Source organism: Leucoraja erinacea, chromosome 5 (genome assembly GCF_028641065.1).
Source record: "Leucoraja erinacea ecotype New England chromosome 5, Leri_hhj_1, whole genome shotgun sequence".
NCBI lineage: Eukaryota > Metazoa > Chordata > Chondrichthyes > Rajiformes > Rajidae > Leucoraja > Leucoraja erinaceus.
In genome coordinates this window covers 76,245,578-76,375,992 of record NC_073381.1, presented here as the reverse complement: position 1 = coordinate 76,375,992, position 130,415 = coordinate 76,245,578, and the positions used below count along the sequence as shown (strand labels likewise).

Below are 130,415 nucleotides of genomic sequence, written 5' to 3'. Positions count from 1 at the left end.
CAGGGACCGGTAGGGTGGGGTCTGACACCAGATGTTTATTTGGGACATTCCTTTTTCCAAGCTGATTGGATGGTGAAATCAGCTGGTGGTGGGTTCTTCCAAATTGGTCGTCTAGATGGAAGTCGAGCAGTGGGTGGGTTGAAGATGTCCATGTGAATTGGCAGGTGAGGGGAGTTTTTGGTCTTTTGGAGCATCCTTTGAGTGAGGACTACTCGCCGGATGTGTGGAGGGGTTATGTTGGATAGGACAGGGAGCCAGGGGAGTGGTGTTAAGCGGATTGTTCCTGTGATGATCTCTTAATGGCTCCTCAGTTCTGGGGCAAATGGAGATGGTAACCAAACACCAGTATAGCTGTGATATCTATGAATTATTTTTAAAGTTGAATTTGTAGCAGCGAACAGATCCGGAAGGTTCTGTCTATAATATTGCATAGTACACACGGTAGGCTGTGGTGGACAGCAAAATACTACAAAGCATAACTGGTTGTAATGGCAGCTGAATCCAATCATCAGCGTTTGGCTTTAACAGAGAATAATTCACCGGGCCATACATCAACGATAATCCCTGTGGCAGACATCAGGGTGGCACAGTGGCGCAGCGGTAGAGTTGCTGCCTTACAGACCTGATCGACCCAGACTATGGGTGCTGCGTGTACGGAATTTGGACGTTCTCCCTGTGACTGGGTGGGATTTCTCCGGGTACTCCAGGTTCCTCCCGCATTCCAAAGACATGCGGTTTTGTAGGTTAATTGGCTCCTGTAAATGTCCCCGTGTGTGTAGGATGCGAAGGTGAGATAATAAAGAACTAGTGAAGGGTGACCATTGGTCGGCGCAGACTCGGTCGGCCGAAGGGCCTGTTTCCACGTTGTAACAACTAAAAAATTAAAACTAATCTGTGAAAACCCTCTGTTGTTGACTCAATCAAATAATCTTCTTGAAGGTGGGCACAATTATAGAGTCTTTAGTGCCCTCACACTGCTGAATCTCGGATTGTTTAATAACCATTTGTGGGTATCTTTGTCTCATAGTTATATATTGATGTTTTACATACCCTAAAACAAAAACAGTCTAGGGGAGGCAAGAAGGGAGTCACATTGTGGTAAATTATGCCTTTGGAAAAGATTGAGCAGTGTATGAATGCATTATTAAGGTCTTTCACTCATTTTATTCTATACGGTGTCCACTAGATGGTGCTAATAGTACATTTCAGTTATTCACTGAACTGAGCATTTTCAATCTCCAAGCTGAACTTTAATGCAAAGTGCGAGAGTCAAGTGTGTTTGATTGTCATCTGTACTGACAACACAATAATAAAATTCTTACTTGGTGCAACTTAACAGGCATGCAAATGTTATAACGCACAGATAAATATCTAATAATCAAAAATGCAATAAATGAATAACCGCAATAGAGCAAAAACTGAAGTCCATAGTACATCCAAATACACAATCCATATAATATAATTGTTCCTGTAATTCAATGTTGTGTAGTGTTCAAGAGCCTAACAAATACTGGGAAGAATCTATTCTTGAACCTGGGATAGGGTTTTCAGGCTCCAGCACCTCCTTTCCGATGTAATAGTAAGATGAGAGTCATGCCAGAGTGGTGTGGGCCTAGGATGATAGTGACTGCCTTTTGAAGGCAGCACTTCCTGTAGACTTTTTTGATGGTGAGGAGATCAGTATATCCAATGGGACTGGGCAATGTCTACCTCTCTCTGTAGCCTACTTTGTTCCCAAGCGTTCAAGTTGCCGAACCAGGTTGTGATGCAACCACAGGAAGACACAAAATGCTGGAGTAACTTAGCGGGACAAGCAGCAACTCTGGGGAGAAGGAATGGGAGACGTTTTGGGTCGAGACCCTTCTTCAGACGCATGCACTCTCCCATACACCTGTAGAAGTTCAATAGAGTGTTCATTGATCGATCAAATCTCCTCAATCTTGGAAATAAATAGAGGAATGCTGTAGTTTATTTGTGATGGCATCAAAGTGTTGGGCCTAGGACAGATCCTCAGAGATATATACGCCAAGGACCTTGAAGCTGTCCTGCCAACCGCCATCCTGCTGTTGAAGACATGTTTGTAAATCATCAGCTTTCCCATTCTGAAGTCAAAAATCACCTCCATTGTCTTGTTGACATTGAGAGCAAGTTTCTAATTCTGGCACCATTCAATCAGATTTTCAATCACCCTCCTGACTTCTGACTCAGCATTACCATTATTCGTCCAACAACAGTGCTATCATCATTGGAGTCGGATCTGGCTACACAGCCATGGGTATAGAGTGAGCAGAGCAGGGGACTGAGCATATAGTCTTGAGGTGCTCCTGTGCCGTAGGTTATTGAGGAGGCAGTGGTGTTGCCATTTCATGCTGACTGAAATCATTGAAACATTTACTATTCATACTTAAAGACCTACACCTCGCATATTTTACTCTCACATTTTCGAAAATGTTACATGTAGTAGTTGTAAGGACGGACATTAATTAGAAGTCAGTATTTAATGGATGTGTATATCTACAGAAAGCAGCACTCGCTATCATGTATTTCTTTTTGGCATCAGGCTGGCTGTCAGCAATTTCTTGTTCATTTGTGCAAAAGCAATGGTTTAGTTTAGTTTAGAGATACAGCGTGGAAACAGGCCCTTTGGCCCACTGAGTCTGCCCCGACCAGCAATCCCCGCACACTAATGCTATCCCACACACACTAGGGGGGCATTTACAATTTTACCACAGCCAATTAACCTACAAACCTGTACTTCGTTGTAGTGTGGGAGGAAATCGGATCACCCGGAGAAAACCCATACGGTCACAGGGAGAATGTTTAAACTCGGTACAGACAGCACCCCCAGTGAAGATTGGACCCAGGTCTCTGGCGCTGCAAGGCAGCAACTCCACAGCTACGCCATTATGCATCAGCCCCTTGCTGATGTTGGTTATATGAAATTTCAACAAAAATATACCATTGGAAATGCACAGCAGGTTAGGCTGCAGCTATGGAGAGAGAAACATTTTTAATAGTTCAGGTCAGTTCTAACAGATATCAATGTGTAGGATTGGACAATCAGACAAATCCACCCTATTTAGATACAGGGAACTACAGAACTGCTGCCCGAATAATCCATATCACCCCAATCCCCCTGCATATTCATATGCCTATCCAAAAGTATTTTTAATGAGTACTTTTACCAAAAGCTGCAGTGCTGGATGGCTGCAACTAAGAATTTATAAGCAATATCTAAAAACAGAAATGGTCACTCCTGGGTTAACTTGCACTGTCCTACCTGCTACAAGTGACAGTCAAGAAGGCACACCAAGACTTCTACTTCCTCTGGATACTGTGGAAATTCAAAATATCTCCAATTGCATAAATTTCTACAGATACTCCATAAAAAACATATGGTCGAGTTGTATCATAGCTTAGTTTGGGAACAGTACCCAAGATCACAAGTAATTGCAGAGCAGTGGATGTAACCTAGTCCATCATACAGTCCACAATCCCCACCACTGACTCCATCTACACTTCACGTAAACTTGGAAAAGCAGCCCCATAAGCAAAGACGTCCCACACTGGTCATTCCTCCTTCTCCCTACTCCCACCGTGTGGAAAATACAGCTTGAACACCACCAGATTCAGGAACAGTTTCTTCTCCTCTTTTATCAGACTTCTGAATGGTCCTTTCATACGTTAGGCTACTGTCCGACTCACCTCTCCCCCACCGAAGACATTAGACTTTATCTCTGGAACAGTTGTGCTACAGCGCTGAGAACTATATTCTGTAAGCTGTATCTCTCCCTTTGCTCTACCTATTGTGCTGAGTTTGGCTTAATTACATTTATATATAGTATTGGATAGTATGTAAAACAAAACCTTTCATTATACCTCGGTACGTGTGACCATAATTAACCTAAACCTAGTAGACGTAGAGCACAGATCAAAGTTTAAATCAAGAATCTTTCAATCAGCACATGATGATACCAAACAGAAAACGGTTAAAAAAAATGATAGCTCAGATACCATTACTATTAAATCTACTGGAACCGGCCAAAACTGCTGGCTCTAGGGCTCACATCCACAATACATCTGATGGCTAAAGCTAAAGGAGAAAATGTAGAAAGAAACACTCAACAGGTCGGGCCACTTCTATGTGAAGACAATCAAAGTTAATGAATCCGTTTGAAGACCCCTCATCAGAATTGAAAAGGCTACAACAGACGCTCATAGAGTTGGATGGAGGGAGGTGTGCAATGTGAAAATTGTAAACCACAAGATGGCAGTATTAGCTCGGGGAAAAACTACCATTTGCTGCCAACTAATGTACATTGATGTTCTTTATTCTTTAAAAATTGATTAATTGTTATTGTACTTTTAATTTCATAAATTAAAATTTAAGTATTTCAAAGTCATTGGAAGAATATAATGATAATACAGTGAGGGTGAGGAACTCTACTAATTGAGGAATTCTACTAATAAGGTTATCAGTCAAGAAAATAATTTGCACTCCACTCTCAGATGCTGGTTTACACAAAAAGATACAAGGTGCTGGAGTAACTCAGTGGGTCAAGCACCATCCCTAGAGAACATGGACAGGTGACGTTTCAGGTTGGGTCTTCAGTCTGAAGAAGGATTTAGACCCGTAAGGTCACCTATTCATGTTCTCCAGGGATACAGCCTGACCTGCTGAGCTACTCCAGCACTTTGTGCAGTTTTATCTTCTTTGTCCCTGCTTCAGGAACATATGGTTAATAAAGATCAACTGTCAAACCACAGAATGCCCTTCACATTGTTCACTCTCTAGTGAATCATGGACATGACAACATCGTCTTTGGATGAGAAGTGAACCACTTGGGACTGTGATAAGGAATACATTCACTCAAGGGTTTAAAATCTTTGGAATTCATCAAGCCAGGAAGGTGTTGAGTTGCGGTAGAACCTCAAACATATCTTATGGATTTGCAGAAGAGATCCAAAATAATTTAGTCCATTATGGTGGATATATCGAACAAGCTGTTAGACGAAGTGGTAGAGGCAGGTACAATTATAACATTTCAAAGACATTTAGATTGATAGATGGGAAAGGTTTAGCGATATATGGGGCCAGTGCAGGCAAATGGGACTGACTCTTGGTAGACATCTGCATGGGTATGGGTGAGTTGGGCTGAAGGGTACTGATCCAAAGGTATGTCACACATGCCTCATAAGGTCATAAGGGATAGGAGAAGAATTGGGCCATTCGGCCCATCAAGTCTACTCTGCAATTCAATCAACCCCATTCTCCTGCCTTCTCCTCATAACCTTTGTACTAATCAAAAATGTCAAAGACACAGCAGTTTTCTCATTTGTTTATCGGATTTTTATTTGTGAAAAAGTAAAATTTTTCATAGCAGATGGTTGCAGTAAAACTAATGTGAGCAATTGCACACCAGAATACATATTGCAGAGGTTTTGAAATTTTAGATACAGAAATAGGCCATTCAGCCCAAAGGTTTGTACTGGTCCAAAGATATGTCACACATGCCTCATAAGGTCAGAAGGGTATATAGTCATAAGGGATAGGAGTAGAATTGGGCCATTCGGCGCATAAAGTCTACTCCGCCAATCAATCATGGCTGATCTGTCTCTCCCTCCTAATCCCATTCTCCGGCCGTCTCATAACCTCTGACATCTGTATTAATCAAAATTCTATCTATCGCTGCCTTAAAAATATCCTTGACTTGGCCTCCACAGCCTTCTGTGGCCTCGTTCCACTGCACTTTATGTCATCCTATCTTACTAGCTCTTTCTCCCCCCCCCCCCCCTCTTCCCCCTCCCCCTTTCACTTATGTTCTTGCCTTTAAATAATTCTTGGGCATTGCTCTCCATGTGATTATCCAAAACCATACATTTCAGAGTATTCTTATGTTTTGTGAGACTTTATCTGCACGGTAACATTTTCATATGCTTTAGCAATAGAATTCACTCTGGTGCCATCTGTGAGTCCAGAGCTCGGTGCACTTACATGAAGTAAAAGTCTAAGTCTGCCCAAGGGCAACTAAAACATAGAACAAGGAGTAGTACAGTGGAAGGACAGACCCTTCAGCCCATAATGTCCGTGCCAAACATGATGCCAAGTTAAACTAATCTCCTTTGCCTACATCCTTCCATTCCCTGCATATCCAAAAATCCTCTTAAATGGCACTATTGTATCTGCCTTCACCACTACCTTCTGCGGTGCCCTCTCGGCACCCACCATTCTCCGAGCGAATATCTATACCAATAGTTTTGTTTAGTTCAGTTTGGAGATGCAGCGTGTAAACAGGCCCTTTGGCCCATCGAGTCCGTGCCGACCAGCGATCCCTGTCTACTAACACTAGGGACAATTTCCTTTTTTTTTAACCAAAGCCAATTAACCTACAAACGTGCACGGCTTTGGAGTGTGGTAGAAAACCGGAGCACTTGGAGAAAACCCTAGCAGTCCCAGGGAGAATGTACAAACTCCGTACAGGCAGTACCAGTAGTCAGGATCGAACCTGGGTCTCTGGCGCGAAAACACAGCAATTCTACCACTGCCAATAGAATCTCATTATTTACGATTGGCCATATGTGTTATAAGTGATGCTTACACAACTATGATTCAAGGAGAAATAGATCCATAGAAAAGATGATCAGACAAATCATCTGATATTGGTTGTAAATCGACATTTAAACTGTGGAGACTATTAAGTAGCTGAAGGCTTTTACAGGTTTCTCCTCATTGTTTTGATTAAAGATGTTTGATATACCAGTGGATTATCCCATGATCAGACCATGTGTCATCTGACATGTTAACCCAATAGTATAGAAGCTCTTAAACCAAAGGTTAATAAAGGTACATTTATTAGTCTACAACCAGTTGGGCTGATCAAAGACGGCATTGTGGAATCTGGTTCATTGCAATGTTTATCACTAGTTCCAAATATGCTCAGTAAATAAATCTGAAGACTGGACTTTTATGTAAAGTGAGACCACAAAGGAATTTCAAAATTCCAGCCATCCTACGCACACTCCCAATTTCCTACTATTCTCTTCCCGAGTGACTTTGTTTACACTGATATTTCTATTTTGCTATTCCACTATTCTGAAGTACTACGAGATGCTGCTTTTAACACTTTGGCAGTCACTTGAAGGTTGTGATCACAACTTTATTTTTGTGTTTGCAATATTTTGGTTGATATTAGCAGGAAGCACCAACACTAGACAACATAACTCAATATCTCTGATGGTATTCATTATTGCTGAGATAAGCACATCTACTCCCACGTGGATCAACGTGGCTGTACAACTTCGTGCACCTGGAAAGTAAATATTCCAAAGGGCCAGCTCTCATTAACGTAACATAACAATATTCTTTCTTAAATTGGAAATTTCCTTGAGTCTGTTCTCTTAATTTCTCCAGTTTTAACATTTTGTTGAAGCAAACAGTCCCACTGAAACTGAAAACTATCCGTATCTGTCCCTGAGTCTCTTGCCTAGAGTAAGGGAATCGAGAACCAGAGGACATAGGTTGGGGGAGGGGGCAGGGGGGTGAAAGATTTAATAGGAACTTAGGGGTCACTTTTTTGCACAAAGGTTGGTGGGTGTATGGAACAAGCTTCCTGAGTAGGTAATTGAGGCAAGTACTATTGCACTGTTTAAGAAACATTTAGACAGGTACGTGGATAGGAAAGGTTTAGTGGGCCGAATGCAGGCAGGTGGGACTAGTGTAGTTGGTCAGTGTGGGCAAATTGAGCTGAAGGGCCTGGTTCCACGCTGCATGACTATTATTCCATAAAACCCATCAAGTTTCTTAAATCATTAAGGTCATTTATTTCATCTTGTACTTTCTTAGATTGCAGAATAAATTAAATCTTGGGGTAATTGTTGAATTATTCATTTTCTGGGAATGGACACTGCTAACAAGCTCTGCAATTTCACCCGTCCCTATCTGTCCTTGAACTGAGTTGCTTGCTGTTCTCATTGTGAATCAATCACATCATTGCATCTGGAGTCATGGGCCAGAGCGCATGACAGCACATTTCCTCCCCCAAAGAAACGGTGTGAACCACTGATTTTATTATTGCAAGCTTCAGTGGTGTCGTGTTCATCATTGGTAGTGGCTAAAGCTTTTAATGCACCTCCATAAAATGTATCAAATCATGAGAGGAATACAAGAATACAATTCTGGGACAAGATGGCGGCGCGACCGGAGCTCGCAGCGACCTCTCCCAGTGGAAGTTCAGTGTATTCGTGGATTTTTGGAGCGAGTGGTGTGTACGAAGAGTGTGTGTCGGAGGAGTGTGTGTACGTGCGTAAGTACGAGCGGCAGGTTCTTTTAAAAATCGGCAGCAAGGCTTCTTGTTGCGACCTTCAGCAGAGCCACTGTTGTGCCGCTGCCGGTCAGAACGGCTGTTGAATGTTTAGTAGAGTGTTAAATTTGTTCATGACATGTATTTTTTATTTTTATTTCTATTTATTTTTTCATGTACACTGAATGGACACTGGTTGAGCAACGTTTTTTTGTTTCCTCTGGGTATGCAAATACTCAGGAAATGACAATAAAGATATACAATACAATACAAGAGTCCTTTGCCTAGTGTAGGTGAATCAGGGACCAGAGGACATAGGTTTAAGGTGGAGAAAGAAGATTTCATAGGAATCTGAGGGGTAATTTTTTCCACACAAAGGGTGGCGGATGTATGGAACAAGCTGGTAGAGGAGGTAGGTGAGGCTGAGACTATTCCAACATTTAAGAAAGTTAAGACGGGTACATAGATCAGTCAGATTTGGAGAGATATGGACCAAATGCGGATAGGTAGGATAAGTGTAGCTGGGACATGTTGGTTGGTGTGGGCCGAAGAGCCTGTTTCCACGCTGTATCACTCTACTTCCTTCTTTGTACCTCCAAGGCCGTATTATCAACCATCTTAGCACTAGCATTCCTTCCTCAAACCACTCCACATCCCCTTAAATACCTTAGATACAAAATCTTTAGTTTCCCCTTGAAAGTTCATGTGATAGAAGCAGAATTAAGCCATTCGGCCCATCAAGTCTACTCCGCCATTCATTCATGGTTGGTCTATCCTTCCCTCTTAACCTCATTCTCTTGCCCTCTTACTGTAACCACTGCCACCCTTACTAATCAAGAATCTAGCAATCTCTGCCTTAAAAATGTCTATTGACAGCCTCCACAGCGTTCTGCGTCAATGAATTCAATAGACTCACTGCCCTCTGACCAAACAATATTTCTAATGATATGAGAATGTCTCTGTAAATCATCTAGACAATTGTATTTAATTACAGCAAGGGTTCAAACTGCTTTTGTGCAATGTCAAAATCTTTCCCACATATTCACATCCAAAACTCTTCTCCTAACAAATGATAGATTGGTGGAGAGCAAAAATAAAAGTGGCCTTCTAAAGCACGGAAAGTATTCAAGTGCATTAAACACGATGGTTGCCTTGAGAATACGTGAATTGGTTAGCCATGGGCATATCTAACCAACTTGCTTTGGACTATTGGTTGAATAAAGCATTATGAGTGCATTGAAAAAGTAATTACACTTCATGACAAAACTGGGGAATAACATTTTTTAAATAGTTTTACTTTATTGCAAACGCAACTTTAGTTCAGGAATGTGTACATTTCAAACCAAATTAAAATTATAGTCTATTATACAGTAAAACCATTTACATTATTGGTAATGTCTTAAATATACACATTAAAACTAGTGCAGCAACAGATCACATCATACAGATTTCTTTACATATGCGCAGCTGAAATGAGACAACCATTTAAATCTGGAATGCGATGAAGACAAAAAAATAATTTATGCACAAATGGGATTTCTAGCACACACAAGTCAGTTGGAAGTTATAAGACAAGACTCCACATTTATTTAGGGCATTTTGGTCCTAGAAACAAAATTCATAATTCTACCTTTAGCAGCAATGATTCAAGCATAACATAGTGAATCATTTCAGATTGTGCATGTGTGTACATGTTTCATTTGTATCTGCATATGTGCCCGTGTGCTCACACACACGTGTATGTGCACGTGTTCATGTGCGAGAGTATGTGTCTGTGCATGCATGCCTCCCGTTTGCTTGCACATGTGGTTTTCTTTAATGTACTTCGGAGAGCGATTAAGTTAGTGGAATAATATCTACAATTCAACTCATCTTCCTAGTCCCTGCTGCATCGAACAAAATCTCCCAAAGTCAAAGTTTAAACCAAAGAACGAATATTAAGTTCATCGGCTGTTACCAAAACCAAACGTCCAGCGGTGTTGACATTGCCGCATGTTGTGGGATAACACTTGAACGTGACCAATCCAATGCCTGCAACCTTGCTCATTGCAAAAGGCACATGTCGCGGGACCAACAGTCTTCGGACAACCATCATCCTTATTCAAGTCAGGTGGAAATGAAGAATCTTGAAATAATGGGATGATAGCAGGTTCTTATTGCGTCCCTTTTGATAGATGGACTTTCTTCCAGTGTGCAGCCACACAGCGCCACCGCAGTGCCCTCTCCCCGACACACTGGGCAACCAGTGTTCCTTGAAGACTTCCATCATTGCCTCAGAAATGGAATTGAAGGCCAGGCAGCTGCCAATGGTATGCGCAATTTTCCTTCCAGATAAGTCCCATTTCGCAGTAAATCCAAAAGAGATCTCAGCTGAGGTAAACCACCATCAGATAACTCATTTTGACGATTCACTACAGGAAGGAGTCAATGGGTGGAGCATAGGAAAATCCCAGAAAAGCTTCCGAAGCTTCCTTAACACTAGCAGTGATCAGAGCAGCATCAGGGGATCGGCCAATTGAGTTTGGAACAGGTTCCTCTGTGAACTCTGGGTCAAAGTGCTGCAGGTCAGAAGGTCCACTCTGGAATAATAATAATTTACAGAAAATAAAATTACAATGCCGGCATTTATTCTTTAAATAATTCCTCACATTTAAAAAAGAAATTACAAACTCAATCTGGTTTATTTGTGTAAATCATAGGTTATTGGGGCAGAATATTAAGCTATTTGGCCCATCAAGTCGACTCCACCATTCAATCATGGCTGATCTATCTTTCCCTCTCAACCCCATTCTCCTGCCTTCTCCCCACAACCCCCGACACCGTGCTAATCAAGAATCATACTGTACATATCTATTCAAGATGTATTCAAGAGAGAGTTAGATGTAGCTCTTAGGACTAACAGAATCTAGGGGAGTAAGCAGGAATGGGGTACTGATTTTGGATGATCAGCCATGATCATATTGAATGGTGGTGCTGGCTCAAAGGGCCGAATAGCCTACTCCTGCACCTATGTTTCTATTATTATGAAGCATTTCAGAGAGCAGCTAGTAACTTACCACATTGGGGTTAAATGGAGGCGTCAATTTCTTAGCATTGAGGTCAATCCAGTTTATTGGAGAAAAGAAGATGTGAGCCTTGATGTCCATCTGTAGAAAGAGTACAATACAGTCAAGCCCAAAGAGCTTCAACAGAAGAAACTTTTGATTGTCTAAAGCTACCTAGTTCCAATGTCAGGCATTTAAAATGTTGGAGCACAACTGGTACGGTTTAAAATTTGATTCCTGAAATTTTATTATTAGTATGTTTATTTTGATATAATTCAGGATGAGCATAATTAGATCATGTAAAGTAAAAGGAATATAGAGTAATCCGGGTGTAAATCCTTCCCTTAATCCCAAAACCCGAAAGAAACAACGGTTTACTTACAAAGTCTTCCTTTGCACCAATTCGCTTTGTCCGGTCTTTTTGCAGCAAGCCCTCCAGCAAATCTCTGGCCGCATTGGAGATGTTCGGTTTCAACAGAAGTGGTTTGTTCAGAATATTGTCGTACATTTCAGCCGTGTTCCTGCTGTAGAATGGAGGCTGCATCAAAGCAGAGAGCAAACGTTATTAATTTATAATAATCCAAAATGTCTAAATGAACAAAGCGTTTTGACTGTTGGTTAATAATGCACTCATGAGACTTACCAATCCATACAACATCTCATAGAGAACGGCACCCAGGCACCACCAGTCAACTGTTCGGTCATAGGGCTGCTTGTGCAAAACCTCAGGAGCCAAGTACTGGAAGATAAGAAAGGAAAAGGCAACGTTAAATGACTTGTTTTGTTTTACAAGGAGAAAGAATAAAGAAACTAATCACTATAAAGACAGACAAATCTTCTCGAACCATGTTTAGTTTAGAGATGCAGTGTGGAAACAGGCCCTTCGGCCCACTGAGTCCATGCTGAACATCGATCACCCGTACACCAGTTTTATGATATCCCACTTTCGCATCCTACACACTAGGGACAATTTGCAGGAGCCAATTTACCTTCAAACTTGCACGTCTTGGGAATGTGGGAAGAAACTGGAGCAAACCCACATGGCCACTGGGAGAACGTACAAACTCTGCACAGACAGCACCCACAGTCACGATTGTTCTGGGTCTCCACCACTGGACCACTTTGCTGCCCATTTGCTGGTTAATGCTTTCACATTTAGTTAAAAAGAGCCACTTTAAAGAGCTTTGATTCCATGTTGGTTCCTAGTTCTGCAGCCCCTGCTACATGATACCAACAGAAACTAATACAGCAAATGTGTGTAGGCTGGCGTGTGTACACAGCTGCTAATACTACTGTATCAGATCTTTCCTCAAAACCAGGGGAGACCCACATTTGACAGCAAAGGAAAACCGCAAACTAAATCAATACGGCTAGTTCAGCTCTGATCTTGACCACAACTGGGATTTTTTGTTTTTTTTTAAACTACAGCCGTAAGAGGGGCCAGGGGCTTAATGGCAACATATTCATCTTTCTTCTTATATTGTACACACTCTCCCGACCCCACCCACCACCCTCCTCCCCCTCCGTCACAAGCTCTGCAATGGTGGCAGTAAGTGGAAGCTAAACATGTTACTGACTCAAAATGTCACCCGAAACAAAATGAGAGTTGGGGTAGCAAAGAAAAGAACCCATAACAATGTCTGATGTTACACCTACCTCTGGTGTGCCACAGAAAGTGCATGTTGTGTCATTTGATTCAATATTCTCTTTGCATAGGCCAAAATCAGTTAGAACAATGTGGCCCTGGCGATCAAGTAAGATATTCTCAGGCTTCAAATCTCTGCAGAATAAAACACATGAAAAGAGATGCTTACAATCCATTCACATCAACATCCAGAGATAGGGTAGACATTCAAACCCTTTTTTTCCCAGGGGAAAATGTTAAAGACTCAAGGGCATTGTTTTAAAGTGATGGGGGCAAAGTTTAAAGATGTGCACAGCATGTTTTTTTTATGGGTAGTGGGTACTTGGAATACACTCAGGGTGGTGGTGTGTGGATACCACAGTGGCATTTAAGAGTCATAGAGGCACAAAAGGCCCTACAGCCCAACATGCATGTCGACCGAAATGCTTCATCTAAAAGAATCCCGTTCCAACATTTGGCCCATATCCCTCTCAACCTTTCCTGTCCAGGTTCCTAAGTCATAGGAGCAGAGGTAGGCCATTTGGCCCATCAAGTCTACTCCACCATCCAATCATGGGTGATTGATCTTTCCCTCTCATCCCCATTCAACAAGGGCTGAAGAGGGCCGGGCGTGGAGAGGGACATCGGATCGCGGAATGACCGAAATGGAGACGGCTGCAGCTGGGACTATAAAATAGCTCTGTCATTCCTATCCATGTACTATTCGCTTTTAGGCACATAGATGTGCATGGAATGGAGGGATTTGGATCACCTACAGGCAGAGATTACTTTAATGTGGCATCATGTTTGGCACGGACATTGTGGGCCAAAGGGCCTGTTCCTGTGCTGTACAATACTGTTCTACCTTAACATCCAACCGAACACAAAATCTTATAGCTCAGTGAGTTGAATAATATCAATGTTTAAAACATGAGGCCACCAAAACCCTGGTGTTTCACGGACGTGCTAGCACAAAGCAGTTAAAGGGCACGGGTCAAATTGTTCTGCATGCAGGGCTGCTATCCTAAGGCAGAGTCTTTACCAACCTGTAAACAATGTTGAGGGAGTGCAGGTATCCCAGAGCACTGGCAATCTCAGCAGCATAAAATCTGGCACGAGGTTCCAGGAAGCAACGCTCACGTTGCAGGTGATAAAACAACTAGAGAAAGAAGAGCAATAAATAAATATACATGGATGGAAAAACAATCCAGCTGCCCTCCCAGTGCAATATAGACAATAAGAGGAAATGTTACCCCACCCCTTGCCCACCTATAGATTTAACATTTCTTAGATAATTGGAGTTACTGATCCCAAATTGTTGTTATCAGGCAACTGAATCATCCTACACAATTAGAGAGCAGTGCTGAACTACTATCTACCTCATTGGTGACCCTCGGACTATCATTGATTGGACTTTGCTGGTTTTACCAGTCAACGGGAAAGAAACTACAAAAGCTTTTCACTGTACCTTGGTACACGTGACAATAAACTAAACCGAAATTAACAAATGGTGTCCTCCACATCCCTTTGTAAATCTCACACCTTCCCCTCACCCTGTCTTTGCGACAGGGATGGCTGGTACTTGGAATGGTACATCTCGCCTTGTAGCCAGTCCTGGGCAGCTTACCTCGCCTCCATTGATGTAGTCGAGGACAAAGTAGAGCTTGTCAGCTGTCTGGAAGGAGTAGTGGAGGCCGACCAAGAAAGGGTGTTTCACGTTCTTCAGCAGCACGTTGCGCTCTGACATGATGTGTTTTTCCTTAAATAGACACAAAGAAACAGAAGAATGAGCGGCCAAGCTCAAATCAATCAGTCTCCCGATCAGTCTGATGAAGGGTCTCGAGCTGAAACACCACCTATTCCTTTTCTCCAGAGATGCTGCCTGACCCACTGAGTTACTCCAACATTTCTGTCTACCTTTAGTGTAAATCAGCATCTGCAATTCTTTCCTACACAGATTCCCTTTGTGATCCAATTGTCATTTGCCTTGCTCAGTCCAGCCCCCCCCCCCCCCCCCCCCCCCCCCCCCCCCCCCAGTCTGAAGAGGGGTCCCAACCAAAAACATCACCTATCTATGTCCTGCACCTTTTCCCCAGCCAACAATGGGCCATTATGGCCTCCACCCTTCCTTGGGCATCTGCAGCAGGCTCTGATTTGTACTGGACTTTTCCTACCACCCAACCCCCACCCCATTACTTTCAGGCTAAAGAAGGGTTTCCATCCAAAGCATTACCCATCCTTTTTTCTCCAGAGATGCAGTCTGACCTCCGAGTTAATCCAGCACTTATGTCTATATCCTGCAGAGATGCAGCCTGACTCGCCCAGTTACTCCAGCACTTTGTGGGGTTTTTTTGCTCAAGATTTCAACATCTGCAATTCCTTATGTCAAGCATAAGCATTGTCCATGTAAGCTGCAGTTAGCCTGTGTGCCTGTCTCAATCCCTTCGAAGCCCCATTTCAGCAGTCAGCGTAAAATAATATCTCCTGAGCCGCAGCAATTATTACCTCCTTTTTCTTCAGTATGGCTTTTTTCTGCAAGACTTTTACTGCGTAAAACTGGTCGTCAGTCCTGTGTTTGGCCAGTAGGACCTATGGAAGGGAAAGCCGGAATATCAGGGAAATGCATTTGCAACAAAAAAAACGAGGCTAAACAAATAAACCATTTTACAGTGCAGTTGTTCAAATCGCTTTTTTTTATAACAACAAAAATGCTGATTACAAACCTTTCCAAAACTTCCTTTGCCGATGACTTTCAGAAAGTTGAAGTCACTTGGTTTGGCTCTGAAGAAAAGGAAAATAAGAGTCATTAGTAAAGGCAGGCGATTGAAAGGCAAGCAATTGAAATAAACTCAATTGATTACTCGATGAAATAGACTCCACTAATACTTACTGAGGGTTGGAAGACGGCCCCAGATTTATCTGCGCTGTTGTTGGGCTGGGCTGGAGGAGAAACCAGATCACAGGAAGAGTTAAACTCTGCTCCAGGGAAGAGCCACGGACAAAAACGGAATCAGATCCTCGACATGTGTTCAACTCACCGGGGGGGACGGCGGGCTGTTTCCATTTGTTTCGGTCTCCTTCGGACTAGCGTGTAACATAGCTGGCACTTCTGAGCTGTATCAAAGACACAATTTAGGGGGGAAAAAGTCAGTAAACTGGCTGAACCGACGGCCAGCCGGCTCCCGATCCGGCCGCAAACTCCGAGCTCCAAGCACGAATCAGCGAGTATGATTTCAGCAAGAACAAAGCCTTGCTTCAGCCCAGGGAGATTATAGCCGGGGATGTCTCGGTGCGGACAGGCGCGCTATTGTGTGCGGGCCCAGGTGCTCGCTTCTGACTGGGAAACGGACTCTTTTTCAGACCAAACCCCCAGCCACCCGCTCGAACCTCCCTCCTTTCCCCACTAACGCTGCCACCGCCTCAAGTCAGCTATCAGCTGCCGACAACTCCTGCACACAGTGCCCGCCGTTAGTGCATGCAACAAGTGGTCGGCGAGAGGAGGACAAAAACGTGACTTACTGTTTGCAAGCGTAGGAGTGAGAGGCTGCTAGTTTCTGGATGAGATCGTTCAGTCCCATTCGCTTTTGCTTCATAAAAGCTGCGCAAAAAAAATAAAAAAATACTTAGACCGACTTTTAGCAAGGCTGCTTGAAAAAAGTTACAAAACCCGATCAACTCAAACTTTCTGCATCTTACTTCCGAAAATAAATGGTCATTTACAATTTTACAAAGTCATTTGCCAATTTACGAAGTTAAGAGAACAGCGAATTTTAGGCAAGAATATACTGTGGTAACTTTGAACACCTCTGCAACTTTTTGCTTGACACGAAACATAAAAGAACCAGCAAACTTGATTAAAAGGCAATATTACCGGTGAGTATCGCGACCACACCTCGCATTTTGGAGTACGTCAAGATAGATGCCGAAGAGCTGGATTTAACAGTCATGTTAAAAAGCCGGTCGCTTTATTAGACTGAGAGATTGGATTTTTGAGTTTCCCCTGACTACTTGTGTATAATCCTTTCTCACAGAGAGATTGCCGACTGATGGATATTTGTGGTAGACCCACGTATATATGCTGGTAGGAGAGTTGACCGGGGGCGTTGGTATGTGAGCCATGATGTAGCGGTACTGGGCGGTCCGAGCCGCTGTGAGTCAGACTGCCAATAACACTCGCCCTCAACTCGAGCGTCACACTCTTGCAACAGCTGCCAGTAGCAACAAAACCATCGACCTGTGTGTGACAGACCCCTGGGAATATCACCCCGTCCCCTCACACCCCCACCTGCTCATCTCCCACTTCCCTGGCCTGCTGGATATCTAACTTCCAAATAACCCCTTGCATTCCCACTCTCCCTGTCCCTCCCCCGACTTCATGCTAATTTCACCCGTTGGTATCCCTTTATGATCACCTCGTCTCTAGCCAACAATGGACCTTTGTGCGCTCCGCTCCCCCCCCCCCCCCCCCCCCCCCCCCCCCCAAGTCATCGACGCAGGCTTTGCTTTGCTCTGTACCTTCCCATACCTCTCTCTAGTTTTCCCCTCCCCTGATACTCAGTATGATGAAGGGTCTCGACCCGAACCGTCACCTATTCCCTCTTCTCTCTAGAGATGTTGCCTGACCCGCTGAATTACACCAGCGTTGTGTGTCCATCGGCGGCGAAAACGGTTCGGGCAGATTTGTAAGACATCGGGGCATTTGCGAGCTGCAGAGGCAGGTGTTGGGATCCTTGCCACTTTAATTCTGGAAACTTCGTTCAGTCATGTCACTTTCACCAGATTTAAAACAGAACTCGCATCAATGTGCGGGATGCGTCATGGAGCAGGCAGTCATAGTGGGAGAATTCAGTGTCATAAAAGGAAACTATTTTTCATCAATAATATAGAAGTGGCTGGCCATTTGCCGTTTCCTAAACCGGGCAGTAAAGTATGACTGATTACTGCAACGGCCCCTTTTTTGGCGTGGGAGTTCGTTTGTCCAAAGCATCATTTGTCGCCTGGGTAGCACAGACCTGTCACAGGCGCCACGGCTCCAGCAAAGGCCGAGGTCCTTCACCCGCTCTTGTCAAACCTACTGCCCGTGGTCTTTAAGTTAATATATGCAACATTGCCCAGTCATTAGCGGCCTGGACTTCATAAATTAAAGGAGCAGAATCGGGCCATTCGGCCCATCAAGTGTACTCCACCATTCAACCATGGCTGATCTATCTCTTCCTCCTAAACCCCATTCTCATACCCTCTCCCCAGAACCCCTGATGCCAGTACTATCAATAATCTGTCATTCTCCGCCTTAAAAATATCCAATGACTTGGTTTCCACAGCCTTCTGTGGCAATGGATTCCACAGATTTACCACCCTCTGGCTAAAGAAATTCCTCCTTATCTCCTTTATCGTCCTTTAATCGGATTGTCCTTTAATCTGAGGGTATGGCCACTGGTCCTAGACTCTCTCACTAGTGGAAACATCTTCTCCACATCCATTCTATTCAGACCTTTCACTATTCGTAAGTTTCAATGAGGTCCCCCTCCCGCTTCCAAACTCCAGCGAGTACAGACCCAGTGCCGTCAAACACTCACTATTGCCAGTCAACTCATCAGCATCAGTTAAATGTACCGAATGGTTGACTGAACGACGATTGACATTAAAATTAATTCACCTCCGGATTAATCTACACATTAAGAACCCAGGTAAATCAGTGATAATGGTCACATTAACTTGGTGTTTGATAAATAGGGAGACAGAACGTCTCCATCCTGCATTGGTTCCAAATGTTGACAACTTAAGTCACAAAAATGTCAATTTTTTGGACGAAGCATTTTTTGTTCAACATATATGATGAATGCAAAGAAACCAGCAGCCCAGTGTCTGAGACACCAGGAACGCCTGAGGATTAAATCTTGAGCAAAACACGTAGTGCTGGAGAAATTCAGCGGGTTAGACGCTAGCATCTCTGGAGGGAATGGATGGGCGACGTTTCTGAAGAAGGGTCTCGACCAAATACGTCGTCTGTCCATTCCTTCCGGAGATGTCGCCTGACTCGCCGTGTTCCTCCAGCGCTCTTTGGTCTGAGCTATTTGCAAATGACACCTGGTCTAAATAAACATCCCCCCTCTCTTGTACAGCGTCTTAAGTGTTTTACAACATTGGCTATCGATGTGACCTTCCGGGCCCTTCGTTAGATGTCACTCGCTTCCTGCTGAATTACCATACAACGCCGGTGAAATGACCATCTGATGACCGCACTGGCCGGTCGCGGTGGAAACTGACCTGCGTTTCCTACCGAGCCCACCGCTAATGCATAACGCGGACTGTTCAAGGTCGTCTTTCACGCCGACGCAGTCTAACGCTACAGGAATCCAATCCACCCTCTCAGCAGCGAGAGATATCTAACCTGTGAATGAAGCCTTTTCTGCGAAATTTCTCATCGTCACCTCCACTTGCTGGCGGGCGGCCGCATACCAATCCACTGGGAGCTGACAGAGACTGACTCAGTGGAATGTCCTTCAATATATACCGCCCTGAATTACACGTTAATAGGTATAGATAACTTATCACTGTACGTCGGCCATAAATTCCACAACGCAAGGGGCTGTTTGCTTTATCACACGGTTAAAAGCGGAACTCGCGCAACATATGTACTTGACCTCCGCATAGCAACATGTCACACCCTATATACTATTTACTTTTCTTTAAAACAACATTTCCGAAGTGCCAGCGGGCTGTAATTATTCTAACTTAAAGGGAAATTGTATTAGCAGCAGCTGAGGTGCGTTGGCCACTCGAGTGTCACCAAGTCTGGCGGCGCCTGTGCTCACTCCTGTTCCGGTACTACAGGCACCGAGGTAATTTGCGCGGATGGGACTTGCTGAGACTGCTTGCAGGAGACCGGATAGCCCCGGGGCGGAGGAGGCGCCCCTTGCTAATTCCTGGCATCCAGCACAGGTTTCCTCCGAGCGAAGCTCACTAGTCATCGAGTCTTACAGTGGAAATAGGCCCTTCGGCCCAACGCCCACACCGGCCAACATGTTCCCGTCAATGCTAGTCCCACCTACCTGCGTTTGGCCCATATCCCTCTGTCTAAACAGTGCCTCACCACTGATTTTTGTTGTAAGCGAAAAGGAGGAATTTTCTGTAATTGTGCCGAGTTTACTCATAGATCATTCCTTGTGCCTGAGCAGTTAATCACAGGAAATACTGCACTTTCCTTAAACAGTCATGTATAGAATCTAGCTCTGGGGCACAACGCTTCCCTGCTGAGCTAATGTGGCTTCTTTAGCAAGTTCCATTTGATTGCATTTGGCCCTTATCTCTGTCCAAACCACAAACCTGGCCAAATGGTTTTAACTCAGTGGGCCAGGCAGCATCTCTGGAGAAAGTGAATATTTTCCTATTCCTTTTCTCCAGGTTTGCTGATAATCCAGCATTTTGTGTCTATCTATGGTGTGAACCAGCATCAGCAGTTCTTTCCTACACAAATGGTTTTGAACTTTAATTTGGAGATATGGTGCATCCTTCAGGCCATCGAGTTCATGCTGCCCAGCGATCACACCGTACACTAGCACTATTCTACACATCAAGGGCAATTTACAATTTTTACCAAACTCAAATAACCTACAAACTTGGCCGTCTTTGGAGTGTGGGAGGAAACTGGAGCACCCAGAGAAAACCCACATGGTCACAGGGAGAATGTACAAACTCTATACAGACAGCAATCGTATTCAGAATCGAACCCGGGTCTCTAGCATTGTGAGGCAGCAACTCTACCACTGCACCACACTAGATCCCCAGTGATCCTCTCAATCTATCCCCCACACTGATCTTCAGTGACCTACTCGGTCTATCACCCCACCCCACCATACTTATTTCTAGTGGCCCTTCCACCAATCCCCACAGAAGTCCCATACCCATTGCTCTATCCCCATCAATCTCTACCTTTAAAGCCAATAACTTAATTGCTCATAAGTATGTCGCAAAATATATTTGTTCGTGGTACAGCTTCCTGAGAGATGGTGTTATCACCTCTGTGCAATGTGTATGGGATTCACCCTAGATAGACGCAAAGTGCTGGAGTAACTTAGCGGGTCAGGCAGCATCTCTGGAGAAAAAGGATGGTCGACGTTTCGGGTCGGGCCACTTCTTCAGACATCTGAAACATCACCCATCCAACCCGAAACGTCACTCATCTTTTTCCTCTGGAGATGCTGCCTGACCCGCTGAGTTACTCCAGCACTTTGTGGTATATTTTTGGTATATATCCGCATGCGCAGTTCCTTTCTGTATGTTAACGCATCCTGTTGTGGGTAACATTGGGCAGAGTGACGTGCCAGCCCTCTCTCATTGCTGCGTCCTTTTTCACTTTAATGTTAAAAGAACCTGGGCATTCCAGTGTCTCCCAGCTGTATCCTTACTTCTTGCAGCTGCAGCAGACAATGCAAACATTTCAGACTCGGGACGTGCCAGAGAGAAAGCAGTAGAAAACTGAGTTAATCTATCTGTAGAACACTGATACACCATTTAACTGGTGACCTGTTTGAATCGCACAAGTAAAGTCATCTATACGCAGCTTGCCACTGAGCGGGCTAAATATAGTCTCTATAGTGTGATCATTCCTATACATTTCCAGATGAATTTCAGTCTGCACTGTTGCACAATAATATGGAAGGTGCAGGATGTGTTGAGTCCTGTGGGGCCCAGAGGACGCATTGTGCTTTTAGCGTAAGGGTGAGGGGGAGGGGAGAAGATGATGAAGTTGTTGGAAGCAAGTTTATTATTTTTGATCTTTTTTTTAATGCCCACATTGTGTGACTAATTTTATTTTACTGGAAACAATTTTAGATGATTGGGGAACAGTCACTGTGATTAACCATTTAAAAAAAAAAGTTTGCTTTGTAAGAATGTTATGGGAGATAATTGAAATGGAGAGAAAGTTTAGGTACAATGTAATAGGTATTATAAGATGAAACTATCCACAATAAATTAAAAAACAGAAATACTATTTTTGCAAATAAATCATAAAGAAACAGATTAGACGGCCACAGGCTTTGATATGGAAAATTAATGATTGGTTTTGATAAATTCAGTTTATTGTTCGGAAAATAATTTGTTTCTCATTATTTAACCCCTTGCTGAAAAAAATAATGAGCAAATGTTAAGTACTGTTCTTAAAGATCTCCCACCTTATACCTATTTAAGAAGGAACTGCAGATGCTGGAAAATCAAAGGTACACAAAAATGCTGGAAAAACTCAGTGGGTGCAGCAGCATCTATGGAGCAGAGGAGATAGGCAACGTTTCGGCCTGAAACGTTGCCCATCTCCTTCGCTCCATAGACTCCATAGATGCTGCTGCACCTGCTGAGTTTCTCCAGCATTTTTGTGTACCTCCCACCTTATACCTCCTGTGGGCATTTCACAATTTAGTAAAGAATAGGCAATGAGCGTTAGCAGTCAATCAATGTCACTGGATATCAATTCTTAGTGACTTCTTTGTGTAAATAGTATTTCTGTTTTTAAATTTATTATTATGGTTAGCTTTTATCATCTATTAAGTTGTGCCTAAACTTTCTCTCCAATTAAATTTTCTCCCACGACATTCTTACAAAACAAACTTTTTTTTGATACGCAATCACCATGACTGTTCCCCAACCATCTAAAAATGCTTCCAGTAATGACCAATGTCAGCGGATATCAATTGAAAACTGGTCTTTTTAGTGACACATTCTTGTGGTAAAAATTAATGACCAACAGCATAGATCATAGATTATGCTTTATACTGCAAATTATCTGACAGGTTAATACATTTTATTTTAAGCATTTAAATCCCCCCACCCCACACATATACGCACACACACTTTCCTCCTGAAAGCCCCAATTTGTGCAAGGGTAATGTTATGAGTGTAACGTAACAGATCTACAGCCAGCTGAGTAGACCCTCTCTACATGACACACTGTAAAATGAACAGCTTGGGTGGTCTTGTCGCCACTGCTGCTCACTGTACAGCCAACCAGCAAGAAGCTGCATGACAACAATCCAGTTAAATATTTCCAGAGTATTTTTCATTTGCTTTCCTAGACAACATCCAATTGTAGTTTCCAAACAAAATATTGTCTTATACTATTATCTCAAAACAATAAATGATATCACAATAGAACTGTGATAGATCACAAAGTGTGGCACGATGGCACAGCAGTAGAGTTGCTGCCTTACAGCGCTTGCAGCTCCAGAGACCTGGGTTCGATCCCGACTACGCTGTCTGTACTGCTTTGTACGCTCTCCCCGTGACCTGCATGGGTTTGCTCCGAGATCTTCGGTTTCCCCCTACACTCCAAAGATGTACAGGTTAATTGATTTGGTAAATCTAAAAATTGTCCCTAGTGGGTGTAGGATAGTGTTAATGTGCAGGGATCATTGGTCAGCACAGACCCGGTGGGCCGAAGGGCCTGTTTCCACACTGTATCTATAAACTAAACTAAACAAAAATCAGCAAAGACCAAAAGAATGAGTGGAATTTTAATCTACTACCCTGCACCAAACCTTTACCTCATGACTTTCAAAGGTTTAAACCTGACCTTAAAGTCTTTAAATAAACAACAAAACTTGTCAACAGCATTTGATACATCTTATAGCAACATTTATGATTGTTTACAAACTATCTTAAATAAAGCTATTACATATTGAAAATAATTCCATTGGTCTCTTGTGCTAATGTGATGGGAAAGTGCCAATGTGCCCCTGAGATGTGATAAAGTGTCTAACCTGTCCGCAAAGTGTGGGAAAGTGACGTCGTCAAGAGGTGTGAGAAAGCGTCCAAGTGTGGGAAAGTGTGTATCTGACGTGTATGTAAATTACAAAGCATGGTGGTAGGTTCAGATCTCACGTTCTCCAAAACATAACAAACATAATCAGAATCAACAACCAAATCAGAAGCCATCCCTCGATTAGCTAAAAATAATTACTCAACGATCCTATAGTCACACCAGCCAAACAGTGGTAGAGCTCCTGCCCCACAGCGCCAGAGACCCTGGTTTGATCCTGACCTCGGGTGCTGTCTGTGTGGAGTTTGCATGTTCTCCTTGTGACCGTATGGGTTTCATCCGGGTGCTCCGGTATCCTCCCACATACCAAAGACGTAGGAGTTTATTTGGCGTCTGTAAGTTGCCCCGACTGTGTAGGGAGTGGATGCGAAAGTGGGATCACATAGAACTAGTGTGTGAACTGGTGATCGATGGTTGGTGGGGATTCAGTAGGTCAAAGAGCCTATTTCCATGCTGTATCTCTAAACTAAAACGGGTTAAAAATAGTTCAATGCTGCATAATAATTTTCCCATCTATATTACATTTGCACTTAATTTTGAAACATAGTCAGCAGATTATATATATATATATAGGTTTAGGTATATTATTGTCACGAGTACGAAGGTACAGTGAAATATTTTGTTTTGCATGCTATCCAGTCAAATCAGATAATACTATACACAAGTACAATCAAGTACAATAGGTAGAGTGAAGGGAAAAATACAGAGTGCAGAATATAGTTCTCAGCATTATAGCACAACAGATTATATATTTAATCATTCAAAACAATTACAAATCTCTCCAGAGTCTACTTGTCTTATTTTCCCACACCGTTCTATTTGCTGTGCCTCGCTAACTCACTGAAATTTAATACATTGAGTCTCGTCTTAGTACCCTTTGCATCAGTGATTTCAGTGTTGTCCCATTTCCCACATTCAGTTCCTCACACGCATTCCCCTATTCATTCTAAACACCCACCCATCAGAAGACTGTGCCTGGGATATAATGGTTGAAACTGCTTTTGAACTGCAATGTACCTCAAGAATCCAGCAGCAGGCCCCGGTCACATCTGAAAACCTGCAAACAGCAACCACACCACCTATCCCACTCCTATCTCAACCTACCAGGGTTAGAATCCTGAGCAATTCTAAATCATGGCTCCGGGTGTGTTTTCATAACCAATGCACATGTCGCTAAAGCAAAAAAAAAAAATCTACATAGCATCATAGAATCAAATAGTGTGGAAACAGGCCCTTCGGCCGATATGTCGTATCAATACTAGACCCACCTGCCTGCGTTTGGCCCATATCCCGTTTAAACCTGTCCTATCTATGTACCTGCCTAAATGTTTCTTAAACGTTGCGATAGTACAGATGTTGGAAATACTCGGCATGTCAGAGAGAACCTGTACTATGCAAAACACTTATGTGCTTCAGCTCGATGGCCTTCCATTAGACCAGGCTGTAAATTACTTTAAGACCCCAGTTTGAGAGACGCATTATACAGGCACAGAAACAAACGAGACAATATCAGGGAAGATTGGAGAGGAAAGGACAAAGTCAAAAGGTCATAAGTGATAGGAATTAGAACTAGGCCATTCAGCCCATGAAGTCTACTCCACTATTCAATCATAGCTGATCTATCTCTCCCTCCTAATCCCATTCTCCTGCCTTCTCCCCATAACCTCTGACACCTGTACTAATCAAGAATCTATCTATCTCTGCCTTAAAAATACCCCCTGACTTGGCCTCCACAGCTTTCTGTGGCAAAGAATTCCAGATTCGCCACCCTCTGACTAAAGAAATTTCTCCTCATCTCCTTATTAAAAGAACGTCCTTTAATTCTGAGGCTACGACATCTAGTCCTAGACTCTCCCACTAGTGGAAACATCCTCTCTACATCCACTCTATCCAAGCCTTTCACTATTCTGTGTGGTTCAATGATGTCCCGCCTTATTCTTCTAAACTCACCCTCCCTCCTACCTTGGAGATGAACTTTATTTGTCTTTCCAAGTCATAAAGTCCAAATCCTCCAGTCCCCAGTAAGTCTACCACATCCCAGTTCCCCAGATTGTCCTCCAAGCCACAACCCTGCCCAACCTGTGCTTCATGAAGATGCAAGGAACTTCAAATGCTGGAAGGAATGTTGTGTAGAACACACAGTACTGGGACTAACTCAGTGGGTCAGGCCACATCTCTGGAGGACATGGATAGGTGACGCTTTGGGTCTGAACCCTTCCTCTAGATTGGGTTAGGTGGGTCACCTTCATAAATGGGTTGGGCTCTACCAAACCATGGAGGGCAGTGGGGCAAAAAGGGAGCCACAGAGAGGCCAGACCTGGAGGAGAAAGTGACATGCCTCTGCCAAACACTATCAAAGAAGTAGCTGGGCTCTTAATCTCTTCATCCTCGTTCTACAAAGAACTTCATCTTCCCTTTAATCGACATTGGTAACTCGTTGCAAACTGAATGCAAAGAGATGAGGTGGGATTTGGACTTGGTCCACACAGTTAGCAAAGCTGCAACAGAAATTGGATCCCTTAATGTGGAGACACATTTTCTGTGGGGAGGATGAGATGCCTGAATTATCAGATGGGCGATTCACTTAAATATTATTGTCCTACCATTATAGAAGGACGATAGTAGATTCCTTTATCCAGGACAAAGGAATCTACCATGCCGTTTCTTACCATGATAATATCCAGGAAATCCAAGATAAATTTTTCCATTTGAATATGCACTCAAGACTTCTGGGCCAAACATTGTTCAGGGGCAGTATGGCTGTAAAACAGTGGAAGCCTACTGCAGCCATTATGGACGTTTCTCCCGTCGGCTGGCTCTCTGTCCATCTCAAGCCTTTGTGCCAGACGTTTATCTTTGCCCACAGTCCCTTTACTCGCATCAGTGGGTTTTCCAGTGTTGGGAAGGATTGTGGAGGGATCTTATACAGGACAGACTGTGCGAGAAATACCCTGTGCCTGCTGGTACCGACATACCTTTCACCTGCAGACAGAAGCGAGCATGCTTTGCTTTATGTGTGTGTGTGTGTGTGTGTTTGTGTGTACACAATGGCAGGCCAGGGTGAGCACAGACCACTCCAACATTCTACAGCAGTCTTCTCTGCAAGTGTGTCACACCAACTTAGCAAAAGGCAGGAGCAGCATTTTTCCCTGCGGTCTGAGGCAGCAACGAGACATCACTGGCAAGCATCCCTGCAGCAACACGCAGCAAAGGGGTCATTTAATCCACTTAAACTAATTACCTGGTGCAGCTCAGATTTGGCTCCACCTCCACCAGGACATGCTCCAATGCTAACCTTTCTGGGTGATGCAGTGCAGTAGCACACTGAAATATTCTCACAAGCATTTTATTCAGCACCACCCGCATTTCAGTGGTAAACAGACCAAGATGTTACACTGAGATCTGCCAGCAGATCACTGCCTGTGCTTTGTGTTTCCTTTGCCTTGTATGTTGACCGTCTCGGCTACCTGCTCTTTCAGCCTCAACGCCAGCTCTGGAGATTGTGCAAACCCCGAATCACCTCTATTTCGTAAAATTTCCATCTTTTCAAAATGTATCCCCAAAACTTCTTGTCACTTTAATTTTCCATATCATTCCCATCCTGACCTCCTATCGTAATATTGGATACATTCCTGCAAGGGCACAAACCATAATGTCCTGTCACATCAATTTAAGCTTGGATAACACCTCCAATTTTGGAACATCCACATTGAAGCATTTGGACGAGATTCATTCAACAATTTTAAATATTGCCCCTACTATACCCATTTCCATCTCCTCTAGAGACATTTGATGTAGACACAAAATGCTGGAGTAACTCAGCAGGACAGGCAACATCTCTGGATAGAAAGAATGGGTGACATTTTAGGTCGAGACCGTTCTTCAGACCCGAAACGTCACCCATTCCTTCGCTCCAGAGATGCTGCCTGTCCCGCTGAGTTACTCCCGCATTTTGTGTCTATCTTCGGTGTAAACCAGCATCTGCAGTTCCTTCCTACACATAACCATTTTCAACTGTAGACCCTGAATTTGACCCAGTTGCCATCTATATTATCTTATACCAGCATTATTCTTGTCATTTAATCTCTACCTGGACCTCCAAATTATTTCCCAAGCTAATAGACGGTTATTGATTTGAAAACATGAACCAGGTATTTCCATCGTTTTTACTTTTAACTTTACATTTCCAGCATCTGCAATATGTCCCTTTTGTATTGTTGAAATTGAAGTTGTGGTCCTGTAAAGAATTACTCGCGTTGGAATCCTGAGACTACTCACTCCCTTGCAATGGCACTGCAGCCCACAGCAGTGCATCAGGAGAAATATGGAGTAAACATTTCCTTTCATCTTTTTGATCACTGCCGTCGAGTTAAAAAACAAAATGATGTCAACATGTGATAGACATGACTAACGGTCATAATTGCTAACTTAGAACTTTAATTACACCACACCCACTGAATTAAGGATAATAAAGAAAGTACCTCTTTTTAGCATGACAAATTTAAAATCCAGCAGCCAGCCCCAAAAAGATGCAAATCATCACGTCAGATCCTTCTTTGAAATCTCTAACCTGATATTGCTGGTTGCCAAATGTACAATGAAGGCTCAGATTAATTTATGTAATTGCTGGCAGGATAACTGTGTTGCCATAGCAACCATCAAATTTGTAAACAAGTATGCTCCCACAATCATATAAATATTATATAAAGCTCTTGGTTTATCAAGAAATGGATCCAGATTCCAGGATATCACATATGCTACATAAATCAGTGGTTTATTTCACTGTATCTATGGCGCTCTATTTGATGAAGTGCATCTTCACACAATGGAGTATATTTCAAATCCTTCTCTGGTCTTGTCAAAAGTGAAGAAAGTTTATAATTAAGGCAGTGATAACTCATCATTTCAAAACCACTGTTGATGAAACAAAAAACAATTCGGACTCACCAAACTCTATTCTTAGAAACATAGATAATAGGTGCAGGAGTAGGCCATTCGGCCCTTCGAGCCTGCACCGCTATTCAATATGATCATGGCTGATCATCCAACTCAGTATCCTGTACCTGCCTTCTCTCCATACCCCCTGATCCCTTTAGCCACAAGGGCCACGTCTAACTCCCTCTTAAATATAGCCAATGAACTGGCCTCAACTCTCTTCTGTGGCAGAGAATTCCTTTTCTTGACCTTTTTTTCTTGACCTCAACATGTACCAGCTAATAAAGCATCATTGTTTTCACCTGCATTCTGGCATCAGGCTTATAGAGCAAACTTGTATTATCAGAATAATGCGTGCCCATTACATGTAATTTCATATTAGAAGCATTCTATAGGACATGGACGGAAGCATTAATTCCAATCTCATGCTTTGGTAATAAAGAAAAATCCAAATGTCATCAAGGCATAATGGAAAAGCCATCTAAACTTTCCAATGTCGACTTCAGACTTTTAGACTTTAGAGATACAGCGCGGAAACAGGTTCTTCGGCCCACCAAGTCTGCACCGACCAGCGATCGATCACCCTGTACATTAGCACTATCCGAAGCGCTAGGGACAATTTACAATTTACAGAAGCCAATTAACCCACAAACGTGTACGTCTTTGGAGTGTGGGAGGAAACAAGAGCACCCAGAGAAAGGCCCATGGGGTCACAGGGAGAACTTACACATTTTGTACAGACAGCACCAGTAGCCAGGATCGAACCCGGGTCTCTAGCTCTGTAAGGCAACAACTTACACTGTACCGCCCCAGTAAATTTCCATTCTTCTGATGGGAAAATTAATATTGAGTCACAATAAACAATCCATTTGCTCAGCGGAGAATTGGAATGGTCTAAAGTTACCAGATCTGTAAGGCAATTTATCATTTATACAAAATAACAATATGTGTTTTTTTAGTGACCACTTAAACTGTGTTTCCCCTTAGTCAGATAGGCCAGTGCCCTGGTCATGAGGACATGTAAGCAATGCGAGGAGAACGTGTGTTAGCAGGTAGACAATATGCACCGCAGGCTTCTGGCAGTGGAGTCGCGCAGTAACACTTGACGATAGTAAAAAGCTTGGATAGTAAAAAGCTTGGTTTTCATGCTATCCAAACAGAACAGATAGACCATACACAAAGAGTTCACTTGATGGGCCCATTGGCCTAATTCTGTTCCTATCACTTATCAAAAACAATCAAACACAATAGATAGAGCCAAGGGGAAGATAGAGTGCAGAATATAGTTCTCAACCTTGTAGCACGTTGTAGCGCATCAGTTCCACATCCAAAGTCCAATGTCCTCAATGTGATAAGGATGAATCACACAGTACCCTAGCTTATGGAAGGACTGTTTAGAAGCTTGATAACAGTGGGGAAGAAGCTGTTACTGAGTCTGATGGTGCATATCTTCAAACTTCTTTACCTTCTGCTGTGTTTGGCTGTTCTGCAGCGTGAGGTGTAGATGGTCAATGGTGCGAGGTCTGTGTGATGGACTCGGCTACATCTACAACTCTGCAATTTCGTGTGCTCTAGGCAGAGCTGTTCCTAAACCAAGCTGTGGTGCAACCTGACAGCATGCTTTCTGAATTGAATTGAATCATTTATTTGTCATTCAGACCTTTCTATGGTGCATCTTTCTTGATTAAGCTTTGCCCGTCTGTCTCAAGGACAACACACAGCATCATCACCACTTTACCTCTCTACCTTCAACCTTAGCGTTAATATATCTCTGCTCCATTGTAGTTATTCTCATGTAGTTGGCCTCCTTCACCGACAGGTTCATTAGCAACTGTAATGGTTCTCAAAGTGGGAACGTGAGTGGTAGAATCTGGATGGGTAAGTTGTTCGGAAAATAGGTTACAGGGAAATTTAGTTGGGGGAATGGGATTTCCCTGTGATCTGCCTGGTCGCGTTGGGCTGTAGCGCCCATTTCAATGTTGTATGACTACGACCCAATATGACAGATTCAAAAAGGCCTCCTTCTATGTCATGTAGAAATATGGTATATTTTGGTTCCCCTCTGTGTAAATTGGAGCAATTTATAATGTTAAGATGCCATACAAAGAAATATGGTAGACTTTCTCCTGGTGAGATATTTAGTTTAGAGTGGCACTGAATGCCACAGTGTTGGATTAGAAGTCCATCTACTTTTGATGTTAAACAGGGGCAAAATGTACAAATTTAACAGTAATTTGAGTAATTTACATGTGCTAGTCCCGAGGCATGATCTCAGGGATAGGGTATGGAGAACTAGACAGGAGTAAAATAAGTCAACCATAACCTGCTTGATGGGGGCTCATGTTGTCGACCTCCCCTTGGTGAGTCCTGTCAACTGACCTCAGTCAGGGAACGACAACAAACAGAGACAGCAGCAGCGCCGCAGATTGGCGCCAACCCAGAGTATACTTCCTTTTTAGTGCGGCCACCTGCGGATGTCGAACCGGATGGCATCACCCTGTGGCACAACTTCTGCTGCCTCAAACGCAAGAAGAAGTAGAAGAGATGCTTGCTTTCTCTTTGTTCTTTCTGTCTCTTTCTGATGTTTTCACATCATCCTTTTTTAACTTTAAGTTTAGAATGAACAAATCCTATTTATTTCACTGCTTGAGTATACAACCTTAAGCACGTTCTTTTATTCATTTCCTTTTGCCTTTGAATCTCACTTCTAGGTTGGAAAACAAAATCCTGCAGTAAGATGGTAATTGAGAGTGATGTTTACCTCAGGCAAGTATGTATCCAATTGCAAGGGTTGACTCAAACCTCTCACGGATACACCAAATTTGTTGGATTTAAGGAGTCCCATGCTGCTGGATTACTTTCATCAGCTGTTACCATGAGCTTCAGTGAAGATGAATTAATTAAGGGGAAACATATCAGCGTACTATCCTGATTGTTAGCCAGGGAGTTTTGTTGGAAGGTGCAAGTGTGTGGTTGACTGGTTAAGTTATAGTTTTCAATCCATCTGCAGACAGAGATTCTTCCCACATGGGCTGCTTTGGCCTATTTGTAAAAACGTTGCTGTTCAGGCAAGGAACCAAAGTTTGATTGATACCCTCAAAGCTACATATCAGTGCGAGAGTGAGGGAAGAAGATTACTAGAGGAGTAAAAAATATCTTCTACCCATCAAATAGAACAGCATGTTAGTTCCTATTATAGCCTTGGCATAATAGATTCATAGAGCCAACAGCACAGAAACAGGCCCTTTGGCCCATCATGTTCATGCTAACCATATGGCAGGGATTTAGATTTCTAGATCACTGGGATCTCTCCTGGGACAGGGGTGACCTATACAAAAGGAAACTTTATTGGAGGGGGGCCGACATTCTGGCAGGCAGGTTTGCTAGTGCTACTCGGGTGGGCTTAAACTAAATCAGATTCAGATTCAGATTCAACTTTAATTGTCATTGTCAGTGTACAGTACAGAGACAACGAAATGCAGTTAGCATCTCCCTGGACATAAACAGTGGGGGGAGGGGGGGGGGGGGGTTGTGGAGTCAACTAAGTGGAAGCATATGCGTGCAGTTAATGGGAAAGAGAGTGTAGGAAAGGTCACGTTTAAACTAACAGGGCAGGGGGATGGGAACCAATTCAAGGAGACAGAGGGCCATAAAAGGAGGACAGAAGCAAAAGGTAGAAGGGAGAAAAGAAAAACAAATCTGTACCTTATTGCGAGGAGCATTCGTAAAAAGGTGGATGAATTGAATGTGGAGTTAGTAGTTAAGGAATATGATATAGTTGGAATTATGGAGACATGGCTCCAGGGTGACCAAGGCTGAGAGCTAAACTTGCAGGGTTATTCGATATTCAGGAAAGATAGACAGAAATGAAGAGGAGATGGGATGGCATTGGTGGTTAAAGAGGAGATTAATGCAATAACAAGGAGAGACATTAACTTGGATGATGTAGAATCGATATGGGTAGAACTGCGAAATAGCCAAGGGCAGAAAACGCTTTTTGTAGTTGTATACAAACCACCAAACAGCAGGAGGGAGGTTGGGGATAGCATCAAGCAGGAAATTAGGGATGAGTATAGCAAATGTACAGCGGTTATCATGGGTGACTCTAATCTGCATATCGATTAGGCCAACCAAATTGGTAGCAGCGCTGAGGCGGATTTCCTGGAAAGTATATGGGATGGGTTTTTTAAACCAATATGTAGAAGAACTGATTAGAGGACAGGCCATCCTAGTCAGGATATTGTGTAATGAAGAAGGATTAGTTAGTGATCTTGTTGCGCAAGGCCCCTTGGGCAACAATGACCATACTATGGTGGAATTCTGCACTAGGACGGAAAGTGACACGGTTAAATCAAAGACGAGAGTCCTGAACTTAAAGAAAGGAGACTTTGATGGTATGAGATGGGTTGTTCACCTTCCCTCTCAAGGATGTTCTTAAGTTGGTTAAAGGGTTGATGGTGGACAAAGATTTAAAGATTTAAAGATCGCATGGATGAACTCCAAACATTGTTCATCCCCAACTGGCGATAAAATAAAACATGGAAGGTGGCTCAATTGTGGCTAACGAGGGACATCAAGGAAATCCAAGGAAAGCATATAAATTGGCCAGAGGAAGCAGCAAACTGGAGGACTGGGAGAAATTTAGACCTCAACAGAGGAGGACAAAGGGGTTAATTAAGAGGGGGAAAAAGAGCATGAAATAAAGCTTGCAGGGAATATAAAAACTGATCCTTTAAATATGTAAAATGGAAAAGATTAGTGAAGACAAATGTAGATCCCTTACAATCAGAGACAGGTGAATTTATAATGGGAAACAAAGAAATGACAGAACAGTTAAACAAATACTTTAGTTCTGTCTTCACTAAGGAAGACACAACCATTCTCCCAGAAGTACATAGAAACATAGAAAATAGGTGCAGGAGGAGGGCATTCGGCCCTTCGAGCCAGTACCACCATTCATAGTGATCATGGCTGATTGTCCCCGACCCGTGCCTGCCTTCTCCCCATATCCCTTGATTCCACAAGCCCCCAGAGCTCTATCTAACTCTCTCTTAAATCCATCCAGTGATTTTGCCTCCACTGCCCTCTGTGGTAGGGAATTCCATAATTTCACAACTCTCTGGGCGAAAAAGATTCTCACCTCAGTCTTAAATGGCCTCCCTTTTATTCTAAGACTGTGGCCCCTGGTTGTGGACCTGCAATACTAGGGGACTGAGGATCTAGTGGGAGGGAGGAACCAGAGGGAAACTTTATTAGTCAGGAAATGGTGTCAAGTAAACTGTTGGGACTGAAGGCAGATAAATTCCCAGGGCCTGATGGTCTGCATCCCAGAGGTGGTGGCCCTAGAAATCGTGGATGCATTGGTGATCATTTTCCAGTGTTCTCTCAACTCTGGATCAGTTCCTGTGGACTGGAGGGTAGCCACTTTTTACGAAAGGAGGGAGAGTTAAAACAGGGAATTATAGACCAGTTAGCCTTGCATCGGTAATGGGGAAGATGCTCGAGTCGATTGTTAAATATGCTATAGCAGCGCATTTGGAAAGCAGTGACAGGGTCGGTCAAAGTTAGCATGGATTTATGAAGGGGAAATCATGCTCGACTAATCTTTTGGAATTTTTTGAGGATGAAACAAGTAGAATGGATAAGGGAGAGCCAGTGGATGTAGAAACATAGAAAATAAGTGCAGGAGGAGGCCATTCGGCCCTTCGAGCCAGCACCACCATTCAATGTGATCATGGCTGATCATCCACAATCTGTACCCCATTCCTGCCTTCTCCCCATATCCCCCGACTCCACTATCTTTAAGAGCCCTATCTAGCTCTCTTGAAAGTATACAAAGAACTGGCCTCCACCGCCCTCTGAGGCAGAGAATTCCACAGACTCACAACTCTCTGTGAGATAAAGTGTTTCCTCGTCTCTGTTCTAAATGGCTTACCCTTTATTCTTATACTGTGGCCCCTGGTCCTGGACTCACCCAACATCAGGAACATGTTTCCTGCCTCTAATGTGTCCAAACCCTTAATAATCTTATATGTTTCGCAAGGGCAAGGCTCGGTGCTGGGACCAATGTTCTGTGTAAGCTGTGCGCATGCACACAAGTTTTGCAAACCATCACACAAAGAAATGATAGTGGAGAAATTTTCTAGGAGAGATTTTTTTTTTCCAAATTTTAAAATCCGCGGCCCGATCCTGCACCGGGGACAGCTGCAGCCCACTCTGGCATCGGGGAATTCATCAATTCGACCCTTTCATGGGCAGCATCTGTCACCGAGCTTCACCCGGGGGAGGGCCAGGACCACCCTCCTCAAAGATGGCGGCACTGCTGGTAGGAACACAGCAGTAAATAGACTGGACTTGACTTTGGAGAGGAGGGAGAGGGATGGAGAGGAGAGGGATGGAGGGGAGGAGGGGTGAGGGGAGGAGGGGTGAGGGGAGAGGGGGAGAGGGGAGAGGGGGAGAGAGAGGGGAGAGGGGAGGGAAAGGGAAGGGGAAGGGGAGAGGGGAGAGGGGAGAGGGGAGAGGGGAGAGGGGAGAGGGGAAGGGGAGAGGAGGAATGGGAGAGGGGAGAGGGGGAAAGGGGATGGGGAGGCGAGAGGGGGAGGTGATAGGGGGAGGGGATAGGGGAATGGAGGGGAGGGGGAGGAGAGAGAGGGGGAGGAGAGAGGGGGAGTAAGGAGGAGAGAGGGGAGAGGGGGAGGGGGAGAGGGGAGAGGGGAGGGAGGGGAGAGGAGAGAGAGGGAGAGGAGTGAGGGGAGAAGGAGAGGGTTACAGTGTGAGGGGAGAAGGAGTGAAGTAAAGAACCTTCATTTGATTTCACGAAAGCATTCACAAGTCTGTATGTCATAGACACTACAATGTTACCTAAAATGTAGTGATCAATAATTATACAGTATATAATTTACACTTATTTGTAAAAAATCTCATAATATTGACTTTATTGTACAGTTTACGAAGATCCATTTTAAAATCTGTAGATGGCTTATTGAGTTTTTATTGAAAGAAATTTAACAATTTAAAAATAATAAATACTCATTGATATTTTATTTAATGGAACAACAAACTAAACAAAGTAGTTCAAGCTTCAAAGTATAGGATAAAATCTTAACTGAATACATAACTTCATAAATTGCATTCATATTTCTACAAATATGGTATTTGTATTATATTAAAACATTGCAATACAATTTTATTAGTCATGAGGGAGAGGCTATGGCAAAAATATCATGAAACAACTTCAGGTTTATATTTGCACAAGAATTTAGTGCACGCACACACATTTGTAACAGTATAAAAAATAGCACAATACAAGATTTCTGCGCACACAAACTACTAAAAAAATAGAGCAAACATTGCCCGGGACCCCTGTTATTTACAATATATTAACGATTTAGACATGGGAATTAAATGTGACCTCCAAGTTTGTGCACGACACAAAGGTGGGTGTCAGTGTGAGCTGCGATGAGGATGCTATGAGGCTGCAGAGTGACTTGGATAGGTTGGGTGAGTGGGCAGATGCAGTATAATGCAGATAAATGTGAGGTTATCCACTTTGGTGGCAAGAACAGGAAGACAGATTATTATCTGAATGGTGTCAGATTAGGAAAAGGGGAGGTACAATGGGACCAGAGTGTGCTTGTACATCAGTCACTGAAAGTAAGCATGCGGGTACAGCAGGCAGTGAAGAAAGCTAATGGCATGTTGGCCTTCATTGCGAGAGGATTTGAGTTTGGGTGCAGGGACGTCCTACTGCAGTTGTACAGGACTTTGGTGAGACCGCACCTGGAGTATTGTGTGCAATTTGGCTCTCCTAATTTAAGGAAGAACATTATTGCTATTGAGGGAGCGCAGCGTAGGTTCAATAGGTTAACTTCTGGGATGGCGAGACTGACATTTGATGAAAGAATGGGTCGACTGGCCTGGTTTTCACTGGAATTTGGAAGGATGAGAGGATATTTATAGAAACATATAAAATTCGTAAAGGATTGGCCAGGCCAGATGCAGGAAAAATGTTCCCGATTTTGGGGGAGTACAGAACCAGAGGTCACAGTTTAAGAATAAGGGGTAGGCCACAGGACTGAGATGAGGAAAAACATCTTCACACAGAGAGTTGTAAATCTGTGGAATTCTCTGCCACAGAAGGCAGTGGAAGCCAATTCACTGGATGTTTTCAAGAGAGAGTTAGATTTAGCTCTTCGGGCTAAAAGATTCAAGGGATCTGGGGGAAAAGCATGAATGGGGTACTGATTTTAGATGATCAGCCATGATCATACTGAATGGCGGTGCTGGCTCAAAGGGTCGAATGGCCTACTCCTGCACCTATTTTGCTATGGTTCTATGTTTCTATGACCTGGGTGTGAATGGTTCTTGATTATGTTATCTACTTTTGCAGGGAAGTGTAGATGGAGATAGACAATATTGTCTATCGTCTCTAGTGTCTATCAAGTCAAAGGAGGAGGGTGTATGATGCACAGGGTTGCGACAACAATTTGTGCAAATTTCCTATGGTCTTGAGCAGAGCAGTTACCATACCAAGCTGTGACAGGAATCTTTCCATAGTGCATCAGTAGAAATTGGTAATTCACTGGAAACATGCCAAATTTCCGTCGTCTTCTGAGGAAATAGAGGCATTGGTGTGTGCCTCCTACATTCTTAACCCAATCAGTAATGTACCTAATAGACAGCAAGGGTCCCAGCACTAATCTCTGTGGTCCAGTCTGACCTCAGGTTTCCTATCACAGCAGGAACCCTTCACCTCTATCTCCTATAAACCAAGTCAACTTTGGATCCAATTTGCAAACGTACCTTGGGCTCTAATCTTCTCCTATCTCTCGGTGATAATGTAAATTACGCAGGGTATTGACATTTACCTTCTCACAGACTGTTTAAGGGTTTACAATAGCTTTTAACCTTCAGACTTTGTAAGATTACAAATGCTAGCATGAATTATACTTTATTGTGATAAATAAACTAAAGGTTAATTAAGCCTTTAACACATCACAAAACACCTCATTTAACAGATGAAGGCCGTTAAATCACAAAACTTATTAAGTTTCTAACGAATGAGTATTCAGTTCCTAAGTATTACTTACATATGTGCAATGTAATCAAAGTCAATTAATTGTTCATGTTGTGTTACAGTGAGAACACCTTAAGAGTAATTGATCAATCCTGGGGAAATATGGGTTATCCTTGAAAGTAAAACGTACTATAAATGTTTGCCAAATGTTACACTCCGGATTTTGCAGTAATCAGGAATGACTTTAGATGGTTCCAAGTTTACGTACGTACATTACATTAATCCCCTCCATTATCAAATCAATTTCACTGGCAAAACTACCTTTTCTCAAAGTAAATTTCTTGTGTAGAGATTGGGTGAACTTTGAAGGGTGTCATACATTGGAGGAGAAAGGCAAAGGTGAATAATTTTGCTGGCTTTAAGACAACATCTGCCCATCGTTTCTGCAGCAAAAGCGACGGGATCATTGCAAAACAACCCTTGGTTCTTCACTGGAACAGAATCAGGCACAACCTCACTGTGAGTCCGAAGATAGACACAAAATGCTGGAGTAACTCAGCGGGACGGACAGTATCTCTGGATAAAAGGAACAGGTGGCGTTTTGGGTCAGGACCCTTCTTCAGACCATGGGCTCTCCAGGATGGCCTTCTACCTTCTTTGGACCTTTTTATTTCTCACTATTACTTCCATCTGCTCACTGTGAGTCCTATAGATGTTACATGATATGATACATAGATGAGTAAAGAATTTGTCAAAGAAACACGTCTTGAACCATGTATTAAAGGTGGTGGTGGAGAGGTGTGGGGTGGGGGTGGTGGCGAAGGAGGGGGAGCTAACGGATAGTTTCAGGGATAGAAAAGGATCAGCCATGATCACATTGAATGATCACATTTCAGATTTAAGAGCCCAGATCCCGAGGGCACAGCCACCATTGGGAATTTTCACTGATACCCAGGTCCATTATTCATCTTTCCGAGGTTAGTCCCTCACTGTTGTGCCACTATGTTATTCCTGGAGACCACGGGCAGACATGGATTCCCCTGCATTCCTTGTCCAAGTTCTCATCCTGTCAGACTGTGTTACGTGAAAGATAATCTTTAAATTTAGGTGCATATCCTTTAGAATTGAAATGTAAGGATGGAAACTCGCTTTTGTCGTGAAAAGCATGGAACTAATCTATCGCTCTTGTTCTGACCTCTTTGCTCATCCAACAAGGCTCTGCATTTCCTGCCTCTGTTCCCCATGTAATGCTTCGTACAAAGCATTTACACAGCACTTGACCGACGCCCATTAAAACATCTTTGCACGCTTTCATCCTACTTTACAAACAGATTCCCAACAGTGAAATATGTCTTCAGATTTTTTTTGTTTGAACTTTGAAACACCTTTCAGATTTCCTACTTTGTTTACTGAATTCATTTTTGGTTCTTCTGCTATCAATTGCTTTCTTAGCATGATATTAATTATCCAGCATAATCAATTCTTCGGATATAGCTAAAATATAAGCTTTAGTTGAAACAATCACTCCAAAGTTTGTGGGAATTGATAGTTTAAATATGTTTATTGATTTGAGGTTTAATAGAGGATAGAGGTTAGAATAGTGAAAGGCTTGGATAGAGTGGATGTGGACAGGATCTTTCCACTAGTGGGAGAGTCTAGGACTAGAGGTCATAGCCTCAGAATTAAAGGACGTTCTTTTTGGAAGGATATGAGGAGACATTTCTTTAGTGAATCTGTGGAATTTTTTGCCACAGAAGGTTGTGGATGCCGTCAGTGGATGTTTTTAAATCAGAGATAGATATATTCTTGTTTAATACAGGTGTCAGGGGTTATGAGGAGAAGGCAGGAGAATGGGGTTAGGAAGGAAGAGATAGATCAGCCATGATTGAATGGCAGAGGAGACTTGATGGGCTAAGTGGCCCAATTCTACTCCTATCACTTATGACCTTATGACCTAATGTCCATATACTTCAGACAAATTGTACCTGGATTGCAGTTGTTTGTGTTGGCTTTGTCAGATGCTTGTTTCCGGTTTTCACCTTGACACTGCTTCTTTTCCTGTAGTAATATTAACAACGTAAGTCATCATATTGTACCATTTACTCTTGTAATTTATTGAACAATAAAGCATTGCAAATTATCAAGCAAGAATTAGGAGCACTTCACTTCTTTCCACTTTAATCCACCAAGTTCTGTTCACACTGTCACGTGATCAATTTGTTATTTCCCACATGATAAGTAATCATTTCAGATCAAAGAAGCCAAACAAGTGTATGTGAGATCTTATTGAAGGAGAAGAGACTACTGTAAAGGCCTGCCCCACCATGTCCATTTTCCCCTGTAGTACGTGGGTAGTTGTTTAGTTTAGTTTAAAGCTAAAGGGCGGAAAGAGGCCCTTCGGCCCACCAGGTTTGCGCCAACCAGCAATCCCCGTACACCAGCACTATCCTAGCCACTAGGGACAATTTACAATCATTACCAAAGCCAATTAACCTGCAAACATCTTTGGAATGAGGGAGGAAACCAGAGCCCCTGGAGAAAACCCTCATAGTTACGATGAGAACGTATCCAGACAGCACCCGTAGTCAGGATCAAACCCAGGCCTCTGGCGCTGTAAGACAGCAACTGCACCGCTGCACCAACGTGCCATCTAACCTCAGTCTTGCCTTCATTAGCAGGGACCCTGGCTGAATTTTACTCAGTCTCAGTCCCAACGATTTGCCAAGAAAGAGCCCAGGAAGGGTCCCGACCCAAAACATCTTCTGTCCATGACCTCCACAGATGCTGCTTGATTTGCTGTGGTCTTCCAGCACTTTGCGTTTCACCTTTTCTATTGCTACTGAAACATGGGTCTTTCTTTACCAACTCAGTTTCATAGCACGACCAGCAGAGAACCTGCTCACTGACAACAGCAGTAAGTAGAACTCTTACGTTTTTCTATGAATTAAAGTGGGAGCATTAAAAAAAATAAGCAAGTAACCAGAACAATTGTATTAGAGAAGTTGGAATATTTTACCTGTGGCAGGAAAGAGAGATGGATGACGCATAAAGAGACCTATCAACAGAAGACTTCACAGATTTGACTCCAAATAATTATTTTTTCAGCTTTGGATTAATTTGGAAAGATATGACCAAAATCTTTCACAGTAAATCTCATATCTACTGAATAGATTAGATGCATGGAAACAGTTAACATCTGGAACTTCTACAAAGGCAAGCTACTAACTTTCATGTCGCTCTCAGTACACTGGAATGGATTTGAAGCATGCTGGAGTTTCTTGGTTCACTGGAGGGTTTTGTCGGTCATCTGTTGCCTTTATTTTAAACATTAATTAAACTTTATTTAGTTTAGTTTAGTTTAGATATATGCATGGAAAAAGGTCCTTTGGCCCACCGGGCCCACGCCGACCAGGAATCCCCGCGCACAAACACTATCCTGTACACTAGGGACAATTATACCAAGCCATTTAGCCTACAAACCTCTACGTCTTTGGAGTGTAGGAGGAACTGGAGCACCCAGAGTAAACCCACGCGATCACGGGAAGAATGTACAAACTCCATACGGACAGCACTCGTAGTCAGGATCGAACGCGAGTCTCTGGCGCTGTGAGGCAGTAACTCTACCCCTGTGCCACCTTGCTGCCTATGCCTATTTATTTTGAAGACAGTTAACGTTACAGTTAAGAAGCTTAATGTTTTATGTGTCATTCTTAATTGTTATTACTGTATGTCGTGTTGTTACTTGCGAGTGGAGCACCAAGGCAAATTCCTTGTATGTGTACATACTTGGCCAATAAACTTATTCATTCATTCATTCAAATATGTCCTGCAGAGAAGTTGCTGACAGTTAAATTTTAACACAAGAAAATGTCATGTTAAACCATCATGTTCGTGTTACTGTCTAGGGAATTTCCCATCTGCCCCTGGACCATGCAAAGTTCCAAATGTCTCTAAAGACATACAGGTTTGTAAGTTGTTTCGCTTTGGTAAAATTGTAAATTGTCTGTAGTGTGTAGGATAGTACTAGTGTGCGGTGTGATCGCTGGTCGGCGCGGACTTGGAGGGCCGAAGGGCCTGTTTCCGTGCTGTATCTCTAAAGTCTAAAGAAGACATTGGAATTATGCCCAAGTCTAAAGTCAGAAGTTGAAGAGGTAGGATGAGTCATTTTCAATTTTATAGAGGCCAATTAACCTGGGTCTTCAGACTCCAGGGGATTACAGGCCTCTTCGCCTCCACAACATCCACCAAGGCCTCCAGTTCAGAAACAAATAACAAGGAGCGCACACTCTCTCGTATCTTCTGCCACTCTCTGATGCCTCTCCTTGTACATGCTAGCGTTTTGCTGCAGCCTCACAGAGCACAGGCTGGGTTTAAGTGGTGCTGGCTACACACAAGTTGGCCCAAAGTTGAAGGCACGCGGCCAAGAACAGCGCGGTTAGCAATAGCCACACACTGACATCACTAAAGCGGGCAGGCAGCACAAACGACGAGGAACTGTGGGCATCGGAAGTAACAGGCGTGAGCAGATTGTGTGTCCTGATCCCAGTTTCACGCAGCTATTAAATTGAGCCCGCCAGGTCTGGTCAGGATTCTGTGTGGGTGGGTTGCTTCTAATTGACCAAGGTTTCTGAGAATGGGGTGAATGCGTTTTCATTCCAATAATGTGACCCAGAGTTAAATGTTAAACAGGATGTGGAAGATTATGTAACCTAAAGAAAATATATAATATGGTCAAAACTCAGGAGGAGGGGTGGAAATGGCCATTAATTGTATGTTACACAAGTTAAGCCCTCCCCTTTTAACATCTGCCTTTATGCCTCAATTAAAACATATTTTGGTGCTGAAAGTGGCTAATATAAATACAAGCTTTCTCTGGTTATGTAAATTTTCCTTTTAGCCAGTGTGGAAAGAAGGAAACTAAGCTCCTTGTTATCAAACCATTAACATGCAGCCTCTGAACAATTTATCATTTATCACTCTTCTGTCATTGAATCTTTTGGGTAGATGTTCTCGGTTTAACAAAGCTCTCTTTACTCTGGTGAAAACACCTCAGTCTCTGCCCGCACCACCCTTCATTCTTCCCCCTGCAGGAAGAGGTTGGGCAGGCTAGGAGTTTATTCCTTGGAGCATAGGGGGATAATATCACAAAGGGAATAGATAAGGTGAATGCACAGAGTCTTTTAGCCAGAGTAGGGGATGGATATAAGGTGAGAGGAGCAACATTTAATAGGAACCCAAAGGATAACATTTACACAGAGAAGGTGGTGGGTGTATGGAATGAGCTGCCAGAGGAGGTAGTTAAGGCAGGTACTTTAACAACATTTAAAACACATTTTGACCAGTACATGGGTAGGAAAGGTTCAGAGGAATGTGGGCCAAACACAGGCAGGTAAGTGGGACTAGTGGAGATGGGACATCTTGGTCAGCTTGGGCAAGTTGGACCAAAGGGTTTGTTTCCCTATGCCTATGCTCTCTCTATGCCTCTTGGATCCTGGGCAACATTGGTCAGCTGTTCTTCTCCGAGGTCCCACTAGCCGTCACATACAACAAATAGTCCTCCGTCCTTTTCGCCACCTCCAACGTGACCCCACCACTCGCCACATCTTCCCATCCCCCCCATGTCTGCCTTCCGCAAAGACTGCTCCCTTCGTAACTCCCACTGGCCACCAATATTGGAATTGGTGGAGTTGAATATTGCGTTGGGGGACCAGCCCTCCCATGTGATACCATCAGTCATGTGGAAGCCCAGAGCCACTCAATGGCTACAACCTTCCGGCGGGAATGAATATTTTTCTTTTAAAGAAGCAAGCAGTTTAGATAACTTAGCAACAACCAATACTATCATTTGGCGATCCAGCTGCAAGTAGTTGCTGATCCTTTCAGATAGTGCTGATGGTGTGGTGGCATTCTTTATAAATAAGATGCATTGCATGTCGTTTAAATAAAACAGGGACAACAGCCGAGCTAACAATTAGTTTGCTTGGCTTGTGCTAACCCACGTAATGATTTTATAGCACAGGAGAGACACGCTGTGAGGAATTAAAGCAGCACCGGGCACCAAGAGTGAAGTCTAGTCAGTTATAGGTTATCTTAGCAAATAAATCTTTTTTTATAGCCTCTGCTGTCAAAGTTATTTAAAGCTATAAAAGTGGGGATAGTTTTTCAGTTTGTGCAGCTGGTGTGAATGACAATAAACAATAGACAATAGGTGCAGGAGTAGGCCATTCGGCCCTTCGAGCCAGCACTGCCATTCAATGTGATCATGGCTGATCATCCCCAATCAGTACCCCATTCCTGCCTTCTCCTCATATGCCCTGACACCGCTATTTTGAAGAGCCCTATCTAGCTCTCTTGAAAGCATCCAGAGAACCCACCTCCACCGCCCTTTGAGGCAGAGAATTCCACATACTCACCACTCTCTGTGAGAAAAAGTGTTTCCTTGTCTTCGTTCTAAATGGCTTAGTCCTTATTCTTAAACTGTGGCCCCTGGTTCTGCACTCCCCCAACATCGGGAACATGTTTCCTGCCTCAAGCGTGTCCAAACCATTAACAATCTTATATGTTTCAATGAAATCTCCTCTCATCCTTCTAAACTCCAGAGTGTACAAGCCCAGCTGCTCCATTCTCTCAGCATATAACAGTCCTGCCATCCCGGGAATTAACCTTGTAAACCTACACTGCACTCCCTCAATAGCAAGAATGTCCTTCCTCAAATTAGGGGACTAAAACTGCTCACAATACTCCAGGTGTGGTCTCACTAGGGCTCTGTACAACTGCAGAAGGACCTCTTTGCTCCTATATTTGATTCCTCTCGTTATAAAGGCCAACATGCCATTCACTTTCTTAACTGCCTGCTGTACCTGCATGCTTACTTTCATAGTTAATGTTACAAGGACCCCAGATCCCGTTGTACTTCCCCTTTTCCCAACTTGACGCCATTTAGATAGCCTTCCTGTTTTTGCTACCAAAGTGGATAACCTCACATTTATTCGCATTAAACTTCATCTCCCATGCATCTGCCCACTGCCCCAACCTGTCATCTTCAATTCTTTCATACTAATCATTGATGTATATTGTAAATAACTGCGGTCCCAGCACCGAGCCTTGCGGTACCCCACTAGCCACTGCCTGTCATTCTGAAAGGGACCCGTTAATCCCTACTCTTTGTTTCCTGTCTGCCAACCACTTCTCTATCCATGTCAGCACTCTACCCCCAATACCATGTACCCTAATTTTGCCCACTAATCTCTTATGCGTGACCTTATCAAATGCTTTCTGAACGTCCAGGTACACTACTTCCACTGGCTCTCCCTTGTCCATTTTCCTAGTTACATCTTCAAAAAATTCCAGAAGATTAGTCAAGCATGATCTCCCCTTCGTAAATCCATGCTGACTCGGACCGTTACTGCTATCCAAATGCAATACAATACAATACAATACAATACAATACAATACAATACAAATTTATTATCATTTGAGCCCCAGTGAGACTCAAACGAAATGTTGTTTCCACAGCCATACAAACAAAGACACTGTCTTACAGACATACACATAATTAAATTCACACAAACATCCATCACAGTGGACCCACTGTGATGGAAGGCAAGTCTTTTCTCTCCCCTGTTCTCCGTGTCTCTCCCGATGTCCAAGCCCCAGGCGGGCGATGATGAGTCCCACGGCCATTTTAGGCCGTGCCGGGCGATTTACGGCCCCGCTCCCGGTCTAAAAGTCACAATGTTGGAGGCCCCGGCGGGCGCTGGAATGTCCCACGGCCATGAAGCCGTGCCGGGCGATGTACGACCCCGCTCCGGGTCGTTCCAACCCCGCGACACGGGCTGGAGAAATCGCGTTGCGGGAGCTCCGGGAAGCGGTCTCTCTCTCTCCTCCCGGACCCGCGAGCTCCCGATGTCACAGTCCACCGGACCTGCGGCTGCGTTGCTGGAGCCTCCGAGCCCCAGGAGTCGAGTCGCAGCAGCGAGTCACCGCCGCTCCCCACGCTCCGAGGCCGGCCACCCCCGACGATGGTGAGTCCGCAGCTCCGCAGCTCCGCAGTCTCCCGAGCCCCCGGGTCGTTCAGGCTGGAGGCCGCTCCACGGTGCTAGGCCCCAACGACAGCCGAGACCCGACAGGGAAAAAGTCGGGTCTCCCGGACAGGGAAGAGATTTAAACAGTTTCCCCCTCCCCCCCCCGCCCCCCACATTTACACATTTAAAAATACTATTTAAAAAACACCAAACACTACATTTAACTAGACAAATGTTCGGCTATCTCATCTTTTATAATTGACTCCAGCATCTTCCCCACCACCGATGTCAGGCTAACTGGTCTATAATTCCCTGTTTTCTCTCTCCCGCCTTTCTTAAAAAGTGGGATAACATTAGCTACCCTCCAATCCACAGGAACTGATCCTGAATCTATAGAACATTGGAAAATTATCACCAATGCATCCACGATTTCTAGAGCCACTTCCTCAAGTACTCTGGAATGCAGACCTTCAGGCCCTGGGGATTTATCAGCCTTCAGTCCCATCAGTCTTTCCAACACCATTTCCTGCCTAATGTGGATTTCCTTCAGTTCCTCTGTCACCCCAGATCCCCAGGTCACTACTATATCAGGAAGATTGTTTGTGTCCTCCTTAGTGAAGACAGATCCAAAGTACCTGTTCAACTCATCTACCATTTCCTTGTTCCCCATAATAAATTCACCTTTTCCGGTCTTCAAGGGTCCAACTTTGGTCTTAACTAATTTTTTCCTCTTCACATTACTATCCTGCTTTTTATTCTTGGCTCGCTTACCTTCGTACCTCATCATTTCTCCCCGTATTGTCTTTTTGGTTATCTTCTGTTGTTCTTTAAACATTACACAATCCTCTTGTTTTCCGCTCATCTTTGCTACATTGTACTTCCTCGCTTTGATTTTTATCCTGTCCCTGACGTCCCTTGTCAGCCATGGTCGTCCCTTTCTCCCCTTGGAATCTTTCTTCCTCCTAGGAATGAACTTATCCTGCACCTTTGTATTATTCCTAGAAATACCTACCATTTTTGTTCCACTATCATCCCTGCTAATGTATTATTCCAGTCAACTTTGGCCAGCTCCTCCCTCATGGCCCCATAGTCCCCTTTATTCAACTGCAACACTGACACCTATGGTCTACTCTTCTCCCTCTCAAATTGTAGATTAAAACTGACCATGTTATGGTCACTGCCTCCTAATGGCTCATTAACCTCAAGATCATTTATCAAATCAGGTTCATTATATAACACTAAATCCAGAATTACCTTCTCCCTGGTAGGCTCCAATACAAGCTGTTCTAAGAATCCATCACAAAGGCACTCTACAAAGTCCCTTTCTTGGGGTCCAGTACCAACCCGATTCCCAGTCTACCTGCATGTTGAAATCTCCCATAACAACCACAGCATTACTTATGCTATATGCCAATTTTAACTCCTGAATCAACGTGCCCTGTCCAGGCTACTGTTTGGGGGCCTGTAGATTAGTCCCATTATGATAGTACCTGCCTCATGGGCGTGATCTAGTGGAGAAATCTCTAATATTTGTGTATATATGTGTACATGTAGAAATGCTAAAACTGCAGCCGGTTGCTGGTCTGATTCTACTACACATAAACATCAGGTTAAACCCAGCTCAGAAACATGGTTTCCACTGACTTTATCGGACATTAGTAAAGGACTAAGATAGTTTTGCAATATTTTGACAGTATTGACCTAGCTGGCTAAGACAGCAGCATAACTTAGTAGACTGTGCCCGTTTCCCCAAGACTTGTTCCAGCCCCATCTACACAATGGAGGTTCTTCACAGAGTGCCTTGTCTGGTCTAATGGAGCCGGCTCCAGACCATAAGTGCTGGATGGAAGTGCCTCCTGAGATAAGGATGAACACACATCATGGATCAGCAATGAATGCGAGAAGCACACACCAACCACCTATTATGGCCCTAAAGTGGCTTCAGGGCAAAAGATGAAATTCAGGGCAGGATTGGGAAGGACCTAGTTCAGGACTCTCTTGACCATATAAGGGTAGGTGGTCAGCCTAGAGGGATGAGTTACTGAAGAATATTTAGCAGTGTAAGATTAGAGAATGTTGTGTCCTAAAATAGCAACTTTTAAGTCAAATTGTCAGTGAGCATTGACTGACACTACAAGCAGTTTACACAGCACCCTTGTTGCCAGTGTGGATATGCACCAATAACCTGCCAACAGGTCACTCCTTGTAACTTGTGTAACAAATGCATGTTTTTGCATTAAATACCACATAATGTCTTGACGAATGTCTTGATTAGTACGGGTGTCAGATCATGGGGAGAAGGCAAGAGAATGGGGTTAGGAGGGAGAGAAAGATAGGCCACGATTGAATGGCAGTGTAGACTTGATGGGCCAAATGGCCTAATTCTATTCCTGTTCTGTATGACCTTATGATAAAGAGCCAACTCCCTACCTGTGCTGTACACAAATGCAGTGGCGGACTGGGTCTAAACATATTGGTTGCCAGGAGACAAGGAGGGCCCAATTCATCAGGGGCCCACTTGCCATCGGGCAAGCTGACACCCTGGCCAGCCCGCCACTGCACTGATGCTCTGATGCTAAATGTTTCAGCATTAAGGTCATGTCATCTACCCATATTTGTTTCTGTCTGTGTCTCTTTCTCTGTGTCCTTGTGAATGTCTGTCACTCTCTCTCTCTGCCTCACTCTCTCTCTCTGCCTCACTCTCTCTCTCTCTGCCTCACTCTCTCTCTCTCTGCCTCACTCACAAACACACGGCCACCTTTATGATATAACTTAGTTGGAGGGATGCAATTAGGAATTAAATACTCAAGTATATCAAAATGTCTGGGGGGGGGTGGGGGGGAGGGAGTGCAGATGCTGGTTTAAGCCAAAGGCACACAAACTGCTGGAGTAACTCAGTTGGTCAGGCAGCATCTCTGGAGGTGACGTTTTGGGTCGAGACCCTTCTTCAGACTCATGTTTTGGGTAGAGCTGAAACGTCACCTATTCCTTTTCTCCAGAGATGCAGCCTGTCCCGCTGAGTTACTCCGACATTCTGTGCCCGTCTCAAATGGATCAAGCTATCTTGCATTTCCACTACAAGCATTTAGGTGAAAAAAATAAGAAATACATTGATAACAGAAAATGATGCTTTGGTGATTGCAGGGTTTGTTGGAGAATTTATCAATTATGGGCTAAAATCTGGAAGGTGTCATTATAAGTCTCAAGTGAGAACATTTATAGGTTCTATTTCACCAACTAAAGTAGTCTATTTAAAGAGATTCTTCTTTTAAACTACTTCTAAATAAAACAGAAAACAAGATTGTTTTAAGGTGGTGCTATGGTTTCAGTAAGCTGACATTTCATTCATGCACAATACCATAGGAACCTTTAGACGCTGTTCAAAATAAAACATTTCTAATTAATAACAAATTGCCTGAATGTTCTCCACTAAAGCCGAGACAATGCTTAAATGTACAGACTGTTTCCCCACAAGGTACATTGAGACACAACTGCCTCTACCTGTCACTTGGCAGGGTAGGATTGGTACTGGACATGCCACTCGTCAGTATGGGAGAACAACATTTTGTGCCTTAGTCTGTTTATGGGGCCAAGCAATACTATGGACCTGGCTAATATCTATGTGCATGAATATAGATTTATATTAAGGGATAATCAATGATTGAATAGCTGCAATTTACTCTCTCCAGCCCTGCTTTCTTTGTTCTACGGTACTTCTTTTCCATAATCAAGGCAGGAAAATGTTGGAACACTAAAATCAGTTACCTTTAGTTTAGTTTAGTGTAGAGATGCAGCGTGGAAACAGGCCATTCGGCCCACCGAGTCCGCACCGACCAGTGATCCCGCACATTAACAATATCCTACCTACACACACCATGGACAATTTTACATTTACACCAAGCCAATCAACCTACAAACCTGTTATGTCTTTGGAGCGTGGGAGGAAACCGAAGAAACCAAAACTCCGCACAGTCAAGCACCCGTAGTCAGGATTGAACCCGGGTCTCTAGCGCTGTAGGGCAGTGGCTCTACCGCTGCACCACCGTGCCCCCCCCCCCCCCGTTGCAGCTTTCTCTCATTTTCCACTTTTATTTACATTGGTTACGTTCGGTTTTCTCTAGTTATGTAAAACCTGTAAATCATGGATGAACCATGAGAATTCATGCAATGACCTCTTACCAATATGTTATGAATTGCAAAGTCCTTCCACTTCTGTATAACTAAGTTTAGTTTGAGGGAATGAAGGCCAAGTCTGGATGGAATCAGTCATATGGACCCAGCATTTACAAAGTAAGGTTTAATGCAATGAATACAGATTATGTATTCTGTATTCCCTATTATGTGGGAGAGTCTAGAACTAGAGGTCATAGCCTCAGAATTAAAGGACATTCTTTTTGGAAGGAGATGAGGAGGAATTTCTTTAGTCAGCGGGTGATGAATCTGTGGAATTATTTGCTACGGAAGGCTGTAGAGGCCAAGTCAGCGGATATGTTTAAGGCAGAGATTAGATAGATTCTTGATTAGTACAGTTATCAGAGGTTATGGGGAGAAGACAGGAGAATGGGTTAGGAGGGAGAGATAGATCAGCCATGACTGAAAGACGGAGTAGACTTCATGGGCCGAAAGGCCTAATTCTATTCCTTTTCCCTATGACCTTATGACATTTTAAATCTATGCTGAACTCCAGAAATTTAAATGCAATGTTTTAAGATAGAACTTTGACAAACAGGAAAATCATGCGTGGAATGCCACTGGTTTCAAACCTCTGCAAGCATGTCATCCTGCTGAGTTGCTTAGCTGTTGCGGGTGGTGGGATCTACACATCACTACGGTGGTGCATGTGTTGTGTCATGGAAACTGGGATGGAATGGAAAACTGACAACAGCTGTTACGGCAGAATGTACCAGTTGATAGTCACGGCCTACACGAGTCGTACCAATGTCCCATAAATTCCAATTATCCACTAGACTCCGTATTTAAGTTAAACAAATGCTGATTTATTTTGTAAGATGTCCAAAACTTACATGCACGGCCAGGAATGTTTAATCACAGTAAAACGCAATCCGACACCGTCCGACACTGTCCGACAGGGTACGACACCGTCCGACACCGTCCCGCACGATACAACACGGTAAGAAAACCGTTTGACTCCACTGGTTATTTAGTGTGCTTCTTACTCCGTCTCTGAGGCACTATTACGTTTCTTCAGCACTAAAGCACTAAAGCCAGGTGAGCAGCAGCCCCTCTACAGCACGTACTAACATATTTATCAAACCTGATAAACCTGATAAACCAGTCTGTTCTTGACGCAACATGAAACAAACACAGTATTTAAACATTATCTCACTATGCTTATTCTGCTTGTTAGAATAAAAGGAATTACAATATAATTCCTGCCACTTACAACAGCTGCTCTTGCTTGCTTTGACTTCCAAACGTTTAGAATGACAAAGTCTTCGTTGCGACAGTGGACCTCCCAGCACAATAGGGAAATGAAGAATCGGAGGTGAAACATTATCCTTTTTGTCCAGAAGTAAGGGAACACACAAGATTGGCCATGTGGCAACCCGGTCTTCTGTTGTTACGCTGTCTATTGTCGACATCTGGCGCACAAACAGAAACCAGGAGCATCCACAGTGTAATAAGCTTCCCATGTCTCTATGGATCATTAAAGTTTGTAAAGCAGCCCAGGTGTGTGGCCGATGTCTGCCTCCATTTTACCAATGGATCTTGCTGTGTTATGTGGCCACATGTCACTCCCAATCTACTTGACATTGAAATTGTGATGTTGTTCCCTTTCCTTTAATAGCTCACCAACAGGAGAAGGCCAATGCATGGTATTTGAGGCAGGATTATTCCAGCTTTTATATACCACAAAGATTTAAATTTAACACGTCCTCACCTGATGCCCAATGACGCACACTGTCAACATGTTTCACCCTCTGCTTTCTCACTAATGCCTTGGCCACATTCAACCTCTCTCATTTCTTTATCTGCAGCCCCCATTCTCACTGTTATTTCTACTACTCTTTTCAAGTTCAGAATAGCCTCTGTCAGAAGCTCCTGTTATAGGATATTTAAATTGAGGCAAAGTGCAATCTATTTTGTTACTTGCCTTCTGGAAGTACTCCAGAATTATAGTTCTCTGACTTCCCTCAGAATGTAAAAGGGAAGCTATTTTCCTCATTTTAAACCCTCCTGACTTATGATGCAACTTAAAAAATTCAGAAATGGGGAATATTTGCTGGGCTGAGCTGATTTCTTTACAGATCAGCAAAATTGCATTAGCAGGTTTTACTTGATGTCTTTATCAAAACTAGCACTGGTTTCAAGGTCCACTGGAAAGATAAAATGATCTTTGGTTTTAATTGCAACTAGGCATTATAACTGTCCAGACACAACCTGCTGCCAGAACATTCCTTCTGCAGTCCATAAAATGTCCACGTTGCTTAATTGTTGTGTCTTTATCACTTTAACAAAATAATCTGCCTTTATTGTACAGAAAATCATATGAAAATCCTGCTCCAGTGTAATCTCTGCTTAAAGCTGAAATGATGAAAGAAACTCTTTGGACACAAAATGCTGTCGACCAAAAACGTCACCCATTCCTTCTCTCTAGTGATGCTACATGCCCGCTGAGTTACTCCAGCATTTTGTGTCTATCTTCAGTTTAAACCAGCAACTGCAGTTCCTTCCTACACGAAGAAACTCTTTATCTGTGAGAGCCTGAACTTGCACTTAGTGTCAAACCAAAGGAAACATTTTGTTTTGTTATTCATTGTGATTTTATATTGGTAACAATATAGAGCATCATGAGGAAAGGAGAGAGATGAGCATCCAGTCAGATGATGGAGGTTACACTCAGGGTAGGGGAATCAAAAACCTGAGGACATAAGTTTAAGGTGAGGGGGACAAGATTCAATATGAACATGAGGGGCAATTTGTTCACTCAGAGGGTATATGAAATGAGTTGTCAGAGGAGGTAGATGAGGCAGGTACAATAAACAGCATTTCAAAGATACAGACAGGTACATGGATAAGAAAGATTTAGAGGGATATACGACCAAACGCAGGTAAATGAGACTCGCTTAGATTAGTCAGCATGCAAGAGTTGGACTGAAGGGCCTGTTTCCATGCAGAATGACTACATGATTTTTTAATTTTTTTTAAATTTCAAAATAGACTTTATTCAATTGATAAATATATACAATTCATGAACCATTTGAACAAAAAATTCATCCGACATTTTCGGAGACTATACAAATTTTTTCCGTACAATATTTTTACATTTGTCAAATTCCACCTAACCTGTCCCCCACCCGTGCCACTCTGTGGCCCCTGTCCAAGTAATGAATATATACAATGTGTGCACAGTTCGAAAATTCCATCCAACATTTTTGTAGGCTATAGAGATTGTTCAATACAGTTTATGTCTTTTAAATTCCACAAAAATGTCCCCCACCTGTGCCACTCATGTGGGCCCCTGGTGTAGGATACCTTCCCTTAATTTAATTTGAGGGACATCTCCACCATACCGTACCATGCCCCCCCCATGTCCAGCAGCGGAAGGATCCTAGACTGTGGCCCTCCGCCAGCGAGCCTTGGCTGCACCAAGCTTCAGCGAGTCCCTTAGCACGTACTCCTGCAGTCTGCAATGGGCCAGTCGGCAACATTCCCTGACGGACATCTCACTCTGCTGGGTGGTGAGCAATGCTCGGGCAGACCAAAGAGCGTCTTTGACCGAGTTAATGACCCTCCAGCAGCACTCGATGTCAGCCTCTGAATGTGTCCCTGGGAACAGTCCGTAAATCACAGAGTCCTCTGTGACGGAGCTGTTCGGGATAAATCGTTCCAGGGACCCTTGCATACTTCTCCAGACTCTTTTTGCAAATCCACACTCTGCAAAGAGGTGGACAACCGTCTCCTCTCCATAGCAGCCGTCCCGAGGGCAGCGTGCGCTGGCATGTACAAGTCGGCAGACAACGGGGGTAAAAGTGTGCCCAACGTCGCCCTCATCCTGATGGCCACCTTTGTGTGTGGCTGCATCAGGCGGAGTGTAGAGCCAAGGCACGTGGGCACCAAGTGTCACTACCTGCTGAGGTTCTACCTGTCCCCGGTGTTGCGAAGGATGGGCTTGGCGCAGATGCCACGCAATGTGCCAGTCAGCTGCACATTGCCGCCCCATCTGTCGTCTGTGGAAAGGTTCTTCCGGACCAACATCTTTGACCACAAGTCCATCGGGCAGTGGTCAGCACGGAATGTCCTGCAGGCACTGCAGGGAAAGGACTCGATGGATCCGGTGGCGTGGTTCCCAGAGCAGACTGCCCAGCTTGTCTGGCAAAATGCCTCATCGCCAGAACTGGCCAACAAGCACCAAGACCTGGCTTGGCTGGCGGTGAGGGGAGCCCTCCCAGTTAGAATGACTATATGATGTTTTGCGTACTTGATCACCACTTTGCACTGCATTACACTATTAGTACAGCCCAGCAGAGATTCACACCACATCCCTCACTTTAGGAACATATCAAGCACAAGCACGGATGCCAAAAACAGTACCTTTCTCAATTATGTGGGGAAAAAACACAGGCAGGCTGGATCATTAGCATTAATGGTTATGCATCAAGTGTCTATGGAACTGTTGTGCTACAATGTTGAGAACCATATTCTGCACTGTATCTTCCCCTTTGCTCAACCGATTGGACTGGAGTTTGAATTGGTTGTATTTATGTGTAGTATAATCTGATTTGATTGGATGGCATGCATTCAAGGTTTCTGCCATCACACTGGGCAGTCACAGTGAGGAGCTAATTTTAGTGAAGCCCACCTTATCAGTTGGAAGGCAGGTTACGGTGGAGTGTCAAACCAGCCTGACTGTAGTGTCACACTTGATTCCAGTAATCCACTGAAGGCTGAGGTATGTAAGAACAGCTCACAGCGATTCTATTGCTGTGTCATATAACATGTAGTTTAGAAATTGTATCGCAGCAAGATGTTAACCAACAAATTCTTGATCTGCTCAAGTTACAAACTAAACTACACATGCTTTTCAAGAACCCCTGGCAGACATGAAAGGTCAGAGGCAAAGGTCAGTAATGCGTTAACACACAAGTTGTCACTAATCTCAGTTACACAACACTTAGAGGTGAACATATTCCAACCTCTAGCGTTAGCAGAACCAGCACATTACAAAGACACTACCTCTCAAGATAATAAACTCAAGGTCGGCATGGTGGCGTAGCGGTAGAGTTGCTGCCTACAGCGCTAGCGACCTGGGTTCGATCCTGGCTACGGGTGCTGTCTGTATGGAGTTTGTACGTTCTCCCCGTGATTGCATGGGTTTTATCCGAGAACTTTGGTTTCCTTCTACACTCCAAAGACATAGAGATTTGTAGGTTCATTGGTATAAATGTAAATATTGTCCGTTGTGTGCCTAGATGAGTGCTAATATGGGATCACTGGTCGGTGTGGACTCGGTAGGCCGAAAGTCCTATTTCCACATTGTATCTCTAAACTAAAACTAAACTAAAAGTAGTGTGTATGAAGGAACTCCAATTGCTAGTTTACACCGAAGGTAGACACAAAACTCAGTAATGCCCCTGTCTCACTTAGGAAACCTGAACGGAAACCTCTGGAGACTTTGCGCCCCACGCAAGGTTTCCGTGCGGTTCCCGGAGGTTTTTGTCAGTCTCCTTACCTGCTTCCACTACCTGCAACCTCCGGCAACCACCTGCAACCTCCGGGAACCTTGGGTGGGGCGCAAAGTCTCCAGAGGTTTTTCGTTCAGATTTCCTAAGTGGGACAGGGGCATAAGACAGCATCTCTGGGGAATGTCTGAAGAAGGCGTCTCTACCCGAAATGTCACCTTGTGCTTTTCTCCAGAAATGCTGCCTGACTCACTGAGTTGCTCCAGCATTTTATGTCTATCTTCAAGCTCAAGTGTATGTGCTGGAATTCAGGTCATGTATCGGTAAAGTGAAGCTTTAAACTGGAACTAAGGAATATTGCTCTGATAAAGGGAAGGGAAGACCATCTGGTCTAGCAGTCAAGTATTGGCCTGCATGAGAAATCATGAAATGACTTTTTGAACTCAGCTTTCGTAATGTGAACAAAACCACAATACTGGAGGCATAAATTTTACAACACAAACTATGTTTGGAAGATTCTTGCCAAAATAATATTTTTCTTGAAAGAGGAGAATTTGAAAACCAAGCTTTGATATAATAAAATATATTTTTTGGCAAAGATTTACAATCAGCAACATGCAGAGTAACAACAACAAAAAACATCATTGCAGAATAGTAAAGATGAAATAGGCAGCAAATTGTTGAACTGAAATCCTCTGTATAGCCAAAATCCAAAATATGCTTGGATAAGGAGTTTATTAATCTGCAATCATTTATATTGTACCGAGTTAGTTGCAAGCTGAACAAAGGGCTTCACTGTTCAAAAATGTATTTGGGAGGTTTGTCAACAGTACCTCACAAGCATATTTTCTTCAGAATAAAAGTCTATGTCCAGAATGAAACCATAGATGTGGTTTGCTTTCAATTGGATTCCGTGATGTTATTGCTTGCTCCTCTACTGGCAAGGACAATGTTTAAAGATGAAATATGCAGTATTTTTTTTTTAAATTCATTTTGGGGATGGATCATTTCATTAGCACGGGTGAAGATGGTTGCTAATATTTCATCCTTTTCAGCTTCCTCCTTGACTTGATGTTCCCTGCCCACTACCACCCTCCAATTTTAGATCATCTCTAATGCTCCTGTCCCATTTAGGAAACCTGAACGGAAACCTCTGGAGACTTTGCAAGGTTTCCGTGTGGTTCCCGGAGGTTTTTGTCAGTCTCTCCACCTGCTTCCACTACCTGCAACCTCCGGCAACCACCTGCAACCTCCGGGAACTGCACGAAAACCTTGGGTGGGGCGCAAAGTATCCAGAGGTTTCTGTTCAGGTTTCCTAAGTTAGACAGGGGCATAACAATCGTCCATTCCACTCCTCTTTCTCCCCCACACTTGCCCTCACCCTTTCTTCCCCTTCCCTGTGCCATGACTGGATTACCACCTATGACTACCCCTCCACCACATTCCTTCCTCTGGCTTCACAGTTCACAACTCTTTAACCCTTCTGTTTTAATGTCTGGCCTTTGCTCCAATTATCCATCTGCCTAACTCCCTTCGCCTACGCTCACCTTTCCTGTCACACCGTGCCCTGAATCTCCCAGCTTTCTTTCCTACCCCCACCCCCACCCCACACAATCAGTCTGAAGATGGATCTCGACCTGAAACCAGAGATGCTGTCTGACCTGCTGAGTTACTCCAGCGCTTAAGGCCTAATTCCGCTCCAACAATATATGCATTTTCAACCCACAACCTCCGATTCAGAAGGAAGGGCCCTATCGACTGAACAACATTTAACATAGCTCGTTATGTCGATTTCTTTCTTCTTGAGCAATTGCTTCTAATAAAATGAACATTAAAAAAAAAAAGACAAAGCGCGTTTTCCCCCTCCCCTGACTCTCAGTCTGAAGAAGGGTTTCGACCCAAAACGTCACCTATTCCTTTTCTCCAGAGATGCTGCCTGGCCAACGAGTAATACCAGTATTTGGTGTTTATCTTTGGTATAAACCAGCATCTGCGGTTCCTTCCTACACAATTGACAAAGCTATATGCTCCAAAGATCTTACTTATATACGTGTTAATTTAAATGGATCCTTTTTCACAGAGCTTTCATAACAGCCCAGTGTATTTAGCAAGCACTAATAGGGGTTATGGGAGAGGGTTTGAGGGTAAATATAGATCAGCCATGATTCAATGGTGGAATAGACTTGATGGGCCAAATGGCATAATTCCGCCTCCACAACAATATATGCATTTTCATTAGGCAGCATCTCTGTAGAAAAGGAAATGTGCCATTTCAGATCGGAGTCCTTTGGAAGACTGGCGGTCAGTCAGTTTGAAGGGGTTCCAACCTCAAAACATAATCTATTTCTTTTCTCCAGAGATGTTGCCTGACCCCACCGAATTACTCTTGCATATTGTGTCTTTCAGTATAAACCAGCATCTACAGATCCTTCCGTCACCAATTGTTTTCACCTTTGAGGCAACATTTATACAACTCATGATAAAATAAAGTCAGAATGGAAATAACTATATCACCTGAAATCCTACTTCAGTACAGCATGTCCTTCTTTCAATGATTTTGATCAATATCTTGTTACTATTTAAACATTGTAATACCACCAGTTTCAAGAACTATGGCAGCAGGATAAATTATAAGCAGCCCATAGTCAGAAAAGGGTCAGGGTGCCAACAGCATTGTGCGTTAGAAAAAGCAATCAATTCTTAACTTGAGTTTATAATTTATATTGAATAATTGTTTTAATTGACTCACTTAACATTCCTTCTTACCTTATGTTTCTTCCAAAACCATGTGCAATGCTTTGTTTGACATTACTTTCCCTGCCACAATATATATTCTGTTATATGTTGCCTGTTTTTAATTAACTCATGCACATTCCAGTAGGCTTAAACCATGACATGCAATTGGAAAAAAAAAATCAGCTAAATATGTTGAAGGTATGCAGTGGCACAGTGGTAGAGCTGCTGTCTCAGTGCCAGAGACCCAGGCTTAATCCTAAATTTGGCACTGTCTGCAGGGAGATTGCATGCCCTCCCTGTGACTACATGGGTTTTCCTCAAATGCACCAGTTCTCTCCCACATACCAAACGCAGGCAGGTTAATTGCCCATTGTATATTAATTACCCTTAGTGGGTGGTCATAGTTACAGAGTTATCAACAGGCCATTTGGCCCAACTTATCCATGCTGAATTAAGTGCCTTCCTGAGTTAGTTCCATTCACCTGCATTTGGCCCAATATCCATCTAAATCTTTCCTATCCATGTACCAAACCGAAAGTTGATTAAATGTCATAACTTTACCTGCCTCTACCGCTTCCTCTGGCAGCTCCTACCCACCATTTTCTACATGAAAAACTTGCTTCTCAAGCCCCATTTAAATCTTTCCCTTCTAACCTGCAACCAGTGTTCTCTAGTTTTTGATTTCCCTACCCTGGGAAGAAGACTGACCTCCTTCAATCCAGAGCAAAAGTCCTAGCCTATCCAGTGTCTCCTTCTAACTCAAGTCCTCCATTCATTGTGACTTCTTTGCGACTCTTTTCTGCACCTTCCCCAGCTTAATCACATCCTCACTATGCCAACCAGAATTATTTAATACCCAACAACCTTGGCTATGTTGGTTTTGGTTCTGTACTTAAATAAAATCTTGATGAATATCTGCAATACCTCTGACAATTAGCTCCTCTGTTCATCGTCAGTTTCAGGGCCGTGATTAGGTTTTGCGGCAGCTTCAATTTGGAACTGAGTATCAATGACTAGGTTAACAGTAAGTAGGGTCCATTGGAAGTAACATTTAGCTGCCCGTTGCCCTCCATTCCAATGGAGCCACTGAGCAGTTTAATGTAAATTTACTATTAATTGTGGCATTGCAGACAGAAGAACTACAGATAAAATCTTCAGGTATAAAAAAAAAAGAAGCAGAAGCAGGTAAGGGACATTTGACCACATGACTGCTCTGCCATATCAAAAAGGATGGCTGATCTTTAGTCTTGGTACCATTTTCTTTTACTGACCCTTTGTCCCTTGATATGCAGAAATCTTTATCTTCTGATTATAACCACAGTGGAGGAGGTCATTCAGACTATTGGGGAAATGTTATTTCCCAGGGAGCAATCCCAATGTCCCATTCCCCCTCCTTATCCTCAGTACTGCTACAACATATTTTTCTCTCACACATGCCCATTGACTTACCTTTTATTCCATAATCATACACCAAATGCTAGCTTACAGTGGCCAGTTTATGTCTGCATGTAGGAAGAACCTGGGTGAAGCCCATGGAACCATCTGCAGAAAATGACTTGTAGGCGCAACTGGAGATCAGGAAAAGACACAAAGTGCTGGAGTAACTCAGTGGGACAAGCAGCATCCCTGGAGAACATGGATAGGTGACATTTTGGGTCAGGACTCTTCTTCAGACTAATTGTAGTGGGAGGGAGGGATGGATGGGGGATGACCACGACCAATCTGAAGGACCAGCCCGACCCAAGATGTCATGTATCTATCTCTACAGAGATGCTGCTGAGTTACTCCAGCACTTAGTGTTTTTTTTTGTAAAGCAGCATCTGCAGTTCCTTGTTTCCACTGGAGATCAGGGTCAAGCTTGGGTTGCTGCAGCTGTACAGTACCAACACCCTCTCCTGCACCCTCTGCCCATCCCTCTTGCACCATCTCACCACCCTCAGTCCATTACAACTACCGCAGGCACCTGATAGTAAGCACCCATTTCCGGAGGTGACTGGCTGGCTGGTTCTCTGTTGCTTGACTGACTCCAGCTTACTGCAGCTGCCAGGGCTAGCATTTTTAAATAAGGCTGGAGTGTAAAAATGACCCAGTTCTTCCATTCGAGAGTTAGGCCGAGCTAAACCTATGTCACCCTTCACTACCCGTTAAAATAGGCAGCATCATTCAGCGATTTGACGAACACCTAGACTTTTTGTACCCTTAACACATGAACGATCAGTGTTAATGCAGTTCCAAAGATTTGCAGTAAACTTGCTCGATGTAACTCTCACAATTACACATTAAATTCACAGTTCTTGTGTTAATACTGTTTTTATTTGTTTTCCCTGCGGCGTTTCACTTTATTAAATATTCTTAACATTGCCTAGCTCCATTTGCTTATTTGTTTGCTCCTAAACTTCATCCCAGTCCATTAAACTCAGACTCGAACAGTACAGTATGTACAAGACTGGTGTTATTAGTCACTAAACTGATTCCAACCCAGATCTAAAATATTTTTATTATGCTGGAATTCAACACCACAGGTGAATATGTTGTTTTTTTATCATTCATTTCCACTGGTCTGAAGAATCCAGCCCCGCCATTAATCCCTTGGTTGGTTCCACAAGGAGTAACTTGGTTTCTAAACCATGTTTGGCTTTCAACAAACAAATGTCTAAAAATTAACTAAGCTTCACTGCGGTGAGCCAGGGTCCACGACCTGTACATGAACAGAAGTCAGGTAGAAACAAAGAACTGCAGATGTACCAAAGGTAGATGCTAGGTGTTGGAGTAACTCAGCAGGTCAGGCAACATTTCTGGAGAAAAGGGATGGATGATGTTTCAGGTCAGGACTCTTCATGTTTTGGGTCAGGACCCTTCTTCAGATCCATGAAAATGTGTAATGTTATTCAGTTCAAATCAACTTGATTTGAATAACACATCCCATTTGCACTCTTAACCCACAAATGTTTGGTATTTATGCAGTGCCAAAATGTTGCAATAAACTTACAAGATGTTACTCTGATGTTGTACTGAAGAAGGATCCCAACTTGAAACGTCACCCATCCTTTTTCTGCGGAGATGCTGCCTGACCCGCTGATTTACTCCAGCACTTTGTGTCTACCTTCATGAATAGAAGCCCTCAGCATGTGAAACTGAGTCTTTGGGTTTTTTCCATCACTAATGCAGATGAACTGCAGTTCACTTAAGAGCAGTTGACTGGAGAGGATGGTCTGGGGTTCCTGGCCGTTGTGAAGCACAATGTGGTCCTTCTGTATGCTAACAGCAAGTGGGTGATCCAAAGTGATGGCAGTAAAGTCAGGATGGAGGGCAGAAGTCTACGTCAAGGCGCATTGTTGTTGGAAAAGAAACAGCTCCTGCATGATTCAAACAAGTCTCTTGGGTACGAGAAAAGATCAATTGGACACTAAAATGACCCAAGGAATGGAGGGGAAATGGCTTGCTCGAATCAAAAGCAGGAACTTCCAAAAGTATCGTGCTTTAACCAATGGCAACGATGTCCCAAGATGCTTTATGGATTTATTGAGTAAAAATGGATGTCAAATCTCCAGAGGAGTACATGAGACCATATGGCATAGGAGCAGAATGTGGCCATTCGGCCCATAAAGTCTGGTTCACCATTCGATCATGGCTGATCTATTTTTCCTCTCACTCCCATTCTCCTGCCTTATCCCCATAACCTTTGATGGTCTTCCGAATCAAGAACCCGTCAGTCTCTGCTTTAAAAATACCCAATGACTTGGGCTCCACAGCCGTCCGTTGCAATGAATTCCACAGATTCACCATCCACTGGTTAAAAACAATTCTTCCTCATCTCCATTCTGAAGGTACGTTCTTTTATTCTGAATGTGTCCTCCGGTTCTAGATTGTTCCATTTTTAGAAACATCCTTTCCATGTCCACTCTATCTAGGCATTTCACTATTCAGTAGGTTTCATTTAGATCCCCCCCTCATCCTTCTAATCTCCAGTGACTACAGGCCCAAAGCTATCAAATGCTCTTTATACATTAACCCAATCATCCCTGGGATCATTCTTGTAATCCTCTTCTGGACCCTCTCCTATGCCAGCACATCCTTCCTCAGATATGAGGCCCCAAACTGCTCACAATATTTCAAGTGTGGTAGACTAGCACCATATAAACCCTCAGCAATACATCCTTGCTTTTACATTCTAATCCTATAAAAATGAATGTTAACATTGCATTTGCTTTCCTTACTACCAACATCAAGATATCTTGTCAAAAGATGGCAAAAGAGCTTTAAAGAGTGCCCTCAAGAAGCAAAGGGAGGTCATGATTCAGCTGAAAGCATAATGGATCTAGAACAGTGCAATTACATTCAGATATGCTCAGGAATTAATCAAGCACAGATATCTCACCGCATTTGCTTTGGATGAGTGGATTTAAAATCCACTCAATTATTCTGGTCCTACCCACTCTTTTACAATTTTCTGCTTTTCATTAACTATTTACAGAACCTTATCACACCGTAACATCGTTTGCAAGGACCGAGTACATTGCTAACAGAGAACACTAAAAATAAAGCAAATAAGGATCTCCCAAAGGGTCACCATTCCACCATGACATTCTTTTATTGTATCTTTTCCACACCCCATAGGATTTTTTTTTTTTTTTAAATTGCATGCAAAGCAAATTCCACTTCCAATTAAGTATATTGAAAGTAAATTCATGACTAATACTTGTTGCAAAGTGCAGAATTTGGGCACAAGATAGCATTATCCCCAAGTGAGGAGGAATCCAAGTGACAGGGCTCAGGAGAGTCCCTCTGATATGTTGCATATAAGTTTAGAAGGACTATCTACCAACAATAAATAGGGTGCAGTTCCAATTTTCCAACCTACCTCATTGCAGACATTGGACTTTTTCTCTGGAACTGTAATGCCACAATGCTGTAAACAATATTCTGTATAATGGTATTTTTCTCTTTGCACTTTCCATTGCATTTGTGTATAACTTGACTGTACTAATGTACAGTGTGATCCGATTTAATTGGATAACGCGCAGACAAAAGCTTTTCACTGTACCTTGGAACACGTGACAATAATAAACCAAAACCAATAACACTGAGACTGACTCTATTCTAGACCACTAATGGCATGCGTAATCCTATCCAAATCTGAGCAGCTGCTACACCTTCCCCTCGACACTTTCTTCAAACTCTCTCGCCAGCACTGCAGCACAGTTTCACCAAGCTCCTCCTTGAAATGATTTACTGCTCAACCTAACATCGCCTCTGGCCCACAATCAAGGTCATCGCAACCTCAGTAATTGAATTACATTATGCAAACGGCATACACGCTACTCAGAGGCCAATAGAGGCCAAACCCAAGCCATTAATGCCTTTTTCACTAAGTATACATGAACATGACTCTTACACTCAATGTCCACTAAACAAAGGGCCTCTACCAACATGTCTCCACTGGAAACCATTAACAATAAAACATAAACATTTCTAAAGTAACTCAGCGGGTCAGGCAGCATCTCTGGAGGAAATGATGAGGCAATGTTTCAGGTCACCTTCACTGAAAATTTACTTATCCATGTCCTCCAGAGATGCTGCCTCACCTGCTGAGTTACTCCAGTGCTCTGTTTATTTTGATGAATGAACATAATATGTTGCCTATAAGTTTAGAAGGACTATCTAACAACAGCAGTTTCTTCTATCTCAACAATAAAACTGACCCATTGGCATGTAGGCCACTTACCATATCATAATGTCATAGAGTTATAAAGTCCCAGAGCATGGAGACTGGTCCTTTGGTTCACTGCGTCCGCACTGAAAATCAAGTATTTATTTAAACTAACCCTGCATTAATCCCTTTAACATCTCTGGCAATAAGGCAATTTATAGTTCCACCAATCCACCTACTTTAGGTTGCGGGAAGAAACCAGAATATCAGGAGGCAACCCAAGTGGTCACAGGGGTAACATTTAAGCTTTGTGCACACAGCTCAGCAGGACTCAAATTCATTTAACTTGCACTTTATGTGCAATGTGATGAATAAAACTGATTAACTGACTGACTGATTGACTGATTGACTGATTGATTGCTTGATTGCTTGATTGATTGATTGATTGATTGATTGATTGATTGACTGACTGACTGACTGACTGACTGACTGACTGACTGACTGACTGACTGGATTGAACCCAGATCACTGGAGCTGTGAGGCAGCAGTTCTACTAACTGCACCACTCTGCTGAGAATCTGTTATCAGGCAACTGAACTGTCCCTTCACCAATAAGAGAGCGGCCCTGACCTTCTATCTTATTGTTATACCATCTATCTTATTGGTATCTTTAATTGGACTTTACTGGACTTGATCTGCATTAAACATTACAGGCCATCCAGTCCATCAAGTCTACTCTGCCATTCAATAATGGCTGATCTATCTCTCCCTCCTGCCTTCTCCCCATAACCTCTGACACTCGCACCTGTAATATATATATATATATAAAGAGTATTAAGAATTTAATATAACTATAATCAAGGACGAGTCTCACCCAAGTAATTCCCTCTTCTCCCCTCTCCCATCAGGCATGAGGTGCAGAAGTTTGAAAAAACATACTTCCAAATTCAGGGACTGATTCTTCTCAGCTTTTATCAGGTAACTGAACCATTCTACCACTAACTAGAGAGTGGTCCTGACCTACCATCTACATTATTGGAGACCTTCAAACTATCTTTAATCAAACTTTACTGGACTTTATCATGTATTAAATGTTATTCTCTTTGTCCTGTATCTGTACACTGTGGATGGGTTAATTGCAATCATGTTTAGTCAGTTCACTGACTGGATAATACGCCCAAACGTTTTTTCACTGTACCTTTGTCCTGCCCCTCCTCTTTCCCAGCTCTCCCTCCCCACCCCCCCCATAATCAGTCTGAGGAAGGGTCCCAACCCGAAACGTCACCTAACCATGTTCCACAGAGTTGCTGCGTTACTCCAGCACTATGTATTTGTTTTTTAGCATTAAATAATTGTTCTTGCAACATCAACATAAAAGTTACATAACTAATCTCCTTCCCAAGATCGGATTAGCTATCTACTTCTTTTGCTGCCTCCATTTAAGGATGCAAAGGATGTTTTGGTGAGCTTGATTCGGCCCCAAACTCTTAGCATTTTAGCTCCTGACGAAGTTCCAAGCTGTTTGTTTTTTTTCCATGTTACCATTCATCCAAGTGCTGATACAGAGTTAGTCAAAGGATATCTGTTAAAATCTTTGGTTTAATGTGCATTTAGACTTTTAAAATATACATGGTTTAAGTGACTGGAGCAGGCCTTTTGGCCCATCAAGTCTACTTCGCCATTCAGTCATGGCTGATCTATCTCTCCCTCTCAAGCCCATTCTCCTTCCTTCTCCTCATAATCTCTGACACCTGTACTAATCAAAAATCTATCAATCTCTGCCTTAAAAAATATCCATTGGCCACACACTTCTGAGGCAAAGAAGTCCCCAGATTCACCAGCCTCTGACTATAGAAGTTCCTCCTCCTCCTCTCCTTCCTAAAGGTAGTCCTTTTATTCTGAGGCTATGACCTCAGGTCCTAGATTCTCCCACTAGTGGAAGCCCTCTCCACATCCACTCTATCGAAGCCTTTCACTATTCGGTAAGTTTCAATGAGGTCCCCCCTCATCCTCCAGCAAGTACAGGCCCAGTAGTGCTGTCAAACGCTCATCATATGTTAACCCAATCATTCCTGGGATCATTCTCATAACGTATTTGCTGCTGACATTAGTCACCTGTTATTGGAAAGATGTTGTCAAGCTGGAAAGGGTGCAGAGAAGATTTATGAGGGAGTTGCCAGGACTCGTAAGCCTGAGCTATATGGAGAGGTTGCGTAGGCTAGGACTCTGTTCCCTGAAGTGCAGGGGGCTGAGGGGCGATCTTATAGAGCTATACAAAATGATGAGCGGAATAAATCAGGTAAACGCACAGTCTTTTGCCCAGAGTAGAGGAATCGAAAACCAGAGTACTTAAGTTTAAGGTGAGAGAGGAAAGATTTAATAGGGACCTGAGGGGTATTTCTTTACACAAATGGTTGTGGGTGTATGGAACCAGCTGCCGGAGGCGATGGTTGATGCAGGTACTATCATAACATTTAAGAGACATTTGGACAGGCACATGGATAAGACAAGTTTAGAGGGATATGGGCCAACACAGGCAGATGAGACTAGTGTAGATGGGGCATGTTGGTCAGCGGGCCGAAAGGCCTGTTTCCACACTATGACTTTATTGATAAATTTAGCACAAGGTTTACATTAAGATTCTTCAATACATATCTGCATTTGAATTCACAATGAATATTTCCCCTCTCAAAGTATCCCAGTGTTGTTTGGCAATAAATAAACTATTCATGAGATGTCCAGCCTTATCACAGCAGCTTGTGTGAAGCAAATGTTAGGATTCTGCAACAGCTGCAATCAAGCTCGAGTAATAGGCCAACACTTCACTTGCACGGGTTGTAATGATGTGGCCAACCACATTAAATAGAATATCAAATTTACATTCATGAAAGAAATGTTACCCAGCTAGAGGATGTTGCTTTTCTCCGTTCTTTAATAAGAACTCCTAGTTACATGTCATCAGGCTCCTACACTTGACAAGACCAATCTGACAGGATTTGAGTGTTTGAAATAAATAATATTACCATCAAAAAAGTAATAAAAAGCGCAGCTTTCATTTATTTAGTTGTAGATGTATCTGTAACCGCGATGGTACCCAGTTGGGCTTCGTCTCCTAGTATAAAATGCAATTGGGAATCATTTTGCTTATCTGTCCGGGCATTCAAGCTTTCGCCCACAATAGGGGTGTCCAAAGAAAGCCACTGATATTATTGAAGGCAGAGCCTTGAAATTGTTCAGACCTCCTTTGGACCTGTGCACTTGAGCGACTATACTTTCCACCTAAGATAGACACAGTATGCTGGTAACCCAGCAGGGCACGTGGCATCTGTAGGAAAAAGGAATTATGATTTGGGTCAGGGTCCTTTATCAGACCCTGCTGGCTCCCCGATCTATTTTCGAAACCCTGCTTTCCATCTGTTGGATACTCAATGGTTAAGGTTTATCCCACTCTTTTTTTTGTTTTATCCCCAGTTTCCAAATTCACTTCTGACGACCGAGGGCCCACAACATGAACAGTTCCGTCCGTATATTCTGACAACAAAGCCGGAAGCAAATCATATAACATAGTACCTAACCGAAAGTTAAGAAGGGCTTTTCCAGTTTGTCTCAAAGATAGATTGTAGCGTAGAGGTCTCGCTCTCAGCCTCAAAGTCATGGGATCTACTTTCTGTTCAGACTTGACTTGTGTACAAAATCATGAGGGGAATACTTTGGGTAAATGTGCAGAGTCTCTTGCCCAGAGTAGGGGAATCGAGAACCAGAGGACATAGGTTTAAGGTGAGGGGGAAAAGATTTGATAGGAACCTGACGGGTAACTTTTCTTTTACAAAAAGAGTGGTGGGTGAATGGAACGAGCTACCAGAGAAGGTCGTTGAGGCAGGTACTTTGGCAACCTTTAAGAAACATTTAGACAGTTACATGGACAGGACAGGCTTAGAGAGATATGGGCCCAACACAGGCAGGTGGATTAGCGGAGATGTGGGGAAGTTGGCCGAAGGGATTGTTTCCACCCTGTATGACTATCATTAAGTAAGGATTACATTTCCACAAAGATCGCCTGACTTACCTGCTGTAATCTCAGCTAATAATCGTGGAAAAAAAAGCATTAGTGATAATACATAATGTGACATTAAGAGAGTGTTGCAGAGTTACAGTGCCTGGACATCATGATAATATTAACGGTAACTATTTCTCCTTAGTGGCTAATCTTAATACATTGAGAATGCACTGCAAGGTGCAAAGTTGATGGTTTCACAGGGCAATTTCTACTGTTGTGCATTAAATATTATGCCTGAATTACATTTAATATTTTCAATGGAGGTGAAGATTGGGAGAGATAAGTGATGTGGGGTTGAACCATTATTATCCACTTTACGCCGCCACCTGATATTATAACCAGCCAAGAGACTGGATCGCATTCCAACTTTAACTGACTTTGTTATTTATCTCGGTTACTATATTTGATCTCATGTTATGAATAAAGTGGCTGCTATATAGTCTTCAAATCAACAGTGAGCACATTGCAAAGGAACAAATCATCTGCCGAAGATAGTTAATAAATGTAGCTGTTTTAGTGTTTACAAACTCTTGAACCGATGAGAAAAATAACATTCTCCCACAATGTTGTCTCGAGAACAGTTATCAGCAGGTTAAAAATGTAACAGGTCCTCCAATCCCGAACAAATGTAAGTCTAACAGTTTTAATCAGAAGAGTTTCACTTAAAAAAAAAAAGTTTGTATAATTTTAACTGATTTACCTTGGAACTCCATTTGGGTTCCCACGATCCAGTGGATTTATGGGTTGTATTCCCTTGGCAACAGTGACATTCCACTTTGGATGACTGAGCTGCCAAGCCAGGGGCTTTGCCCGTCTTGGGTACATGGGAATCTGGCTCATCTGGTTTTATTACCAACATTTTCTCTGTTTTTAATCTGTCGCTCTTCTTCCACTTTCGGACCTGTGTAAAAATAGAAAGGTTAATTGAATGCAAGACCAGGAGACTTGTTACTTATTTCTTCAGTCTAAAAAAGCAGGCAAGTGAAATAATTATTTGCACCAGACACAGATTAGTTTAAGAAAGAACTGCAGACGCTGGTAAAATCGAAGGTAGGTACAAAATGCTGGAGAAACTCAGCGGGTGAGACAGCATCTATGGAGAGAAGGAATATCTTTCTCTCCCTAGATGCTGCCTCACCAGTTGAGTTTCTCCAGCATTTTATATCTACCACAGATTTGTTTAGTTTAGTTTAGGGATTGCAGAGCGGAAACAGGTTCTTCGGCCCACTGAGTCCGTGCCGACCAACAATCCCTGGAAAAAAAACACTATCCTACACACACTATGGACAATTTACACATATACCAAGCCAATTGACCTACAAACCTGTATGTGGGCTGAAGGGCCTGTTTCCGCACTGTATCTCTAAACTAAACCAAACAACAGAAATCAGCCATCAGATTGAATGGTGGACAGGCTTCAGGAGCCTGGTAGCCTACCCCAACTCTTATATTCCTCAGTTCTTCTGTCCTTATTCAGTTGTCATTCAACTCAAATCTCTGCCTTTCATCGCTGAGAACAGTCTCCCTTTATCTATTCCCTTCAAGACTTTAAACACTTCTATCAAACATGCTCTCGGCCTTCTCTAAAGATGGCAATCCCAGATTTTCAAAAGCGAGGCTTCATCCTTTGAAACAACTTTCTTGCATCTTTTCTGTATTTTCCCCAGGGCTTCTTTTCCTGCTTAACGATGCAGCGACAAGCAAAAGTCCCTTAGACTTGTTTTATAGGAAAGCTTTGAAGCAGAGAAAGAAACCGCAAATACAACATCTTTATCTGGAAGAAAGGGAACAGCTGAAGATGGGTCTCAACCAAAATGTCACCCATTCCATCTCTCCAGAGATGCTACCTGTCCTGCTGAGTTAACCCAGCTTTCTGTGTCTATCTTCGGTTTAAACCGGCATCTGCAGTTCTTTCCTACACAGTTTCTTCTCCACGGTGATCAGGCTTCTGTTTTTCCATGAGCCAAGCTACCGTCCAATTTACTTCTACCCCCATTGCAGACATTGGACTTTGTCTATGGAACTGCAGCGCCACAGAGTCGGAAACTGTGTTCCGCACAGTATCGTCCTTTTTGCTCTACCTATTGCACATGTACTTGATGAAGGATCTCAACCCGAAATGCCACATATTCCTTTTCTCCAGAGATGCTGCCTGACCTGCTGAGTTACTCCACCATTTTGCATTTCTTCTTTGGTGTAAACCAGCATCTGCAGTGCCTTCTTACACATTAGTTGTACTTGAGTTTAGCTTGATTGTATTATTGTACAGGAAGGAACTGCAGATGCTGGTTTAAACCAAAGATAGATACAAAACACTGGAGTAGCTCAGCGGGACAGGCAGCATCTCTGGAGAGAAGGAATGGGTGATGTTTTGGATCAAGACCCTTCTTCTGACTGATCAATGTATTTATGTATGTTATATATATTAATATCTGATTTGATTGGATAGCCTGCAAAACAAAGCTTTTCACTGTGAACCACTACAAGTGACAATAGTAAACCAGAACTTAAAACTAAAATTGAAATTAAGAGGATGTGGAGTAAAACCGTGTGTGCATGACCAACAGTCTGATCGTAAAGCATGCAGCACTAAAACTGTCTTTTGGCAGATAGTGTAGGCACCCTTGCACAGGATCTTCTAAATCTTGTAACCCTAAATAAATCCAGAAATCCGTCAGTTCAGAATGCCTTCGCTAAAGCTGCCCACAGAAGCCAAGTTCCTTTACATAGTGCTCTCATTTATACCAGTTCACTGTGTTTGTTGTTGGACTTCAGATTGTGATCCATCCATTCAGTTAAAAGTGCATTGAGGCCCCATTGGCATCACAGTGGCCGCACTGAAATCGCTTTGCTTGTTCTTTGCCCATTTCTGCTCCTGCCACCATTGCCTCCAACAAGAGGATGTACACCTTTTGAATAAAAACATGTACCAAGAAATTCATTCATGGTCAGTCAATGAGGCTAAAAGTGCCACACAACTGTATCCACACATTCACTGTCGTTGGCCAAAGATGAATTTCTAGGCAAAGTTGCCCTTTTTATCTCAACCATTTTCTTTCCCTCCCTGTATGTTTTTTTCCGCGATGTAAATAATTTAAGATGAGTTTGGCCATTCTATGGTCTTATTGACTGGAGATTCATTCTCTAGCAACCTCATAGTGGTGCAGCTATTAGAGCTGCTGTTTCACAGGGCCAGGGGCGACAGGGTATAATCCTGGCTCAGGAGCTGTCTGTGTGGAGTGTGCACTTCCTCCCTTTGACTGCGTGGAATTCCTCCAGGTGCTCTGGTTTCTTCACGCATCCAAAAGACATGCAGGTTTGCCGGTTTATTGGCCTCTGTAAATTGTCCCTGGTAGGTAGATGTGGATCTGAAAAGTGTGTTAATGTAGATCTAATGTGAACAGGTGATCGTTGGTCAGTGTGGACTCGGTGGGCCCAAGAACCAGTTTCCGTGCCTTATCTTTCAATCAGTCCAATGTCATAGTCATTCATCATGGAAACTGGCCCTTTGACCCAACCTGCCTACACGACCAACATCTACACTAGTCCCACTGGCCTGCATTTGGCCCATATCTATCTATGTTAAATGCTTCTTAATATTTAAGCGTTTCTTAAATAGGAAAATCAGGAAAATACCTGTCTAAATGTTTGTGCATTGCAATTTGTACTCTGTTCTGAAATTCATTTCCAAAGAAGAGTCCAATGCACTGATAAATCATGATTGGCACGAATGCCCAGGGATGAATTTCTGGATGCACAAGTTTGCATGGGAAATAGATCCTCGAATATCGGCTATGTTGTATTTGACTCCTGCCATTCAGTTCTAGAGAAATCAACAGAGATCAAAGTGCGTGGTGCGAGTACAAGCATTGCCAAATGTTCTCGCATTTATCACAGTGAGCAAATATCACATTTCTACCCCAGACCATCTTACACCTGCCTTCAAACACCACACACCGACCAGCACGTCTACGTGAGCAGAACAGCTAAGGACAAAAAGTTAAAAGGACTGGATGTTCTCCTGCGTAGCTGAGATATCTGTTAAGAATGATGATTTCCACAAACCTGGAAAAAATCCATTGCTGTCAATTACTCTGCACACTCCCAAAAATGAACTATTATTTCAAAGTATTTCATAATAATGCCATAAAGGGCTGGTGCAAGATCAATGCACCAAGCAATAAAATCTAACTGCTGAATCAACAATGACTGTACAATCTATGCCGAACACATTCATTTCACAATGCTTTATCATTTTTGTTACACTTGTAACCTTTGGTAAGAGACAAAATGAACAAGAAATGAACAATGGGTCTGAACTTTCAGGGCTCAGTACCGACCGGCATCACATTCTACATTCTACATAGTTACAAAGCAATTATTGCACAGAACTTTAGAACTTTAAGTATGTCTGAAGAAGGGTCTCGACCCGAAACGTCACCCATTCCTTCTCTCTGGAGTTGCTGCCTGACCTGCTGAGTTACTCCAGCATTTTGTGTCTATCTGCAGTTCCTTCCTACACGGCTTTCCTTTTACTGTAGTGGAGGCAGCCTTCATCCGCATCTCCTCCATTTCCCGTGTTTTCAGCACTAACCCCCCTCCCCCCCCCACACAGAGCAGATTCATAGTCATTCAGCCCAACCTGCCCACGCCAACCAACATGTCCCAGCTACACTAGTCCCACCTGCCTGTGTTTAGCCCATATCCCTCTAAACTTGTCCTATCCATGGACATGTCTAACTGCTTCTTAAATGATGGGATAGTCCCTGCCTCAACTACCTCCTCTGGCAGCCCATTCCATACACCCACCACCCAATGTATGAAAATATTGCCCCTCAGATTCCCTATAAATATTTCCCCTCTCACCTCATGGTTCTTGATTCCCCTATTCTGGGTAAAAAAAACTGTGCATCTCTGCTACTTATTCCCCTCATGGTCTTATATACCTCTTTAAGTTCATCCCTCATCCTCCTGTGCTACAACAACATAAGGAGGAAATGAAAGATGTTGCCAAGATAAGCACCATTCGGGACTGTAAGTATTTTATGCAGCTGTGTTTCTCAGTGTTGGCTTTATGTAATGGGGTGTCAAATGCTAACCTAGTGCCTGTTTCATGCATGCTGATGCTTCAAAGGGGAGGAAATGGTGTAGAAGGTGTGGAAATAAACTAATTCCTTAATTAAGGTCATGTGTTATTTCCGTGGTAATTGATGGGGGCAGTTCCCATCGACTTTAATCCTGGCTGTTTTAACTTTGTAACTCTTTTTCAAGATACGAGATACATTTATTTGTTACATGTGCCAGTTGACACAGTGAAATTAGATAACCATGCAGCCACACAATAAAAACAAAGAACACAACACACGATAGAGTTAAACATAAAACATCCCCACACAGCAGAAACAAAGTTTCCCACTGTGAGGGAAGGCACCAAAGTCAGTCTCTTCCTCTGATGTTTCTCAATGTTCACCCGTGGTTGGGGCCTCTTCCGCCACCCCTCCTCCACCCCTCCTCCACCCCCCCCCCCTCCCCCCTACACCTGAAGACACTATACCTGAAGCCCAGCAGTCAATAGACACAAAAAAAATGGATCTACTCAGTGGGACAGGCAGCATCTCTGGAAAGAAGGAATGGGTGACGTTTCGGGTCCAGACCCTTCTTCAGATTCATTTATGTGTCCGGCAGAGACATTTCTGATCTTTCTAGTCTGACTTATGCACGATTGAAAACTTTGTATATCCTCTGAGTTGGATAACAAAGTGGGCAGAGCTCCTGTACTGCCAGTCGCAACTCCCTGAAACTTGCAATAGACCCACTCTTCCCATTAAACCTTACTTCACTGTCAGAGAAATGATCTACAGAGTGGATCTATAACTCATTTAGAAGCCAGTCTGCTTAAATGATGGTGTTTTTCACAGCTTTTTAACCAAAGCCGTGGGAGGCGAGAGGAAGAAGGCCCATGCAATTGTTTCCCCTTCAGTGCTTGACTGAACAGAAGTAAATGTGTGTAATGTGCTTCACAGCTGTTAGTTAAACCTGAAGCACGGAATCATGAGATTACTTGTCGAGAGATAATGTATGTGCGTGGGACATCAGCTCACACAAGAGGAATATAATTGGGTAAAGGATTCAAATCATGTCTTTGATAGGCATCACGCAGCAACATTTTAGAGGAAATCTCACACCATAGTGACATGAAGTCACAGGAGACACAAAGAAGCGCAAAGTGCTGGAGTAACTCAGCGGGTCAGGCACCATCTGTGCAGGGAATGGATAGTTGATGTTTCAGGTTGGATTCCTTTTTCAGATTGTGAATGTACGCTTCAGTTTTCATAAGTTAGGCCAAGTTAGACAGAATTAGGCCATTTAGCCTATCAAGCCTACTCCACCATTCAATTATGGCTGATCTATCTTTCCCTCTCAACCTGTTCTTGCTTTCTCCCCATAGCCCCTGACACCTGTACAAATCAAGAACCTGTCAATCTTCGCCTTAAAACTATCCATTGGCTTGGCCTCCACAGCCTTCTGTGGCAATGAATTCCACAGATTCACCATCCTCTGATAAAGAAATTCCTCCTCATCTCCTTTCTAAAGGTACGTGATTTTGTTCTGAGGCTACAACCACTGGACCTAGACTCTCCCATCAGTGAAACCATCCTGCCTTCTGTCCATGACCCTTGACAATAGGTTTAATAGATTTGTTTAACAGATGAAACAACGAAAGCTGCAAACCCATAAATAACAAGTTAACTTAGTCCCAATGCTGGCTATATTCCCAAACAATTACAATGCAATACAATACAATATTTATTACATGTCATTTGAACCACAGTGAGGCTCTAATGAAATTCCGTTTCCACAACCATACAAACAAAGACAATTCCTACAAGACATACAAACAATTCCATTTACACAAACATCCACCACAGTGAATCTCCTCCTCACTGTGATGGAAGGCAAAGTCTTTTCTCTCGCCTGCACCATTTCTCTCCCGATGTCGAAGCCCCAGGCGGGCGATGGAAAGTCCCACGGCCATTTAAGGCCGCGCCAGGCGATGTACGGCCCCGCTCCAGGCCCAAAAGTCACAATGTTGGAGCCCCCGGCGGGCACTGGAATGTCCCGCGGCCAATGAAGCCGCGCCGGGCGATGTACGGCCCCATTCCACGGGCGACACGGGCTGGAGAAGTTGCATTGCGGGAGCTCCGAAAAGCGGTCTCCGCCCGGACCCGCGAGCTCCCGATGTCCCAGTCCACCAGTCTGCAACTGGAGCTTTGGAGTTCCGGAGTCGGGCCGCAGCTTTGTCAAATGAAGAGCTGCTAATAATTTGACTTTATCCAAGATAAGCAGAAACCAAACATAATTGACTGTGATCCACTGGTGAAAAAGATACCTTGCATAAAAGACCTAACTTGGTTGAATTATGTGAGGTAATTCAAAGGTCAGTGCTCTTAGTTCTCATTCAGCTAAAGTTAAAACGTTTGGAAGCATCCAGCTTCATGACCATGGTCAGGCCAAGATCCCTGCACTTACAGCAACTGGGACTTGAAAATGGCACCAAACTGGTAACACTGTATTCTATCTCAGTGTACTGCTGCTATACACTTGTACTGTATCCGAGATGCTTATCTAATATCAGAATGCAAGTGCTTCTGTATAGTGATACTTGTACTGAACTGTGTACAAAAATGAATTTCACTGCACATAGAAACATAGAAAATAGATGCAGGAGTACGTCATTCGGCCCTTCAAGCCAACACCGCCATTCAATATGATCATTGCTGATTATCCAAAATCAGTACGCCGTTCCTGATTGCTCCCCATATCCTATGATTCCTTTAACCCTAACAATAAACTGACCATGAAACCTTGAAACCTTGAAACCTTAACTCTCTCTTGATAACATCCAGTGAATTGGCCTCCACTGCCTTCTGTGGCAGAGAATTCCACCGATTCACAAATCTATGGGTGAAAAAGTTTTTCCTCATCTCTGTCCTAAATGGCCTACCCCTTATTCTTAAACTGTGACCCCTGGTTCTAGACTCCCCTAACATCGGGAACAATTTTCCTGCATCTAGCCTGTCCAATCCCTTAATAATTTTATATGTTTCTATAAGATTCCCTATCATCCTAAATTCCAGTAAATTTAAGCCTGGTGAACTCCCTTAATAGCAAGAATATTCTTCCTCAAATTAGGAGACCAAAACTGCACACAATACTCCAGGTGTGGTCTCACCAGCGCCCTGTACAACTGCAGTAGGTCCTCCTTGCTCCTGTAGTCAAATCCTCTTGCTATGAAGGCCAACATGCCATTAGTTTTCTTCACTGCCTGCTGTACCTGCATGCTTACTTTCAGTGACTGATCTACAAGGACACCCAGGTCTCATTGCATTTCCCCTTTTCCTAATCTGACACCATTCGGATAATAAACTGCTTCAGTCCATGTGACAAATAAAAGTACAATACGTACAATACAATACAATGTCCAAGTAAACCTCAGGGAATCAACTTTCCTAAAGCCCCTGTCTCACGATGCGAGTTTATCCAAGAGCTCTCCCAAGTTTAAAAAAAATCGAACTTGTGGTACCTCATCATGAGTATTTTTTTACTCTTGGAAATTTTTCACACTGTTGAAAAAACTTCATGAGTTTCCGCGTTTCCCAAGTAACTGCCGTTAGCATTACGAGCTGCTACGAGACATCCACGAGCTCCGACATACCCACTGCGTACATTCTACGTACTTACCACAAGTTCGATTTTTTTTTTAACTCGGGAGAGCTCTTGGGTAAACTCGCATTGTGGGACAGGGCCTTAAGGGTTCTCAGATAAGTATCCTGTGTATTGGGTCTAAAACAAGTTTGAGGGAGACTAGTCCGAAATTAATAAACCGTGTGTCCTCCACGACACTTTACCTTCCAGCTGACAATTTAATTTTATTGTTGCCTTGTCAGTACATATGACAATTAAACAACTTGACTTCTGGACCCACAGGTGAATCCTTTATTCCAGTCCTTTTTGTTTTCCTTTCAAATCGTTTGGAAATAATAACGGCAGGCAAATCATGTGGGCAATTGTTTTATGTTTATATTGGCCGTAGACAGTGAAGACTGATGTGAGAGTTCATGGAACTTCAGAAGGTGGTGAAGTTTGTGCAATTCCACTGTTTGTTCAGCACAAATTGCATCTCTCAGTAGCTCCAGAAGCTCGCATCCCTCATTGCATCATGATCAGATCACACATTCAAAAAGTCACAGTGCAACGTATGTTTCAGCTTAATAGTGGTGGTAACAGCTTATCACTCTTTAGACCTTACTTTAGACAGACAGCGTGGAAACAGCCCCATCGACCAGCGATCACCCCTTACACTAGCACTATCCTACACACTCAGGCCAATTTACAATTTTACAGAGACCTATTAACCCACAAACCCCGATATCTTTGGAATGTGGGAGGAAACCAGAGCACCCGGAGGAAACCCACGTGGTCATGTGGAGAACGTACAAACTCCATCCACTCAATCAGTTTTATTTAATCTGTGATTTATAACAGAAAATTCCTTACCTACCTAAGTAATTTCATGATCGCTGTTCCCTCTGATTCCTTTGCTCATCGAAATTTGCACCTGAAGCAAGGATACTGGGATAATTTCAGAAAATTGGTTGCAAATATCTCAGTGCAATCAACATTTTCTGTCAGTTCGTTGATCAAAATGCCAAAAATATCTGCTACTTACAATTTATTAACCTAGAATCTTGTTTGTAGAATACAAAAATGATGCTTTCCAATTAACTTTACAGCCATGAAAGAATCATACTAAATATTCCCCTTTGGGACATCTGCTTTTGATTATAACACTTCTGAAAGATAATTCAAATATAGCTTTACTATGGTCTTAAAATGGGGCCAGACCACAGCAACATACAACAGAATCTGGAATCCTAAACTAAGAGGAAAATAAATTGGAAATACTCAGCTGGTCAGACAGCATCTGTGAGGAGAGAAACAGGGTTAAATCCCATGTTAGTGACCACTTATCAGAATGGGTACAGTGCTCTCTGAATCCTTTATATTCAAATCTCTGTGGTGTGCCAGGATGAAGTATTCTGACCAGAAATGTCATCTGTTCATTTCCCTCCACGTCTGCTGCCTGAGCAGCTGAGTTTAGTTTAGTTTAGTTTAGAGATACAGCACGGAAACAGGCCCTTCAGCCAACTAAGTCGGCAGATCTCCGCACACTATCACTATCCTACGCACATTAGAGACAATTTATATTTATACCAATCTAATTAATCTATAAACCTGTATGCTTTTGGAGCGTGGGAGGAAACCGAAGATTTCGCAGAAAACACACAAAGGTAACGCGGAGAATATACAAACTCCGAACAGACAAGCACCCATAGTCAGGATCGAACCTGGATCTCTGGCACTCTAAGGCTCGACCGCTGCACCACTGTGCCGCCCTCTGCCAGAATTCTTTCTAAAGTTTGCTTTTCACATAGGATTCCAGTGTCTTTGTTGCCAATAGGGGAGCAATAGGATTCTGCTACTGTAATTAGGAAGCAGAAAATGATTATGTTTCTATGCCATCTTAATGAATTCTGGCTGCAACTCACTGTGGAGATGTTAACAGACGCAATTCAGCTGCAGCAGTGTTTACACACAACCATCTAGAATTACAGAAAATACACAGCAATGAAACGGGCAAAAATATATCCATGCTAGCATTTTTGTCCACTCACGCCTCCTCCCATCTTCTCTTATCTATGTTCATAAGTTCATAAGTAATAGGAGCAGTATTAGGCCATTTGGCCCAAAAAGGCTACTCCGCTATTCAATTATGGCGGATTTATCTTTCCCTCTCCACACCATTCTCCTGCCTTCTCTCCATAATCCCTGACTCCCTATCAAATCTATCAAGTCTATCAAAACATTTTAATCAAAGTCTTACAATCTCACCCGCATCTGAACGTAGGCAGTTCTTCTGAATTTTTTATTTGATTTCTTCCCTTTAATTGCCTTTAGATTCACCCAGAAGTAGAGATGTACTCTCCATCTGTCTGGATTTAAAGACCTCTATCAGATAACCTTCCCACTCATGTCTTTTACAGAAGAAAAATTACCTGCCTCTGCACAATGTCAGATGTCTGGAATAGATACAATAATCTGTCTGGATTTATTCATCCCCAGAGGGAAATAACCTGCCGATTTTCAGTCAAGTCACAAAGAAACACCTGCCTACACAAAAGATCTTGAAATAGATAAATAAGATAAAACTTTATTCAAGTGGGAAATGCACAGCGCCTTCACAACACACAAGGTACACAAAATCTTCAAATTAAAAGAAAACAAGTGTGCCCAGCGCCTTCAGAGGATTCTAAACTAGAATGCAAACAAACCCAGACTTATCCCTGCACCCCCCCCCCCCACACCAGGTCCCCCTTTGTCCCCCCCCACCGGTCCCCCACACCAGGTCCCCCTTTGTCCCCCCCCCCCCCCCCCCACACCAGGTCCCCCTTTGTCCCCCCCCCCCCCCCACACCAGGTCCCCCTTTGTCCCCCCCCCCCCCCCCCCCCGCCGTCCCCCACGCCGGGTCCCCATTGTTCTGGCAAATAAGATTACAAATAATCCAGAAATATTGTCTTATAATGAAGGAAAATGGGTAACTGGGGCCACTGACAAATCAAAATGGTCATCTGTGCATGGAGCAGCAGGAGATTGATAAGTTGTTCAACAACATATTTCTCCTCTGTTTTTAATGTGGAGAAGGACATAAAGACTAGAGAACTTGGGAAAGTTAATGGTGATGTCTTGAGGACAGTCTGTATTACAGTGGAGAATGTGCTGGATGTCCTAAAGGAGATTGGGGTTGAGAGGGAAAGATAGATCAGCAGGAGCTATAGAAATTGCAGGAGCACTGACTGATATAGATGTATCCACATCAAAGATGGGTGAGTTTGGAAGATTGATGGGTGGGTAATGTTGGGCTTCTAATTAAGATAACCTGCAAAGAAAAACCTGGGAACTACATACCATTAAGTCTAACAGCAGTTGTAGGAAAGTTACTGGAGAGATTTTTAAGGGATAAAATAAACATTCATTTTGGATGACGGAGGTTAATGAGGGATAGGCATGTTCTTAGGAGATCATGTCTCACAAATTTAATTAAGTATATTTAAAAAGTAACCAAAAAGATTGAAGAGTGAAGTGAGCCATAGATGTAGTAAATATGAACCAGTAAGGCCTTTGATAAAGTCCGGCACAGTTTGGCTGCTCTGGAAAGTAAGAATGTGTGTACGCTAAAAAGAACTAGCTAACTATATAGACAATTGGCTTCCTGATAGGAAACAGAGAGTGGTGATGGAAGATTATTTTTTTATGACTGGAAGCCTGTGTGTTATTGGTGTGCCTTAGGGACCAGTTCTGGGCCCATTCCTGTTTGTCATCGACTGTATATTAACGATTTGGATCAGAATGCATAAGGCATGATTTGTAAGTTTGCAGGTGACACGGAAATAGGTAAATCAAAAGCAGTGAAGTTGGTTATCAAGAATTACAATGGGATCTTGATCAAGTGGGCAAGTGGGCCGAGGAATGACAAATAGAATTAAATCACATAAGTGTGAGGAGTTGCATTTTTGGCAGTCAGACCAGGGCAGCACTTTCACAGTTAAGGACAGGGCCCATTTCGGGTCGAGACCCTTCTTCAGACCAAGTACATAGTTCTCTAAAAGTCATCGCACAAATACATAGGGTAGTGAAGAAGGCTCTTGTCATGCTGGCCTTCATCAGGCAGGGAATTAAGTAAAGTAGTAACTCAGCAGGACAGGCAGCATCTGTCTTGTTGATTTACTCCAGCATTTTGTGTCAACCTACTGTGTAAACCAGCATTTGCTTTCTACATAATTGAGTAAAGAAGTCAGGATGTTATGTTACTGTTGCACAAAATGCTACTGTGGCTGCAGTTGGAACATTGTGTTCAGTTTTAGCCATGCTGCTTTAGGAAAGATACCATTAAACTGGAAAGAGTGAAGGGACAGATATTGCCCAGCCTCGAGGTCCTGAGCTATAGGAAGAGTTTGGGCAGGCTAGGACATTACTCCTTGGATCACAGGAGGCTGAGGTCTGGTTTTATAGAGAGGTATAAAATCATGAGGGGAATAGATAAGGTGAATAAATGCACAGTCTTTTTGTCAGGGCAGGGGAATCAAGAATTAGAGAACTCAGGTTTAAGGTGAGAGTAGAACATATTATTAGGAACCTGAGGGGAAACTTTTTTGCAGAGAGGGTGGTGGGTGTACAGAACGAGCTGCCATATGAAGTAGTTGAGGCATATAAAATCAGAACATTTAAAAGGTATTTGAACAAATGCATGACAGGAAATGTTTAGAGGGATATGGGCCACACATGGGTACATGGGGCTAACTTTGATGGGACATCTTAGTCAGCACAGACCAATTGGGCCAAAGGACCTGTTTCTGTGCTGAGTGATTCTATAACTCCATGACTATGATTCTATGACTCTATCCTGACACAAAGTCAAATCACACACACGATTAAAGGTTGGTTCTGTGAGTTATGGGAAGGAATGTTTGTTCAAGTGGAACTAAGCCATAATGGGGCGATTTGACCAGAAATCCATTCACTGCCAACAGCATTAACCATAATGTACGGTACCCTGCCACCAAAAACCTACTGCACAGACTCTGATATCCCCTGGGTGAATGAAAAAAATCATTTGAAAGTACTGAGCAGTTTTGTAGTCATAAATGTACCAGATTTACCACAGGATGAAAAATTGTTTCCCTTTCAGAAAATCATTTCAGAAAACAGTCCACCAAAATCTAATGGTACATTAAAATATTTAACTCTAAATCACTTACTGACCATTTTAATTTAAACTATTTGGCAGGAATATCCCCGATGAATGATTAAACTAATGTCTCAGAAAAACCTGAGCCTCAGCATTCAAAGCCAACAAATACACAGGAATTCAAATCCTCACTCAAGTCGTTTCCGTTTCAGATATACAGTGCTGCAGTCACTCATAAGGCAGGCACATATGTTTATACTTAGCCTTGAAATGTGCTGATTGCAGCTGGTTCCGTGCATGGTGGTGTGAACTGAGAGTATCAATGCACTGCATACTAACTACACTGTGTCATGTATTGCTCCTATGCATCTATAACTATGTTAATGGAGCATTGAATGCTGTCCTTCATTAGGAATGAGGCAATGAACTATGTTGACATGCGCACAAATGTCACGAGTCTGAAAAATAATTGCTGGCGGCACTGGGGAAAAACAAAATTAACCTGCAACTTGGCTGCATCTGAAGGCCTGTTTAAATTTAATCAGATTGCTAAAATAAGGGAAGGAATGAATCATGGAAAATAAGAACATCAGATGCTGGTTTATACCAAAGATAGACATAAAGTGCTGGAGTAACTTACCGGGTCAGGATACATCTCCAGAGATGTATCTCTGTCTGGAGAAGGGTCCCGACCCGAAACGTCACCCATCCTTTTTCTCCAGAGATGCTACCTGACCCATGCCATGTACTTTGTGTCTAAGAAAGGAATAGTGTTTACCAGTATTGCACCAATATTGCCAGCAAATACCTGTAAGTTGCCATGCACATATATGTTTTGCAGTGAGTTTAAATTTAGCATTTTGAACCAGGTTAAAAATTATAGCATGCTCAAGACTGGTAAGAATTTAATTCAAAATGTGCAAATATGTCACACCTTGTGCCCCCCAAGGGATGTTACAAAATCCTTTTCCTGAGTTTGTGAGGAATGGCGCTTTTGGAATAAAAATAATGGAGTCATCTGTCTTCCTTCTACATTGAAATTATCAGCCTCTCTCTCTCTCTCTCTCTCTCTCTCTCTCTCTCTCTCTCTCTCTCTCTCTCTCTCTCTCTCTCTCTGTCTCTCTCCCTCTGTCTCTGCACATGTAAATTCATCCCTCATTGACTATTCTATCGAGCTGGCATTAGCCTTTGTGAATCAAAGTTACGTCACTTTGCAGAGCCCTCCCTGTCATACGTGGAGATGTACTTCCATTGATCACCAGTGTAAGTCTGTGAAATTGTCTTTTGCGGCATCCTGATATCTGATCTTTCAGGAACTGAACGTGATCAGAAACAACCCAAGATAACTCCTAATTCCTGTCTCAATTTCCAGCAACTTGCTTCAATTTATAAACAAATTATAGTTTGAGCAGTCACATTTAACCCAAACTGTCAAATGCGATGATTCGAGCTGGAAATTGCTCACAATCTGCCTCATGCAGGATTATCATTAGGTAACATGGACATTAGCATACAAGGCCATTCTGCCATTCACTGCAGTGATTTCATCAGTGCGCTGTTGATATCAACTCCAGTGACTGCCCATTGTTTGGATTTAAGGCATATCACATGATATGGAACTAATTAGTACTATCTCAGTAATCAAAAACAGACCTTACGTTCATTGCACTGTAGGTTCCACAAGCATGCTCAGGAGAATGTATGCAATTCCAATGTGCCGTGCCATAGAGTGATCAGACCCGAGTTTGTCTCAAACCCATCCTATGGGTGACTTGAGTAGAAAGGTTGTGAATGTAGCCAGACCCAAAATGAAAGTGAAGTCATACAGTCATAGAATCACACAGCAGGGAAACAGACCCTTTGGCCCAACTTCTCCATGCCGACCAAGATGGCCCCTCGAAACAGTCCCATTTGCTCCCCGTTTGCCCCATATCCCTCTAAAGCTTTCTGACTCATGTCTTTTAAATGCTGTTATAGAAGCTGTTCCAACTACCTCCTCTGGCAGCTTGTTCTATCTACCTGCCAACCTCTGAGTGAAAAGGCTCAGGTTCCTATTAAATCTTGTCCCCTCACCTTCTTGGTGCTCTGGTTCTTGATTTCCCTAGATATTAGGCTTTAGACTTTAGAGAAACTGAGCCTTCCGCCCACCATGTCCGCGCCAACCACCTTGTACAGTAGCACTATTCTACACACTAGGGAAAATCTACAACTTTACTGAAGCCAATTAACCTACAAACTTGTACGTCTTTGGAGTGTGGGAGGAAATGGGATCACCCGGAGAAAACCTGCTTGATCTCAGGATGAACGCACAAACTCCATCCAGATGGCACCTGTAGTCAGCATCGAACCTGGGTCTCTAAGGCAGAACACAACCACTGCACCACGGTGCCACCCAGACCTGGGGTTAAAGATTGCCTGCCAACACATATCTACACATCTCTTATAATTTTATACACTTCTAACCAAGCTTGCCAAATTACTACTGACCACATCACATGAAAGTGGTATACAATAAAGACATGCAGAAAAAAAGGATACAGATATTTGAAAAAACGAAGTCATGTTACAATAACAAGTAAGACAAGGAGACGAAAGGAAGGCATGGAAGTCTGGTTTGGGTTAGAGTGTGTTCTTTCATAAGGGCCTAGCTTTCCCCAGCTGTGTGTTGGCTCTCCCACTTGAATGATTCCGCAGCTGGAATGGAGCTGATTTCTGACTTAGTTTCAATAAACGCACTGCAACCTGGATACGGCTGGGGGGAAACTTAACCCTCAACAGACTTTGTGGCTTTGAGCTTTAGAACCAGCTGGAATAATTTGCTATCATGCGAGTTAAACTACTGTTAACGTGTTTTTAATCTTAGTGGAAGTGAACAAGAGTATCGAGGATGTGCGCAAAAAAATCGTTAAATATCTGGAGTATTCCTTGTAGGTGATTTGACTGTAGTTTTGAAGCTAGTAAATCAAACTAATAATAATAATAATAATAATAATAATAATAATAATAATAATAATAATAATAAACTTTATTATGGACTCGAGGTCCAGACAAGGGGCAACTACATAAAAATGTATTGCATATTAAAAAATATCATAGAATATACATAACATTTTAGTATATCACATAAAAGCATCATAAATTATATATTAAAAAAAAATTAAAAAATGATCGAAGATAAACAATTTTGTGCTCTACGGTATGTCTGGGACAAAGATATGTTACCTGAAATTTTCAGAGGAACATTTGCACATAATTTTGAACCTACACCCAAAATCGGAAACATTGCCAGGTTAATTGCGAATTTTAAATTCTGAGATTGGTAGATTAATGGTAACCAAATTATTTTCTGACTCTGGTGAAAAGTTGTGTTTGTGTGCTAGGTCACAGATAAGCCAAGATTTTGTTGGAAAGCAGCACAGGTTTGAAAGACTAAACAGCCACTGACATTCCTTTGTTTCTGTGTTCTTTCCATGTTGCCATATGCAGGTAGCCATAACTACAAGAGTTCCAGGTGATAAACAATCTTGCTTGAAAACCTATTAATCTTCATGAAAATAAGTTTCGTATTTGTAGGTCTGTGAAATGGATGTGTTTTGATCTCAGATAGGTACGATGGCTTGGATAAGATCAAAGGGCATTGATATTTTTACAGTCACAACCAAGCATGTACAAACCACACAGTTTCACACCGAGTCTTTGGAAGACGAATGTGGAAATAAGGAACTGCTAATGCTGATTTACAAAAAATATATACAAAATGCTGGAGTAACTCAATAGGCCGGGCAACATCTCTGGAAAATATGGATAGCTGATGTTTCAGGTTGGGACCCTTCATCAGACTCCTTCTGAGATGCTGCCTGACCTGTTGAGTTACTCCAGCACGTTGTGTCTTTCTCTGGAAGAGGATACAGTAGCAGTCTGTACAGGAGCAGGAAGCACCATCTGAAGAACGTCACCCATTCCTTCTCTTCAGAGATGCTGCCTGCCCAGCTGAGTTAGCTTTATGTGTCTATCTTCCATTAGAAAGGGACACTCATTCCTGGGTTTTTCCCTCATTTTAAACCTCCCCAGCCAGGGAAACATCCTTCACATGCCCGCCCACCCAGCACTGTCACAATTTTAGAAGTTTCAATGAGATTCCCTCTCATTCCGTTGAATGATTCTGGGGGCAACCTAATGTCTTTTGACAATCCTATCATTCCAGGAATTAATCTGGTAATTAGTCTTTACCTCAATTCAAGCAAGCATATTCTTTCTTACATGAAAATAAAAACTGCACAAGATATTCCATCTGTAGTCTCACCAATGCCCAGTAAACCATACCTCTTGTGTAGCAAGGAACTGTAGATGCAGGTTTAAACCCAAGATAGACACAAAAAGCTGCAGTTATGAATGAATGAATGAATGAATGAATGATTGCATGAATTGCATGCATGAATGATGAATGAATGAATGATTGAATGCATGAATGATTGAATGTATGAATGAATGAATGATGAATGAATGAAATGTATGAATGAATGAATGAATGAATAAGTTTATTGGCCAAGTATTCACATACAAGGAATTTGCCTTGGTGCTCCGCCGACAACATGACATACAGTGACAGTTAGCAATGACACATAAAACATTAAACATTAATAATACATTATTGATTAAACATGTGAATTAAATAAATACCAGAGCAAAACGAGGCTACAGATTTTTGGTTATTGAGTAGAGCTACTACTCATGGAAAAAAGCCATTTTTATGTCTGGCTGTGGCGGCTTTGACAGTCACCTTCAGAGGGAAGTGATTGAAAGAGTTTAAACCAGGGTGAGAGGGGTCAGAGATGATCTTACCCACTCACTTCCTGGCCCTTGCTGTGTACAATTCATCAATCGAGGGAAGGTTGCAGCCAATAACCTTCTCAGCTGATCGGACGATTCGCTGCAGCCTCTGGATGTCATGCTTGGTGGCTGAGCCAAACCAGACCATGATGGAGAAGGTGAGGACAGTCTCTACTCTGCGTTTGGCAGATTGTGCTTCGTCAGCTGCCGCAGGAAGTACATCTTCTGTTGTGAGAGAAGACGGGCCACACCGTCAATACCCTCATGAGAAAATAATCTGATACCTTGACTCAGACTGGCCTCCAAAAATAAGGATTCATTACCAAGACCCTAGAAAACATGGACGACATCTCAGGAGCCAAGAGCAGTATAGGCAAAGGCAATTATGGCAAACTCACCACCGTCTTCAATGTACCAACAATTGAGGGAAATGGTATTTGAAGATCAAGAGTCTCAGACCTGGCACCAGATCTACTTGAAGCATTGATGCCTGCATACCCATAAATGGCAAGACTGGACTACCTACAGCAGGCATCTATGGGCTCTGGAAGAATGCCAGCAAAGCCATGCCCACAGTATACTCGAGATTTGCACAAAACACCTTCTCCCAGGCCAACCTCTTCAGCACTGAGGCCCTACTATTCCCAGTCAGCTATGAAAGACATTCCCAACACCATTCCCCCAAAACAAACAGTGCGAGTTCTGGCGAGGGGGGAAATTACTGGACGAGCAGTGAACAATTTACTTGATGAAATGCAATATCCCCACTGAATGCCGAGGATCTCTGGCCCATGATTTCTCAAATTGGAGAAGGAGCATTCAGGACGGCATTGTGAACCTCGAGTCCACAAACTGGAAACACACTAAGCTGTGGAAGGAGTGCACCATCTCATAAACCTCTTACCTGCCTGCCCTGGAGCCACCTTCTGCCCCATCTATGGAAAGCTCTGCGATTCCCACATTGGCTGCGTTATCCACCTCACATCCCACAAAACTGGAATCATTCTCAATTCCAAAGGATAACATTAACACTCAATTCCCATCACAATCACAGCCTGTTTCATGTCATTGGCAAGTGTAGAAATGTGAATAAATATTAACATTATAACAATATTAAATTTATTTGCCTTATCCAAATTGCTGTCCACATTGTGAATAGCTCGGCCCACAAGCATTGATCAGTGTAGTATTCCTTCGGTGACTGCCTGGGACCCTTACCCTGAGACCCTAAGACTGGCCCAATCTTATTCCCACTCTAATTTCCTCTCTATCAACCAATTTTCTAACCATGCAAGTATAATTCCACCAATCGCACATTTGCACAGAAACCTTTTGTGTAAGACTTTATCAAAAGCCTCTGAGATTTCAAATACATGACATGCACTGATTCTCCCTTATCTATTCTACCAGTGACATCCTCAAATAACTTGAGTAGGATTGTCAAATACAAATCCTCTTTCATAAATCCACATTGCATTTCATCAGTAGAACAGCATGGGACTTTGTCAAATCACACTGATATTTTCTAAGTGCTTTAACATCACATTCTTTATAATATACTTAAAGTTTCGTACCACTGATGCAAGGCAATTTGACCCACTGTTATTTGTTTTCTTTCCCCCTACTTTTTTTATATCATGAGGTTACAGTCACCCCTCTCAAATCTGTGAGTCTGAAGAAGGGTCTCGACCCGAAACGTCGCCTATTTCATTCGCTCCATAGATGCTGCCTCACCCGCTGTGTTTCTCCAGCATATTTGTCTACTCTCAAATCTGCAAGATCTGCTTTGGGATCTATTGAATTTTGGAAGATGAAAACCAGAGCATCCAATATTTCCAATGGCACTTCTTATATTATTCTTATTTCCAAATTATCATGCTCTGGGGATGTAGACAGTATTCAGTCCATTCATTTTTAAAGCAGTATTGTTCCTCAATATGGTACGAGTTTAGTTGAGAGATACTGCACAGAAACAGGCTCTTTGGCCCACTGCGTCCGTGTCGACCACCGACCCTTGTACAATAGCACTGCCCTACACACCAGGGAACATTATATGTCTTTGGAGTGTGGGAGGAAACTGGAGCACTCAGACCAAACCCACATGGTCACAGGGAGAATGTTCAAACGCCATACATACATCACCCATAATCAGGATTGAACTCGGGTCTCTGGAACCCGGGCAAGGCAGAAACTACCACTGTGCCACTGTGCACCCCATCTTTTTTAATTCCTCCTTTACATTAAGCTCATGGTTCAAGAGCTTTTCTGATAAATTATTTGTATTGTTCTTCAGTGATGACAGACCTAAACGATGTGCTGAATTGCTCTGCCATTTGTTTTTTTTCCTCATTATAAAGGTTTCCGTTTCTAATTGTCCGAGACTTCCATTTGCTTTCAAAGGGACACAAGGGACTGCAGGTCCTGGAATCTTGATCAAAATACCCAGTGCCGGAGGAATGCAGCAGGCCTGGCAGCATTTGGGGAGGGAATAGACTGATGACTTTTTGGATCAAGACCATTCTTCAGATCTGTGTTCCATTTGCTTGAATCTTTTCTTATACATGAAAGCTTTTATAGGTGATTTTTTAATGTTCCTTTGAAATTTACTCTAATATTCTATTTTTCAACCTTTATCAGCCTTTATCTGCCATCCCCAAATTATCACTGCCTTAGGAGCATATGGCCAATTACCACCAATCTTTTCTGCCTTTGATCCTCATAACTGAATCCAGACTTATTCCATACCTTGTTTTTTTCAGAAGCATTATCCAGTCTTGCTAACATTCTGTTTCATCCATTACATACAAATGTCTCACCATCTCCTTTTGCTTTTCTCTCATCTATACATAAATAAAATTCTAATCTTGTTATCTTCCGGTTTGGCGGTCTTTCTATTTGCGCAAAAACTGTTCTCGATAGCGCTACGATTTTTCACCAGTTCACTCACTGCACTCCTATGCTGCGAGTCCACCAAGTTTCGTTCCGATCGGTTGAATGTTGTCAAAGTTAGCGAGGTTTAAAAATCTTAAAAAACGCGCGTTTGCAGATCGACCTCTTCTCCTTCTCCAGCGCAGTGCATATTAGTCTCTTCCCCTGTCACTTCCCGGGACGGTCCGCCCCTTACTGCGCCATCGCGTCTTTATTGGAGCTGAGGAAAGCCTGCGGAGGTTTCCAACCGGACTTTTGGAGGGACCCGAAGCAGCCCTGCCCCAAGCAGCCCAGACCAGCAGCGTAGCAGTGTCACCAAACAGAAAATTGGGAGTCTGATCCTGACGGAGGAGGGCATCCAGCGCCCGCTGTGAGTCCCAAACGCACCACCATCGCAACCCCTTTCCTCTCTAATCCCTCTCGCTGGCTCCTGCCCCCTCCCCGTGATACCCCCCTCTCTCCCATGGCTCTTCCCCCATCTTTTCTCCGAGCTCTCCCCCCCCCCCCCCCCCCTGCTCATATGCCTGCGCGGCAGTAGCTGTTGGTGCTTCCGGGCCGAACCAAGGCCCAGCTCTGAGGGCACCGACGGCTGAAGCTCCTCCAGAGCAGGCAAGAAGGGAGAGGAGTGGCAACCTCTCTGGGAGATTCTGGGAAGGGAGAGTGGGGGAGGAGAGGTGATAGATGGACTATGGGTGAGTGGTGGAATATTGCATTGGGGGACCAAGCCTCTTGTGTGACACTTAGTCCCGCTTAGTCTAGTCTTTCCTAAATATCAAAAATACCCTGTATATTCTAGCGATGTTACAAAACTTACCTTCAGCGTCGCTGCAGTTCTGCCACTGGCCGTGTGCGCGACTTTGGCGCCTTTGAGGGGGGAGGGGGGGGCGGGATTAAAATGCCGTTTTCTCCTGCTTATCGGAGGCGGACTTCCTCGGGCTGCCAGCTGCTGAAGAACAATCGATCAGACTTCCGTTCCCGATTTTTTTATTTATTTAATCACGAGACAATTTCATAATTACATTAAAATAAAAAGTGACTTCTAACGCCCTTAACGCCTACAATATGACAGATCGCATGAATGGAACAAAACAAAATGTAAGTTGTTTATTTTACATATAAACTTGGGATGGCTTTAGTCAAATTTTACGATGCGAAAATGTGATTTGGGCCCCATACGAACCGGCAGTGTTTTTCCTGCCGATATGGGGTTCAAATTCATCGCAAATGCAACGTTCCAATCGATCGCGTTCCAGAATCACCCACTTGCAAGATGATTTAAATGCTCTTTTTTTTTTGCACAATCATGCCATAAGAGCATCTAAATCGTCTATATTTTGTGTTATTGTTTACCCATAGTCAATATTTTTATACTAAATATCAGTTTTAGTCCCATGTATTGTGCAAAAAAATAATAATTTTAATTTTATTGAGTGGATGTTTCTAGACCCCAAGTCAGTTATCCAAACAGATGCCAGTGCTCAAGGCTGGGGAGCAACTAACTCTATATCCAGCACACGTAGTAGATGGACTAACCCAGAGTCATAGTTACCACTTACACTGGGCATTAAATATCTAGAGATGTTGGGTGACTTTTATGGTTTAAAAGCATATGCATAAATATGCATCACTTGCATGTACGGTTACAAATAGATAATACTACGGTGGTGGCCTACATTAACCATATGGGCGGCATAAAATCGGTATCATGCGACAAGTTGGTCAACACAATTTGGCAATGGTGTGTCCAAAGACATATTTGGCTATCAGCAACTTATCTGCCAGGTAAGCTAAATACAGTGGCAGACACCAGGTCACGTAAATTTAATAACAACATCGAATGGATGTTAAAACCCCCAAAAAATTTTTTTCGCAAAAGTTATCAATCAATATGGCACGCCAGATATCGATTTATTTGCATCAAGGCTAAATCACCAGGTACCTATGTATGTCGCTTGGGAACCAGACCCTGAGGCAGCAGCGGTAGATGCGCTCGCGCTGGATTGGGGAAATTCTTCTTCTATGCATTTCCTCCCTTCTGCCTCATCAGTCCTGGAAGAGGGACGGACTGTTTCACCCCCTGTGGAAAGACAGCCCTGAACAGACCTTCGCGCTCGACTCCACGGAGGAGCGTTCCTCGCGCTCAGCACAAGGCGGTATCACACGCCTTTACCGGCGGTTCCGCTAGACTACGCACAATACAAATGGACTCTGCTTCAGGTATTTTGATAGTACCCGACTGGCCTACACAGCCATGGTTCCCAAAACTCCATGACATGGTTGTTGAAGCGCCGATGGTATTCCGCAGTGACCCAGAGTTATTAACACCCAGTGTTGGGTACAAGCCACCCATGCCATGAAAAAATCAAACTCCTGGGTTGCAGATTCTGCACAAACCACTTCTGGGACTGGGATTATCATAACAAAACCGTCGACACCATGTCAGCATCCCTCCGAACATCCACTAAAAAACAGCACTTGTCCAGCATCAAAAAATGGGAGAAGTACTGCTTGGATACAGAGACCACCTACTCACCCGCTACAGTTAACAACATACTGGAATTCCTGGCGAACCTTCACCACGATGAAGGACGCAGCTGCAGAGCCATCAACACAGCTAGAAGTGCCCTGCCTGTCTGTTTAAAACCAGCTCCAGGACAACAGGCCATGGGGTCGCAACCGCTGGTGGTCAAACTAATGAAGGGTATTTACAACTCTAACCCCTAGACCAAGGTACACCCATACATGGGATGTCAGTGTGGTCCTGACATACCTCAGGGGATGGCCACCAGCCAGATCCCTCAACCTGGAACAATCTATGCTCAAAAACACTCATGTTGATGGCACTTGTATCTGCACAGAGGGTCCAGTCACTACACCTATTGCGACTGGACAGCATGCTCACAGCTCCAGACCAGATCTCTGTCGTTATCCAGAGACTGATCAAACAGAGCAGACCAGGAACACCTAATCCAGTCGTGGAATTCCGGGCTTACCCGCCAGAACCACGGTTATGTGCCATGACCCACCTACTATCCTACATAGACACAACCAAAATATTCGAGGGAGATGAAAAGCCTTGTGGGTCAGTCATAAAAAACCTTATGGTCGGGTGACGAGCCAAACCATTGCGAGATGGCTCAAGCAGGTGCTAAAAATTGCTGGGATAAACACTAACATGTACAAATTTTATTCCACCAAGGCAGCATCCACGTCGACGGTTAAAAGAATGGACGTGCTTATAGACCACATCCTGGATACAGCAGGATGGTGGGGGGAAAGACCGTTCAGGAATTCTATAATAAGCCGTTGGCAAAACCTGTTTTATTTGCAGAAAAGATTTTACAGACTGCAAATATTTAATTTAAGCCCAGGGGAGCAATTTAATTTCTTTATTGTTATTGTTAAAAAATACCATTGTGTTTTTCTACAAATAGATTAATTGGTTGATTACAATAACACACTTCCTCCCTCAAGGACTTCGGCAGTGCGTGAAATAATACCTGTTACACGGTTTGAAATCACAGAGCTTTGAAGTCTTCACGGAATCACTCACGTGACTCCGAAGTAAAATAGTAAGATTAAACGAGAACTTACCAGTTTGAAGTTTGATCTGTATTTTATGAGGTGTTACGATGAGGGATTACGTGCCCTCCGCTCCCACCCTCAATAATATGGGTCAAATTCATAAACTGATGTCTCCTTGTCTTTACTATGTTTACTTCCATAACTGTGTCTATCTGTGATACCACACCGCTGCTTTGAAGTATGCTGGGCATGCGTGCTGAGCGGGTTCTTCACGTAATCCCTCATCGTAACTCCTCATAAAATACAGATCAAACTTCAAACTGGTAAGTTCTCGTTTAATCTTACTATTTTTTATCTGTTTATATTCACTTCATCCAACTTCTTTTGGTTGCATTATTTTTTTAAATCACAGTACATTTAGCTTTATCATTTAGCATTTTTTGATATCTGAACAATTTTGGTCAATAGTCACTTTTCACTTATTTGTTTTTTATTATCATTTTTTTTCTTACCTGGATGCTAATAGTTGTTGCTCTGTTGTTTGTAATGTCTGGCCTTGCCTGACAGAATTTGGCCATCATTCCCCAATCCCTTTCCTTCACTGCTTCCTTGTTTTTCTCTCCTTTGCTTTGGAGGGGATCTTATTGAAACATATAAGATTATTAAAGGTTTGGACACGCTTGAAGCAGGAAACATGTTTCCGATGTTGGGGGAGTCCAGAACCAGGGTCCACAGTTTAAGAATAAGGGGTAATCCATTTAGAACGGAGATGAGGAAACACTTTTTCACACAGAGAGTTGTGAGTCTGTGGAATTCTCTGCCTACTCCTGCACCTATTGTCTATTGTTTATTGAGAAAGCTGAATGGGTAGCAAATTGGCTTCATGGAAGGAAGCAGAGGGTGATGGTGGAAGGTTGCTTCGTGGCCTGGAGGCCTGTGACTAGCGGTGTGCCTCAGGGTTCGATGCTGGGCCCATTACTGTTTGTCATCTACACCAATGATTTGGATGAGAACATACAGGGCAGGATTAGCAAGTTTGCTGATGATACAAAAGTGGGTGGTAGTGAAGATGGTTGTGAAAGATTACAGCAGGATCTTGATCGATTGGCCAGGTGGGCTGAGGAATGGTTGATGGAATTTAACACAGAGAAATGTGAGGTGTTGCATTTTGGGACATCTAACAAGGGGAGGACCTACACAGTAAATGGTAGGCCTCTGGGAGTGTTGCGGAGCAGAGGGATCTCGGAATACAGGTACATGGTTCCTTGAAGGTCGAGTAGCAGGTAGATAAGGTGGTCAAAAAGGTTTTTGGCACATTAGCATTCATCAGTCAGAGTATTGAGTATAGAAGTTGGGAGGTCATGTTGCAGTTGTATAAGACATTGGTGAGACCACATTTAGAATATTGTGTTCAGTTCCGGGCACCATGTTATAGGAAAGATATTGTTCAGCTTGAAAGGGTTCGGGGAAGATTTACAAGGATGTTTTCAGGACTAGAGGGTGTGAGGTATAGGGAGAGGTTGAGTAGGCTGGGTCTCTATTCCTTGGAGCGCAGGAGGATGAGGGGTAATTTTATAGAGGTGTATAAAATAATGAGAGGAATAGAGTGGGTAGATGCACAGAATCTCTTTCCCAGAGTAGGGGAATTGTGGACCAGAAGACATAGGTTCAAGGTGAAGGGGAAAAGAATAGGAATCTGAAGGGTAACTTTTTCACACAAAGGGTGGCGGGTGTATGGAACAAGCTGCCAGAGGAGGTAGTTGAGGCTGGGACTATCCCAACGTTTAAGAAACAGTTGGACAGGTACATGGATAGGACAGGTTTGGAGGGATATGGGCCAAACACAGGTAGGTAGACTTATGTAGATGGTACATGTTGGCCAGTGTGGACAAGTTGGGCCAAAGGGCCTTTTCCACCCTGTAAGACTCTATGACTCTATACCTAAGACACCAGCTCCTGGATTTTGCAGGTGTCGTCCTTTTCCTGACATTGGCTGTTCATGATTATAAGTTGAATGGATGGAAACACTTATCCCTACGCATTGATAATGAGCAGGTAATCCTGTATTACTGGAGAGGTAGAACCTCGTGGCGGTGAGGCCTTGGAGGTGGTGAAGCCTTGCATTAGCGTTGATGCCTTGTGGGTCAACGTGGGGTCAGTGGTCGATGAGAGCGTGGGGGGGACTGCCATGAGGGAGGGGGAGTGAAAGAACAATGGACAATGGGGAGGGAGAGGGTGAGGGGGGAAGAACACTAGACAATGGGGATCCGGGGTGGGGGAACCTTGGTTAGTTTCTCAAACATCCGCAGCTTTTATTGCTATTTCAAAGGAATGGAAAGATGAAAAAAATCACGATTATCAAAAATGCTGGAAGCAACAGCATACAGCCTGCAAATGAAATGCTTGGCCAGTGAAGCTGGTACTCAAAAATCTGTAGTGCTGAACAGCAAAGCGGAATGGAATAGACACAGCGAAGCAATAACATAATCAATTGATCAAAGGAATGCTCTGCAGCCTCGCCACAGCCAGTCTAGAATTGTGGTGGATAATTAAACAGCTGGCTGGAGCCAGAGGTTGCATGAACAAATTCTTTCTCGGCAGTGAACCTGGCCAGCTTAAGTGCAAAGACATTGGCAGTGATCTTCAGCCAGAACTGTCGAGTGGATGACTGCCAAGCATAGACATTAGACCACATAGTAGGAAGTGCTCTCAAGTGAGACATACTTGAGTGTCATATGTTCATAAGTGGTAGGAGCAGAATTAGGCCATTCAGCCCATCAGGTCTATTCTGCCATTCAATCATGGCTGATCTATCTCTCCCTCCGAGACCCATTCTCCTGCTTTCTCCCCATAACCCCTAATACCCATACTAGTCAAGAATCTATCAATGTCCGCCTTAAAAATATCCATTGAATTGGCCTCCACAGATTCACCGGCCTCTGACTAAAAAATTCCTCCTTATTTCATTCCTAAAGGTACATCCTAGTATTCTGGGCCAATGGGCTCTGGTCATAGACTCTACAATTGGTGGAAACATCCTCTCCACATCCACTCAATCCAGGCCTTTCACTTATCGGCAAGTTTCAATGAGCCCCCTCCCCCCACCCCTCATCCTTCTAAACTTCAGTAATCCTTCAGCCTAAAATTCAGGCCCACTGTCATCAAATGCTCATCACATGTTAACACAATCCTGGGGTCACTCTCGTAATCCTCTCTGGACCCTCTCCAATGCCAGCACATCCTTCCTCAGATATGGGGGCCAAAGTGCCTTAAAAAGGCCTTCTAAGTGCCTTATAAAGCCCTTTGCATTACATCCCTGTTTTTACATACTGGTCCACCCAAAATATATGTTACCTGTTCAATCTGAATCTCTGGATTCTCACTCCACTAGGCCTCATCAGGTTTTGGTCTAAACATAGACTAAGAGCTGAAAACCAGAGGTGAGGTGAGAATGACTATCCTTGACACAGTCAGCATTTGATTGAAAGAGGTATCAAGGAACTCTGCAATTAATGGAGGCAAGGGGCTTCAAGAAGAAAATACTCCAATGCTCACAGTCACACCTTGCATGAAGGAAGATGGTTGAGGTAATCAGAAATCAATTATCTCAACAATAGGACATCAATGCAGGGGTTCCTCGTCGCCTTAGGCCTGGGTTTTTAATTCTGACTCTCAGATGTTAAGTTTAGTTTATTGCCACATGTACAGAGGTACATTGAAAAGCTTTTGTTGCATGGTAACCAGTCAGCGGAAAGACAACACATGATTACAAGCAAGCCATTTACAGTGTATAGATAAATGATAAGGGAATAATGTTTCTGTCGGAGTAGAGATTTAAAAGTGTGGCGCGATTGTAATATGTGATTGTAGATCTGCTTCTGTGGTTAGCTCACAAACAGTTGCCTGGGTTGGGTGCCATCTTGGAAGCCATCTTGGGCACTGGCTCCAGTATCAAATCAGAGGGTCAGATTTCTGAACATCTATTGTCAAGTTTCAGGAATTGTAAGTTAATGACAAATATAGAACATTTATCTACATTGTCTGAATGTTAAGTTATTGGTGAAAAACATGTCAGTAAAATATTAACTTATTTTGATTGACAGGCATTTTATAAATTCTGTCATTCATCAGACTTGGTATGTTAGGGGCAGCACTTTGACATAGCTGGTAAAGATGCTGTCACAGTGCCAGAGATCCAGGTTTGATATGACCTTGGGTGCTGTCTGTGTGGAGTTTGCATGTTCTCCTTGTGACCTCATAGGATTTCTCCTGGAGTTCCGGTTTCCTCCCACATCCCAAACTAGTATGTTGGTTGGCCTCTGTAAATGGTAAAGGGGCGTGATGCAAAATTGGAATAACAGAACTAGTGTGAGCGGGTGAGCAGCGTGGACTCGGTGGGCCAAACGACCCGTTTCCATGCGGTAGATCTAAACTAAACCATTAAACTGGACTGACAATTTGTCTGTAGATCTGTACCTTTCTGTGGTGGGTTCTTTATAAAGGCAGAATTATGCAAATGCTTGTCCTCGTATTTGTCCAAATTGGGGTTCCCGAACCAAATCCTCATCTGTACACAGCAATTGTAATTTGTGTTCATTTATAGCAATTACAAGATGACAACTCATCCTATGCTATCTAGTACACAGCTTATGCCACATTGTTGATATTGACGCACTGAACACATCTATAGTATCCAACTTCATGATGCCAACAAAAAGAGCTTACACAGGAGAGATCACATCACCCTGTTGCACTGTTTCAGTCCAGGATGCTCAAGGTTTTTTGATTATCTTCATTGATGGAAACCACACCCCTCAACACCTCATTAAATTGGTACCTGACTGTTTCCCTCCCTGAACTGCAGAGGTCATTTTGACTCGAGGCACTTGAGCAAAACGGAACAGCAACAAGCTACACGTTATTCACGTCAGGTTTTGGAGTATTTTTAAAGTGGAGGTTGACAGTTACTTGGCTAGAAAGGGTGTCAAAGGTTATGGGGAGAAGGCAAGAGAATGGGGTTGAAAGGGAAATATTGATCAGGCATGAATGAATGTCAGAGTAGACTCAATGGTCCAAATGGCCTTCTTCTGCTCCTATGACTTAGTCATAGAATCAAAGAGTCTAACATCATGGAACACACCCTTCAGCTCAACTTGCCCATGCCGGCCAACATGTCCCATCTACATTAGTCCCACCTCCCTGCATTTGGCCCATATCCCTCTAAACCTGTCCTATCCATGTGCCTGTCTAAATGTTTCTTAAACATTGCGATAGTACCTGCCTCAACTACCACCTCTGGCTGCTCGTTCCATGCACCCAACCCTTTTATGTAAAAAAGTTAACCCTCAGGTTCCTATTATATCTCGCCCCCTCACCTTAAACCTATGTCCTCTGGTTCTCGATTCCCCTGCTCTGGGCAAGAGACTATGCGCCTACCCAATCAATTTCTCTCATGACTTTATACACTCCACATCCTCCTGTGCTCCAAGGTATAGAGTACTAGCTTGCTCAACCTTTCCCCATAGCTCAGGCCCTCTAGTCCTGGCAACATCCTCGTAAATCTGTTCTGTACCCTTTCCTACTTGCCAGCATCTTTCCCATAACATTGTGCCCAGAACTGAACACAATACTCTAAACGCGGCTTCACCAACGTCTTATACAACTGCAACATGGCCTCCAAAACTTCTATATTCAATAATCTGAGTGATGTGAGCCAATGTGCCAAAATCATTTTTGACCACCCTATCTACCTGTGATGCCACTTTCAAGGAACCATGTACCTGCACTACAAGATCCCTCTGCTCTCCAACTCTCACCAGAGACCTACCGTTCACTGTGTAGGTTCTGTCCATGTTAGCGCTCCCAAAATTCAATACCTTTCTTATAAACTTATGAGGTTTTATTTCTTCCGTTCACATTTTTTGGTGTCCCAGGACCTTTACAAATCCTCCATTAATGCCACATCTTCTTTAGCATCATTCTCAATCTAATCCTTGAACCATATGTTCAAGGTTCAAGTTTATTTGTCACATGCAGCAATCAAGGTGCATGTGCCCAAACGGAAAGAGGAATGAACACACCTTTGTTCAGCATCTTTCCCAACCTTGTGAAGTCCTAACAAGTGAAGTGCTTTTGAAGTATACACACTGACATGTGTTTGGAAACTTGTGCACAACAAGACCCTGTAAACAGCAGTGTAGTGTTTGTACGGTGTTGTTTTTAGATATTGGTTGAGACATAAATTAGCCAGGACACCAGGGAGAATTCCCTTGTTTTTCTTCAAAAGAAAATCTGTCATGGGATCTTATAAATATTTTAGTTGATGTTTTTGTTATCCACATGGAGCAACATCAGACCTCCACCTGGGGGGTTTCCCAACCCTACCTTTAGTTTAGTTATTAGTTTAGTTTAATGATACAGCATTGAAACAGGCCATTCGGCCCAACGAGTCTGCGCCAACCAACAATTCCCGCACATTAATGCTATCTAGGGCCACACTAGGGACCATTTACTATTATACCAAGCCAATTAACCTACAAATCTTTGTAGTGTGGGAGGAAAACCATGCAGGTCATAGGGAAAAAGCATACAAACTCCGTACAGACAGCACACGTAGTTAGGATCGAACCTGGGACTCTGGTGCTGTGAGGCAGTAACTCTACCGCCGGGCTACTGTACTGCCCAAAATCCCCGTACCATTCAAAACTTGCCATGCAGAATAATGGTGGAGCCATATGGGATCCAACCAGCATGGTGAGGCACAGTGGTGCATCGTGCAGTTCTTTCTACTTGACCTCGTCACCTGTAGATCGCTTTGGAGGACGTTACACATTTATTTTCCTTGCATTGACACGCACCTTGGCTCAGAGTTTACAAAAACACAACCTCTGCTTCTAAGCATTTCAGTAGATCGGCTCTGGCCAAGCATGATTCATGCAGCATACGTGATACAGCATTTTGCTCATTATTTGTAATAAACACATATTTCTGCAGCTTTAATTCAAAGATGTGCTTTTTAGTCGGGATCACTCTGCGCTCTGTAGTTTTGTTGCATTTTACAGAAATATAGCCATAGTTCCAGAGCACATTTTAATATTCTTGGGCACCACACACACATTCAGGGGCACATTAACGGGCAATATCCGGGCATATTTCCATTACAAAACACAGCTCTCGCATATGTGGAAAAAATAAATTAAACCTGTTATTGAATCAGCATAATCCTATGCTATTACAATAAGTATGAGATTTTATTTTGATTTGTAGAAGTATTTGTACATATTTCAAATTCCCTCAAGATATAATCTCAAAAAGGATTGCCTTCATCTCTCTCTGCGCTATTAAATGCTAGTGCTGAAATAGAAAAAACAAGGTCCGTTAAGACTATGATTCTCTATTATTTCTGATGCAAAACAACACCAAGTAATTTATAGGTGCTGCAACATCTTTACTCCAAACATCTGGTGCTGTCTGATGTTAGAATAAGGGATCAAATCAAAAGCAACAAGACCATAGAACATAGAATATAGAATATAAAATATAGAATACTAAGAGCACAGTGCAGGAACAAGCCCTTCGGCCAACAATGTCTATGCCGAACATGATGACAAGGTCAACTCTTCTCTGCCTGCACATAATCCACACTCCTCCATTCCCTGCATAACCATGTGTCTATCCGTGTCTTAAATGCCACTATCGTATCTGCCTCCTCCATCACCCTTGACAACATGTTCCAGGCATTCACTACCCTCTTGCCCCACACATCCCCTTTACACTTTGTACCTCTTATCCTAAAAGCTATACCCTCTAGTATTACATATCTCCATCCTGGGGAAAAGTTCTGATTGTCTACCTCATCTATGCTTCGTGGAATTATAAGATAATTAGGGCATGAAATGAAGCCATTTGGTCCATTGTTTCACTGCAAGCTAAAGAAGAGCCATTCACCCTGATCCCAATGTCCAGCAATCAACATGCAGCTCTGCTTTCAAGAATATGTCCAAGTACAGTGTTAATGCGAAGGGGTTTCCCGATCTATCACTCTTTCAGGCAGTAAGTTCTTCATAACTTTATGTTCATGTGTTAGGAGCAGAATTAGGCCATTCAGCCCATCACATCTACTCCATTATTCAATCATGGCTGATCTATCTCTCCCTCTTAACCCCATTCTCCTGCCTTCAACCCCATTACCCCAAACACCCATATTGATCAAACCCCTACTACCTTCAGGGGAAAAATTATTACTCATATCCATTCTAATCTTTCTACAGATTATTTTAAGACCATGCCCTTTGGTTTTGTTCCCCTCTGATGAAGGAAATAGCTCCTTCCCACTTACTTTATCCAGACTTGACATAATTACGAACCACCGTAACTTAAGCCTCCAAAGAAAATGCATCTAGTTTATCTAGTTTATCTATCCTCATAGCTAAAAGACCTGCGCAGTTTACAATTGTAGCGAATACCATTTTGATCAGTCTTTACAGCATTCATTCATGGAAAACAAAAGTGCAACTGCTTTCATCTGCAGTATGAGTTAGTCGACTCAGGCAATGAGATGTAAGTTTTGCCATGAAAACAAATCATTTAAATATTTTATTCATTTAGCAGAGTGCAGCTAATTTATAGTTTATGTATATGATGTTCAGAGAAGTAACCATATATCCAGATGGCTTTCAAACTTTTGATTTTTTTTTAATACAAATTAATATTTTACAACAATATTGATGTGTCAGTTTGAAACCCAAGCTCATGATCCTACAACACCACAATAGATGAAAATATAAACAAGGACAGGCAGGAAAAGAGTTCATTGAATGAAACAGTGTATTAGATGAGACATTCCGCATGAGTCATTGATAAGGCAATGTTCTATATTAATATATTATGCTTCTTTTTAATAAACTTCGACGGCACTTCACATTCTGCAGGCCATTTGGTGCAATTTAAATACATTTAATTGTCACTTTCATATCTGTTCCCACAAATGGCAACATTAACTTGGGACACTATCACTGAAACTGCATTGCAATTATATCCTTTGAATAGTTGGAAGTAGATTGCATGAAATGAAGTGCTTCTAATGCTGAGAAGTTCTGAAAGATTTCACAAGGAAAATTATTCTCACAGATCAGCTATAGAAGACTGTTCAAAATAATGATATCATTTCTGAAATAGTGTTGCATCAGAGATTATATATATTTTTTAAACATACCCTTAATTTTAACTGACATCTGAGAGTACTGGCCTTTGTAACTATATCCCCTGACATTTATATTTAACCCAGTTATTCCGATCCAGTGTCTTAGCTGTCAGATTAAAGCAATGACATTGAGGTAATTGCTCTTTCGGGGAACTGCACAATAATAACAACAGAGATTGTAATAACATTTAAAAATGTCTTACCCGCTTTTTTAAGAACTGAAATGCAGAACATTTGGTGACGGAAAAACCAGCTATTGTCCTATTTTTCATTTTCAGAAACCTGCAATGAAGCAGCACTCCCGCTACAGCAGCTTGTTAAATCTGCTTAGTCAGTACAACTGCTTTTCTCCATTCTCCACACTAACAGTCATTTGTGAAATGACGAGGAACTGTTCAGCAGTTGATAACGCTGGGACTCCGATGGGTTGTTTTTTTTTCTCTCTGCCTCTTCATGGATGTATTGCATCAGTGTCTAAATCCACTTCTGAGCCCCAAGATGACAACCTATTAAGTCACGGCACAGAGTTCATTATGAAATGAAATCACTGTACAGTCGGGTAGGTGCCAGGAAAGTGATTCAATTGCCTCACTTTTAGCAGGCACTGCAAATGAAGGCAGTTCAGGCTTGCTTGAGCACCGTACTGCTTATCCCATTCTGCTGCACTCCTAGAGGATGCAGCTCTTCAGATTCCTCCTTCAAGGGCTTCTTGTGAGCCCCAGAGGTGATTGGGAGCATAAACAACAACAAGCTGGCAAAGATGAAACATAACAAGGAGAGCATTTGTGGAAAATACTCTAGGAAGTGCAAGGGACATTTGGAATTTTGACAGAGAAGGATTAAAAAAAAAATTCATTCAGCAGATTCCTTTTATTTCTGCTATCATTTCATAGGAGCAGTGCCAGTAAGTGATCGTTATTACTAAAGAGTCGGCTTTAATGGAATATATCCTGGGTTATTAAAGCTGATTCAATAGCTCACTTATTTCAAACAGCAATCTCATCGGAAAGATAGCTATACTAAATATATTCCAAACAAATTTTACTAAACATTTGTACTAAAGCTACAAACTATCCTTAATAGCTGTCAAATGTTGCAAGTCTATAGCAACTAACCTTCATTTCTTCTGGCTGTTATGCACTCAGGTATGAATAGTATACTCACAGAGAGGGGTATCAAAATCACATGGTCAATTAGTCATAGTCATACAACCTGGTAAACAGACCCTTTGGCCCAACTTGCCCACGGCGACCAACGTGTCCCTCCTACACTAATCCCATGCCTGCATTTGGGCCCTATCCCGCTAAACCTATCCTATCCGTGTATCTTCAGACAACTTCTTCTGACTCTCGGCCTGAAACTGGGCCTGGAATCCAGGTGAGTTGACGACCCCTGTCTGCTGGTGGCCAGGGAAGAGTTGAGGATCAATGGTCGCAGTCTGCGGGAGGCCGGCTGGAGTGCAGATAAGGGTCGGCGGTGGTGGCGGTGGCAGGCATGGTCTGGTGGCGGCTGAGGAAGCTAAATGGGACCCTGGTGGCGGCATTAGATCTAGCATGGAAGTGGCCGGGGTGATGGTGCGCGTCTGCGTCAGCAACTCAGTCTGGCAGTGATGGTAAACAGGACCAGCCTGGAAGCAGTCTGAGAGGCAGTGCCTAATGGGGTGGCATTGGCAGCCTGCCAGGAAACCATCAGGGTGGCGGTGTGGGTCAGAGGGTGGCAATGCCAGTCTGGCCTGGCAATGAATTTCGGTAGGTCCGTCCACTATGACCAAAATCTATTATAAAGAGAAGATAGACACAAAAAGCTAGAGTAACTCAGCGGGACAGGCAGCATCTCTGGGAAAAAGGAACGGATGACGATTTGGGTCAAGACCCTTCTTCAGGCTGAAAGTCACGGGGAAAATGAAACGAGAGATATAGACGGTGATGTAGAGAGATAAAGAACAATGAATGAAAGTTATGCAAAAGTAACGATGATAAAGGAAACAGGCCATTGTTATCTGTTGAGGGTGAAAATGAGATGCTGGTGCAACTAGGGATAGAGAGAGAGGGAATTGCATGAAGTTAGAGAAAGTTAGAGAAGAGTTACTTGAAGTTAGATAAATCAATGCTGCCTGTCCCGCTGAGTTACTTCAGATTTTTGTGTCTATCATCAGTTTAAACCAGCATCTGCAGTTCCTTCCTGCACCTTTCCATTATAAAGAGGTTGGTAACAATGAGGGTTTAATGTATTTATTTACTCAAAGAATTCCAACAGCTTAATCTCATCTTCTAGCACCTGGCCCGTAGCCTTCTATGTCGAGGTGATTCAAGTACTTGTCTCAATAGACAATAGGTGCAGGAGTAGGCCATTCGGCCCTTCAAGCCAGCACCGTCATTCAATGTGATCATGGCTGATCATCCCCAATCAGTACCCCGTTTCTGCATTCTCCCCATATTCCATGACTCCGCTATCTTTAAGAACCCTATCTAGCTCTCTCTTGAAAGTATCCAGAGAACAGGCCTCCACCGCCCTCTGAGGCAGAGAATTCCACAGACTCACACCTCTCTGTGTGAAAAAGTGTTTCCTCATCTCCGTTCTAAATGGCTTACCTCTTATTCTTAAACTGTGGCGCCTGCTTCTGGACGTCCCCAATATCGGGAACATGTTTCCTGCCTCTAGCATGTCCAAATCCTTAATAATCTTATATGTTTCAACAAGATCCCCTCTCATCCATCTAAACTTCAGAGTATACAAGCCCAGCCACTCCATCCTCTCAGCATACTGACAGTCCTGCCATCCCGGGAATTAACCTTGTAAACCTACGCTGCACTCCCTCAATAGCAAGAATGTCCTTCCTCAAATTAGGGGACCAAAACGGCAAACAATACTCCAGGTGTGGTCTCACTAGGGCCCTACAACTGCAGAAGGACCTCTTTGCTCCTATACTCAACTCCTCTTGTTATTAAGGCCAACATGCCATTCGCTTTCTTCACTGACGGCTATACCTGCATGCTTACTTTAATTGACTGATGAACAAGGACCCCCAGATCCCGTTGTATGTCCCCTTTTTCCAACGACACCATTTAGACAATAATCTGCCTTCCTGTTTTTGCTACCAAAGTAAATAACCTCATATTTATCCATATTAAACTGCATCTGCCATGCATCTGCCCACTCACCTAACCTGTCCAAGTCACCCTGCATTCTCATAGCATCCTCCTCACAATTCACACTTCCACCCAGCTTTATGTCATCTGCAAATTTGCTAATGTTACTTTGAATCCCTTCATCTAAATAGCTGCGGTCCCAGCACCGAGCCTTATGGTACCCCGTTAGTCACTGCCTTCCATTCTGAAAGGGACCCATTAATCCCTACCCTTTGTACCTGTTTGCCAACCAATTTTCTATCTGTCATCACTCTACCCCCAATACCATGTGCCCTAATTTTGCCCAATAATCTCCTATGTGCGACCTTATCAAATGCTTTCTGAAAGTCCAGGTACACTACATCGAATGGCTCTCCCTAGTTCATTTTCCTAGTTACATCCTCAAAAAATTTTAGAAGAATAGTCAAGCATAATTTCCCCTTCGTTAATCCATGCTGACTCAGACCGATCCTTTTGCTGCTATCCAAATGTACCGCTATTTCATCTTTTATGATTGACTGGCATCTTCCCCACCACGGATGTCAGGCTAACTGGTCTATAATTCCCTGTTTTCAATCTCCCGCCTTTCATAAAAAGTGGGATAACATTAGCTACCCTCCAATCCACAGGAACTGATCCTGAATCTATCGAACATTGGAAAATTATCACCAATGCATCCATGATTTCTAGAGCCACTTCCTTATGTACCCTGGGATACAGACCATCAGGCCCTGGGGATTTATCAGCCTTCAGTCCCATCTGTCTACCCAACACCATTTCCTGCCTAATGTGGATTTCCTTCAGTTCCTCCGTCACCCCAGATCCTCTGGCCACTAGTACATCAGGAAGATTGTTTGTGTCCTCCTTCGTGAAGGCGGATCCAAAGTACCTGTTCAACTCATCTGCCATTTCCTTGTTCCCCATAATAAATTCACCTTTTTAAGTCTTCAAGGGTCCAACTTTAGTCTTAACTAATTTTTTCCTCTTCAAATACCTAAAGAAGCTTTTACTATCCTCCTTTATATTCTTGGCTAGCTTACCTTCGTACCTCATCTTTTCTCCCCGTATTGCCTCGACACTTACCACTCTGGATAAGAAACACTCCCCTTCAGGTATTTTCTAAATCTATTACTCCTCACCCTAAATCTATGTTCGCTAGGTTTATCTGCCTTTGTTAAAGGGAAATTAGATGATTAATCTAGATATATCCTCAAATCCCACCAGAGAAGCTGGCATTTTTAAAATGATAAATAAATATGAATAGGAGTAACAGTGTTCATGGAATCCCGTCTGATTCACTAAAGTCAGCAGGAAAGGTAAATGTTTTTTTTACCCAGTCTAGCCTGTCAAAAATGCGGTTGACTTTTACCCAATGCCTAAAACTTCATAGCAAATAAGGATTGGGTAGTTTAGGCTGTCCCAGCCACACGCAAGGGAATGGATTTTACACAGGAGAATCTGTAATTGAGACAGAATTTCTGAACCAGTATGCACAAGCTTATGTGGGAAGGAACTGCAGATGCTGGTTTAAACCGAAGATAGAGACGAAATTCTGGAGTAACTCAGCGGGATAGACAACATCTCTGGCTAGAAGGAATGGGTGAGGTCTTGGGTGGAGACCTTCTTCAGACTGAGAATCAGACTCGACCCGAAACATCGCCCATTCCTTCTATCTAGAGATGCTGTCTGTACTGCTGAGTTACTCCAGCATTTTGTGTCTGTCTACAGGCTTGAGTTAATTTGAAGCAAAAAAAAAGTTTTAAATCACTATTATGAGCCTCCTCAGATTTAGAATGAAGGGTCAAGTAAAATTCTATTTTTTTGACCCTCGGTTCTTTGGCTGCTTGGATGATAGTACAGGTATTATTATTTACTGTTCAGATATTTTACACATTCTGTTTTAATTTAACATTCAATGTTCTCAAGTGAAAGTAAAACATTTTATCTATAGATGCCCTACAAAACCAAATGCAATATTAACAGCAGCAGCAGCACACAAAATAATTGGAATCTAACGCTGAAAAAAATTGATAGGTTGGCAGAGGTTGGTGGGAGGTAAACAATGTAGAAATTTACAACATGGCCTTAACCCTTCCTCCAATGTTCCCACTTCTGAGTTTAACAGAGGACATTTGGCTGGGCCCGTATATAATCTACAGTACTTGTTAGTGTGTGTGTGTGCAGACAAGAGGACAGATGGGTTGGGAATTAACACAGCCATTTATACTATTAACTCATGGTAAGGAGGTGATTTCAAACTGAATTATATAATCACTTGAATTCAAAAGTGGCAGTCTGTCTAAAATACCCCAGATTCTGGATACCTGATAAAAGAGAAAATGCTGGAAATATTCAATAGGTCTGGCAGGTTTCCTTGAGAAAGAACCAGAATTACAGTAATTGTTTCAGGCCAATGATTTTCATCAGACCTCCTTCTCTTCCACTGGTTCTGCCTAGTTTTCTGGTGGGACTATAACCATGTAACCATATAACCATTACAGCACTGAAACAGGCCATCTCGGCCCTTCTAGTCCGTGCCGAACACGTATTCTCCCCTAGTCCCATACACCTGCGTTTGGACCATAACCCACCATTCCTTTCCCGTCCAGATAACTATCCAATTTATTTTTAAATGATAAAAACGAACCTGCCTCCACCACCTTCACTGGAAGCTCATTCCACACAGCCAGTAAAGAAGTTCCCCCTCATGTTACCCCTAAACGTCTGTCCCTTAATTCTCAAGTCATGTCCCCTATGGCTTTCTCAAGTCATGTCCCCTAGGACTAGGGCTTTCAATTAATACGACATCTCCAGCATGGGTTTCCCAGAGTAAACAATTCTTGCCAATGAACAGAAGTCGGTTTGAATGCCAGTTCAAGGAGGTGCTTAAAATTTAACAACCTGTTTCAGTAAAGCCCCATTCCCTTTTTCAGACACATCCATAGGAACATAGGTCTAAAGAAGGGTCTCAACCCGAAACGTCACCCATCATTTTTCTCCAGAGATGCTGTCTGATCCACTGAGTTACTCCAGAATTTCATAGGAGTCAATCATAGGAACATGACATGGGGGTGGTGAATCTGTGGAAATCATTGCCACAGACGGCTGTGGAGGCCACGTCAATGGACTTTCTAAGGCAGAGGTTGATAGATTCTTAATTAGTACGGGTGTCAGGGATTAAGGGGAGAAGGCAGGAGAATGGGGTTGAGGGGGAACGATAGATCAGCCATGATTGAATGGCGTAGAGTTGATGGGCTGAATGGTTTAATTCTGCTCCTATAACCTCTGAACTTATGAACATGACATGTGTAACATGCAAATTAAGAGCATGACTGAGGCATTTGGTTCCTCAAGGTTATGCGAGCATTCAGAAAGATAATGAATGATCTGATCGTACCTCAATTTGCATTCTCACCTTTCCTGGTTTCCTCTGGCAAATATTTTCGCCATAATTCTTAAAATCAACGTAGTTTTTCAAATAATTGGAACCCTTCAAATGAAGACCATCAGAAAAGTGTGGATCTTCTGTCTGCTATCTCATGTCCATCCTCTTTTCAACTACAAATGGTGTTAGAATGAATACGTGAATAAGTGAAGGACAAACATTCACCTCATGGATGCTGAACATTTACTGAAGTAAGACACAAAATGCAGGAGTAACTCAGTGGCTCAGGCAGCATCTCCAGAAAAAAGGAATAGGTGACATTTAGGGTCGGGATCATTCTTCCAACTGAAAGATAGAAAAGGCCAGAACAAAACACAGCAAGTAATAGATGTCCTCAGGAAGGGTGGAGCCCACATTGGCCCATTTCTGGCAGGGGAGAAGTGGAACTAGTGGGATGACTGGGGTTGGGGAGGAGGGGGGGGGGGGGGGGGGGGGGGGGGGGGGGGGGGGGGATGGGGGTGGGGGAGGGAGGTTGGTTAGGAATGCAGGAGTTACTTGAAATGAGAGAAATCAACCGCTGAGTGTTAAACTGCCCAAGTGAAATATGAGGTGTTGTTCACACAATTTGCATGTGGCCTCACTCTGAAAGTGGATCAGGCCCAGGACAGAAAGGTCAGTGTGGCAATGGGAGTCTTTGTCTCCCTGTTGTTCGCTCGCCTTCCCAAACCAACAATGGGCTATTATGGACCATCCTTCCTGAGGTCATCAGTTGCCGGCCCTGTTTAGTTTTGGTCTTCTCTATCTTTGTCTGAAGAAGGCTTCCAACCTGAAAAGTCACCTATTCCTTTTCTCCCGAGATGCTGCCTGACCCGCTGAGTTACTCCAGCACTTTATGTCTAGCTTTGGTCTAAACCTGCATCTGCAGGTCCTTTCTGCAAATGTAAAGAAGCTGCCTGAAGCAGATAATTAACGCAGCATATTAGAGAGGGTGAAGTGGTAGTGGTTGGATATGAGAGGTGATGTGGATATGCATGTAAAGTCAATGGATACTGCTGATCATGGTGTGGGATGAAGTGTGAGTATGTTTGTCAAGACAGAGGGAGAAGGTGAGCACATGGTTTACACAATCAGATGTGGGTACATCAACAAATGTTCCATAACATGCTGAGCCTTGGAGCCAGATACATGCCCGATCCCCCAGCCACACACCAGACATATCCAGACCGGAACAGACATAAATAGGCGGCACAGTGGCGCAGCGGTAGAGATGCTGCCTTACAGCGCCAGAGACCCGTGTTTGATCCTGACTACGGGTATTGTCTGTACGGAGTTTGTGCATTCTAACCGTCATCTGCATGGATTTTCTCTGGGAGCTCCGGTTCCCTCCCAAGCTCCAAAGATGTATAGGTTTGTGGGCTAATTGGCTTGGTAAAATTGTAAATTGTCCCTTGTGTGTGTAGGATGGTGAAAGCGTGGAGTGATTGCTGGTCTACGTGGACTTGGTGGGCCGAAGGGCCTATTTCCTCTCTGTATTTCTTAACTAAAGTAAACTAAACCCGACACATCTAACACATCCAGCATGCATACGTGTCAATGGAGATGCAAAACGTTCATTTAAAATGTTCATTTATGTTATTTGATTACTTTATTTGCCGTTCTTGTGTGCCTCTTTGGAGATGCAGGGAGAAAGTGCAGCGGACTCAACTATTTACATACAGATTAAATCGTATTTGTGATGGTGGATGGAAAAATGCTGCTGGCTGTTCTATTTTTGGATACCAAATCAAACTGAATGTTCACGTTCAGAGCTAACATCAAACGAACTGTAACAAAACTGTTCATTCTTGAGCGGATAAAGATTGCAAGTCAAAGATAGACACAAAAAGCTGGAGTAACTCAGCGGGACAGGCAGCACCTCTGGAATGAAGGAATTGGTGACGATTCAGGTTAAGACCCTTCTTCAGGTGTCTCGACCCGAAACGTCACCCATTCCTTCTCCCCAGAGATGCTGCCTGTCCCGCTGAGTTACTCCAGCTTTTTGTGTCTATCTTCGGTTTAAACCAGCATCTGCAGTTCCTTCCTACACAAGATTACGTCATCTTGAATATCAATCACATTAACAATTGATATGCAGGGGCTCACATGAATATGCAGGAAATGAAGGGATATGGATCATGTACTGCCAAAGGAGATTTGTTTAACTTGTTATCATGTTTGGCACAGACATTGTGGGCTGGTGGGCCTGCTCCTGTGTTGTATTGTTCTATGTTCTAACAAACACAATTGTTTCACATCTAATGATTATTGAACGTGATCCCAGATGAGAGATTGCTGCATTCCTGTTTGGAACAAGGGCTCAAATCCTTATTTTTGGCAGCTTTTGGTGTTAAATGAGAAAGAGTGATATTTTGAAGATGGAAATAAACTGTACTAGTCAGTTAAGTCTGTCTTTTGAATCTTAAATTTAAGATGGCTTAACTTAGTTGTCATATCAATGATTGATGTGAATTTGCCAGTGCAAAGAAGCATGTTTGACAATGATGAATTGGAATAGTTGGCAGAAATCAATGAGAAATGTTCACCCCAAACTACTGAGCAGCAGGGGATGAAGTTATTTCTTTCAGACTGATGTGGTCAGAATCAATATTAATACGAATTCACCGTTCCTGGGATGGGTGAATGTCGTCTGAGGGGCTATTGAGCAGTATCGGTCTACATTTTGCAGAAATATCAAAGAATGAGTAGGAAAACAAACAAAATTCCTAGAAGGGTTTGTAAGTGTAAATCCAGTAATGATTTACCATCATCAGAGCATCCGCATGGGTTTTCTCCGGCTGCTCTGGTTTCCTCCCGCACTCCAAAGACGTCCAGGTTTTTAGGTTAATTGGCTTTGGCCATTGATTCATAGAGTGATACATCGTGGAAACAGGCTCTTCAGCCCAACTTGCCCACACATGTCCCAGCTACACTAGTCCCACCTGCCCGTGTTTGGTTCATATCCCTCCAAATCTGTCCTATCCATGTACCTGTCTAACTGTTTCTTAAATGTTGGGATAGTCCCAGCCTCAACTACTTCCTCTGGCAGCTGGTTCCATACATGCACCATCTTTTGTAAGAAAAAGTTAAACCTCAGTTTCCTATTAAATCTTTTCCCCTTCACATTAAACCTATGTCTTCTGGTCCTCGATTCACCTACTCTGGGCACGAGAATGGGTAAGTTTTAAAAATAAAATGTCCCTAATGTGTAGGATAGTGTATAGGGTGATCGTTGGTCGGCGTGGACTCGGTGGGCCGAAGGGCCTGTTTCCATGCTGTTTCACTAAGGTCTAAAGTCTAAATCAGCCATGATCATGTCATATGGTAGAGCAGAAATGCTGCTGGATGACAAGTCCCTGTTTCTATTTCTTATGTTCTGATATTTAGCATGGTCACGTTGTTCAAGAACATAAGATTCATAATATCAGGTCCATTTTATGAGATTGCGTAGTTGAAAGCAGTGACAATATTGAGAACCTGTTTGTGGCAATCAGTGCACCTTGATGTATTCAAAAGAGAGATAGATATAGCTCTTAGGGCTAACGGAATCAAGGGATATGGGGAGAAAGCAGGAACGGGGTACTGATTCTGGATGATCAGCCATGATCATATTGAATGGCGGTGCTGGCTCGAAGGGCCGAATGGCCTACTCCTGCACCTATTTTCTATGTTACTATGTAGATAATGCTGTCAGAGCAGTGGTACAGGTATTTCATCATGACTTCATTCTAAGTACAGTTTCTGCTATTAACTGAACCTTAATCCATCTTCAGTTAAGGACCAAGTACTACTCCATACTTACTTTAAAAAAATTAAACTGGATTACTGTCACCACCTATTCATCTAAAATAAAAGAAATGCCAGTTCTCTTTTTTTCCTGACCTCAAAATGGTGTAAATTGATTAAAAAAAACGGCCTTCTCTATGGGGCACACCTTTGAATGGCATCACTGTGAACAAACGTTGGGTCACTTTCTCAATTCTGTGTCAGTAACGTGCGATGTCCTATCCTTTACAAGTGCCACGATTAAACAATGCAGTCCCATCATCACCTCATGTACAGCAGTGTTTTGCGGTACAGTATGTTCTGCTCTGAACTGCTCTGCAGTTTCCAAGTGTTTGTTTAACCAAGGTGTGAACGTGTTTGATTTGATCAGTGAAGCAATTCTCAAGACTTCCAAGCTTCATGGAATTTTCTCATGGTTCTGTGCCAACTTGTTGGAAGGTATCAATAGGTTTGGCTTCTTCTATCATGGTAGGGTGTTCCCACATTCTTCCCACCTGGCAGCTTGGCGCCAAATATCCAAACTATTAATCTGAACAACCCCCTTTCCAGAAGTGCTGTCACTTTCTCTTGTTCTTTACTCTAATATTCTTTTGTACTACCTTTAACCACATTCATAGATACATAGACAATAGGTGCAGGAATAGGCCATTCAGTCCTTCGAGCCAGCACCACCATTCAATGTGATCATGGCTGATCATCCACAATCAGTACCCCGTTCCTGCCTTCTCCCCATACACCTTGATTCCGCTTGCCCTAAGAGATCTATCTAACTCTTTTGAATGTATCCAGAGAATCAGCCCCCATTGCCTTCTGAGGCAGAGAAATCCACAAATTCACAACTTTCTGTGTGAAAAAGTTTTCCTCATCTCAGTTCTAAATGGCCTACCCCATATTCTTAAAGTGTGGCCCCTGGTTCTGGACTCCCGCAACATTGGGAATATGTTTCCTGCATCTAGCGTCCAATCCCCTAATAATTTTATATGATAGATAGCATCCTTCTAAATTCCAGTGAGTACAAGCCCAGTCGCTCCATTCTTTCATCATATGACAGTCCCGCCATCCTTGGAATTAACCTCGTGAACCTACGCTGTACTCCCTCAATAGCAAGAATGTCCTTCCTCAAATTAGGACACCAAAACGGCACACAATACTCCAGGTGTGGTCTCACCAGGGCCCTGTACAACTGCAGAAGGAATTCTTTACTCCTATACTCAACTCCTCTCTTTATGAAGGCTTTCTTCACTGCCTGTTGTACCTGTGTGATTACTTTCAGTGACTGATGTACTGGACACCCAGGTCTTGTTGTACTTCCCCTTTTCCCACTTTTATGACATATAGATAGTAATCTGCCTTCCTGTTTTTGCTACCAAAGTAGATAACCTCACATTTATCCCCAATAAACTGCATCTGCCATGCATCTGCCCACTCCCCCAACCTGTCCAAGTCATCCTGCATTCTCATAGCATCCTACTCACAGTTCACACTGCCACCCAGCTTTGTGTCATCTGCAAATTTGCTAATGTTACTTTTAATTCCTTCATCTAAATCATTAATGTATATTGTAAATAGCTGCGGTCCCAGCACCAAGCCTTGCGGTACCCCACTAGTCACTGCCTGCCATTCTGAAAGGGGCCTGTTAATCCCTACTCTTTGTTTCCTGTCTGCCAACCAATGATGTGGGCCAAATGTGGGCAGGAGGCGCTAGTGTAGGTGGGCATCGTGGTCAGTATGGGCAGATTGGGTTGATGGGCCTGTTTCCGTGCTGTATGACTCCTTGACTCTACTTGGATTTTGCACTACAATTGTGCATGATTCTGCTGTTTTGCCTTTGTTGTATTTATTGTGGTATTGTCTGTATACAGTTCCCCCTGTGAGCTTCATGTGATCAAGGAATTTAATTGCACCTTGGTTTATATGACAATAAACTAATCTAATCTAATTGATAATCTGGCCGGTGGCGTCATATTTGGCAGACACTGTGGCTGAAGTGCCGTTTTTTCCTGTGTTGTACCATTCTATGTTCTAATGAATATAATTTACTCTTTAATTGAATTGTGTCCAGTTTAAATTATCTGCAGCCCCTGGCATATCAACCACTATCATACATCATTCCCTGATTTCAAGGTTTTATCAGGAATTCATCTTCCTTCAACAAAAGACCATTTGCCATCATTTTGAAGGAGAGCAGGCAAGTTCTTGTACTGCCGTCCCTTCTTCCACCATGCCATCAGCTGCCTGAGACTCAAACTCGGGAGATAGATGCAAAATGCTGGAGTAACCCAGCAGGTCAGGCAGCATCTCTGGAAAAAAAGGAATAGGTGACGTTTCGGGTCACCTATTCCATCTTGAATTGTTCTTCTTAATCCACTCACCTTTCCACCTCTCAGCTTCCTTAGAAATACTGCCTAAATTTCAATTAGTTGACCTCACCTTTGGCCAATCTCTTGGACCTATCTCCTAACGTACCTCTGCTCTCATGCTATGCTGACCTGGTCTGTCAATTAATCTGGTAGACACCAGATGCTGGATGCTATGATGCGCCATGCGTTAGGGACAATTTACAATTACTATATATCAAACTAATTAACCTACAAACCTATAAGTTTTTGGAATGTGGGAGGAAACTGGAGATATCGGAGAAAGTCTATGCAGGTCACGGGGAGAACCTACAGACAGCACCCGTAGTCAGGACCAAACCCAGGACTTCGGCGCTGTAAGATAGCAACTCTAACACTGCGCCATCATGCTGCCTTTTTAAGTCTGGTCTGGATATATCTGGTATGTAGCTGGCATGTATCTGGCTCCTAGACTCAGCAAGTTATGGAACATTTGTTGATGTACCCACATCTGATTGAAGTCCGTACAGACAGCACCCATAATTAGGACCAAACCCGGTCCCTGGCACTATAAGGCAGCAGATCTACCACTGCGCCACCGTGCCACCCCTAGTTCTTAGTAAAACTGCTTCAGCTCATATCTCCCACAAGTAATAATCAGCTGGGCTCTGTGACATTACTGCACAACTCATGCACCAACACAAAATGGTTCAAGATATCCAGACTGGTCTTACCTTTTAAACTGTCATTGATGTCTCCATAGGGAAGTTTCATCACTGCATTACCTCTGACCCTGGAGTCAATCAACAATTATTTACCAGCAATATTATTATTGGATGCTTCTTGACATTTCCAAACAGGCAGGGCCCCTGTGCCTCAAACCTAAATCAATAGCTCTTCCCAATGATAAGAAATGGCCTTTGAGTCTATTTATTGTCCTACCGAGTTCATCAGGTTCAGCATATTATTGATGGCATTGTCTGAAGATGGATGGAACCATATCTGAGATTACATTCTCTGCAAAAAGCGACATCTTAGACAGTGGCTATTTTTGGCTGATTACTCCTCTGTGAAGTACATGAAAGAAACAATCAATTGCAGGGTTTTAGTGTTATTAGTTATCGGCAGCTAGATGTTGATGGCAATGAATACCAAATAGCCGATACGGACCAATGTTTTAATGAGATTTCAGTTTTGGCCTTGGCATTGCAATCTCTCAGTATTCCTACAGCTTTAACAAGATCACACTTTCTGTGCACGTGCGAGGTGCACTCATAAAATGGTGCATGCTTTTAGTTTGTCATGGAGCTAATCAAAATGTCCATTTCTTTGATGCATACACTCCATGATTAGATATATTTTGAAACTGACAAGGCAGGCTTAGGCAGAAATGCTCTTGTTACGAAGATGCAGGCTGACGATTGGCTGTCATCTTGTCTGCTTATCACACTTATTTATATTCCTGTTTACAAAGGCAAGTTGAAATGAAGGCGTCTCAGTCCATAGATTTCCACCTTTGGAGAAATCAAGTGCACTGCCTGCTCCTACAGCATCTGCTCGTTTTGTGAATGATTCCAGGGCCCTGGCCTCAACTATCCTGCCTGACAACCTGATTCAGCTGCACATTACTCTGAGTATAAAAAGATACTTCCAGCCGGGTGGGCAGAGCTAAACCAGAGGGGAGGATTGTAAGGCCTAGTGGAGCATGCCTGCTGCTCATCCATCTGCCGGGCCCAGGTGAATCCCTGTACACAATAGTGGCCCTAGGTTCATTGCTGAAAAGCTCCATTACTGGAGAAAGCCGTGGGTTAAACCGTAAGTCAGGACTGATGATGAGGATGATGCCAGGCCTCGAGAGACTGAGCTATAGGGAGAGATTGAGCAGGCTTGGACTTTATCTCATGGAGCACAGGAGGGTGAAGGGTGATCTTATAGAGGTGTATTAGATCATGAGAGGAATAGATAGGGTAAATACACAGTCCTTTACCCTGAGTATGGATATCGAGAACCAGAGGACATAAGTTTAAGATGAGGATGGAAAGGTTTAATAAGAACCTGAGGGGCAACTTTTTTTACACGAAGGGCAGTAGGTTTATGGAACGAGCTGCCGGAGGAAGTAATTGAGTTGTGCTACTATCACAATGTTTAAGAAACATTTGAACAGGTACATGGATAGGATATGTTTAGAGGGATATGGGCCTAATGCAGGCAGGTGGGACTGGTTCTGTCATTGGTCATTCTGATTACATTGTTGTGTCTGGGACATATGACAATGTCAGCATATTGGTTGGCATGGGCAAGTTGGGCCAAAGACAGCAAGAAATTGCAGAGAGTTGTAAATGTATTCCAGTCCATCACATAGACCAGACTTGCCCCTCATTGACTCATAAGATCATGTGATAGGAGTAGAATTAGGCCATTTGCCCATCAAGTCTACTCTGCCATTCAATCATGGCTGATCTATCTCTCCCTCCTTACCCCATTTTCCTGCCTTCTCCCCATATCCTCTGACACCTGTACACTACAACTACACTTCGCTGCCTTGGAAAAGCAGATGAGATATTAGTGTTTGCAATAGAGAAGATCAAGGACAAACTGGTCGGGGTGGAATTGGAAAGGAGAAATTAATAACATGCAACCAGAAGCTAACGATTGTAATGAAGGGCACATGTTCTACAAAATGGCCACATAGTCTATGCATGATTTGAGTAGGCAAGAGGAGAGTCCCGAGGAGAGAGATCCGGGAGGAAAGGTTTAGAAGGATGTAGGCCAAACGTGGGCAGGTGGAACTAGTGTAGATGGAGCATCTCGGTCGGCGTGTGCAAGTTGGGCTGAAGTGCACATTTCCATGCTGCATGACTCTATGACATTATGAATGCAGAATGAGGTTTAGAGGTGGGAGGAGTTGGGAGATAGGAAGATGTGAATCGTGGTGAGATTGTATTGAAGGTGGTGTGTTGTGGAGGATAATGCATTGGGTATTGAGGCTGGAGGTTAAAAAGTGAGGACCAAAAGAACTCTATTTAAATTCTGACTGCAGAGGTGAAGCATGGATGGGGTGTGATCAGAGCAGACATGCAGGAAATGGAGGAAATAATGTGAGGCCTCTATCCACTATGGCAGGAAGAAAGCTACTGGTGGAAGAAAGAGGACATTTCAGAAGCTCGGGAGCAGAAGGCCTCATCTTGAGCGTTGACAAACAGAGACAGAAAAATGGAGTCAACGGGATGGCATCCTTACTGGATGTAGGGTAGAAGGAGATGTAGTCAAGGTGGCAGTGATAGATAGTGGGTTTATGGAACATGTCATTGGCAAACCTGTCTCCTGAGATGGAGACTCAGTGATCCTGAGTATAAAGAGTAGTTTCGGAGGTGGACTAGGTGAACACGAGGACAGAATGGAAGATGGTGGTGGAGGTGATGAAATTGTGCAGGGAGAAATTTTGGATTTTGAGGAGAGGCATTAATCCAATGAAATTACATTGACTAGAAATTATACAAAATGGTTTCCTTCAATATTTGTCACGGCCCCACCATGCCTAGTAGTAACCCTAAGGTTTAAGAACGCAACAACACTATTTAGAGTCATAGAGTGATAGGGTGTGGAAACAGGCCCTTCGGCCCAACTTGCCCACACCGGCCAACAATGTCCCAGCTACACTAGTCCCACCTACCTGCACTTGGTCCATATCCCTCCAAACCTGTCCTATCCTTGTACCTGTCTAACTGTTTCTTAAACATTGGGATAATCCCTGCCTCAACTACCTCCTCTGGCAATTTGTTTCAAACACCCACCACCCTTTGTGTTAAAATGTTACCCTCAGATTCCTATTAAATCTTTTCCCCTTCACCTTAAACCTATGTCCTCTGGTCCTCGATTCACCTACTCTGGGCAAGAGACTCTGTCTGATCTATTCCTCTCATGATTTTATACACCTCTATAAAATTCCCCCTCATCCTCCTGCATGCCAAAGAATAGAGACCCAGCCTACTCAACGTCCCCTTATAGCTCAGACCCTCTAGTCCTGGCAACATCCTTATAAATCTTCTCTGTACCCTTTCCAGCTTGACAACATCTTTCCTATAACATGGTGCCCAGAACTGAACACAATACTCTAGTCTGAAGAAGGGCCAAATGGTCTAATTCTACTCTTATTCCTTATGACCTTATGACCTTATGACTTTCAGTCTGAAGAAGTGTCTCGACCTGAAACATCGCCCATTCCTTCTCTCCAGGGATACTGCCTGTCCCGCTGATTTACTCGAGCATTTTACTCCAGCATCTGCAGTTCCTTCCCACACAATACTCTAAATAAAGCCTCACCAATTCGGCACAGTGGCGCCGAGGTAGAGTTGCTGCCTTACAGCGATTGCAGCATTGGAGACCCGCTGATTTGCGTTCTCCCCGTGACCGAGTGGGTTTTCTCCGAGATCTTCCATTTCCTCCCACACTCCAAAGACGTACAGGTATGTAGGTCAATTGTCTTGATGAATGTGTAAATTGTCCTTAGTTTTAGGATTGTGTTAATGTGCGGGGATCGCTGATCGGCGTGGACTCGGTGGGCAGAAGGGCCTGTTTCCTCGCTGTATCTGTAAACTAAACTAAACACGTCTTATACAACTTTAACGTGACCTCCCAGAGATGATCCTCGATTCATATACCTCTATCCTCTCAAACATGACCCTTGAGTCTATCGTATTATTCAGCTAGATCACAGCTGATCTCCATCTTAACCGTTTACCTAACAAAATCATTCAATCTCAGTTCTGATATTTTCAGTTGGAACAATATAGTTCACTGAAGCAGACTCCTTCAAAGGAACTTATTGTGCTACTTTATTTTTGTTTTCATTGTGGCAAATTGATTTTGGTCCTTTTTGTATTTTTATTGAGTAGAATAATCTTTTAGGATTTCTTTCTCTCCCAATAAATACTTTATTTGCCAGTGGATGCTATTTATGTAATAAGTATAAGAATTCCTTTAAAAGTTCCACCACTTAAATTTAATTTAAATGAGAAGCAGGGAAAGGCCGGCACTTGCACATCATTTTATTACTTTTCTGTAGGACATATAAAGCCTTTTTCCATCCAATGAATCAATCACCTGTTACGATATAGGAACTATAGCAATTTGACCAGTGAAAGCTCCCATGCACAGCATTGTAGTAATGAGTTATTGTAAAAGTGTCATATAGTGCAGAAACAGGCCCTTCGGTCCAACTTGCCCCATCAACACTTGTCCCACCTGCCGGCATTTGGCCCAAATCCCTCTAAACCTATCCATTCCATAAACCTATATAAATCCTTCTTAAACGCTAAGATGGTCGCTCCCTCAGCTACCTCCTCCTGCAACTCATTCCATACACCCACTACCCTTTGTGTAGAAAAAGTGATCCCTCGTATTCCTATTGAATCATTCCCCCCTCACCTTAAGCCTATGTCCTCCCGATTCCCCAACTCGTTTGCCAAGACAGTACAAAATCTGGACGTAGACCACTAGGAAATAAATCGATTGCCTTTTGCATGTGCACTACTTCTCAGCACTGGTCACTTGATACTCTTGCTGTTGTCACATTAACCAGTATGATAGTTTGGACTGTGCTCATTTGATTTGCCCTCTCCATTTGATATTCAATACGATCAATCATTTTGCAAGAAGTGCTGATGTTGTTGAAAGGACAATTAGCCTATTGATATTAATTAATCCACGGGATGGCGGGACTGTCATATGAGGAATGATTGGAAAGACTGGGCTTGTATTCACTGGAATTTAGAAAGGTGAGAGGGGATCTTACAGAAACGTGTAAGATTATAAAAGGACTGGACAAGTTAGATGCAGGAAAAATGTTCCCAATGTTGGGGAAGTTCAAACCAGGGGCCACAGTCTAAGATTAAAGGGGAGGCCATTTAAAATTGAAATGTGAAAAAACTTTTTCACCCAGAGAGTGTGAATTTGTGGAATTCTCTGCCACAGCGGAATCAAAGAATATGGGGAGAAGGCAGGCACGGGTTACTGATTGTGGACGATCAGTGATGATCACAAGGAATGGCGGTGCTGGTTCGAAGGGACCAAATGGCTTACTCCTGCACCTATTTTCCATGTTTCTATATTTCTGCTAAAAACCAGTAACGGCCATCACAATGCAATAAAAATCTTAGCAGTGTGCACATAAAAAGATCATTACTTTCATTATTCTCAAGAGCAACTGATGAGATTGTTTTATCTATGACCTTGCTTCAGATATATTCCCATTGTTCGGAAAGAACTGGCTTCAGTTCGCCGTCAGCAACTGTGCTGATTAGAGTGAAATTCCGACACAGCAGGTTATAGGTTTTCTGACAATAGGGAGCTGCAGGAATCTGCCCTGTACATAGTGAAGTAACATTTTCCATGCTGCCATCAGGCAAGAGCAGCACAGATTTAATCATGAAGGGCACAAGGCCGGCCTTGTCACCAGCTAGCTCCTGGCTCTTAGTAACGCAAATATGTGTAAGGCTGCCCCTGCAAAATCTTGTTCAAGGACAGCTCTGCATGGGGCAAATCTGGTCATTTTAATCCAGTCATTATGCAAACTCACAGTTTACATAAAGGGCCTGTCCCGCTTTCACCAGTTATTCACAAATTCTCACGAGTTTTCGCCTTGATTCAAACTCGCAGAATGTTCGTAACGGGTTCGTAGGAGGTCGGAGGAGTTCGTAGATATATCGTAGCGGCTTGTTATGCTAGCCGTAGGTACTCGTGCCATCATGTAAGTCAGGACGTTTTTTCCAGCCCGATAAAAAAATGTCCACAAGTAAATAAAATGGTCGGGATGAAAGAAATTACAACTTTTTACTCGTAAGGAGGGCATCGAAATAGTCGTGGGAATTCGTAGACATACTCGTAGGAGTTCGTAGGAGTTTGTGAACATAGTCGTGGAAGTCCTAGGAGTTCGTAGATTACCATGATCTTGATTTTTTTTTTAGGTCCTTTGAACTCGGCAGAGGTTTTGAATTAAGTTGTGAAAGTGGGACAGGCCCTTTAATGTGCCAGTGAGATGAGAACACTTTAATTGCCTCTGACGACTTCCTGCAAATCCTGACCGTAAAACCCTTTTGGCTCCGGTCCCTCTTTAATTTGAACCCAATCGAGATAAAACTTTCCATGCCCGCTGGTAAGGGGCTCAATAAGAGGCCGATGCTTGCAGCATGAGGCCAAAGTTGTGGTTTCTCAGGCGCTGCTGCAAACTCTGATATAAGTGTGTAGGAAGGAACTGCAGATGCTGGTTTAAACCGAAGGTAGACACAAAATGCTGGAGTAACTCAGCGGCACAAGCAGCATCTCTGGAGAGAAAGAATGGGTGACGTTTCAGGTCGAGACACTTCTTCAGACTGAAAGTCATAAGGTCATAAAGTCATAAGGAGTAAGAGTAGCATTGGACCATTTGGCCCATCAAGTCTATTCAACCATTCAATCATGGCTGATCTATCTCTCCTTCCTAACCCTATTCTCCCGCCTTCTCCCCATAACCCCTGACACCTGTACTAATCAAGAATCTATCTATCACAAGAAAAGCGTGACAGGATCACTGAAAGAAATTTTAGATATTTGCATAATTGAGATTGGTTAAAGTATCTCTGGCAGAAATCAATACTGTGTGAAATTAAAAGTTAGCTTTGAATTGAAACAGACCATTCAACACGTTACAGTGGGAGTTCACTCGTCAGCTGCTGCCACTGGCCTTTGGCTGCAGCTCCTTCTGCCTCTCTGGCAGCCTGCTCGTGCTAAATTAACTGGAGCCAGTTTCTGCCTGTCTGCTCAACCATGACCAACAGCTTGAGTCCCACATTTGGTAGATACCAGATTCCATTCCCCCATTTCAATCCCTGCATCTCTCCAGCTTCTTGGGCAGCACAGTCGGGCAGCTGTCGAGTTGCTGCCCCACAACAAATTAAAGTAGAGACCCAGGTTCGAACCTGACTACGGGTGCTGTCTGTACGGAGTTTGTACCTTCTCCCTGTGACCGCGTGGGTTTTCTCCGGGTACTCCGGCTTCCTCCCCCACTCCGAAGACGTACAGGTTTGGAGGTTAATCTGCTTCTGTTAATTATACATTGTCCCTAGTGCATGTAGGATAGTGCTAGTGTACGGGGTGATCGCTGGTTGGTGTGGACTCGGTGATCCGAAGAGCCTGATTCCGTGTTGTATCTCTAAAATCTAAAGTCTAAGGTCTTCCAAATCTGGAATCCACACAATTTTAACATTCAGTCTGGCTTCTCAAAAACTTTCTTCACTTTTCCAACCCTACCTCAACAAAGGTTGTATAACCAGACAGTGACTTTACTACCAAGGTATTTCCACCTTCTTCAGGGCACGTCAAGTAAATAAATACTCTCCACTTGCCCAGACAAGTGCAGCTCGCATTCCGTTGATAATGCTCAACACTATTCAGGACAAAGTAATGTATCCACCATCCTAACCATTAGTTCCTTCCACCACTGGTGTACCATGGCTACAGTGTGTATCACTTGTAAAATGCACTGCATTTACTCACCAGGCTATTGCACCAGTGCCTCTCAGACCTGTGACCTCCACCACCGACCAGGACGAGGGCAGCAGATCCATGGGGACACCAACACCCATGGTTTTTCCCCAAACTGTACGCCATCCTGACTTGGAAATAGGTCACCGATCTTTGTCCATGGGTGAAAATTCCAACACAACAGCTCTGTGCATGTAGCTCTGCCACCGCAGTGATTCAACAAGGTGGTTCACCATGTGAATTTAGGGATGAGCAATAAATGCCAGTTTTACTACCAATGCCCACATCCCCCCCCAAAAACAAACAAATAAAAGGAGCACTTCCATACTTGACAGCCACACGCCACCAACTTTGCAATGCTACACTTAATAGATCCAACTCAGAAATGCAGCCCTTTCCTGAGGTAGATTGTGGCTGATTCATGATCTTTCTGTGCAATGACCTCTGGATTTCTGCCTATCTGCCCGTCCTACATTGCTCTTGGACCGTGGCCGTTTTTTTCCACCCAACACCTTGGATCTTTTAAACTCGCTTCAACGGCCTTTCAAAAATGACACGATGAGTTTCAGTCTAAACCTGCCAGATAGAATAGGGTGTGTAGGAAGGAAGTGCAGACACTGGTTTATGCCGAAGATAGACACAAATTGCTGGAGTAACTCAATGAGTCAGGCAGCATCTCCGGAGAATAAAGAAGGATGACGTCTCGGGTCGGGACCCTTCTTCAGACAAGAAATACGTTATACAGCCAATAAGGTGCATTTGGGTTTCCTGAAGTCTGTACGTCCCCCCTTTGGATTTGTTGGCCATGCAAATAGCTTACCTCCTCTTTTCCTATGGCAAAACTGCCCACACCAAGTTGCACCAGCTACTGGCAGCTGCCTCCCCACTGCTTTCTTGGAAGGCCTCTCCTGTTAAAGCAATTTGCAATGGGAAATGCTGCCTGATATGAACAAGTTCAAATGTCATAGAAACATAGAAACATAGAAATTAGGTGCAGGAGTAGGCCATTCGGCCCTTCGAGCCTGCACCGCCATTCAATATGACCATGGCTGATCATCCAACTCAGTATCCCGTACCTGCCTTCTCTCCATACCCCCTGATCCCCTTAGCCACAAGGGCCACATCTAACTCCCTCTTAAATATAGCCAATGAACTGGCCTCAACTACCCTCTGTGGCAGAGAGTTCCAGAGATTCACCACTCTCTGCGTGAAAAAAGTTCTTCTCATCCCGGTTTTCACTTCTCATCTCGGTTTTAACATGTCATGTTTCTTTTAATATTTCATCTCCAACACCTCAAGATAATTTTGAATAAGTTACACATTATAACTCTTAACCAAGCCGAAGCTGGTTTCACTTAGAATTTGTGAAGTTCCTTGTTCCATTTTCAGGTTACAAAATATTAATGTAAAGGGGCTGTCCCACTATACGAGTTTACCCAAGAGCTCTCCCGAGTTTAAAAAAAAATCTAACTTGTGGTAAGTACGTAGAATGTACGCAGCGGGTACGTCAGAGCTTGGGACGTCTCTTAGCGGCTCGTAATGCTAACGGCAGGTACTCGGGAAACACAGTAAGCTCGTGAAGTTTTTTCAACATATTGAAAAATGTCCACGAGAGCCCCGAGTACCCACGAGCGGCTATCACCGTAATTCTCCGAGTTCGAATCGAGGGAAACTCGGGAGAGCTCTTGAATTACCTCATACAGTGGGACAGGCCCTTTAGGCTATTTTATAGGTGACTACAGGCGATGTAGAATTTTTTTCAAGAATTGTGTGTTCTTAGTTATTTGTTACAATGGTTATGTGAAAAAGAACCGTGACTAATATTAATAAGAAGATTTTGGGACTGAATGTAATGGTTTTAATTAAATGGATTTTTTTTTTAATTTAATGGAATTTTTAACTGAGTGCACTGTTTGAGGACTTCAGTTATTGGGGAGAAGCCAAAGTACATTCATAAACCAGGACACACTCATTAAAGAAACTCAAGTAAAGTTTAGCACCAGACTCATCATTTCTATTACCCCCGTCCTTTATGCCAAATACAATTGTACCAAGTACCCATGCTATCACTAAGCCCAATGATTAAACATTGCACGACTCTGTCCCTGCCTGATTCTATCTGCTGCTGAAATCAACATGCAATGAATGGAGTGCAGAGGAGATTCACCACGACGTTAACTGAAATGTAATGTTTCAGTTGTGAGCAGAGACTGGATCGACTTGTTATACTTGGAGTGTCCGGAGGCTGGAGCGAACTGGTGAGGAATACAAATTCATGAACGGTATATATAAACCTACTATATGCTTTATGCACCTTTCCCATAGCAGAGGTGTACAAAGCCAATGGACAGACAAAGGGCAGGGGGGTTATAGGGGAGTGGTGGGAAAAATCATCCAAAATATTGAGATAACTCTGAAGCAGATAACCGAAGATGATCATGAAAAAGTGGGAATAATTCCAAAGGACTGGAGGTTGAAAGATGTTATACCCCAGTAAAAGAAATTACCCAATTACAATAAGCTGAAAATTATACGCCTGAAAGTCTACATTGAGTTGTGCGTAAATGTTTCAGCATAATTTTGACAAACTTCCCGTTTACCGGGCAGACTTTCGAAGCCAGAAGTGTCATAACATTGGGCCTGAGCACCAATGTTAAAGCCGTTCCACATGCAGTGAATATGTTCTCAGAAGTGCAAGAAGAAGTACTATGGATATGGCAAAGCCTTAAGTCTTGAAAATTATGTAATTGAATGATCTCTGAATTGTTTTTAGAGGGTGAAATGCTGATGGAGATTTTCCACCTTTCATCCTTATTGGTAAAACAAGTGCTGTTGAATGTGACAGGCTGCTCTCCATAGGTTGTCCACATATTCTTTCAGTGTAACAGCATCCACAGAACTTCTATCTGCTTCTGTGTGGTTGTCTGCACATAGTAAAAAACTGCATGATGTAAATTAATTTTTCAATGCTGCAACCTGCCTCGGCAAGGCCACCGGGATAATCAAGGACCAGTCTCACCCTGGTCACTCCTTCTTCTCCCCGTCAGGCAAGCGCTACACAAGTTTGAAAACACAAACCACCAGATTCACCAACAGTTTCTTCCCATCTGTTATCAGGAAATTGACCCTCATCAGCCGGAGTGTGGTTCTGACCTCCATTGACCTCATTGGAGACTTTTGAACTATCTTTAATCAGACTTTATCGACCTTAATGTTATATCTTGCACCAAAAGTTGTACTCTTTATCCTTTATCTGTGGAAGGTCCCACTGCAAAATGTCACCCATACTTTTTATCTAGAGATGCTGCCTGACCCACTGAGTTACTCCAACACTTTGTGTTTATATTTGGTATAAGCCAGCATCTGCAGTTATTTGTTTCTACATGTTGGCAGTGCACTGTCCATAGCTTGAATGTAATCACATATAGACTTTTCCCTGACTGGATAACATGTAAACAAGAGCTTTTCACTGTATCTCCGTACATATGGCAATAATAAGCTAGACTAAATTATTTGTTACTTCAACTAACTGGCCATCCTCCAGTATTGTAGTGACTGAATGAGACGGAGAGAGATACAAAATGACAATAAAAAAGCCATAGAAAGTCAAAGAAACCACTCAAATTAAAGGAAGATGTAAAGAGCTGGAGGGTCAGGCAGCATCTGAGAAGGGGATGGACAAGCGATGTTTAGGGTTGGGACCCTTCTTCAGAAATTGTTCCTCCAGTACTTTGAATTTTGCTCCAGATTCCGGTATCTACAATTCCTTGTGTCTCCATTTAAGTAATAGGTTTTTCTCCAAAAGAGCAAGAGATTGGACAAATTCCACAAACATTCAATCCAGGTGTTGAACAGGGATGGAAAGGGATTAATAATATGGCAATATTCCAATAATAGTGAGCATGCAAATATATTGATAAGACCTGCAATGGAAAGCCACCAACGTTTCAGTGTTCAATGTATAGTGTTAGGTCCTGACCTCGAGTGCTGTCTGTATATAGTTTGCATGTTGCTGCTCTATCTCGTGGGTTTCCTCCAGGTGTTCTGGTTTCCGCTCACATCCCAAAGATATGTTGGTGTGTAGACTAATTGGCCTCTGTAAATTGTCCCTAACATCAAGCGAGTAGATGAGAAAGTGGGTTAACATAGAACTAATATGAATGGGTATTTGATGGTCAGAGTGGACATGGTGGGCCAAAGGGCCTACTTGCATAAGTTTATAAGTTATAGGAGCAGAATTAGGCCATTCGGCCCATCGAGTCTACTCTGCCATTCAATCATGGCTGATCTAACTTTCCCACTCAACCCCATTATTCTGCCTTCTCCCCATAACCCCTGATGATCTTACTAATTAAGAATCTGTCAATCTCCACCTTAAAAATAATGCTGTATCCCTAAACTAAACTAAACATAACTACAACATCCAAATGTCTGTTCGTTCCTGCCACATTGCCTTTTTAAATACATTATTGTTTTACAATTTGTTTTAAAAGAAGTTTATCTTCAGCATTTGCAATCAGCGTTTATTACAAATTGCTCCGTGCATGAGGTCCTTGTTGCCGAGTAGCACATATGACTTGAATTTGTTCCATCCGGTAATTATTTTTGTTACATGTGGCTGCTGCTGCTACTTAATAACAGGTTGCAAAGGGGCAAGATGGGAATTTCTGCCTGGGTTCCCATGGTCTGCATTGTCTGGATGAAAAAGCGAAGTTCAAGAGAAGTCAATAAATGCCTGAGGATATGTACCCACACCAATCACTAGCTGAGAGCTTGTGTTTAGGAAGCTGGCTGTATTTTCCTGCACTTCCCACAAGACAGATCTTTGGTACTTGCTGCATCTGCTGCTGTGGGCTGATGTGCTGATAACGTTTACCATGAATGATGGTTTCTGTATATATCTGTACCCATTGCAAAGGCTTATTTAGAGGCTCTGTATTTGGCAAATTTAGACAGTCAGTTATTCAGCCAGCTGTGTAATTATTAACCTTTGCAATGGGGAACATTGCCATCATTTTCCCAGTAGATAATGGGCATGGCATACAGGGATAGAAATTCATCCTAGGTCGCCAGCAGTAAACATGATGTAGAACACAGCGGTTGCATTTGCTTCGGTACCTTTAGCTCCATTGACTTCAACAGTAGCCAATATTCCCATATATATTCCCATACGCTAAATGAAGAGCTATTTCTTATGATAGATGCAAAATTCTGGAGTATCTCAGCGGGACAGGCAGCATCTCTGGAGAGAAGGAATGGGACATTACACGTGTAAGGGTCTTGACCCAAAACTCTCTCCAGGAGAGGCTGCCTGTCCCGTTGAGTTACTCCAGCCTTTTGTGTCTAACTTTGGTGTAAACCTGCATCTGCAGTCCCTTCCTACACAGAGATATTTCTTATGAGGCCTTCGGGCAGTTTATATCATGATAATAGTCTAGATCCGTGGTTCCCAACGTGGGGCGTACGCCCCACAGGGGGGCAATTTAATTTTTAAGGGGGGCAATTTCCACCTAATGTTTTTTTCTTTTTTTTTACAATTTTTTAGTAATTTCTTGCTCAGAACTTTAACTGTCTTTTGTTTATTTCATTTTTCTTTTTCATAGATGCCATGTTCTTTTGAAGCCTGTTTAAAACCAAGGTATTGGCGTTTTAAGCTTCTTCAGCTGAAACGGAGTTCACTTTTTAAATGATAAGAATTATATATCACCACATGGGGGGGGGGGGGGGGGGGGGGGGGGGCATCAGGATTTTAGAGGTGATTAGGTGGGCATGGCCAAAAAAAGGTTGGGAACCACTGGTCTAGATTAACCAGTAGTAGAGGTATCAGATACATTTGCATCCCTTTGGAGCTGAATATCGTAGCTATGTGATTTTCCTTCCGTCCAAAGGCATCTCAGCCTATAATTGGAAATAAAAATCAAGGAAGAATTAAAATAACCTGCTAACACATTATGATCTATTTCTACTATTGAATAAAACAACGATTTCTAATGAGAAAAAAGATTATATTATAAAAATTTGATATTGATTAAACGTTGCAGTGCCACCTTTAGATGAATTCGTAAAAATCACTGAAATAACCGGCATTCCAAATTGATGGCTAAAGGACCTGTCCCACTTACGTGTCCTTGGCACGCAAATTACGCGACCTCGTCATCGCATTTAGCCGCGCGGGGCTGGTCCCACTGAGAAGCGCGGAGGGGTATAGAGTTGTGCGCAACATCGCGCTGGGCTCCGAAATGTTTGTAGCGAACAAAATCTTCATGCGCCAACAGCCTGTTACGTAACTGACGGCCAAAGTGGGACAGGCCCAAGATCCTGGCTCGACGCAAAGTCTCACCTCCAACAGCAGCAGAAGCAGGCAAACAATCGTCGAACTCAGCCTGGGGCTCACGGCCATTGTGGGTCCGGATCCGCCCCCACTTCTACTCCCAGAGCGGGGCCAAGAAAATTGAAGATGGACACAAAATGCAGGAGTAACTCAACGGGACCGGCAGCATCTCTGGAGAGAAGCAATGGGTGACGTTTCTGGGGAAGACCCTTCTTCAGACTGAGCGGGTCTCGACCCGAAACATCATCCATTCCTTCACTCCAGAGATGCTGCCGGTCCCGCTGAGTTACTCCTGCATTTTGTGTCTATCTTCAAATTACGTCACACGCTCCAGACGGCTGTGTGGACGCATGATGACGCACGCGACTGTCGCTCGTCAGGCACTACCGGCCTGTTACGTAAATGACGGCCGTGGGACAGGCCCTTTACAACAAAAAGATGCCATTTAACTTTATTTACCTTATTTAGTGACAGTTCTGTCATGACAGCAGGATAGTGGGAGAAATAGGTGCGCATCTGGGTGGGGCATCGGGAAGAGAGGGGGGCAAGGAGGGTGGGTGGGGGGGGGGTGTGATTGCCTAAAATTGAAGATTTCAATGTTCATAGAAACAAAACTGCAGATGCTGATTAATACATAAAAGGACAAAAAAGTGCCGGAGTAACTCAGCAGGTCAGGTTACAATCAGTCTGAAGAAGGGTCTGGACCGAAAACATCTATCTGTCCATGTTCTCCAGAGATGCTCCCTGATCTGCTGGGT

At 43.1% G+C, this 130,415-nt stretch overlaps 1 protein-coding gene across 4 annotated transcripts; it reads right to left on the bottom strand.

Annotated features, from left to right (window-relative positions):
* Window positions 1-9,574: 9,574 nt before the first annotated feature.
* Window positions 9,575-102,587, bottom strand: sgk1 (serum/glucocorticoid regulated kinase 1). 4 transcript variants are annotated; one of them, XM_055635965.1, is made up of 15 exons: window positions 102,339-102,587; window positions 68,544-68,744; window positions 39,718-39,790; window positions 16,488-16,566; window positions 16,007-16,082; window positions 15,859-15,908; window positions 15,692-15,749; window positions 15,474-15,557; window positions 14,596-14,727; window positions 14,015-14,127; window positions 13,001-13,124; window positions 11,988-12,083; window positions 11,727-11,882; window positions 11,357-11,446; window positions 9,575-10,879 (listed from the first exon to the last, which is right to left on the bottom strand). In XM_055635965.1, the coding sequence occupies exons 1-15, from the start codon at window positions 102,405-102,407 to the stop codon at window positions 10,712-10,714; spliced, it is 1,569 nt and encodes a 522-aa protein (XP_055491940.1). In that variant the 5' UTR covers window positions 102,408-102,587; the 3' UTR covers window positions 9,575-10,711. The 4 variants fall into 4 exon arrangements, with proteins under 4 accessions (XP_055491940.1, XP_055491943.1, XP_055491942.1 ...); XM_055635968.1 differs by lacking the exons at window positions 68,544-68,744; window positions 102,339-102,587 and adding an exon at window positions 50,781-50,846; XM_055635967.1 differs by lacking the exons at window positions 39,718-39,790; window positions 68,544-68,744; window positions 102,339-102,587 and adding an exon at window positions 19,360-19,517.
* Between the last annotated feature and the right edge of the window lie 27,828 nt (window positions 102,588-130,415).

Bases quoted from the DNA above. Each gene is read 5' to 3' on its own strand.
- sgk1 (XM_055635965.1), bottom strand. From the start codon at position 102,407: ATGAAAAATAGGACAATAGCTGGTTTTTCCGTCACCAAATGTTCTGCA. The intron at 39,791-68,543 runs GTAAATCAGTTA...ATATTACTACAG, and splicing joins AACCCAAATGGAGTTCCAAG to GAAAAGAAGCAGTGTCAAGG. The intron at 11,883-11,987 runs GTAAGTCTCATG...GCTTTGATGCAG, and splicing joins ATGAGATGTTGTATGGATTG to CCTCCATTCTACAGCAGGAA.